This window comes from Pomacea canaliculata, linkage group LG1, assembly GCF_003073045.1.
Source record: "Pomacea canaliculata isolate SZHN2017 linkage group LG1, ASM307304v1, whole genome shotgun sequence".
In the NCBI taxonomy this organism is placed as follows: domain Eukaryota; kingdom Metazoa; phylum Mollusca; class Gastropoda; order Architaenioglossa; family Ampullariidae; genus Pomacea; species Pomacea canaliculata.
Window position 1 is genome coordinate 11,339,779 of NC_037590.1, and position 135,765 is coordinate 11,475,543.

The following is a 135,765-nucleotide window of genomic DNA, read 5'->3' on the forward strand; positions in this document are numbered from 1 at the left end:
CAGGTGGGGAGACGGGCAACCGCAGGTATGTGTCAGTTGACTTAGCGAGGAGTGCTTCGGTCCACGCATATGCGTCAAAGCTGCGTCAAGACGGAGAGAGAGGGCCGCAGCGAAGTGAATTCAACTTTTTTTTTCTATCTCTCTCGCACACAAACGCCCGTACACATCCCTGTCCGCCTTCCACTGAATGAAACGGGACAATAGACACCCCTAGTTTCCAAGTCTCTGTTACTCGATGGACAAACATGGAGTTAATGAAGGGTATACCTCACGGGAGGTTTACCAGTGGCCAGGAGCTAAATAGGGTTAATTGCGGTTCCGTTCCCGATGTACCACCAGAGATTATCTACCCTCTCTGGTACCACCCCGCAACCCTTGACCCGCGGGCACCATGGCCGTGTGTAGTGGCGCAATGACAGAATGCCAGGAATGTGACGACAGGAGCGCGAGGACAGGTGTGTGAATTACCTGGTCTCTCTAATACGCAGGCTTCAGCTACCTCATTAACGGTGCTTTAAGGAGAAATCCCAGTGTCCTGGCTTCGTCTCTTTCCCTCGGCAGAGAGAAGCCGTTTGCAGGTGGGCCGAGTCGTTACGTACGGTGCAGACCCTACCTTACAGGTAGACACATCATCCTTGATGGTGGTCTCTGCAGATTGCGAACACCAAAACAGGTGTATGGTGGGGGTCGCGGGTGGGTGATGTAAGAGCTCACGCCACTTGGCAGGTGTCCTACGTTGTTCTAGCAACGATGTCGTGACGGATTTCACGAGATTCGACCCGAGCGCCATCGGTTCGTTAGGTGCTGGTACTCTTGCAGCTTTAATATCCCCCTTCTTCCTCTGCCCCACAGAGAATATAACCTTCATCACTCCCCCGATTATTTTATGCAGTGACCCTAACATTACCTGCCACACCCGAGAAGAAGCCCGCCATGTACGCTGGCCAGTCTTTCAAAACACTTTGTGGTGCAGTCGACGACCTAGAACAAATGGTATCTTTCCTGGAGGCCATCGGACTGGCAGTATAATACAGCCTTCATACCTATCCTGTGTATAGTTATATCCCTATATTTATCCCGTGTAAAGCTCAGACGTCAATCAGCATAAACAGAAACTTGTTTACACTCTAAATATTTACCCAACCAAAGAAAAAGTGCATTTAGTATTTCAGTATTTCCCACCTCCTAAGTGTACTGACCTACATCCGATTAAAATGAGAAACTTGATTGTAGTAAAGATAGTAATATGAGTCCCACCCCGGAAAACACTCCATCAAGGACTGGCTCGTCCTTCTTCGGCCGCTGTCTGTTGGTCTCTGGGGCTCCGGGGTACGGATGGCTGGATGGTTTGCTGTAAGGAGTGTACATATTTTAAGTTCGTCGTCGTCGAGTTGAAAAAGTGCATGGGAGGAAGAAACAGCATTGAATGGCATTGTATTTCTTTTTAAATCCCACAAGCTATTGGGTACAAGCGGTAGGTGGCCAATGTTAGAAGATAATAAAGGCGACTATATATCTTCTTTTTTTTTCTTTTTTGTTTGCCTTTCCCACCCTCTTCCCGCAGAAAATCTTGGGGTGAAGTCCTGAAGCGACAAAGCCCTGAGTATGAGGGTACTACGTGCAAGACTGACGAGAGATAACCGGGTATTAGTCGGCAAGAAGCTTGGCCTTGTTAATGAAGCCAATCGCTAGCCGTAGACTTTTCGACTGAAACGGAATCCCACCCCGACCACCGGATTCCCAGCGAGGTAGCAAGCGGCTTAGTGGTTTCATCACTTGATCGTTTCCCCCCTACCCCACCCCGACTTCCATCTCCATCTCCTTCCCTCTTCCTCCCTCTCCCCCATCCTGACTGCTGCGTCAGCAAGTGATAAGCCGGCGCTAGAGCACGCCCCGACACGTTCACTGTCTTGTCTAAAAATAGCGCAGCTGGTCACGCAAGCGTACCCCTTGCCACCCACAACCTGAGGGTCGCGGCCGAGCGGCGCTGAAGTAGTGCGTGGGCAGATAGTGGGCTTTTGTTCCTCCGCCGGCGAGGACGGTGTTGTCACTCAGAAGCGGCTGGTGGTGCTTGGGGGACCTTCTCCAGTTACGCTGGGGGTGTCGTAACCACCATCCATCCGGAATTCGATACGGCTGCAGGGGGTCAGTCTGGGGTTGGAGGTCATCTACATGTCTGTTCACTGACCGTGTAACTTGCCAGCTACACTGTGAAGTCGGTCGAACGACTAAAAGTCTGCGGTTTTTTAATATTTTAAAATCCACTTGCGTACTCTCCCCGTGCGTCCCCGCCCTCACCCTCCACATATTCACGTGCATATCGACAGGTATTGTTGGCTGATGGCAGCTCGTGGCCAGGTTTTGCTTTCACTAGTCGCAGGCGATGCTGAGAGCAGGTTACACGCTCCACTGGCCCAGACTGATTACCTGAGCAAGGTGTCGCTGTCTGCTGCATCAGCCCCAGGGTGACAACTCCGCCGCATCATCAGTATATCGGCGACTTCACGCCTCAGTGCCAGACACTTGCCGCTTGGCTTGTCCTTGGAATCTGTGGCTACTGTGAACAAGGAAAGGGAGTGATCACATCACAGGAAGTGTATCTTAAACGTTTTGGATCATGCAAAAAAAATAAATAAATAAATAAATAAATAAATAAATAAATAAATAAAAATCAGATTTTGTAACAGCTTTCGAGGTTTCGAGGCTACCGGCATCTGGGCCAAAGTTATGAAACACACATGAGACAGAGGCAGCCTCTAGGTACCTTCCCATCACTGAATAGTTGGTTCCCGTCCTTAAAGACTACGCATTTGGCACAAAACGATAAAAGCAGGTGTATAAAAATTTGGCAGTGTCGAAAAAGTCTCAGGGTTACTAAACAGTAGGCCTTTTAACCATATAAGAAAAGCTGACATCCATTTTGATTATAATTTTTTTGAGTTTAGTGACAGCTGTCACTGGGGTTTCGCACTCTGTACCTCAGGGCAGCTGGTGGCTGGCACTCGACAGAATCCACCTGACTTCGCACCTGACTGCAGCAGTTCGTTCCCCGACAGACCACTGGAACACTCGCCTCACTCTCGTCCCTTCTCGAGCATCCGTTCCTGTTGGCATGGACACCTTTACTAAGGATAGGTCAACTACCCTTGTACTTTGACCTGTAGCTACATAGGTATAAAACAGATTTTATTTTCCTGTCTCGCCGCACCCTAGTGCCGGCTACATTTCTTGTCTAATAAACTGAGTTGTGCTTCCGAACTACTGGGCGACTGAATGAGCTGCCTTCACTAACGGCAATTAAACTATCGATGAAATATAACTCTTGCAGTCTCATTCCCTCCTCTCTCTGTCTCTCTGTGCCTGTGCGTGCAAGCAGCTTTCTTCACAATAACAGTTTTAGTTCCACGAGAGAAATTTATAACTCCACGTAAAGGCTTTCCAAGAATTGTCTACAGTTCGAGGACAAGACCTATGAGAGGAGTTATGTTCACTGTACATGTAATTATAAATGTGCGGTAAACTTTAATGGCAGTGGCGTGTTGAGCTGATCAAAGACTCGTTGAACGGGGAGCTGGTGCTGCAAACTGCCGTGTTGGCATGAGAAGTGGTGGAGAGCCTACACCGACGATGGTCTTTGCCAGCACCTTGCCAGGGTCGCAAAGTGCAGACAGCCCTCGTATCAGGGTCAGTCGGAGAAAGGATGGGGAAGGGAAAACCATCCGAAGCTGCTCCCCAGAAGACCTTCGGAGCCCCTTCACTTTAAACATTGAATGGGCAGCGCGTGTTTTCTTAATGTGAGAGGAGGGTTGCTAAAGGTCTTGCGAGTCGCGATGGGAGGGAGGCCCTCAGACGGAGAAAGATTTACCGTTAGAAGTCGTTTGGGGGAAAGGGGTAGGAGGAGAGCTATCCACTCAAAGCCAGCACGACCTGTATAGACAGATCTGTGTAGACAAACTCGTATAGACGGATCAGTGTAGACAAACCCTGGCACACTAAAGCAGGCCGATGTAAACCTGAAAGCTGTACTGCGGAGAAACGAGGAAGAGGGAGGTAGGGCAGACTGGTAGGAGACCTTCCACAATAACATATACACCTTGTGTTACTGGTGTGATTGGAGTGTGTGCGTGTGGAAAACAAATGGATGCTACAACTGATAAGAACTGGACTTGCTGAAAAAGGCTTTTGAGCAGTGTTGTCTCGGACCGTTTCCCGTGATCCCAACTGCACATGAAACTCGTTCGTTCTCGCCCATCCCCTCTCGCCGTCGACGGTAGCTTTAGTCGGAGGAAAAACGCCATCAATGTCAGAAAAGACAGATCGTGGGGGCAGCCTCTTGCACTTGATGACTCGCTTCTCTCCTCAGATACCGACAGCCAGACTTTCTTTATTTCGGTGTTCCCTGCGTTCGGCGAGGTCAGAGGTCAAGGGCTGTGTCCATCTTCTGCTGCCTTATCGGGTCCCACCCATGCTGCAAGTCTGGCACCCCTGCAGGGCCGGTCTGCGAGCGGTCTCACACATTATCTCCACCCGGCACCTAAGTTAACAACATCGCTCCTTAGTTTTCTACAACCATTGGTTATTTTGCAGACACATTCGTGAGTGCGTGTGTATGTTTGTTTTGGCTTTTAATTGCCCAGTTGATTGTTTGTTTTCCCCCGTTTGCTCCGATAAGCCGAGGTTTGTGTAACGTACGGAGGACCGGAGTACAGTTTAGATTCTAGAATATGTTCAAACCTAAAAGAAGGATTGACATCCTTTAGTGTTGATTGTTCTTCAAAACAGTCTAAAGAATACAAAAAGTTTATTTATTAATTTTTCCCACGCTCGGCTGCAGAAATGGAAGACAGCTGACAGTATCGAGAGTTACGTGGGGTTAATGAGGACTCCTGTCCCACTCGCAAGTACGACTAGCGCCAGAAATACGCCTGCAGACACAAGCAACTTATCTCTGGCATTGTTCTCCAGTAGTTCCACAGCCGGCAGCGGAAGTGAATACAGAGCTGTGGGGTCACTGGAGGCCAAGCCGTCGTCTTGGAATGCATTATCACGGTCCCCTCATCTCACCTAACAGTTCACTGCCCGTGCAAGATATACAGTATATATATATACAGTGACCTGCATGTAGGATTTTGACCAACACAAAGACTTTGCGAAAGAATAATTCAGAAACTTCATGCACACTTCTGCAAAGGTATCAGCCTTGAACATGCTCATCTAATTACCGCTAACCCTGCTGTTTACCAAACCATTCATGTTGTCAGCGGCGTAAACAATAAGACGGTTTGCCGTCATGGAAACCGAATCATAGAAGTGACTGCAGATAGTAGTGTGAGGGGTTAAGAAAAGATTTAAAATGAAAAAGACCTCACGTGAAGCGCACGTGCCACCTAGTGTTAGCGATGTCGGTGAGAAATAAAAGTTTTCAGATACTATCACATCAGGACAGTTTAGCTTGGCTGTGCGCCTTGCAACAGCACCAGCAGTAATTGCTTTGGACAATGGCATTATAGTCTGTATGCTTGTATGTCGGATTTCGATGATAACTATGATGAAGAAGATGTGTGTACCCTCCATATAGCACCGACAACAGCTGAAAAGAAAAAATCGGTCTTCCTTTCGTAGACATTTACAGACCTCATTGCCGTCTCTGTCCTTCACCACTCTCCGATGCTATTCATTTCTTTATATTTAAGAGTAGGGTTCATATCAGTGGACATTCCTGAGGTGTACCGTTGCCGGTGCTTGTATCTTCATTATAAATTACACGAGTTATCACAGGGCCTGGGTTCTTTGCATTGTCCTGTCGCAGACGGGCGCGGGAAAGTACATCATCTTGAAAGTCTAAAACCCCGGCGGTGAATCTTTCTCTTACACCGTCTCTCCCCAGGCTGGGAATACTCATCTTCCCCCGCCACCGCCGTCTGGGAATGTTTCCCCCATCCTCGCCCTCACACTGACCTCGTGATGTGCGCCTGTGGTCCAGTTGCGAGGGCTAATCCAGTCTGACATGGCGGACCTCACACCGTCCTCACGTTAGTCCAGTGTTAGTCCAGTGTTAGTCCATCCTGACAATGTGGCGACCCAACGGTTGGGGTGGACCGCTCAGACATGTCGCCAAGGATGGAGGAGGAGGAAGTTTGAGCACTGCTCATCCTGAGATGTCGAATGGTGCTCCTAAAGCACTCCAGTGGGGTCTGTGGGAGTCTTCTCTTGTGACATGGAGCTCATAAAGACGCTAGTAAATTTTATAAGTAAAGGGGACCTATGGACACTTTTATGTACCGACAAGAAGATGCGAAGTGTTTTTATCTATGCATAAATACACTTTGAAGGCTTAGTAGCTTGGTGTCCCTATCGAACAACTCATTGTTTCTATCAATATTTCATTTTTCCTGTCGAAAGCTTAGTTGGATGAATACGTCAGATGCTTGGTGTCCTCTGCCAAAGCTTGGTGTCTCTGTCTCTAGTCTACAACAGAAGATGCTGGAGCACGTGGCCCTGCTGTTGAATGAAACATGATGAAATAGATTGTTTGGAAGACGAAACCTTTAAAGCAAACAAAGAAAGAACCCAGCACCCACACGCCCCCAGAATCCGATTTTTAAATGTGGTGCGAGGAGGTTTCATGGCCGACATAAAGTTTGTGCCAAACGACAGGCGTGTGTCCAACCGCAGATACTTCTTTTTCTCTTGTCTTCAGGTGTGAACGCGCGCACATACACTACATTCTTCTTTTTTCTCAGTGGAGGAAGGGGAAGGTGGGAAGAGATGAGGTGTCTGCGGATACCACCTGCGGTACAAAGTAGGGACATCTCCGACTCCCATCTATCTTCACGGAGCGCCGCATTTCCTGGGAGGTGATAAGGCTGACTGCAGTAGTCAAGTGCACCAATCCTTAGCGACCTTTACTCCACAGGTCGGATATTTTGGTCGAGCAGGGGGTCATGAGTAGTTGTGATGTGTCTAACAGACATATATAAGAAGACAGGGGAGGGGAGAAGGTATGGCCGCCTGCACTGGACATAACGTGCAAAAAGAAAGTCGCATCATGGCGTCCTGGGTGGTGGTGTCCTCAATAGTTGTCTTCAGCCGTGTCTGGCGAGTGGTTTTCCAGGAAGGATTCCCCATTTTCTGGAGGTTGGCGGCGTGAGTGTGCAATAGTCATAAACTGCTGTGTGATTTGCTGATTTGCAGGCAGCAGGAAACAAGAAATCAGAGAGTAATGAAGCTTAATGCTTCCAGCGTCTTGCAACGGCGCTCTTGTCACTCCATTATTTTCTTCTCCTTTTTATGATGGCGGCTGTGTTATTTCAGAGAAATACTTTTTATTTCTCGGCTCCTTCGCCGCATACTTCTCTTTATACATCCTGTGAGACTCCAAGAGACGGACAAGAATTTGGGTTTGTTTCTGTCGCCTGGGGCACCCTGGTGGCACAGTGGTAGAGTGTCTGTCAGTTAAGAACTTTGGGAGGCGAAGGTTCAGATCTCGTCTCCGGCAGATTTGAAGTTGCTCCGACAGAACGGGATTCGCCGTGATAAACATTAATACTAATTGGACATTAAAGTAAATTAATAAATAGTTAGGTGACTGTAAATCAACGCAGTCAGGATGTTAACTGCTGTTCACAGGTTTTTGACACCATTGTTAACCAAGACAATGTCCTCAAATTCTCTTCCTTTGCAGGATTACTTTGCCGTTAAGTAACTGTCGTCGCAGATGGATCCTTGCTTTCTGAGTCATAGTAGCTTTCCTACAGAATTCTCAATCGACTGTCCAGTGTACTTTGTATGCAGGACGCGGGCGTATAACGGGTCTCGTTAGGTGTGACTTATGGTGACCTTTCATAAAGTTTCCTTTCTCACCTCACCCGACATTTCTGCCTTTGCAAACTGTGTAGAAGCCGCGATCAAAGGTGGTGTTGGTGGGCGAAGGCGGCTGTGCAAACGGGAAGATTGAGGGTGGGAGGCGGGTAGTGAGAGTGAAGGGGGGTAACTGTTGAGTGCTGGAAATGGTGGAGGTGTTGGGGCAGGATGGGGAGGGGGAGACGGTCGCAATACGCGCTCCTCTTCAGTGCAAATAAGCTAATCGCTTTTCATATTAAAGTTTGTTTTTGAAGAAAATAACCCGAGGCCATGTGGGAAGAGCTATCTTATGATGTAATGTAGATGCGCGACCTCTGGGAAAAGGGGCGCTACTGCGGCATTAAAAGACAGACTTGCCTCCCAGTGCCCGTCGTCTGCGCACTGTGTGACTTGTCTTGGAGCCTGCCTAGCCAGACGTGAAGCCTGAACCCGCTACCCGAGGCATCTAACATCAAATACGTGCACCCGATTAATAGTTTGTACTTGCCGTACACCCTTTCTCGCCCTCCTCCTCCTCCCTACGTCTCCCCCTTATCCCCCTCCCTCAGTGCGCGTGCGATTTTGTTGACACTAACGCGGGTGCAGTATTCGTGGGATTTTTTGTGGGGGTGAGGGGATCTTTTTTGCAATGCTGCGGTTCTGGAGCGTAAAGAGACTGACACTTGATAAATGGAGGTTGAGGGGTTCAAAGGCGAAGTGGTTTCTCTCGTCTGGAAGAGGGTAATGTGTTTGCAAGGCCAGGGAGGGCTGATGTCTGGAGGAGCAGGACTTACAGACGGGTGCTTGTACTACATTTCTGGACAGTTGCTAGAACTGTTGTATCCAATGGTGACCGCGGGACTTGCTGCGTGTTGCGCATTCTCGAATAAAACAAAGCAGCTTGGTGTAGTTGCCATGCTTGTAGACACCCTGCACGTGTCTTACACTTCCATTTCTGTCAGTGGGTTTGAACTGTGTCTGCGCGTTGTTTACTCAAGCGAAACAACGTAAGCACACCGTTGTGGGAGTGGGTAGAAAACGGGGTTAAGGGGCAAAGTCCAACTGCTTGTTCATTTAAAAAGCTGGGAGTAAACCCAACTCCTTTGGATAAGACAAACGCGCGTGCGCACACACTGACAATTCGCAAAGCGCGTGGGCACAACTCGGAGTGAGAGCGTGAGTGAATCCTTTCAACCGTTCATGTTTGCGATGAACAGATAGTAACAACACCCGACCAATAACACTGACCCCGCTGTAAGGAGACCCTCCTCCGAACTGCTGAACTCGGGTTTGTGACATTTTTACTGGTGTCGAATCGCGAGGCCTTCGTGTGCGTCTTATCCTCCCAACCCTCTCCCCCTCTCTCTATCTACGCAGGCAGATGAATGGCTGGCTGGCTGGCTGACTGGCTGACACCCCCCCCCCCCTTTTCTTCTTTCACTCTCTTCGGGTGGGAAGCATGCGTTGGTGTTGTTGACAGACCTGAACACCGCTCGCCCACAGGTCCATTGACAGTCGCAGCTTGTTGCCGGCGAGCGCTGTGAATGACGATCAGTCGGCGCGTGTTGGCCATCCTGACCCTGTAAGGTCAGCCAACGGTGCAGCACCAGTGTATGTAGGGCTACCCCAGTCTATATAGATAATGTGCTACACTAGACACTGGGCTATCCCAGTTTATATTGGGTGCTCCTTTAGTGTGTAATGTAACTGTTTCAGAAGGGGGCAGTGGGGTGTATGATCAGGGAAGGGAGCTTTCAACAATATGTGGATGTCGGGTACATTTATGACATTACAAGAGGTATTTTATAGTACAACTGTTGCTGCAGTGAACAAAGTAACAGGTATTTTGACCTTTCTGACTCTGTCGACCCCACGTCATCCACCTGTCATGAAGGCTCCTGGGTATGTATTCACTAAGCACGTTTAGCGAGTAATGTTACCTTACACAGGCCGGGTAGCTGGGTAGTGGCTAACACCCCTATTCACAGAACCAACCGATAACTTCCAAAACTTTCTCATGTGTAAGACAAATATGGCAGAAAAAAAGTGATCGAACTTCACTCTATGATTGAACAACGCATGCGCAGAAGCTCAGGTATGTGTTTCAGCTTTTGCCTGTTTACTGTTCACACGAGAGGCTTTGCTTTCAGTGTGTGGGGGGGAGAGGGCGGGGAGGCTTTGGCGGCCTACGTAGGCTTGTAATCTAGTCTGCATTCATAACAGCTGTCTGGGCACCTTGTGGGGACTGGGACAGAATGATGAATGACACGCTTTTCAAACCCGTCGTCTGCTCGCCGCGGCCCGGGGCCAAGACGTCCGCTGGTTGACTGCCGGGTGGTGCGGGTGGCACATGACATACCTGGAACACACAACCATATCGCTGTGCATGCTGCTGCTGTTGTTGTTGTTGCTGCATGTCACCTCGCTGTAATTGCACCTTGATGTTGTCATGAAATGACTGGATCGTGAGGGATTTTCCTCTTTAATGCGTTGCACACGGCGCAGTGGATATGAGAAGAAGTCTGCTCCACTTCAATGGCGCTGGGTGTCAGGTCCACCTCGTCCTGTTTCCTGAACTAGTGAGGATACTGTGTCAAGCATAGGACGACTTTCTGGTCTCCTGCACATCGCTGGGTCGAATCTCTCCAGTCTTTACACTTTGCGTTGTACACCCATTATAAAAAAAAAAAAAAGCACAATGTGTTGACACCGCATTGCCGACCTCGCATTTCGCCGAGAGAGACGTGTTTACCCGGGGTGGACGGACCCCGTTGAGAGCGTACCGAGGCTGTTGTTTTGTTCATGGAATTTAGTGGATTTGTTTGCCTGCAGATTTTTTCCCAGGTCCGCCCCTTTCCACCTTCATCACCTGTCCTCAGATTTTTGGGTTTTTTCCCCCGTGCGCCCTGACGTCTAAAAATAAGGTGTATCCTGAAGCAGGAATACAGCTAAGTGCGGAGGAGGAGGAGTAGGAGGAGGACATCTGTATCTGAGGCATGCAGAACCAAAGTCGTGTGCCCCAACATAGTGTGAGTCCATTAAGACTAGAGACGTGTGTCCAAGTTAGTCTGGAGGCATCTGTTGCCGAGTTCTCGGGTAGGTCCGTGGAAGTGTCACCAGTATATTCCAGTCACATTACTGGGATATTTCTCGATCCAAAAACTCCGTGAACTTTGCTAACGAACGATGACCGCTTCATTGTCTGCGTACTACAAGGAAGAGTGAAGAACCAATAAAGAACTAATAACCAAGAAAGGATTGCCATTTTCTTCTGACATCTCGGCATTCATCTGCCTCACGCGTTAATAACAATTCGATATGAGTGAAGCCAAGAAAAATCGTAGTAAAGATAAAGATAAAGATAAAGGTAAGGCAAGTTTGGATAATATGCTCGTGTGTGTGTGTGTGTAAATATATATGTCTAAAAATTAATTTCTGTAAATCAGTACTTAAATAAGGACAACCACTGCTGACTTTGTTGTAATGTGTGATCAGGTTTCAGGATCACTGTGACCTAGTTATTCAATGAATCTTCAGACTTTGTACACCTGTGTTTGTAGAAGACAATTCACTAATGTGGAATTTGTATTCGTTCTGTTTACTCATGCCGGTTAATGAATGGCGTTCCCCCGCCGTCTTGCGATAAACAGCAGTCTTTGAAGATGTTTATCCTGTGCATTAGTCACCTGCCATTTGTCATTGATGCTCGGGATGTGCCGGGTACAATTGGCGGTGTCTACAAAGCATTTTCTGTGATTAAGGCTTGCTGATCAGGCGATTGCGATGGTCTGCGCAAAAACCCACTTTTTTACCTCTCACTGAAGGAGATTGTAAAGTATCATGTCCTGTTTGCTAACCGTCACAGGTAAGACAGGTAAGCCAGGCATTCAGCTCCTGTCTTGGCCTACATCTCTGACTTTCAGTCTCAGGTGAAGGTCGTGGACCTTTTGCATAACCCTCAGGAATGACAGGCAGTTACCTGGCATTCGTCAAGTTGAGCCATGTCCACTTTGTTGTGTGAGGCTGCATGGCGAACTGCGCTGCGCGGATTTGTCATCTTATTGCGACTGTCCCCGGACAGTGGTGTCCTTGGACTCGGGCTGTTGAGGAGGCAACGTGTTTGTTTACATGTCAGCCACAGGGCGTGTGTGTGTGTCTGTGTTTTGCGTAGTTTCTCTGGTGTCCGAGCGATAATGGTGGTAGCGGAATAGCATCGAGGGCTCTCTTCTGACGTCATTTCCGCGTTATTCTCAGTACATGTGTGTGTCTGTGTGTGAGGGCATTTCAAATTGTCTTTTGACTGAACAGTCGCTCTGCCATTGCTTTATTTTCTTCCACCCTTCATTCTGTCCATTTGTTGTTCACTCATCGTGTGGTTCGCGTGTGCATGGCCACGTGTCAACACAGCGAGTACAAAGGACCAGAGTTACGTGCGGTTTGTGCATCCATCAACAGAGTTGTCTCCCGTTATCAATGTACATAATCGCTATTTGTCCACTGTTGACAACTGTCAGGATGTCCTGAGCACGTTTCAGCCTGATACTAGGGGAAGTTTCAGTCTTAACGAAGGCGGAATCATTTAATTTCTGGAGGATGTTTTGCAGACATATCTCTTATCATCATCTTCCTGGTTATGCCGTAATCCTGCTTCTTCAAGTGTTTGCGCCGTTTTCAGTTTTTCAATTCCAAGAACATACCATGTCAGTTTGCTCTTGCATCATTTATTTAACATTATTAACAATTTAATTTCTTTAAAACGAGATGCGAATTTTACGCCACGACAGCCTTCTAACTGCAGAGAACTTTCTTCCTAGCTGTCATGACTAATATAGATATATTGTTTGTTTGGTTGGTTCTTTTGCAACAGACCTGAGGTCTGATAGCTGTCAGGACAAAAGCTGGAACTTTCCCGCATGTCTGTCGACTGCAGTTACCTCGCTTAAAACCTAAAGATTTGGTCGGTGCTTCCTTTCATGACCGGGGTGAGCGCCCTTCACATGTATGCCACTAACCACAGGCTTACATTCTTACAGTCGCCTGCCCGGGTATCTCCTTACCGCGAAAAGCGACACCTGAATGTTACCATGAACTAGAACTTGTCCATAGCTCGCATCTAGTCATTCACTAGTCATTACAAGGTCCTGGTGTGGTTTTCTCACCTTACGCGGGTTTGCCCTACCTGTTGATCGTGACTACATCAAACCTTCTGTGATGGCGCTGCCATCGGCAAGCTGACTGTCACGGTGGGGCCGGAAGTAGGGTTATCACACACAATTGTACAGTGGACCAGACCCGTCACGTGATTAAGGAATGAATACTGTTCATTGCTAGAAGCGCTTTACGAATTGGATGATGTTGCTGTTTTGAGGTGGGATGGGAAAAGAACAGAAAGAAAATTTATCTTTACATGTTACATGGAATGTAAAGGTGCGCCACCTACAGGCCAAGGAGTACTACTACATGTACCTAGTACTACCGACAGGCATGCCTTGCATGCACAATCTCACATTAGTTCAGTAGACTGGCAGCATTTTGTAACTGTGCATCCCACCCCTTCACACACACAAATTCATTTCGCGCGCCTGCTTGCCAGCATGCATTTCCTGAACTTAGTTTGATCAACTTTTTTTTAAATTTTGTGGGTGTAGGGTTTTCACGCCACCTCCAAAAGAAATTCGACTCAAATACCTTAACCACGAACAGGGTGGGAAAGGTCCAGGTACGGTCGTTAGAGCAGAACTTATCGATTAGGCTTTGAAAAGTTCCTCCACTCTTGAAATTCCCGACGTGCCTGTGGCCGCCCCCACTGTAACGGAGGGAGGGAGCGGGGAGGGACGGTCGCAGTATGCAGTTGTTAAAGAACTTCACGAGGCTTAATACGATCGAGGTTCCCAAGCCTCCCACTTCTCTCTTATCCATTCAAATCTTTCCCCACCTACGCCACAGGTGACAGAGCTGTACTTACTGTCTCACCGTCACACACGAAGCCTCCCCACCCCTGCCCCCCATGTCACCTGCACTCTCCCCCCTGTTAACCGGGTTACGCTCGCTGTGGGAATGCGACCTTGCGGTGGAGCTGACAGGCCCTAACCGCAAGCACATCCGGCTGTGGGTGAATGACGAGACGGGTACCCAGAGGTTCTGGGTTCTGCTTGACAGCATTCTGTTGTCCGTGTTACGTCACTACTTTGACACTGACACTGCTGTAGTTTGTCAGTCGAGCGCTGGCAGTGACAGACGACACTACCGTGTCTTGCGCAACGACAGGTGCGTGCCTTGTCTTAACGCTGGGTAACTGTCGGATAGTTGTCCTCCCCTACTTGCGACACCCACACCGTTCGCCCTCTTGACTTCCCACGCCGTAACTCTCGTCCTTGACCTTTTTTGTCAGGGGTGCGTCACGCGGAAATCACGCGCTGGCTACAGGAGTAAACAACAACTGGACATTGTTGCTCATTTACATTTTTCCTTTTTATAAATTGTAGCATCACACGGCCATTGTTTTACTTCAAGAACCACTTTTTTAAGAAGCACCAAGTCATGTCGCCTGTAGATATCGCCTATACTCTGGAGGTAGCTACCCTGCGGATAGGCTGACCAAAACATCGCAGGACCTTTTGTTGACCTTTAGCATCCTTTGAGAGGAAGAATTTGAGCAGTCAACAATTGTAGAATCAGTCGGAGAATCATCCGCCGACCTGTATCAAATAACAGGGATCTCCACCCTGAAGGGATAAACATCTACCCCTATCCCCACCACCCTGGTGTCTCGGGTAAAAGAACCTGCGAGCATGTTACATCAGGGGTTAAAGTCTCAGCTCTAACTTAGTTTCACTTTGATAAGTCCTTGGAGATTGCAGCAGCCTTTCTGATGATGTGGTAGATGACTATACTGATTTTCAGTTTAGTGTGGGTATGATGTAACTGTCAGCAATAGCAGCACCTTAGTGACATTTTTTTTTTAAAAAAAGGGAGGAGGCAGAGAAAGGGAAGATAAAAAGAGACGGGGTGGTTGCCAGGGTAACAGTTTTGTCAGCAGGAAGCTAGTTCAGGTGGGTAAGACAAGGAAATTAAAAACATGGAAGCAACTAGCAGGAGATGCGCAGATCTTTGTGTGATGGTTCGAAGACATGAATCATGCAGCCTGTCATCTTGGCCACCAGCAGCCTGACTGCTTCACTCTCCTCCCCCGCCTCCTGCCATCGTAGGAAGAGAATCACGCGGCTGACTGCGCACTCACGCGCACACAAAGCCTCGCCATGGGTGGCACGGGGTCTGCTGTTTCTGTTTCTGTAAATAGTGCCTTCCAGCCATTCCCAGTGCTAAACTTTCATTTTGGTTTTGCCATTCTAATCTTCGTCTTCCGGGTAATCAAGAGAGAAACGTTTCTGGATGTCTTCCGCTTCACGAAAGTAGCTCAGTGGGCTATCATTTATGCTTCCTCCGCCTCGCCCTGCAACTGGGGCTTCGTGCATGTTGATGAAATACCTCAAGATAGGGAGGTCCACGAGACTGTGTGAGAGAGAGAGAGACAGACAGACAGGCAGACACACAGACAGACAGTCAGACAGACAGACAGACAAAATGACAGAAACTTGCGTGTTTAAATCATTTCCAGCATAACAGTTTCGTTGTGCAGTTGCGTGCAGCAGGTTGAAGGGTTGTTTCCAAAGGCACTGGCGTGACTGGGTGCCTGGACCCGGGGTGGATGTAAACATGTAAACGCAATGCCGGTCCTTCGTCTGTCGAAGATCTCTGTACCATCTGCGTCCTGGAACCTCCCGGTGTGAATCTGGGTCGAGGAATAAAGAGACTAGTGTGTGTATATAATCATAAAATGAAGTTTGTCTCTTGTGTAAACCACATTGGCACTGACAGATTTTCAAACTCTAACCTTTCTTGAGGAAAGTTCGGAGTTTGAAGATAACATCTGCTCCACTACCAAGTACGCAGTTCAGTGGTCAGCAGGATGTAAAATCTCCTTTTCCCCCTTGGACTCCAGAAATGAAAGTGGTCTTAGGGGAGAGGGAGGCGATTGGCTGTAGATCGTATCCCACATCACTTTAGAAACTTTGTCTGGGTTATGTGTGGACATTGGAATGGGTTGAGCGTTTTGATTCGTCCAGACACGGAGAGAAAGAGAGGCAGTGAGGTTAACATTTTCGTGTGTCGGTGCAAGACCCCGGGGACGACCAAACACGGACTGTAATACAACAGCATCCATCGTGGTGAACCCGGATGAACATGTCCGCCATTCACGCAGACTTGCTTACGTGTTCTCTCCCCCATCACCTCCACTTTATCACTTTGAGCGCGTGCGTGCACGTGCTTGGCTTTTCTTCCAGTCCTTTGTGATACAGACATTTTTCTTCTTTCTTTCATTTTTTTTTTTCCATAGTGACTGCGAAGTGAGTGGGAGACCAGCTCTGAGGAAACATTAAGATGCGACTATTTTTCGTCTCGAAAGTGTTTCTGCAGCCTCCATCCGCTTCGACGTACGCGTGCCGCGAGAGACTACACACAGAGGAGTTGGGGTGGTGGTCGTAATAACGGATCCTTCTGCAGGGTGGTCTATTCCAGGCTGCACCGGAAATTGATCGTTTCAGTCATCTCTCAGACTCTTCCTCTTCTCCTTCATCCTCGTGTGCACTGCGTCTTTACATCCACTTGGTACAGAAGTGCATCCCCGCCACAGAGAGAGAGAGAAAGGGGGAGTGTGTGTGGTTTGTCGGGTAAGGGGCGAGTGTTCACGACAACAAACTGCGGTATTAGCATGCCTTAAGTGCATCTTCCCCTCACACACACACACTCACACGTTTTGTAAATCATCGAGGGAAGACGCGTTCCTGTTGCCTCAACAGTAGGGGAGATAACACCTCGTTGCGACGGGCTTGAAAGGATGATCGGCGATAACGGCTTTTAAACTAGGACGAGGTTATCGTCAGGTCTCTAACTGTTATTGATTCATTTCTCGATTTCCGTCATTGACATAAAAAAAAGTTAATGGGTTTTTATAAACCGCTTTGCTTACCATCCGAGGGTTCAACTGACGAGATTTTTGTGTTTTTCTGTCAGCTCGTGATAAGCGCGATGCAGCACGTTGGCAAAGCGCGAGCACGTGACGCTCAATATGAACGTTACAGACGTTACACGCGAGTGTTACAAGTGTCACAGTGTACTTAGTACTCTAAATACATGTGTGATATTTAAAAAAAAACCGCGAACTCGCCTCTGGTGAAGACCTCAGGCATTCGAAGTGCAGTATAGCTTGCACTACGGGCAACTTCATACTTCGCGATGATGTAACGAGTATAAAATATATTCCTGATTCCTGTAAATTACGAAAAAGATGTAGGTGTTATGTCTCTGTGTTGTTGGTGTCACGACCCTCCGATCCTTTTTGTGATGCTTCGCTCAAATTCCTTCTGTTCTGCTGCTTTGTTCCGTGATTATCAGATTGTTGTCTATCTCTGTTGCGGTGGCTGCAATGACATTTTTCTCGAAGAACTGCTGCTGGTCCGTTGGACGTCACTGTGGGGTTTGCTGACGTCACTGTGGGGTTTGCTAGACGTCACTGTGGGGTTTGCTAGACGTCACTGTGGGGTTTGCTGGACGTCACTGGTGGTGGGCAGAATGTCGCTGCTAGCATCAAACAGTTGTTCATAAGAAATGTAAGGTGACGTGCAGTCACAGAACATGGCCGCCGCTTTCGGCTCGGAAGCGAGTGCACAAGCACCCGTCGTCCACGGAAACGGGTGTAGATGTACCGTGGCGTCCTTAGGGACAGTAACATTTGCGTCACCTCCCCGATCGTCATTGTCATTGTATAGCCACCCCGGGTATCAAGTTTAGAAAGGATGTCCTCACGTCAACCCCTCCACCACTACCCCGGGTGCGTGGGTGTGCGTGCAAGCGCATGTCAGTTGGTACGCACGCACGTTACAGCGTGGCTGCAAGACATGGGTACCAGACATGCGGTGGTTAATCGCGCGAGAAATCCAGATTTAACATGTTGAAGACTGAGACACACTCGCACGCACGCACGCACCCCCTCACACACACACACAGACCTACTCTGTGCGTCGCCTGACGCTAATCTGTCTTCCACATCCTTATCGGGTGCTGATACCCGCACCGGTCCGTCTCTGTCGGCGAGTATCTCTCACACAGGAAGGAGAGCGCGGAGAGGTAGGGAGGTCGAAGGTAATCTCACAGCCTGGAATGTCAGCTAAGTCTCCTGTTTATCTCACCTCCGAGATAGAAGTACCCGGTATGCAATCAAAGCCAACTACTTCAACCCAGACCCCGGGTCACCCACAGTCTGGCAGGAGCCAGCCGGCTTCAGAACGTTTTTAGACTTCACTGCACGTGCTGTGTGCAACGCTTCCCGCGCACCGTGCAATCACGCAAATGGTTTATTCACCAGCAGACCTTCAGGGTATCGTCTTAATGCTTAAGTTTTAAAAAAAAAATGAATCGAGAGAGAGGAGGAGGGTATGATTGCTTCTTTGATCATACTTCAATGAGCTCAGAGTTTTGTTTGTTTTTCAAGTTTCAGCACACAAACAAGATGGGGTTGTCAGGTCAGAGACAGACGAATAAGTTCTCGAAAGCCGTTCACGCAAAACCTAAAAGTCTGACGGGTGGCAGAAAACTTTTACACAAGGGGGCAAACTCGCACAAGTTCACGGCAAGTTCAGAAAGACGGTTGGCTGGTTCAGAAAAATTGTGCGTTAGTTCATAATAGCATTTTCTTGTGAAGGATCCTTCATCTGTTACATATTCAGATAATGATTATTATGATGGACGACATTATGATACAGATGTTCATTAACCCAAAGCGAGGCCTTGCAGAGAATTAGTAAACTGCGCTGTGAACTGAAGCGTCCGCGGGTGGAAGAGGGTTCAAGGCCGGCTTGTGCACCCGAGTTCTGTGCTCCAAACTTTTGGTTTTAGTCTGCTGCGCATGCGTTCTCAGCGTCTGGATGCACGTGCGGCGTCAATGACAACAAAGCTAGACTGCTGGCGCCGCCATACCAAAACCGGAAGTCAGAGGGGAGGACGTGAACAGGTATCCAGCAGAGAATTTCGGGCGGGCGATGTCGCGTCTGTTTTTGGTTTTAAAAAAAAAAGAAAGAAAAGAAAACGAACCGTTGCACGAGGGCCATAAAGAGTGGACTTCCCTGGTGGGGGGAGGGGCAGGGGGTCCGCCGTGCCGTTTGTCTACCGCTGGTTAACATGTTCGTCGTGTTAGCCCCAGGAGAGCGTCCACCTTTGTGCGATAGCTAGAGATTAACAGACCGTTAGAACTCGCGATGCTTTCTCAAACAACAACAGTAATTGGAGACGTGAATCGGGGAATCCTGCGTCGGCGCTGCCCTCGGAGACCTTCATGTAGGAGGAGAATACCTCCGCCGCGTCGTCTCGACCCTCCCCTCCGAGTGCGTTGTTGTCTTTGGCTCCCATGTGTGCGGAGGTTGTTGTCCCTCTGCGGAGTATGTTGTCTCTGTGTCCCTCCCCTTCCCACTGTGTTGTATTCTCATTCCCACGATATGTTATTGTGTGAGTGTTCGCTCAGCTGTATCGTGTTAAGAGAAATACAAGAAAATACTGACGGTTCTCTCCGCTTCGGGTGTGTTTGTGTGTTTGTGTGCGTGTGTGGTCGTTAGCGAAGACCTTGGATAACGTATTGAAGCACGCTCAAACAAACTGCTTAAGTGCTTTGTTGAACTTTAAAGAAATCACATTGCGGTGATGAGTAAAACTGTTTAATGTACCTCCACAGGTCAGAAGCCCAGCGTGCAGAGCATCCATGGATCCAAGAAGGTGACCGTTGGCTCCAGTCTCACCTTGCGGTGCAAGGCCAAGGCCAAGCCCAACCCCAACTACATCTGGTACCGCAACGGCAAGGAGCTGAAGAGCGGCAAGGGCGTGAGCATCAAAAACAACAAGTGAGTGACAAGTGACATGACTGACAGGTGAATGGCACTTGAATGACAAGGAGCGTGAGTGGCAGTCGGGTGTGGATTTCGTCGATTTAAAAAGAAATCATCGTTCTTTAAGTAGAAAATCTGAAATGCAGTCCAGTAAATCCATTGCTGCAACACCCCTTCTCCCTTCCCCCACTTTGAAAAACAAAAACAAAAAATAATCGTGTCAGAAGTAAGGTGTCCGGGCTACTGGTTAGTAACCACTCACCAGGTGGCAGTCTAGTTGTTTCCAGGGCAGTGACGGCGGACTGGGGTTCATGGGGACAAAGACTTCGACCTAAAGGAACAACTAATTAAATTGCTTATATAATCAACTCATTCCTTGACGGTACAAGCTGGCAGATTATGCCTGGAGTTGGGTATGTAAGACAGGGTGGGAGGTGGGAGGATCTGACGACCTACGAGGTGGACGTCAGGAGGAATCAGCAGCTGATGACGACGTCAGCAGAGCGACCGTTGGCGTCCGTTTGTCTTTGTGGTCTGATTGGTCAGTGGGCGGCCAATGGCGAGAGCATGCAAGTCGTTCTTTACTCGCCCCATTCGTCTTCCGAGCCTGTCAGAGGTCATGTGTTTGGAGGCAAAGTTTTGGACACCACGTGACTGCGAAACCCAATACCCACGTCTGCGGTAGGGAGAAAGGGAGACTACTACAGCCAACATGGTTAACGGAATGCGGGTAGTCCTGGTACACTTCTCTTGCTGGACTCTTTGTTGCGGCCTTATGCTCCTCGAGAAGTTTGTAGGACTTAACTAAAACTTGCTGGACTCTTGCTTCCAACTAGGGGTAATGTCATGTTCCACTATGCTTGGAGGCGCATCCTAGCGACACAGAGCTAGACTATACACGTGTTCGATCTCTGTTAATATTCTCTCCCCCTCCTCCTCCTCCACCACCACCTCCACCACGCAAAGTGGGAGAATACAGAGCACTCAGGGCCCCCAGACTAACCTCGTTCATACAGACAAGATCAGTATTGGCTGGCACTAGTAAAATCCTCTTTTGAAACATTGTGTGCTGTTCTCTGTGAAAGTGATCGCTCATTGTATACTCTGTCCTACCATAGCGCCCTTTGCAATCATCGCTTTTCTTTCTCTCTCTCCCTCACACACCTTCATCCCCGATTCTTCGCAGCAGGTAGTGTTTGATGGTTGCACTGCCTCTACCTGGCGATGGTGCTAGCGCTGGTGGCGGTGGTGTCGGCGGTGTCGGCAGCCACCGTGAGCGGTGCTCACTCTCTGTAGCAGAGCTGCTGCTGCATCACACAGGCCCTCGGCACGTCCGACCAGCACGCGCAGCAGGCAGCGTACCCCACGCCGTTGGCGCACACAGCAAAGTGCACAGCGCATCGAGAGGCAGGGTAGCGCGGCGGGCCCCCACAAACAGCGCCACCACCACGACTACCACCATCACCACCACCACCACCACCACCTCCACCCCATCTTCCAGGCAGATTTGCAGACACCAGACTACATTCATGCTGGCGCGACGCCAGAAGAGTCAGCAGCTGGAACGTTTTTCGACATCCAGTCATCGTTTCTCCTCTTGCACCCCCAACCTCACCTATCGTTTGGAGAACTGCAGTTGCCTCCCTTAGGAACCTCATCTTCATCTCTCTCTCTCCATGTCAGCGCGTGAGGTGTGCTTTGGTAGCATTGTTCTATTTTTAATCGGAGATACATTTCACAGGGAAAGCAGAGCCCTCTTGTGGAGAACTAAACCTCGAGCACAGATTACAGTCCTCCTCAACCTTTATCATGTTCTGCTTGATTGAATGTTTTTGCGAACATCTACATTACGTTAGATTACACCTGACTCTGTACAACCTTTCCAGGTAAACACTTGTGTCTGAACTACTCGATAAACCGAGCAGCGATATGTCATCAACTTACATTGCTTTTATTGTCCATTAACAGGAAATTGGGAGGAATATTTTGATTAACATGGAGACGACAAAAAAATAACACACTTCGCCGTCTCATGCAGTTTTATTTATATATTTACTTATTGTAATAAACTAACGAAAATCTTTTGTATCTGAATCAAAAGAAAAGAGTAAAAACGATCGTGGATAATATTATGTTTAACAAATGTGGATATGTTTACTGCTAGTGACATGGAAAAAACATTTCCCTGGAACTGTTTCCATGTTTGCTGTGCAAGCAACTTGTGGATGCTCCTGTACTTGCGAGTCGCTTTGGAAAGAGAAGTCTACATCATCATCTATTTTATTTTTATTTGTTGGTTTTTTTCTCTCACTTCGCATCTTTTTTTCATTGGCGACGACCTCTGTTCCATCTTTTCTTCACTTCCGTAGACTGGGAGGGAACTTGAGGTCGCTGTCCTGTCCCCCAAAATGGAGGAAAGTCTCGTAGCCGAACATTGGAACTAAAAAGTCTTTTGAACACGAGGGAGGGGTGAGAGGCAGAAGTCGGGGAGGGGCCAAGCTCGCGCCAAAGCGACACATTACTGAGTGCTGCGTGCATCCTGCTGAAGAGGGGTCAGGTATCGACTCCTGCCTCCGACACTCAGCCGGTCACCCGACCCTCCCCTTATCGTTGCCAGCTGAGAGTGCGGTGCAGGAGTTGCGCCGTTATCAGATGTCTGGGGGTTGCGGCTTGTTAGTGCTGTCACTCGTGAAGTTAATGGCGCCCCTTTGTTCCTCTCTCCCTCCTGCTCCCCGCCGCTGGATGGCCGCCACGGTCTTCGGTTTAATATCAGGACTACCGGCATTTCCTGTGTGCGTCTGCTACTATGAATAAAGTCTTTCAAAATTTTACTGTTTCGCTGGTTATGACCGGATAACCGGGGTTGATAGGGGTGTCGACCCATTTCCGTCATTACGACCGACCTCTCAGATTAGGTCGGCAGCTTCTGATGCTGGAGTTTGCTGGTGTTGTCAGTGAAAAGTGTGTCAGGGTGGTCGTTTAAGTTATGGGAGCGATAGTTCGTTACTCGTCGAAGCGGATACTATTTTTAAGTCATCCTACATGATTCTAGAAACTGTTCTGAAGATTCCGAACCATACAAAGAAACAAAGTGTAAATAAAAATCATTAGGCCGACACTGTTTTTAACTTCAATATAATAAAATACATTGTATTATCCTGTCATCATTTTTAGCAGAAGTAGTAGTAGTGTGTAGCTGATATACAGGGTAGTGGCGTGTTCACAAGCTGCAATGACTACATGTTCTTTTTGTCATTTCAGACGGGGCTCAAGACTGAAAATTTCAAAAACACAGACAGAAGGATGACGGGGTCTATGAGTGTGTTGCTGACAACGCGCTGGGGACTGCCCGCAAAAATGTCACCGTGGAAGGTATTGTTATTGTTGTTGTTTTTTTACTGTATATGCTGATTGTTTAATTCAGTCAGGAATGCTGTTCGTGATAATTGAACAGTAATTTTTGGCGGACGTGTGTGTGTGTGGGGAGGATGTTCATATTAGTGGCTTGTCCACCTTGGGTAGCCACCAGGTGTTGACGTGGTGCGTGTGATGGACGGTGTGCTTCCTTTTCTCAGTCGTTGTCGAAGATTCTAGATTTTCGCAGCTTCCCCATTCTCTCTTAACGCCAAGCTACAACTCTAATTTTAAAAAAGATTAATCGTGCGCCATATCAAACAGCCTGCGGAATGTCCAAGTGACTTTTCACAAAAAGTCCTCCAAGGAAGAAATTCAAATGTTTTTAGTGTCAGCGATAAATCTGCTGGAGGCCAAAGTACGGGAGACCGACACTGGCATAACTCGGGATTTTTGCTGCGCTTTCTGTTCCTTTGATTTTATTTTAAACTCCTGCTTTATGTCAGCGAAATATACTGGTGGTAAATCTGGCATAGCGAAGCCAGAGGCGCACAACTGGAAATGGACCATGTCGTGGCTGAAAATCTCGCGGCATCCTCCATAAAACCGTCCCACAGCGCGCGGCACTCGACAGGCCGCAGATTGCGCCATCAGCAAAGAATCTGAAACTTCAGCGAAGGTTTCTGTTACTGTGCTCTCGGTCATGCTAACACAACGGAACATCTTAAAAAAAAATAAAGCAACTGTGTACTTATTTCGAGCTGTTCATCGCAACCTGCACCGGGTGACTCACTTCATGCTTCTACTTCAAACGGAACCATTCCCAGCAACCTCTCAGTTATGAAGAAAACGTCTTTTGGCACATTTCGTCCTCCTTTTCTCTTGCCTGCAGAAGAAAAAGGGGGATTAAAAAATAATAATAAGGAAAGGGAAATCTCAAGACTTCATGCGTGACAAAGCATGCTTTTGGCGGTATCAGCAGTGTGTCGGGTCTGTTGCCCTGTATCTTGTCTGCAACTCCGGGAAGATAAGGAACAGAGAGCAAAGATCTCGCTCAAGTTGACCGCCACCGCCATGCCAGCGACCACAGCACGGACCGGGAGGAGCACGGGGCGGCGCAGTTGGACCCAATGCGAGCTGCAGACGATAAACTTTGCGTTGTAGGAGGTGCTGTACCACCGACTTCAAAGGAAGTCGGGAAAGCCATTTTGTTTGCCCCCTTCTCCCCCATCAGCGCTTCCCGGTTATCGTTTCTTCTCCGAATCCTTTGCTCATCACAGACCGGGGCTCCCGCTGCGTGATGAGGTCACGTGGTGGCACAGCCTACTAGACCGTGAAGTCGGCGCTTCCTGGAGAACTTGGTGCAACTTGACTTTTCGGAAATAGGTAGAACTGGAGAGTTGAAGAATACAGAGTGATTTTTACTATTTACTTACGAACTAGCAAGTGATTTTGCAATTTGTGAATTCTCCTTGGTCCGTAGAGTTTACATAATTGCCAACACAGACCGAAAATCTTTTTTTGGTGTAATAATTCCGACATATTTCACGTATGCCAATGGTGGACACAACATTCAGGACGCCCGGTAGTGTAGTGGTTAAAACACTTGTCACCTCTACAGTGAGCGGCTCGGGGTTCAGACCTCGTCTCAGGACATTGTATGTGACACCTGTCCGTAGGACTGGGTGTCGGGGGTTTCTCTGGGTACTTCGGTTTTTTCCCCTCCCTATTCCCCCCTAGTACGAAATCGCCGCAAGGTGGAAGCACTTTCCTAAGAAATAAACCAACCAACCGACACAACATTCGCTGACAGGAAGCGACTACAGTTACGTGTTGTTGACATTGGAGATTTCGTCAGTCGGTTTTTTTTTTCTGTTTACCTGGTCGACGATGCTTTAACAAAGAAAGAAAAAAAAGACATTAACAAGATTTTTTTAAACAAAAATCCGCTTGCTTAGGAGTGTGCCTCCTCAGCTTGGCCCTCTACAGTTTTAGCCGTTTCCCGCCCCGCACCGTAGCCCAAGTGCGAACTGCTCTCCAACTGGAGCTAACTGCCGATCCCTCAGTTTACAACCTGTGTACCCGACCCTCCTCCTCCTCCCTCCCGACCCAACCCGGCTGGGCGGTAGCTTGGCACCTACAGCACCCGCTCGTTTATTTTTCTCTCGCCGAGGGGGCTAGCTCATGTTACTTTTACCGAGATAAAGCTGATAAAGTTTCCAGAACCTTGACTGCATGATCTTTCAGCCAGGGGCTGGGTACCGGAGGTGTCTAGAACCTGGTCTTGCATGCTCTTTTATGAAGAGCGCGGCGATAGGTAGAACCTTCCCGAGAGTCCGGGGCTCACCACCTGACCTCAGAGGAAGCGGATATTTCGCGAAGGCGAGAAATACAGCTGAAAAATATTTAAAAACTAAATCTCGTCAGGAACTTGTGCCTACCTTTCACCAGATAATATAAAAGTATAATTACTGAAAATCGCGCGCGCGCACACACACACACGTATTGAAGGATAGGTAAAAAGACAGTTTGTAAATTCTACCCTGTGACATGACATACATTTTTCTCCCACTTTGCACAAGGTGTGGCCCTTTAGATTATATAAAAAAAAAAAGTTCGGTTAACATACTTCAGTCAGGCTGTCCATCAGGCTCGTATGCGTGGAGCTTGGTTTGCAAACCTGCTACCCGGAATAGAGTTTTGCTACCTGCATATAGCGACTATAACCCTTATTCATCGCTTCATGATAGGGCTAGCCAAGTCTACCAGCAGGTAATTTTCGGAGAAAACCCTTTCCGAAGGAAACACACCACTCCACATGTAAAATAACAATGAAGAGATCATCAGTGACAAATGAATTAGACAAAAATATGGAAACAAAGGTGTTTGGTAATTTTTAAAAATTAAATAAACTCAGTATTCTGAGAGTTCAGTGTAAACAAAAATAAAACTACATCTCAAACTAGGGATATATTTGACTGCACGCAGTCTCCTCCAGCTTTTTTGATTTAAATTTTTTTTTTCTCGTTTTGGTTGGTTGTTTCCGCCACACCTTGTGACCAAACATGCGCAGCCTGACTATACGACAGGTGAGCTAACCTCAGCTGCACAGTGGCTCATAAACCAGGTGTTGATACCTGTCGGGTTAAGACGCTAGTTCCCTCCCTAAATTAGCCCCGATTTTACCCATTTTAGTTATTGGCCAGTAATACGAGTTCAGAGATGTTATCAGATAGCATACGTTCATCACAGGTATGTCTACAGATGCATTCAGTTCTTCTGTCTCTCTCGCTCTCTCTCTCTCTCACACACAGACCACGCAGGTGCTGCTGACTGTGGTATGAACAGGTGTCATGTGGTGTGTCTCTTATTTGTACTTTGCAGTGAAGAAACGGATCGTGTTGTACGGTCTGTTCCCCGACTACGGGTACATGAATGAGGAGGCCAATGGAAGTCATGACTATGGTCAGAATTTTTCTCTCCGTTGCAGCAAGTGTCGTTGTTCTTGGCTTAGTCTACTGACTGTGTGTCAACTACTTACCTCGTCTCACGGCATTGCATTTCACCTGCATGGGACGACGTGTAACAGATATACCCCTACCCTCCTTATTAAACAGATACTTAGTAACCATGGACAGATTATTTTCTCAGCATCTGATTCTCGTTTTTCTCATAGTGACATTTAAACTCTGACATTCTTTTATTCGTTTAACGAACACAACCGCATTCAGCCTTTGATAAATCCACAAAACCTCGTTTACCCAATAAGCTACCCGGCTTTTGGTGTAAGTCAATGTAATTGTCGTTCTGACCAGTTGAGACCTCAGAGTACAGAGGACAAGTGTACAGAATCTTTGTACTCAAAGACCTGGCAAGTTCAGACGATGAACAACCCTTGTACAGTCCTTTCATAGGATGCAAGGAGCATCCACCAGTGAACAATACTTGATGCTGGTGTTGTGCATCCGTTGGCTTGTTTTTGGTTTTTTTCCCATGGGGATGTAACACCATCTAATCAAATTCGTGTGGAGAGGATTTTGTTTCGAGTTTATTAATCAATTACTGTAGACGTTTGTTTTTGTTCTATATATTTATTTATTCATTAATTGTGACACTGGCCTTGTGCGTTGGCATGCCAGGAATCTAGGAACAAAATAATAAATTAATGCATGAATAATAGTCTTGTTGAAGTGATGAATTAACTAGAAAACTGAGTGCTGATGTTTTTTTTTTAATTTATTGCAACTAGCTCATAAACCATCGCTTCTTTTTTATTGTGCGGACCCGGTTGTGAATCTTTGCTTGGAGAGGATCATAACCATTAATACTGATGCACATTTATCACTACTTATATGAATCAGCATCTGTTTACAATTCTGACAAAGTTAAAATATTTGGCACAAAACTGGATCTCATATAGAAACATAAATGGCATATGTATCTTGTTCTTTAAAAAAATCTGTTTTGAAGTGTATTCTGGAGAATGTTAATGGAAGAAAGGGAACTTGAAGGTAGGAATGGTTGCTTCTGTAGACAGCAAGTCCTAGTTAAGGTTCTCCTCAAATTCGATCCTCCCAAAAAAACTGGAGGCGTTTCCTGAGACTGGGAGGGAGGAACTTGTGATATGATTTTCAGCCGACATTTTTACTTGCATCTGACGGTCGTGCGTGTATCTTTACACCCGCTCGTGTTTGCAGTGAAGCAGCAAATGTTTGATAAACGATTCCAGGTACTCGTAATGCGTTTTCAAGACAAGCTGCAGGAACCTTAAATTAAACCTCGCATGCACTTCAGACATGCTTTTTTTTTTTACTTCCAAATTTAACCAGTTTACTGGCATTCGTGAGACGATGAATGCAAGCAAGGGAGGTGATGTGTGTAGTTTGTGAAAGGTTTGTTTGAACACGTGTCTAACCCATGGACGAGAACTAGCGATGTCCTGTATCAAGCACCCCTTTAAAGAAAAATACAAACCAGGTCATTGGCTGTAGGAAAATCGGAGAAGTCTTTCGACAAAAGAAGTCATCTCACTAAAATCTGGAGTGGCCACAAGAGGACGGCTTGATCAAAGTGTTCATTTCCCCCTCAGGGAGATTTTTTGATTGGTCAAGGTCACTGGTTCTTCCGGTCCTCGAGTGGATGAGCGGAAGTGGGCCACTAGGTGGCCTGCAAATTCCTGATGAAGTTTTCCTCTAATGAGATCGCGCAATCGCAGCTTGGTCTATGTCACGTGTCTCCAGACAAAAGCACTTTTTAGGAAAATATTTAGGCCACGCGAACTTGGAACACTCCTTCACTCTTGCTCTCTATTCTCCCTCTCTCTCTCTCACGCACACAATGTCTGTCTGTCTGTCCGTGTGACTAGAGTAAAAAAGGATTGGAGAACTAAAAATGTTGACAGAAGAAGGTCGGGCAGGTATCCTCCATGTATGCTCATGAAAACATGGTTGTGACACGACAAATCTCAATTTTGACAACAGTGGACAACTGCGGACCCAGTCTCTTTAACATGTTACCTCCCTTGTTCATAAATCGTAGTTTTCACCATATTTTTTTATTTCATCCCAACTAAATGTCAATGCCAGGCATGATAGGTTCGAGAGTCTGGTTGGAAAAGGTCCAGATATGAGCATGCTCCACAGGAGAAGCCGAACTCTTATCTCTCATGTCTTTTTGTAGCCGAGACTTTTAAACGGATCGCCTTCTGGAACAGTCTTGGGTAAACTGCACCGTGGAGCATGTGAAGAACAAGTTGTAGAAAAAGAATGTTCGAGCACTCGAACTGATAAAAGGGAAGAAAGATGGAAAAATAATTCGGCAGACATTCTTCATATTCTTTTCTAGGCACGGCGTCGTAGAGAGACACCGGGTAGGGCGGGTGGGAGACAGCAGGTAGATGCTCCAGCTGTGGGTGTCGGACCTTATCAGGACACGCTATTTTCTTCTTTTATTTTTCTGTCTTCTGCAACATTCCTTTTGCACGTTTTTCCGCTGGTGCGTAATGTACTAGAGATCTCTCCCTCACACTTAAAATAGCTTAGGATATTTTTGTAGATAAAATACATTATAAGGTAGTATAAAGCTTTCTGGCAGATGAATGAAGAATGTGTGATGAGTGTTTCTTAGGTTTCTGAAGGAGACCCAAAGCTGAGGTTTTTAAATCGCTCGTTTTTTCGCTGTAGTAATACAATATCTGTGTGTTGGGGAGGGGGACTGCAAGTTTGATACATTTCATTGTGTATGCGCAGTCATCTTCTTTTGTAGCCGCAGTCCATTCTGAATAAATCTTGCATTCTCCTTCGTGAGCGTGACCTTGCGCTATAACAACAAACTCATAAGTCTTCATATAGTTCATGTGTGTAAATAATTGTTCTCTGTGGATCCGCAATTATTTTGTTTGTATCCACATTTATTTCATCTATATATACAAGTCTGTTTCATGTCATTTTTGTTCATGTCTTTGCCTCTAGTCTCGGCGCCGCAAAAGATCTACAAAGCCTGCGAGAAGCAGACCTTCTGTTTTAACGGGGGCACCTGTCGGTACATACCCGAACTACACCAGACATTCTGCGAGTGAGTACAAAGTTTCATTAGCAGCTGGGCATTCATTGTTTGGGTTAAGAAATCCAAAAACTAGTACCCACTTCACTACTAGAAATTAAAGGAAAAAATATATTAAATGATCAAATATACTCTGAACATATTTTGTGAAATGTTAGATGTTTGAATTGATGGCGATCTTCACGAATAACAGTGTGAAAATATGGCGACTGGATCTTACGTTTGGAACACACAATACACTCCACCACAAGACGAACTTTATACCCGTTTGCTGTCCATTTAAACTTGTCTACCATGGCCTTGAGTGCTTCGACATTGTAACATTCTCCTTTAAAACTTGCACTGTAGTCCTACAAAAAAAAAAAAGCTACTACCCTAACCTTTTGTCAGAAATATGGTTTAAGCAATGTTTGTAGCCTATGGTGTGTGAATAGGGTGTCCAGTATACAAAGCATGTGATGTCTTCAAAATAATAGACAAATTAGTTACGAAATCGTCGAGAAGGTTGTTTAACACAGTACAGTATAGTGTGTGAAGGAAGAGGACTCGCGAAGTCCCAGTATGCTAAACACTCTGTCTCTACCCTTTGTGAATAAATGGTTTCATCAATGATTGCAAAAGGCTTTGTGTTATGACCTTTTAAGTGATGTTAACCTCTGCCTATCATAGTAAAGAGTAATTCTCGCTGATGAAACGCTTGTGAAATTTAAGACAAGGTGGTCTTTGTGAACAACAGATGCCCGGAGTCTTACGAAGGTAAACGGTGTGAGAAAGAAGTCGCACACCCCTCCATCCTCAAAGGTGAAGGAGCTATGCGGTTCTACCATATGTTATCAACAGGTGGACAAATGTTGTCGATTGCTTTGGCATGGCATGACTCGCATAATGAGCAGAAAGTATTCAAACGTTCAGAACTAGCCAGCGTGTGTAGTTCCCCTTTAATAACTTTTGGCTGCTGCTACTTGTGTTTGAGCATTGGCATGCCCGGTTGCTGAAACTAAATGAGACATGTTTTTAAAATTTTCTAAATAATTTTCCACATTTAGAATTTTGGCTTACCCAGTCTTGTAAAAAGCTCCAGACGTTGGCTTGCATCATTTCTTTGTCCTAACGACGGTAAACGAACATCAGTTGACCAGTCGACCAACAATATTCAGTGAAGATTAACTCTTCATGAGGTAGTCTTCAACCTGCCTGGATGGCGGTATTCCAGACGAGTCCGTTTATTCGTTTATTTATTTATTTTTTTTACCCCAAGATTGTATAAAGAAACATAAATAACGGGTGCATGTCCATTTTGTTTGCTTCTAAGGCTGAAGAAAAGCCGTGACGGGTGTTCACCCCATTGCTGTACAAAGTGAAGCGATTTTTGCATGCAGAGCTGTGTAAATACTTGTTTGTGCATGCCACTTAAATAACAAAAGTAACAAAAATTTGTGGACAATTAATTCAACTGACAAATATGACAAGAAAGTCCTGTCTGTGGGTGATGGCATGTCCAGTCCTGTCGTCTGTTCCACAAGACAGAGACTAGCGGGGCGGGGTGGACTGTAGGGCAGTAACAGGGAGGACAAGTGATGGTAAAATCTGAAGATCGAGGAATGCCATGAAAAGCATCAGCTGCATTTGAAACCGTTTTGAATTTGCGGAGATTTCCCTTCTGTTTTGTGTGGTTTTGTGTGCGTTTGCTCTAACCTCATTACCAAAGATCTTGTATCTGCTTTTGGCAGCTCTGACCATGGCACGCTGGTCCAGGGCAGAATGTCAAGGCCGAACCCTTAGTTTCGATATCTAAAAATTATCCTCGCTAGTATAGTGGATAAATAAAAATTAAAATAAAACAGCATATGCTGTTGGGAAGACTTGAATTTTATAAATACTGTTAGGAAATGAAATACAATTTAAAAAAAAAAACTATTAATGTAAAGCATGCTGAGGATCATTTGATGTCCAGTTGAGAATCTCAGTGAACTTGCATGTTTGTATTAGTGTGGACTGAAGCCTAACACGAGATAGCGAGTGGTTATGCCAATACTGACCAGTTTCAGTGTAAACTAATAAACAGTTTGATGTCTCAGTGCAAGTCTATGCTAACATTACAGTGTACATAATATGTAAATAGCTCAGTATCATCTGAGAGTCTTTGAAACGAAAACAATCTTTCGCTGAAGGAATTAGTCCGACAGTTGTTTTGTAAAAATTGTTTGACAAACGCTTTAGGCGTGAATAGTAGCTAAGTGTTAGTTGGTTTATTTGTCAGACAGCAGGAAGGCAGCGGTGCAGTGTAATGTTTTATTGGTTTATTTTAGTATTTGTAAATGAGCTGTCAGTCTGTCTGCCTGCCTGCTGCTGCCTGCCATGTTGTCAGCTCTTGCAGTTTACCTGTCTCCATATGCTGACGCAGCGTTTTTTCGACATTATTTAGGATTGTCAGCATCTCTCTCTCGCCAGAAAGTAGCATTCCTCTGTGACAGGGAGTCGGGTGCCTGGCATTGGATTTATTCTTTTTACATATATTTCTGCTAGCATTTTTTATTTGTTTTCTTTTGTTTTCCATACTCAGTATTCTTCACCTGTATTATCATCTGTCACAAACCGCCATTTACATTCGTCATTCAGTTTGTTCTAAGAACGATTTTTTTTTTTCGTTTCTTCATTATCATCCTTCCAACTATTTACTGATGAACATCCTCTCCATAGGTCAGATTTGTTTCTGCAGAAGATCGCATCGTCTTGACCCTTGCCACCTCCGTAAATTGACCTTAACCTCTGTTCATCCTGACCTTTCACCTGTGCTTATTCTGCTTTGCTACTGTCACTCCCCTAGGTGCCCGGCAGAGTGGGCGGGCCAGCGTTGCGAGCTCCTAGACAACCTCAGCGTTCAGGACAAGTATAGCCGTATGTATCTCGTCGGTCGCCAGCCTCCTCACTGCTCCGTTCACAGGACACGATTGGCTATGAACAAATACTAAGTTTTTTTATAGTTATTGAAAGAACATAGACCTGGAGATGTTGTTGTTGTTGGCAGTGTGTAATAATAATAAAAAAGAAGCTGCTGATTCTTCGTAACCTACATTCAGTTTCAGACTCTTGTAGTTGCTGAGGGATGGTGGATAATATAGGGCAGGGCTGGAATTTCTGTTTAAATGTGATCAAGAAGCAAGGAGGACTAGAGCGGAAGTAGACTATCACTATGAGAGTCCAAGCGTGTCTTGTGAACCTGAGCATCGGTCAGCTGGCTTAGATGTGCATGCTGGTTTTTGAAATATTAAAGATGTTTGCATGTACCTTGTGACAATTTTTTTGAGACCAGTACTTTCGGTTGCATAACTGGCATTCTCATTCTGCTTATTTCAGGCTCGTGTAAGTGTAATAAATGCCATTTTTTTTACTGGGCCCTCTTTTGTTTCAACACCGGCTGTTAATATCGGCAACAAATGTTTAAATTCGGTCGACAAAGTTGTAAAAATTGTTGTTTCCGGAATTGTCGCCTGGGAAAGTCAGCCTGAAATTTTAAATCGCGGCTGTTGAAAATGTGAATTATACTGTTTCACTTTAGGTTTTCCCCACAACTTCACTTATTTTACGAAGCAGGTGGCCATTTTTAAAGACCCATTGGGCTGAGTTCATTACCCAGGGCTGAGTTCATTACCCAGGGCTGAGTTCATTACCCAGGGCTATTTCCTTAAATCAGAGCCAAAAATATGAACAACTCTTCTGTGGACATGACAAGGCTTCAATCATCGACATCCTCACCTACCAGCTAGCAACCGTCGACATCCTCACCTGTTTGCCATCAACCGTGACCAGAACACGTATTCGTCACGTTATGTGACGTCACGGCATATTCGTGTCGATGTTTGAAGCCTTGGGAATAACTGTTATGAAATAAACTAACTTGTAAAAATTTTACCCCTCTGGGTCTTTAAAAATAAAATCTTAATGGTTGCTTTTGAGCATCCGAGATTTGCATCGCGCTTTGTACAGTTTTACTTCTGTCATTGTGTCCTGTTACCACCCCATCATGGTCATTGTCGTACTGATCATTATTACCCTAAATATTGCCATTATAGTCATTATCATTACCGTTATTATCATTACTGTTCACCTGTTGCCTTATAACTTGGATGGTCGTTTGCGGGAATGGTATTATTTCATACTTGTATGCCTTCAGTTCGCTCCCCTGCCTGTTTAACATTTTTTCTAGAGTTCCTTTTTCATTTTCTCATCTCTTCCATTATATTTTAATGTTTATACTCATTTTTCATTTTTTTGCTTCTAATTATTTATGATCTTAAATCTGCTTAGCTGCTTGCTTAGTGAAGTTCCAGGTGATGCATACAAATGTACAATGTTTTTACGATCACCAAACTTGTTTCCGCTTTGATGCTTCGGAAGCTGCCTTTTGTGTTTGTTCTTGTGTTTTTGTGTATTTTTTTTTTTAATCTTCCTTGTGTGTAGAGTGTAGAGGTGAACCATTTTAAATGCTCTTCCTCTGCCTGGTCTGAATTCTGGCGAATATGGTGGCGCGTACTGGTCTTTCTTATAAACTGAAACTGATTTTCACTTGGTGAACACGCCAGGACATGAAGCTGATACTAAAAGTCTGACAGATGATAATAAAGAGATCATCGAGCGCCTGCAAACCTCGCTTACTCAGGCCCAGACAGAAAGAGTGGCAAAGCTTTGAGAGGACTTCTGTGATGGTTCCTGTTGTAATGTTGCCATGGAGCCTCACGAGGTCTCTCTCTCTCTGCATGCTGATGGTTGTCATCTCTATCACTGTCCTGCTTTCAATTATTTACTTGGTTTATTTACTTATTTATTTTTCTGATTGCCGTGCTGCTGCCATCATTGCCTGTTCGCTTGCATGTTTCGTGATGCTTGTTTGATGGTTTATTGGCTTAACTGATATGCATTACTGTAACTACATTGAATAGTTCTTAAGTGAATCTTACAAAATTCGACTTAGTTTGAGAGAGGAGGGGCTATAAATAGCTTTGAAGGAGAGAGTGAGTGATTATAAATTTATTTCCTAGCTTATTTATTTTTTCAATTATTATTTAAAGTCCTAGAGTTGTACTTGAATAACGTCCCTTGGATTCCCCTCTCCTCCCAAATGACAAATGAAGCTCGTGCTGGTAATGGCGGGGGTAAGTGCAGTGGTGTCAGTTTAAAACGTGAATGTTGGAGGATATAACACGAATTTCCCATTATCGGCGACACACTGTAAGTTTCCAGATGTCGGTGCCTGGAATTTTAATTTCCCATGATGTAGTTGACCTACCATGAAGTACTTCAACAGTAAATGGCCTGGTCCAAAAAAAAAAAAAAAAAAAAAATCAGGGCAATCTGGAGAGATGGCGACCCTGCTCTAAAATGATTTCTCTGGGATTAAATAATATAACGGCTACCTTACCTTGAAATAGTTCCAGAGTTACAGCTTATCTAACCACCAAGACATTATCAGGTGCACATACCACCGCTCCTCTAATTCTGCGCAGCTTTTTTTATGTAATTATTTGTTGTTGTTGTTATTATTGTGTGGATGTGTGGTAGGTTTAGCTAATGGCATCTTTAAGTAAAGGGATTCTTCTTTTAGAGCTAACGCATGGGCAGGACTTTGTTCACCTGTAGCTGGAAATGTTTGCAGAAGTCTAGATTTCTAGAGTTTCTGTGAGTTAAGCAGGGTCACGGGCACGTCACGTGCACGCCGTCCAGACCAGCCAACGCGTGCGCACGTGCCTTGTGTGGTCGACCACGTGACCAGCCGCATGCCTTGTGTTTTTCAGGTCAATCCACTCTTTTGTATGAGCGCACGTTGATCATCTTTGGGATTGTTATCGCTGTCTTGGTGTTCCTCGTCATTTGCATTGCTTCCTACTTCCTGGCAAAGTAAGTGCATCGTGCAGCACCCCACTCCAGCCCCACCCCTCTCTGACCTGTCTCTCCCCTCCCCCGCCTCCCAGCTCCCATGACAACAGACAATACGACTTGACTAAAAAAAAAAATATCCCCCTTTGAGAGATTACAGTTCTGCTGAGGTACGATCGGCGTTGGGCTCAAATTCTAGAAGGTTCGTCGAGCCGAACGAGTCTTGTAGTGTAGAAATTAAGTTCTTTGTCCTGCGCACGTGGACAATTGTGCAAATCTTTGTGAAAAAAGTAGAAAACTAAATTTGAATTATTTTCCAACTGTATTGTCAACTTTTGTTCATTTCGTGTACAAAAATAAATAAAAACGTACTGTATACCAAACGTAGGATGTACAAAGGTTTGCAGACAGACGAGGAAATGAATAAAAGTTTCGCCGATCGTTGCGTCAGCTACTGTTAATCTACAAATGCCCCTCGGTCCATTTTCTACAAAGCTTTAGTTCTACTACCATAGGGTCTGTCTTTAACACTGCCTTGCTGAGTGACGTCTGTGATGAAACTGTGCGTGCGATGTCTCTCAGTTCTCATGCACGTCACGTACTGGGGCAGCCGAACAAGTCGCTTAGTCGTGGACAAATAAATAAATAAATTCGATATTGGATGTGTGGAGGGCTTGTCAGCACTGTCGCGTGCTGCCAGGCTGAGATTTTGAGAAGACGGCCATTTTGTTGGTCAGTAGATATCACACACAACAATGGTCAGTCAGGAGGTCCGATGCGAATGTTCGGCTGCCTGTTCGTGCCTGTATGCATGTCTGTCAGATAAGATAACTGAACTCGTGTACGTGCTGGTGTTGACGTCACTAACGCACGTGTCTCACTGTGACGCACATGCTTGTTACACTATTTCAAAATGGCGAACACGCCATGTTTCCACACACCGAACAGCATGGGAGTGGAGTACCAGACGACATTTTGTGAACAGTCAACTTTCCTACCCACTTTTATCTAGAAACATCTTAATTTTCATCAACATTTGCAGAGCAGTGACTCTGCCCCCAGTGTTAGCCTAAACGATGATATGATGTAGTTTAGCAGCATCCCCCCCCAGGAGACAACAATCAGTACTTAAAGCCACATTCTCTACAATAAAGAAATTGAAGGTTCATTGTCACGGAGCTAAGCTCTTGTAGGTTTAGTGAGCTCACTTCCTGCACAGAAAAGAAGGGTTAAAACAGCCAGAAATATCCCTCACCAGGTTCCCCTTAAAAAAATTCCGTTGGTTAAACAGAAATCGCCCCCAACTCAGAAGCGGGTTGTGTCCCGATTCTTTAGTAGTTTGAACCCTGCCCGTTAGTGGAATGTCGGTACGAACTCTGCTTGTGGCATGATATACATCTGTACTCTCACCATCAGACTCCTGCATCTGCATGACCATTAACAGAATGAAGTCGGCTAGTTCTGTACAACATTAACATGGCTGCTCACTCCTGGGCTGAAACGACAGTCTTGACCTGAGGTCAAAGTTTAAAGTGCACGTGCACCTCTTTTACGTGCGATGTGTGTCTTGTGACGGACGTCACTGTCAAAGTGCTGTGCATGTGCTGCACGTGTGTGTGTGTGTGTGACTGCACGCGACTCACGTCACCCACGTGCTGCGTTCAATCAACTCTACAGACAGGTTGGAGCTCACCGAAGGCGTGTGAAGAGTTTTCTCCGTTATCATGTTGGTGCTGTTGTTGCTGTGCTTTTCCTGCACGTGCACGTGTGTTGCAGTCGCCGTCGGAAGAGGTCAGAGGCGAACAAGAGGAAGATGAAACGAGACGGGGACCCAGAGAGTGACCGACTTTTACCAGACAAGGCCGAAGCAAGCTCAAAAGGACAGCATGCACCCAACTATTCCCCGTCAACTCACCAGGTATGACCTCAGTGCATGCCGGTCCTTTCCCCTTGCTTACAGACATGGGAGAGTAATAAGGACTCACTTGTTACATTTTATTATACTTATTGCGTGTGGCTGGATGAACTGACAGTGTGTGTTTGTGCGCGCGCCTGCATTCATGTCTCTCATTCGTTGCTAGGCAACCCAGACAGAAGCAGACGCTCATCTGCCTAACCCACTGACCAAGTTCACCAGCAACGCCAACAGCAACTTCTTGCATCTGGACAGGACCTTCCCTATGGTCAGCAGCGTTGTTACTGCCCCTGTCGCCGCGCCGCCTATCCTTGCAAACGGTCAGAGGTCAGGTCACCGTACCCCGGACCGTGACCCGCTAGAGCGACGAGAGCCGCGGCATCGCCTCAAGGCCGCCCCCGAGGACGACAATGTCACGGAGACCCGGACCCCTGTCGGTGTGACCGCCCCCATCACTACGGGGGGGAACTCCCCTGAGATAGTAGAACTAACTGCCACGGGGCCTGATCCCACTGACCAGCGAAGGTTTCTGGGCCCCGAACATGAAAAGCAGGGAGGCTGGACACCCGAGACTTTCTCCTCTCTAATTCCATTTACGGAGATGTCGGAACCGGTGAGGATGGAGGTGCGTCCGACCGCCAACGTGTACGCGCAGATGAAGCCGCTGCCGAAGGCTCCTAATGCCCCCAACACCATCCTGCACACTCCCCCGTCCAAAGATGCGCCCAACACGGTCAAGGTCGTGGACGTGTCCTTCCCGGAGACTCCTCCCATGAACGGTGTGCTGATCGGCGACTCGGACAACGAAGGAGAGAGCGTGACGAGCCCTCAGCTGCCCCTCCTCCACATCAGCGAAGAGGACCTGACCCGCAACGTCCACAAACCGCAGAAGCCGTTTCCAGGAGGCGGTCTATCGTCTCCCTCGGCTCCACCTACCGTGTCCTTGACCCCGGCGTCGCCCGCTCGCGCCTTGGAGCCCCGCCCTGAGTCCTTCCCTTCGCAGTTCCCGGTGGGGGTTCGCGCCCCGCCCAACTCCAGCAGCCTGTCCGACGAGGACTCTGGGGGATTCTCCGTGCGGAACCTCAGCGGCAGCGAAGCCACCAGCCCGACCTACTTCTCCTCCGCCGCCACTGCCCGCCCCTATCACTACGCCTTCGACCCGACGGCGGACTCCGATCCCAGCGAGCTGCTGGACGAGTTCATGCATGTCCCACCCAACACCTACCTGGCTGGGGGTCTTGACGACCGGCGAGAGCTGCGTCTGCGAGACGTCCGTGACAACCAGGAGGCCATACCCATCTGAACGCCCTCAGCGACTGTGTACACCTGTACTCCAAGAAGCAGCAAGAGTCTGCCTCACACCCTTTTGACCATGACGGACTCCGGGGCAACCCCGAGGTGTCATCGTGACTTTTGTGACCTTACGTTCAGAGAGACTGCAGAGCCTTGAACTGAATACATTGACTGTGACACAAACTTCACTCACTGTGCACGTCACCTCACTCGAGCTGTCTGTGCACGTGTTCATGTATTTACTTATCGTGCGTGATATAAAGGTGCGAGGTGTTGACACTGGGACTGAATGACCCGTGAACCTGTCGCCAAGGTTACACTGAGCACCTTTTGTGAAGAACAGTCACTCTGTGAACATCGTGTCTTTCCCCCACCCCCCACTGCAGCTGGCTTTGTACTTATTGCTTACATTACGCAATGTTGTCTGTATATATGGTACTTGTATTTAATTTAACTACCTGCAGATTATGTGTGCCATTTTCTAGGCCAGGCTGAGTGCTTGGCAACGAGTGTCAGACTATGACACTATTCAGTGGTTAATTATTCTGTTTATATATTCTGCTGCCGTGGACTGCTTGTTGAGGTTTCCTGCCAGGTGTACGTAGTGTATCGGGGCGATCAGCTGTGTAATTCTGTGCCGTCGGTGTGTTGCACAGTTTGTAATTATCAATTTTGTACTACTTGTAATAACTTGTATAGAGATCGCCACGCATGCCACTCGTGATGCTCAACCCAGACAAGGTCCCGTGTCCGACATGGCTTTTCCAACACGCACCCTGTCAGCATGTGACATCACTCATGAAGCGGCATCCTTTTGTTTGGTGTCCTCGTTTCAGTTCCGCTGTTTGCATCTGACAGGTCATGTTGCTTGCTATGACCTCGCTAGGTCAGTTTACTGTCTGTATGTCTGTCTGTCTGTCTTTCGTGAGCACACGTATTCCTCCTGCATCTCTAACTCGTGCTTAACACCGGACCCAGCGGAACGTGAGCTTCCGTACACTGTCATGGACCTCACCGACTCGTCCCTTAAAAACTGTGGACGCTTTTGTAAGCAGCCCTTGCAAGGGCTGCATGGTTGTGTTCGTTCATCTGTTTTCCCACTGACAAGTTCTTGAAACGATTGTTTCCCGTGTACTCGTGTTCTGCTCCAATAATTGTACACTATTGCTTTTCTGGTCACGTCTTCATCACCTACTGGATTTTTTTTTTTTTTTTAGAAGCACATTTATCATTTTTCATTTGTGTGCATGGTTGCTAGGGGAGCAAAGCAGAGGGCAAATGTCGGTTATTGTTATTGCTTATTTTGTTTTTGCTCGATTTGTGAAGGAGAGCTGATTTCTTGAAGTAACCGACCTTTCACCTTGCACGTTTCCGTCTCAGGTAGGGGAGTAAGTTCCAGAAATGTTTTGGTGTAGAAAAGCAAAGCTACGTAATTTACCATTGAGGTCAATGCAAACTGGTTCGAAACTGTGATGACAAACGAGGAAAGATGTACATTATTATACCTTGAGCTTGTACGGTTTTGTATTCTCAAATTACTGTTATTGCATGGTCGAGAAATGGAAAAAAAGTCAAGTAAATATTTCGTGAATAACACGCGTTTCATATGTTCATACATGTGGTCAATAATCTGAGAATCTTGACAATAACCACAAATGTTCAAAACGATGTTACCTGCTCCAGCCAGGACATATTACTCTTGTTATTCATGCTTAATGTGTTTTCTTCAATTATTGTGATACCGAGATGGAACGTTGTGTGTGCACCCTGTATGCTAGAACGGGTACTTTTCCTTTACCCTCTTCTCATTTTCAAAAAAATCTTTTCCCCATCGTCCCTGTACTTGGATGATGGATCTACTTAGAGATACCCAGCCGAACTTGCTTGCTCCGTGAATACCAGGGAAGCACTTGGCTTTGGCAAAGCAGCAACAGAAGAACTGGGCAGGCCTTATTTATAGCTCACAGATTCTTGTTTTGAGCCTCCAAAGTATCTGATCTTAAAATATAAATGCTAGGCGCCGGATTTTCATTATTTTGCCTTCTATCTTAAACGGCGCCATGCTTGATTATTTATTTTGAAGACGCAGGAGGACTGCTTCACGGAGACTGCTGTAAGCCGTTCACTCTAATCTCCACGGACTGTTGCATGAATCCGCCATACCCATCAGTGTTGCTTCGGATAGTTTATTTCTCACAGATATAAGGCATCACCCATAATCCATTTAGAAAACATAAAACGAACAACTGCCAAAGCGTTTTACTTATTAAAGCTGTATGATACGATAGCTGTTTACTCGACAAGATAATGTGATGAAAGCAGTTTTCAATTTTTCAGTCGTGATCTAAACATAAACAAATAAACGATTTTTTTTAAATGGAGAGGTATGGTCATAGATATCTGAATTCTACCCCCGGCTCCCACCCCTGACTTTTGAAGTGTTATGTTGTGCAAGGTGTACATGAAGCGTTTATCGGTTGTTAACGCTGGTGTTGCGTAATATCCAAGCAAAAGTCCGTTAGCCTACTGAATCACAGTGTCGCTATAGTAATGGATTGGGATGTGTCTTTGAAAGGGTGGAGTCACAAGCTACTGGAAATTAAAGCTGCAAGTTGTGTTGGCATCAACTGGCTGAATTCTATAGGTGAACAGAAGCGTCAGATCAACCCTTGATGTGAAAAGGGGAATGCAGAGCCATCCAACAAGCCTGCCCACCCAATTGTTGTGGCCGTGTTTGCTGTATGCACACGTATGATCATATTTGCCTCATTATTGTTATTATTGTTAATACACTGTTTTTCAGTTGGCGCTGTTATTGAATGTATGAACCTAGAGAGGAAAGTCAACAGACCACTATGGACAGTCTGTTAGGGAAAGGATAGAGAACGAACTGATTGCGTACTATTCAACGATTTGACACTGTACATCTGCCTGACCACTGAATTTTGTTCTGGCACTGCTAGCCTGGCTTTTTCCCTTTTTATAACACTCCCTCCCTCTCGCTGTCATATTCGGTTGTTGAAATCGCTGGAAAAGGATGGTATCAGGAAAGGACAGCGTATAACTCCATCAGTGGTAGCCTTGCCGCCATGTCCACCAAGGATCATAGGAAGGACGTGCCAGAAGAAGACTGTGATGACGTAGCGTTGCTCATCAACAGGAGTGTCATCTGTTGGCTTGTGACCTTTCACGATCCGAAGTGTCATCTATGTAACTTGCGGTACCTTCTTGTCGTTGTGAATGATGTCGAACTATTTTTGTAATTCTTTGCTGATGGCATTGTTCATTTTGACGAACATTTTAACATTCCACACAGAACTCCATTGTGCTTCAAAGCGATGAGACTGGTTGTGTGTTTGGAAGTATTAAGCACATGCTGGTTGAGTTTTCTTTTCCCTTTTTTTTTCTTCAACATTTTGCAGGAGCTGGATGATGGAAGTGTTTTTTTTTCCTCGTCTGTAGGAATAACTCCGAGAAGGTCAACGGAGGCCAAGGAGAAAAACACATCAAATATTTCATCACTTAATCTTTCTGGCATCAAAGTAACGTCATCGTTTGTGTTCATCACAGGCACTGGTGTATTTATTTTCAAGAAAAGATGTGTGGCGGGAAGCGGGTGTTCAGTAGATATGTGCTCAGTGTCCTTCGGCGCTGCTTGAGCCGTTGCTCCATGTGATTTTTTTATTTTTGTCTCACGCAAATGTGTCTGCTGCGTGTCTTCAGCAACACTGACTGGCTTATTTTAGATTCTCAAAATGTTAGAGAGAAGGGAGCTTTGGAAACGGGAAAAGTAAACATTTCAGAATATTGTTCAAATGTAGTATTATTACATTTGATTTTGTACGCTTTCTGGTTTTCTAACTGATTAGACTTATTGTACTTACATGGATGGTAAAACTTTATAATATTTTGATTCATATTCAGATGTTAGTGAGTTAATTTTGTGGACGTAGGCTTGTGTTGCTATGTTACTAGTTGACTAATCTTGATGTAAAAATTTTTTTTAAAGGAACTAGATACTGGGTATTAGATGCGGAAGCAGACACTATTTTAGGGTTCGGTCCTTTCTAAACTTTAACTGACATGGTGAAAACTGGATAATCAACTATGTAAATCATTTACTCACGTAACCTTGATTGCTAGTTTGTAATAACGTAAGCCATCGAATCAAGTAAGCCACGTAAAGACGTGAGCAATCACACTTATTTCTGACATGGCCCGCGGGCTTCAAAAGAAGAACCACCGGTATGAAAGTGTAATATATGTTCGTGACTGTGGAAGAAACATCGTCAATAAATCATGAAACGTTTGGAGTTTAAGTGTTTTCAGAAGTGATTCTTCGTGTAATTTGTGTGTGTCCGGCGAAACTGCTCTACATACATATGAGGGCGGGCGAACGTATGGATGCGATTGTACATGTGTTAGAGTGAGTCACTATGTGTAGTTGTATGTCAAAACAGATTCTGCAGTCTCGTTTCCACTCCTTTCCACACACGCACAGAGAAAAATAAAGAGGACTGAAGACAACCGGTGGAATGAGAGTCTTAGTAAAAGCAAGGCACCCACTATTTTTCAAGAAACCTTATCCAATTGTTCTTATTGTAGTCGCAACGCCGACTTGTTCAGCAGCTCGCATGGTCATACCAAATCAAAGAGCCTAATTACACCATACAGCGACAGAGATATAAATAAACAAACTCAATATTAGCAAATGCTGAAAAGAACGGTGCCAGATAGCTAAAATGAATCACTAGGTACATTAAAAGAAATTCGAAGGCAGTACTTTAAATTCTTTACAGAAAGGTGAGGTAAATGAAAATTCCACTTAAGTTGATCAGTGATGCTTATAAAATGACAGAACCTTCTTTTAAATGATTTAAACGTGTGTGTAATAAGAGATCACTACTGAAGAAAAAAAAAATGTTGAAAGCACGACACGGAAGGAAACGGTGTGAAGCACGGTCCAAGGTATCTAACCCCAAATAAACGACGGAATAGGTCACGAACAATTATGTCCCTTTTATGAAGCTTTAAGCATATTTTTATTATTCGTCAAAAACAAAACGGTCTAGGTATCTCTCTCTGAGAGAAGGTTTAAACAAAAAATTTACGTGTATTATGTGAGGATGTGCAGCTGGCTGTTGGAATCTACTAAGAAAGAATGTTTATTTATATTTATATAAAAAAAAAATTCTCTCACGCACTTCCTACATAAAATGGCGGGACTTATTTTTTACATGAAAAAACTAAAATAAAGGAGAAAGAAACAAACACTGTCGAGAAAGTGAACATTGTTGAAGGGGAAAAAAAAACCCAAAACAACTCCGGGCCCGAAATGCTTCACATCTCGGTCAAAGGGAACAAACCCATAACGAGATGCAGTCAATGTAAGAAAGAGCTATGTCCCTTCTATGTCAATACAACCAATGTCCCTTTTTATTTCCAAATCGACAAAATTTGACGACGTTTGCGTTTCCCGGACAAAAGAAGGTTGAAACGAAGGTCATGTTTAAGTATTTATTAAGATATACAAAAGATATGCAGTTGACTATTTGAATCTATTCAATAATTTATAGTTTTGAGAAATACTCTTGTCTTCTTCCCTTCACAGCACCCATCTCTCTCATACACACACAACTCTTCACTCAGGTCTAGAACTGAAGGAAACCACGGCGACATTAGCATGATTACTGTGCTGATTACAGGCGATTTACACACTTGTGCTCAAATGGGCCAGCCCTATTGCCTATGAATCTGAACTGTCAGATTTCTTGTTTTTATCTCTTTGGTTTGTTTAGCTGATTAAAACACACAACGTGTGCGTGTGTTCAGGCCAGGCGTTGGCCTTTGTATAAAGTTCTTTTTAGTTTTGATTTTACATTATAAACTCTCTAAAGATATAAAATACTCTTTACAGGCTTAAAGTCCAGTGTTGAAAGAAAAACTTATTGCTGCTAGCGTGGAGGTTGTCATTCACCAATGCGAACCTATACGCCAGAGGACTAGCAGCCACAACGTTCTGTCAATGGCCCATCATTCCGTATGGACAGCAAACACTGCCGACAAGAGTGGCGGTGGCAGACCAACACATGAACGTTTAATTCACACTAGAAGCGAGGCAGCAGCACAGTGTTGCCCAACAACACGCCAGAAGGCAGCACTCTTCTGCCGCCAGTTCGGAGTCTCTTCTGTCCTTCTCCACGTAGACACTGCACAAAAACAACGCCACCCCACCTTATCTAGAGAACATGAATTCGGGGACTTAGGAATCGTCTGTTTCAAACTTGTATCATTTAAGCAATGTCTTTATTATATCTTCACTTCATATAAAAGCCTCTAACCATATCACTAATGATTTTTTAAAAATAATATCGTCACTTCTAAAAGTATTTTCAGGTAACTGCCGTCTCCATTCAAACAACACTTGCCCTATCATATTTATTTACTCAAAGATTTCGTAAACCTTTTCCTATACTCTTGCAACAACAACAAAAAACCCTCTAGGTTTAAACTTTTCAACTAAAATTTGCAATCAGTTTTGCAATTAAAAACAAAAGTTCAAGACCCGTGTCTGATGTATGTTCTTCAGGGATGGTAGATCACACCGACTTACATTGTCTGCTGACTCTGAGGCTGCCCATAATACGCTTGAGAGTAGCTCCCCGCTGGAGGTGGTCCATACCCCGGGACGTAACCTGGTGGTGGTGGGCCGTATGCAGCCCCTTGCTGGTACCCGCCCCAGGTAAGGCGGAGGTCCTTGCTGGAAACTCATGTGTCTGCCAGCAAAAATAGATTGTTTAAAGGAAAAATTCCATGGCATCAACTAAAATAGAAATTCTCTCAATTTTAATGCGGTTTGGGTAATGAAATCCTATTCAATAAGTAAAAGGGAAAATCGATACATGAATAATTACTTTCAATTCGATCAGCCTCCATTGACAGCACGTTCTATCAGATCATAAAACTAAGTAAACACTAAGAGTTTTCAATATTTTCGATATTTTGGAGTTCATTTTAACAATATTAAAGGCATACAATATCACTTGAGTTCTTCTAAGTGATTTTTTAAAATATACTTTAACACATGGTTTTGAGCCGCTTTTTGACTCAACTCTTCATCCCTCTGTAACCTTGATTATAGAGAACCCCTCGCTCGTACCATGGGAAAGAACTCTTGAAAATACCCTGAGGAATACCTCAGTAGAAAGCGTTGCTTCCCTTTGACCATTAACCAGCATAGTTCTCCTCTCGCTGCTTTACGTAACAGTGGTCAGTGGTAATGTTTTCGCGAACACTGGCATTATTTTCACAATACAGCAAGGAGTGAAAAATAGTGTACCTTCTCCTATACATGAAGATGAATTATAGTCCCAGCAATCCAGAAGATGACTAGCACCGTAGTACAAACCACTTCTCTTCTATTTAATTCAGCAATGTCTTTATTTAAACAATAAATCCCTTTACAAAGATCGTTTTTAAAAGAAGTCGCATCATTCGACTACAGAGCTCTACATATTTGTTATCTACACTTCAGTCCGACACGCCGTTCACAGATAAAGCGCAAGAAGGAAAGGGCCAGATATCATATCTCTAGTTGTGGCACAGTGATCAGACTAGAGAACCAGAGACACCTTTGTGTCTAGTCCGTGTACGTGTCTGCTCACTCTGTGAACAAATGAGTTCCCATCATGGTTGTCGCCAATGTTTTAACACGCGCCCGACGCCGGCATGCCTTAGAGTAGGGGTGGGTTACGTTTTTTCTTCCAAGGGCCATAATATTTCTATTATTATTTGCAGGCCGTACAAAATTATCAACTTAAAAGTGAGCCTGTTTTGTTTAGTCAAGCTGTATTTTTGCCACAGTGTGTTATCACTTTTGCAACGTGTACAATATCAGCCTGCCAGGCACTGCTGCTCTCTGAGTCACTACAATCCACTTGCTACAACACTCACCTTTGTGTTCATGCAAAAATAAACTCATAAACCCAAACTATATTTTTTCCAGCTAAAGCTTTTTCATTTGTTCGTCCTTTAACAATCTATAAAAGGTGATTGTTGGATACTTGTAGGCTTAAACTGTACACTAAAGTAGACAGCAATGTCAACGATCATTTGTGTTTGTGTGTTTTTTGTATTGTATGGTCGAAGAAGGCCACGCGTATCAGCACATGAAGCCGGTCGTGGTCTACTACAGGCTTGAGGTGAAGGTAAAATGCATGGATAATTCTCCAAAATCGTCCATATAAGCCTCGGGCAGCAGACAAGAAACAAACATGTCTGTCCCGTCGTGTACTCATGTGTCTTGTCTGTCCCGTAATGGACCTAATTCCTTGGTTGTCCCTCAAAAATTACGTTGCTGTTTTATTATTATTTACTTAATATATTTATGTTGCTATGAAAAGGCTTATAGATCTACTGAAATCTGTGGTTGTCTTGGCGGGCCGGAGTAAATGATTTGGCGGGCCGGACGTTCCCCACTCCTGCCCTAGAGACTAACGGGCAACATGGTGTCTTGAAAGCGAAGGCCCTACAAATAATACATGGTCTCTCTTCTTCTTTCTATTGTTTCTGATCCTTTGCTGTTTTAGCGATTGCTTTCGAAACGGTTATGCATGTGACATTATCAACATCGGGCTGTAATTGTCAGCTGCCACTAGAAATATATCCAGTAATGTCGTCTTCTTCCAAAACAAATTTCCGTGTTTTCAATACAGCTATCCATTAAAAAGTTATAAAAGTTTGCTATAGAAAACATTCAATGGAAAAAGCTATCGCATAAAAACTAATGTAGTTTCACTTAGAGGCTACGTAACTCCCTCTCTCTTGAAAAAAAAAACCTGTAAACAAAACTGTTTTGACCAGATATAGCGCTGTAAACTACGCTGGATATGCTTATGTATAAGCGTTTTAGGGAATGTGCCTGTGAATCCTCCTCCACAAAAGATCGATATGTCTAATGAGCCATGGGTTTCAACAGCTTGCGGAAAGAAAAACAACCCCCGTTTTTTTTAACCCTACTCTATGCGGAAGTTGTATACAGTTGCATACATACACATTGCCCTGACAAGTTCTGTTGTCATTATGAAGTACATTTTGCAAACGGTAATGACCTCTTGCGTCTCATCTCATCCACACATAACATGGCAGACAGTGGAATTGGGACGCGGTCTGCTGAGTTCAGTGGACAAATGCTTTCGCACGTTTCAGGTATCCGTTCCCTTACATTATTTTTACCAGGACTTCTTGGGTGTTTTATCAGTCAGCGTGACAGGGGGAGAAATTGGGATCATTATACCAGATAATTCTGTCGTTATCTGGTCCTGTGTAGCCAACACTAATTACAAGTTACATGGTTTCCAGAACAATCGACCCATATATTTGTTCCGTTATACTATGATTCCTATGCAGTCGTTCCACTACAGCATGTTTCCACATTTCATATTCTTGGCAAGAACGCATTAACTGATGAGAACTAAAGATCGTTATGGTAATTATGTTTCCGCCCTCAAAAACAGCCATGTCCTAATTAAGTTGTTCATTTTGAGTTATCGTGTTTATCGGAAAGTGTCATAGCACACCGTTTCGTGCGTTCAATGCGGTTACTGTGTATCCTGGTTATCAGATTCCGAAACTGAAATGCTTATAATTAATAACCATATATAGTAGGTTCACTGCCAGCAATCACTCACAAAGCCACTGCAACATACGTAGTTTGATATCACTTGAATAGCTTATCACGATTTGGATTAACATTTCTAATATTTATAAGTTTCAGTACTTACCAGCGTGTGTGAAAAGACAAACAACTACCAGTCAAATCGCAGCACTTCTCTGTGTTCTGTCAAACGTGTAGCGACCTTCGGTGGGGACCACAAGCTGTCGATACTAAAAATAGCTCGTCACATGACTCTGACAGCTTGCCATGTGACGTCAGGCTGTTGAGATCATGGATCTCTATCCCCGGTCCGTGGTTCAGATGATTGTTTTCTGCGCGTCAAATGAAAGTCATGCGACTCAGCGCATGTGTTGCAATATCTCAGACAGATAACACGTTAGGTCAGTTGTCAGTAACAAAGAGAGAGAAAAAAAAATGAATCACAGTTTTTACCACAATGACAAGTTGACAACGAAGGATCACTGAAAGAGAACTTTGCTTTTGAGTAGGTTTCGACCATAGACGTGTGAACACAATGTAGAAAATCGATCTGCGTTTCATCAGACACACTACAGTTTGTTTTGCTCGCGAGTTCTTTAGGATGGATCACGAAGCACATGACTTGTGATCACCATTCAATGGCTATATATACAGCCATCAAACTATATATTAATTCGCATTTTTATTTGGAATGGTTCGGAAGGTAATAATTAATATTTGCAATGTACATAACCCTAACCCTAACTATAACTTAAACTCAGGCTCATTCTTAGCCCCGCGGGGCCTGAGGCATAATGTGCGGGGCCCTCGATCGACGCCACGATTTTAATCAAAATTAAGCGCAGGGCCCCTGACGACTATCAAAAGCGCGGGCCCTATAGGCATGCAGATACCTCGTCTGCCTGCACCTAAACGTAAAATATGTTTAGAGTTTTGTTGGTGATAGCTGTACCAGATAAAGTCACTCTTTCACACGATGTCTGCGTTAGAGCCAATATATAATAATTAGTTACATATATTGTTCTAGTACATTCAAGCACGCATCTATAGCTCGCTCTCCGTCTCTCTCGGTTGGCTGCTTAATTGTTTGCTTTGGTGTGAAAGTGCTTCTACCTAGAGCTAGCTAGGTGATTTCACACTATACGGGAGAAGAAGCGGAGAGGAAAACGGAGAACCCAGAGAAAACTCCCGGCGGCCGGCCCTGCAAACAGGTGTCACAGTGTATCGGGACTTTGAACTTTAAATCTTTCTTTGCAGTGGCGACATTACCAGGCAACCCTCAATCGATCTCGCTTGCTCACCTGTGTCTCATCTCCCCTTTTCCAAACTCCCTCGTTAGGATTAAATCTTGTCAAACCAACCATCTGACAGCCATGAATCTTCCTATCTACTACCAATTCGTCGCCAGGTGTCAAAACGAAATCAGATTTATTGCCTGGCAAACCAGGGGAGATTCGGAACAGATAGCCCACAGCTACACTCCAATTGCTGACTGGTTCAACTAGAAGTGTCGAAGTGCTGCCCCATCCGTCAGCCTAATCTCGCTGAGAGAGAGGGCAATGAAGAATAAAAAGAATTTGTTGTGAGCGCTGTACGTTGTTTGTTGTGCTACAAAACTTTGCATGCAGTTCCTTGAAAAGAAAAGCTTATATTTGCTTGAAGTTTGCACTTTTCCTTAAGGTTTCTTGCAGTAGTCTCAGATTAGAACCATATATGTCGTGCGTACTTACGCATGGTGACGTATAGGAACCTGCTGGGGGTAAGAGACACCCCCACAAAAAAAGATGCTGATCGAGAAGCACGAATGTGAACGCTGATCACTGTCAGCATGAAGTTGCCCCCCTCCCCAAAGCCGAGCATCTTTGTACGCCACTGGGTATACAGGCACACATACACACAGAAAAAAAATGTCTTTCAATCGCCATCTCTAAAGATACGCAAAAATCATAAGACATAAAGACGTATATTTTTTCTTTTTAATTTGTTATTTTCTATGTTTTCTCCTTCTGACATTTATTCAGGTGAACGCATCTCCTGCTTATGGTGCTGATGTGATGGGAATACGACAAACACGATCATTATTGTTGATCTCAACATTCTGTGCTGCGCATGTGGATTGATTGAGGGCTTAGAAAACAACAGAAGATCGATGGACCAACACTAGCTTATCAATATTATCCAACAAAGTGACAATACGCCTTTAGATGTAGTTATAAACCATGGGCAGGTCACATTTCCGGACTGGCCACATGGATGCTTATATAATGCTCTATATTCTATAATGACCGGAGTGTTGCCGGGTCTTTTTTTCTTCCTTTTGGCTACAACCATTTTAGAATGAATAATAATTTGTATAGCGCATTTCCCAACGAGTAGGGTGTGCGTTTACAAAAGCAAAACATACAAAATAACAAATAAATATTCAAAATAAATACATAACATGCATGCAAAGACCAAAACATAACAAATACACAGAGGCACAGAAACACATCGTCAATTAGGATGGAGCTATATATAGATGTCGCTGAGGAGGCGAGATGAAGTGTTGCGGTTTGAATGAATCTTTTAAGACACGTGATTGTCAATTACAGGCAATATGTCACTGTGGGTTATAACTGTTCCTAACTGCTAGTCAATCAATTCATCAGTATGCCATAATTAAATGATGCTACCAGGACGTAAACTGACACAGTTGACATAATGTAGCGACGACGAAGTTACAATCATGAATGCATATCCCACGTTCATGATACAATGGCTCAGAAAGGAAAGGGGCGATACCGTATTGATATTAACTTCTTAAAACAGGATTTACTCCCTTTGGGCTGCCACGTATCGCTGCTTTACGCATGCGTTAGAGCTGCTGTCACTTCCGGAAGCAAATCGTGGACTTCGACGCAGTGTCACAGCCAAAGTTTCGATGTTTGCGTGTACAAGACTTGTGTATAATATAAATGTTCGCCCTGTATATTTTTATTAGTGTTGGCATATCTCGTGAATAATGTCAGTAGCAAGATAGATATTTGTATGTTGTCATTTACATAGCATTCGCGGTGTGTGAATCAAAGTAAATGGCGGATCCTAGCCAGCCCCCTTTAGGCCAGAATTTCCAATATAGGGCACCATTGCCGAATCCAGGTGGATCTAATGTACCTTCGCAGTTTGGTCAAGGTAGGCTATTGTTTTCTTTTCTAAACTTTTGTGTAGTATGGCTATACTTGCATGAAAGGACGAGACCTTTGTGATTGCAAATACAGACATCTCACATCTGTTAGTGTTATCTGAGTTGTCAAGTGCAGAACATTTTACTACGTGTCGATAAACTTTTAACTTTAGTGGGTTTTTCTAAGCAGTAAATTGTCAGAACAGATGGTTTGTATGTGTTTCTTAATATCATCTACTGCTTAATACAAGAAAAAAGCGGCTTTATTGTGTGTGGCCTCACAGCACGTAATACAAGGCATCGCTTCCAAAAAGCAGAACTTGCAGATCGGTTGTCGTTTTCTTTTTTATATAGGTCCTCCTAAAATGAGTGGAATGCCAGAAGTTTCACTGGTTGGACAGAGTGTACCACAGAGCAATATGTTTTCTGGCCCATCTCATTCAGGGACACAGTATGTAAGACCTACTCATCCATCACATTTCGGCAGTGTTTTACCACATCAAGGAACAAACAGTGTCAATGGATTCACCTTTCCAGCATCTCGGCCTCCTTATGGCCCAGGTACTGATATAGGTAGGGAGACATCTGGAGTTATGCTTCCTATTAGGCCAGAGCAACCATCTGTGGGAAGTGTTCATCAGCCTTCAGGACATTTTGTGCCTCCAAGTAGCTATGGCAGCACCAATTTATTGGGAGCATCAGGATCTGCTGTGAATGGGACATTAACTCGACCATCTGTGCAGCTTCCTGTTGCTGGGTGGCCAGGTGCACAGCCACCAAACCAGCCTCAGCAGCTTCCTCCATTGTCACAAGGACAGACACCCTTTCTGGCTGGTGCCCAAGGGCCACGCCCACCTTTTTCAAATGAATCACAACCATTTCTGCCAGTTTCAGCAAGTTCAGGGCAACCAAAGCTAATGCAGTCAGCTCCTCCTCCTATGACTGTATCAAAAGGCTCAGATATATCTAGTAGCGGACAGAGTTCAGCTTTCACGCCTGTGCAGAACAGTAATCCAGGTGTAGCAACAGCTTCAACAAAGAGTAAGTGCTATAATGTCCAAAAATGTGTTAAGCAATGATTTAGTTAAGGTAATAGCATATGACTTTTTCCTTTATTGTTAATTTTGGTTGACCTTGGTTTTTTTTATCTGCTAATTTTTTAATAAGCTTTGTGCTTATTTTACTAATACATTGCAGATATTGGCCAGATTTTGCATGAACTAAATTTTGACATAATGTAAACATTATAAAAATTAGTAAGATCAATATATATTTTATAGAGTAAATATTACCTAACTTCTATCTCATTGAGCAAGACAGGTTAGTACTAAAACTTCACCCGAAATGCCCTAATAGTATGGATAATATGAGCTATCATACTATGGGGCTGTTTATTATGTGTGCCCATGGTTGTGGTTGTATACAATTGCAGAGTAAGAGATGTTTAAAAGGTGCAACTGCAAGCGTCCATATAGGTGTTAGTTTTTCATTACAGATGCCATTTGATACCACTATGATAAGTTTGAGCAATACATTAAATATGATTTGTGGACAGACTTTAATAAAAGACTAGATGAATATAAGTTTGTTTTTTTACTTATGCATGCACATTTACTTACAGTTATTTGGTGGATGCATGTGCATGCATACATGCTTATCTGTAAATGCATGTAGGCAGGTTTTGTCTTCTTTCCATGGGATGGTTTTCATTTACCCTTTTCCCATCACTTTGCAGGCATTTGTTGTCCCTTTTTTTTCCCAAATCAGCTAGATCCAGGCCACATGCTAGAAAACTAGCCTCTCAGTGTATATGTGCCATATCCAGCCAGTAGTCAGTAGTAGTGAATGTGATAAGGATACTGCTGATATGGTTGCTGTGTTTCCCAGGTCCTCCCAACGAGTTGCCTATCCCTTATCAGGGGCAGGCTCAGTATTCACATCAGATTGGTGCCTCCATGAAGCTTACGCCTGTCCCCACCCCCAGTAATTCAGGTATCATATTTTCCTGCTCTTTTCTTCTTCCCATATATAGACAGCTTATATAATTTTTTCAGCTAGCAAGTGATTTTGTTTTCTAAAAAACACATTACCTATGGCACAGACTTGTTAGACTTCTTAACTCATTAATTACTAACATCTGCCCCTACTTATTCTCCAGTTTCCAGACTTTGGAGTTCATTTATGAAATATTGTATTTAGTGCTTTTTAAAATTACTTTGTAGATCTGAAGAAAGAGTGTTCCTCCATTGAATTCTGATTGTCAGATCTGCAAAAATTCTGAGCTTGTTTAAGAATAGTCACTGGTTGTTTGGGAATTGTGTTTCATCTTGCTTTTAGCTGGTCTTAATTGTCAAATTTAAGACTAGTTTAAATCATTCAATTGATTGCAGGTCTACACTAACCTCAGCATCTAATTTAAACTGTCACTTTATAAGATAGTTCTTGTTGATCAGTGATTTCTAACTTGGCAGAAATAATTGTTCTGTGGTATTTGGAATAATTTTTTATTCTGATTTAAAAGGAATTTATAACCTCATTGATTGGGCTGCTAAAAAGATTTACATTTTTCTGTTAATGAATTTCTGAAGATTGTAATCCTTACCTTCCTAGTACCATAGTCCCAACAAACATGCCATTAAATGTCACAGCTTAAATATAGGAGCCTTATATATATCAAGCTAAATACTTGTTATGCTTATTTATCTTAAATAATTTTCAAACTGAGATAATCCATTTCCTTTCTTTTGGTTTTACACAATTAGATGGAATATATCATCTCACAGTAACAAATAAAAGAGACTATATTATGGTTTTGATGCATTGCATGTCTCCTGAAGACATCAAATAATTATATGCTGACAGTTCATTGACTTCTGTTTCGTACAGAGTATTTTCTGTGTTTTTGGCATGGGTATGTGGGAATCTTTTTCAGTGTGTATGCGTGTCTATTTTAAAGAGAAAGAAGTCTAAGAATCTCATTCCACTGGTCACTTGTCCAGTATGTTCATATGCTTAGTCTTTAGAGGCCAAAGAATTATGGTTAAATCAGTTCCTTGGACACATTGCCAAGCCCCTTGTTCACTCAAGTGCTTTTGAGAATTTAGCCTGTAAAACACTGGTTGACATTACCTGTAATTTAGTATTTTTTAACAGTTGTCCAATTCAGATTATTATTTCAGGAATGTTATATTTTCTTTCTACTGTAAAAGCAGTCAAATGTTTTTTTAAGGGCAGACCAACTTCTTGTTTTCTCATACACTTTATCCTGTTTTTTCCACCTTTCCAAAAGAACTGAAGACATTCCACGAAGCACAAAGTATATTTTACAATTAATAATTTTGTGTGACTATACATGTGTGAGAGTGCATGTGATAAATTACTTATTCGTTGTCAAACAACATATAGCATTAGGCCTTTTTTAAAGAATGCTCTTTTCTTGTATGCTTGTAATGTTTTTCTTAACTATATAAACTATGAAGTGTTTGGTCCTGTGCTTGGATTCTGTTTGGTCCTACTGCCATTATTAGTTCCAAATATATAGTATTTTAATTTACATCCCCTTGTAAAATTATCATGTCTTCTGAAATGTGCTTTGTAAAGGGTACAAAGGCATGAAATAAAAAATATTGTACAATTTCAGAATAATATGCTGATTTTCTTTTTTTTTTTTTTTCACCTTTGGCATAAGATGTCACTTCGGAATAATTTTGGTTGATTTTTTAAATTAATTTATTGATTTATTTTCTGATAAAATTATTTATCTACCTATACTTATCTTTGTCAGTACAGTTTGAGCTGAAAAACTTGTGCATACACAATGGCTGTGCTGGCAAGAAAGGCAGAAAAGATGGGTTTCTCTTGTCATGCAGATATTTACCATCATATTGGAAGATCTGTAATGACTGTTAATGAAAATTTTCTGCTTTGCAGAACCTCCATCACAGCGATCTTCACGGGGTCCATCACCCGTTAATTTGACTTCAAGCATTGATGCTTTGGAAGGACAATGGACACCAGGCCATGGTACAGAATTGTAGAGAACTCATAGATCTTTTGAGATTTCTTTTTTTACAAAAATTCCATGTTTTAACATACATTCAATTAAATGTGATAGACTGCCTGGCCTGACACTGTGGCATTAAAAATTGATGCTGGTTTCTTGAATCCATACCAATCCAGACTTGATTACTGCAATTCCTTGCTTGCTGACTGCCCTGAATATCTTCTTCACAAACACCAGAAAGTACCGAACTCTGCTGCAGGTCTGGTGCTTAGAGCTAGGAAACAGGACCACGCCACCCTTCTCCTTCGTTTTCTACACTGAGTTCCCATCCATTCTCGCATCCAGTACAAACTGTCCCTGCTGTGTTTTAATTTCTTTGCTGGCACCTGCCCTGATTATTTCTCTGATCTGTTTTTCTTTTACATCCCAGCTAGACAACTCCGCTCCCGTCTAATGATCATCTCCTTACTCTTCCTGTCACCAAAATAACAACATATGGCCAAATGATTTTTAATTATTGTGCAGCGAAACAATGGAACTCTCTCCCTTTCCATATCAGCCACCTACCCACTATTGAATCATTTAAAACATGGACTGAAAACGCACCTCTTCAGTAAACATTACTCTAACACCCTTTCCCATAATGATAGTCCTTTTTCACACCCTTCCTTTTGCAGTATCATGTTACTCTCATCTCTTGTTCTTGTTATTTGGTTCCTCTTTGTGTTTTCTATATTTGATTTTATTTTGTTTAGTATGGTTGTTTATTCTTTTATAGTTCATATGTTATTTGTTTTCCTGTTCCTCGTATGCTGTCCATGTTTCGTTCTTGTTCTTAAGCTCTAAAAGTCTGCTCTTTAGGAGTGTCAGTATACGCTTTACAAATTTTACATTTATTATTATTATTACCCTGTTCTTTTATTCTTGGACTTTCATTTTCAAAATTTGAAAGTATTGTGGAAGGTGGAACCATTTCTCTTTTTTTTTTCCATCATTTGTAGGAGTATCACCGGTACCACCACCCATGAAAGGTACAGGCATTCCTCATCCAGGATCATCAGCCCCTTTTGTTACCAGCACGTCCCCATCTGGACCACCACATAGCCACAGGATTCCTCCACCTGCTCTCTCAAGTTTGACTCAGCCAGGTATGGTAATGCCCCCTATCTCAAGGCCTGGCATGCCAGGACCTCCACCTGTAGCTGGGCCTCCTCCGTCTTCTGTACCTGGTATGCTTCCACCTTCACAATTAAGGATGGGAAGTGGTCCACCTTTATCGAGTATGGGAAGTGGTCTTCCTCCACCACCAAATATAGGAAATGGTCCACCACCACCACCAAGTATGGGAAGTGGTCCACCACCACCACCACCAAGTATGGGAAGTGGTCCACCACCACCAACTATGGGAAGTGGTCCACCTCCACCACCAAGTATGGGAAGTGGTCCACCTCCACCACCAAGTATGGGAAGTGGTCCACCACCACCAACTATGGGAAGTGGTCCACCTCCACCACCAAGTATGGGAAGTGGTCCACCTCCACTGCCAACAATGAGCCAGCAGCAGCAACAACAGACAGGGTATCCATCAATGGTGCGTTGTAATTTATGGTTACATGATTCCAAATCCTAGAAAGTCATTTGTGTCTCAGTATTTAACATATTCAAATATAAATATATGTGGTCCTTTCAGCAACTAAACAACATGGTTCTATGTGTATACAGGTAGTCCTCGACTTACGACATTGATCCGTTCTTACGCGGCATCGTAAACCGAATTTCGACATAAGTCGGATCATACGTTCATACAGTATTGTATCATAATAACAGTACAGTACTGCAAACACTTAGCCTATCCAAACACCTATCCTAACACAGTACCCTACATAATTATCAATAAACATAAGTACAGTAAAATATGACTATGACTTCCGCGCATGTGGAATGAGGCGCACGTACAGTTCGACTTACAACGCTAAACCTCGTAAGTCGGAATGAGCGTCGTGTAAAGTGTCGTAACTCGAGACCGTCGTAACCCGAGGACTACCTGTATATCATATTTAATAAATTTTACTCCAAATCTGTGTTAACAAAAGGGATAAATAACCAGTCATGTAACTCAGATTTTTTTGGATGGGTTACAATGAAGCAAAAAAATGTTGATTTTAAAATGTAAATTTTTTTTATTGATACGTTTCTTTTCAAATATGTTGGCTCATTTCAAGATGGCTGGTGACATTTTTACCTTTTTTATTGCAATGTGTTAAATACCATTGTGTAAAATCAGATTGCTTTTCTGCAATAATATTTTCTTTCAGCTAAAACATGTTTTATTTGTACTTCGTATATTTATATGCACATTCTAGCTTGAGAATTGCCAGTTGGTAATTAAACCCCCCCCCCCCCCCAGATTGTTAAATTTTCTGATCCCCAAAAAAATTAGGCTCCATAAAAAAAGGAAAAAAGGAAACTTCTTTGTTTCTTAATGTGTGCATTCATCTGCTGTTTAAAAGTTTTTAAACTGCAATTTTTTTAAAAAAAAAGCTTATTGCACTTTATTTTTAACCTGATACTACCAGTAATTTGGTTGGTGTGATAATGCTGTAATAAATTTTAAGTTTCTGCCATTTCAACCAATTTTAAAAAAATTTCAAGTTTTTAATAGCCAGTTCTTATGCCTAATATTTGCCTTTTCTCCATGGCGTTGTTGTGTAAAGTATGCAGATTATTAGGAACAATGGGGGTGTTCTGTGTGTGTTGGAATTTTCATTATTTTGCGGTTGTTTTCTTACTTAAGAGTGGTTTGCAATACAGATCTTAATGAGGTTTTACTATATATTTTTTTTTAATCTGTATTAATTCAAATTGTATATTTTCTGCAACTATTCCATGTAATGTCTGATTAATAGTTACATGACAGATAAATAATTTCTCGAGAAAGATTATTAAAGATGTTTTGTATTTGTCTGTGGATTTCAAATGTTAAAAGTTTTAAGGTGCCTTAAATATTGTGTTCTTTTGTTACCTGGAAAATATTGGTTTTTAGTGTTGTCTTATAGTTTATAGATAAGCAGATTCATAGATTCTTATTCCTACTGATTGCATTTCAGCTGCCTATGCAAGGAGCAGTGCCACCGACAAGTCGATATAGCCAACCTGGCCCTGCCTCTGGCCCATTCAATGTTGGACCACCACCAGTGGGAGGGGGAATAAACCAGCCTAGTGTATATACACAGTCTCCAGCTCCCTTGTCTGGGCCTCCTTCAGGGTTAGTTGGGCCACTTTCGGGGCCACCGGGCCTTCCATCTGGAACACCAAGCTCATATCCACAAATGCAGACAAGTCCTGCAACTGGTCCAGCATATCCACATGTACCTGGGCAAAATACAGTCAACAGCATGGCAAGAAATTTCAGCAATATGGCCATTAGTGTAAGCTGATCTTAGTTCTTTTCAGCTTTGGAAAGGAGGGGGATGTTTGATCTAACCTGCTTGTTGCCTGTACAATGAGAATATGGGGAGAATTTGCTCTTTATCATTTGCTTTTTTTTTTTTTGAATATTACTATATGAAAGGTAACAAATGATGCCATCTTTCATTTTATTAAAGGATTTAATTAACTATTGATGGAATTTTTGCATTATCTGAGTCCATTTTTACATAAACTAAATTTTTTTCCTTGCTTATTTGCAGAACACTCAAGTCATAAATCTGTTGAACGAGAAGCATCTGATACCAGGGGAAGGTGTAGAAACACCACGACCAACCCTTTATCATGACCACAAAAGAGTCAACTGTAGTCCAGAGTGAGTAACTAAATGCCATCTAAGAAGTGTTGATAAATGCATAAGGGATCAAATAGTTCAGCAAAGCCTTCAGCAGTAATGTAGACAGCATGTGTCCTGCCACAAAACTGTATTCTAATAGTTTGTATAATAGTGAGACAGCAGGTAAAGGAACTAGGATGGTTGATCAATTCTTGTACTAGAGTACTCTCTTAACCACTATTTAGCTTAATAATAGTATAATGCCTTTGAAAACAATTGTGAATGTCATGTGATATTGCCTTGTGTCTGATTTCTGTGTGAGTTACCAATTTTGGAATGGGTTTTACACAACAAACCCAGAAAAATACACCATGCAATAAATGTGTGCTATATAGGTTTACTGGGTAGAGTGTAGGAGTGTGGCAACTGCATGGAATGTACGTGTGGATAACTTGCCTACAGATTTTTAAGCCTGTTGTTTAATGACTGCCACTTTTCACAAAAAAAAACTCAATGTACATGACTTGCTCTCTGATGTATGCAGTTTTAAAACTATTTTTGCAGTGTATTCCGTTGTACTCTAAATGCCATACCTCAGACATCTGCATTGCTGAACAAGGCAAGGCTTCCGCTGGGCATATTAATACATCCTTTCAAGGATTTATCGGTATGCGTATGTTCTACCATTATTGGTGTAAACACAGATTGCTTTTCTTGTCTGTGATACTTTTTTTAGCTAGAACTTTTATTCTTGCATAGTATTCTGCCAGTTGGTGGTTTTGCACCAAAATTTTTTACTTTCTTGCCAAAAAAGAAAAGAAGTCATTATCCATGAAAATTAAGTGAATGATGGGAGTTTTTATGTTTCTAAATGCATGCATTCACCTGGTATTTCAAAATTTTTAACTTCTTTTCATATAAAAGTAATATTTTAGCACTTGTTAGCAGTAAATTGGTTGCTGTGATAATGCTGTAATAGATTGTTAATCTTAAGTTTCTGCCATTTCAACAAATTTTTAAACATCTTTTAGCCTGTTTTGCACCCCTATGCTCCTGGAGGAGTAACAAGAAATAAACTAAAAATTACACTTTAGCTTTTGCTTGATTAATTCTCATTTCTAATATTGTAATTCCTTTTCTCCATGGTTCTGTTGTAGAAAGTCTGCAGATTATTAGGAACAAAATGGGTGTTCTGTCTGTCATTTTCAGTTTCTGGTCATTTTGTTTACTTCAGTGTTTAAAACACTTATGGTTTGTCTTTAGAATGCTTAATAGTGCACTGATACTAGAATGTTGGATCAATGCTTGCTGAATATCTTAATTATATTACAGAGTGAAGAGGATGTGGTGAGTAATAGTGAGACCCTCCCTTCTTTAAAAAAAAAAATTAAGGTGGTTGGATTAAATCTTTATTCTGAGTTTGTAGTTCTAGTGGTCTGTGGGTCCAGAAAGACACTGCAGTGGTGGAGGTCATGAATGATGCTAACTTAAAAAACTGAATGTACCTTGTGTCCCCATTAATGGTTACTTCCATGTCACGTGCCATCTTCTCCTTAGCTTTACATAAAGGTAATGAAGCAAGCACAGAAACAGGAAAAGTTTCACCATTTCTTCTGTTGTCTAAATCCAAGTTTTCAGTACATCTGCCTTGCACCTTGTGACTTATCTTCAGTTCTATTTAAATCTGAGAATTTTTCCTACTGTTATTTATTAGAGGCAAAGGACCTTTTTGGTAACAGTTTGTTGATAGTTATAAGATTTGTAACCTGCGAAGAAGATGGTCTTCTTGAGTTAGAGTGGAATAAATCTGTCAATTCAAATCATGTCCATTTTCACAGTTTTGATGTTCAGTGCCGATAGGTGCAAAGAAAAATGTTTAAACTACCCTTGCCTTGATACAGAAATTAAAAAAAAAATTCATAACAAAAGCACAGATCACAGGAAACACTTTACCTCATGGCAAAAGATTGTTGTTGAAGTAGTGTCACAAGAGGTCTAAGTATTTTAGAGATAATAGGGAAATGATCCAAATGTTTTATGCTCCTCTCTTGGATTTCCTCATACCCCTTCTTTCCATTTGTGTTATTTTATTTTGTGTCCTCCCACAACACCTTACCACAGTCTTACCACAAAACCCTACAACAAAGATTTATATGCTTAGCAGATTTATACTGGAAAAGTTCAAGAAAAATGAGAGGTTCCTGATCAGAGTTAAAATAAAGCTGATCGCAACAAAGACTTGGTGCATATCATACATTTCATGATTGATAATGGGGGTTATCATTTTATTTCAGCAATTGCCTGTAATCCAGTCAAGTGTCATTGTGCGCTGTCGGTCCTGTCGCACCTACATTAACCCGTTTGTGACCTTTGTTGATCAAAGACGCTGGAAATGCAACCTTTGTTTTAGGGTCAATGAATGTGAGTGAATCAAACAGAATTGCTTATGGCATTTATTCCTCCATGATAATAGCAGTAAATTTTAAAGTTAGTATTGATTTTTTAATTCTTTGATTAATTAAGTAGAGATGCTTGCAAATATTGTTGAAATGATCATCAAACAAGGATATTGATAGAAGGATGCTGTTAGAGTTTTGTTCTTCAGTCATTATGTTTGCATTACTCTTAATTTTTTTCATTAATTTTCAGTGCCAGATGAATTTTCTTTTGATCCCGTTTCTAAAACATATGGTGACCCCCAGAGACGACCTGAGATACGCTCAGCCACTATTGAGTTTATTGCTCCATCAGAATACATGGTGAGGCACCTTTTTTTTAAAAAAATTTGCAGTTCTTTAGAGGAAGTATTTTGTAAAAGTAATGCATAATTGTAGCCAACATTTTTTGAATATAGAATGAAATACTATGTGAAAAGGACAGTTACAGATGAGATAAAAGTACCTTTAAGTTTCTTGTTTTGAAATTTGCAGCTGCGTCCACCTCAACCTGCAGTATATCTATATGTTCTTGATGTCTCATTTAACGCCATTAAAACAGGTAAGTGGTATCTATTAAATTTCAGAGGGTTTTTTTTTTTTTTTTTTTTTGCAGCTTTGTGGTATTCTCACAAAAATTTTATTGTGGGTGCATAGCTTAGGGGTGAGCACAACCATGTATCTTTAAAAATACCATAACTAGGGCATTAGGGGAAACACTTTAAAATAATTATTGGCGTTTTTCCACTGCTTTCAAATCTGAGGTAGCATCCATGATGATTAGCTTTCAAATGGACCAACTATTGTCTGTCTACCATCTTGAAACTTTGCAGCAGAAAGTTGGTGAAATGTTAGCACTTGCAACTGTGACCTGAGAGCAGTCTCAGGGGTGAAGGCATGAAGGTGAGGTTTAGTCTGTAAATGCTTTGAGGTTCGACCAACTGAGCAGAGCTGTTTCCAGATATTCGGGCCTTCAAGAGTATAGCAAGATCAAAGGCTTGATAGGTAAACAAAAGGACCCAGTCAGTTGATGGGTGCGAGGTGGTTTTGATGGGAAAAGATGACAAAAACAAAACAGAACAAATGAGGTCTACATTAGAGACAGCCAACATGTCTCACAGCAAATCATGCCATGTGAGTTAAAGAACTAAACTGAATGAACTTAGAAGTGAATAGCATAAACAAAACATGAAATGGTATGTGTTAATTCACAGCTTCTTTTGAATGTGAAAGAGAACCACAGACAATCACTATAACCTTACAATCTACAATGTTGGAAATAATTTTTTGAATGTTAATCCCCTAAGCAAAAATCATGTAATAGTTTATTCATGCAACATATCATGGAACACAAATACATATCATTATATAAAGCTGAATTTAGATTGGGGAAGGCCAGTGCTTATATTTAATCCATTGGCTACAGGATCTTACTAGTTGATACTTAAGATTTTCCAACAAAAAATGGAAATAAGAAATAATTTTTGCAGTATGCTGTTAATTATATATGAGTGAATTTTTGATACTAAAATTTTATCACACTTATTAAACTTTGCATGTCACAATGGTGCTAGTTAGAGAAAAATGAAATGAGACTGAACCCAACATGATAGGTTTGCAGATGAACCTATTGTTATCCAGTTCAAAGTCTTAGTGGAGACTAGTAATGAAAGAAGATGGTACAACAATACATAAGAAGAAAGAAATATGTGCATCTCATTAACATCATAATTTCTTTGAGATTATTAAAGTATTTCTTCTTCAACTACTACCAAATAATATGACCGTATGGAGTTATCACCCTCTAGTTACCTCAGTTCCAGTTGTCCACTCCTGATTAGTCAGGAATGACCAGTGAATGGAGAGAAAACAAAATTGATCAACTCATCTCTCATTCATGCCTGGCTAGTGATAACACCTCCAGTTTTTAGCCCAGCTTCAACTCGTTGGTCTTTTTTTTATGCTATTTTGTTTGCTGTACGCTTGTTTTGTGGTGACATTAAATATCCTTACACTGATCGCAGTGTGGCCAGTCTCCTGCCAGCTAACTCTCATACTCTTTGCACTCACCACTTCTTGTGATGTTTGTTACTCCTGGTCCAAGGACAGTTGATTGCAAGGTGATAAGAGCCAAACTGCGTCAGTAGAGGATGCCTTGTTAAAAACCGTACCTTATCTTTTGAAAAGACTGCCACAACTGCTTTGTCTCTATCTGGCAAACTAAAGCAACATGCTTTCCATACTGAAACAGCCACATAGTCAGATCTTTTCATCTGACCCCAGAGCAACTGCACTCCAGATGACATCTTGGCGTGAAGCTGCAGCAGAAGCTCCAGCAACCAACCAACCAATTGAAGGACCTCTAGTGGTGCATGAGGAAAGTGAAGAGTATTTGAGCCATGGTGAGCTCATCAAGTACTGTCCAAAAGTGATGGACTTCCTACTGTGGTTCCTCAAGGTGAAAACCCTGGCACCCATCATGATTAAGGGCTACAGAGCGAAGCTGATACCTTCCACCATTTGGCGCTCTGGGATGTGGGTGCCAATAAAGACCTCTCTGGCCTCCTTGCCATTTGTTCTCTCCCAGCCTGGTGGCTGCTCACATTTCCCACTTTGAGATTCCAAATCTGTCCAGAGACTAATCTGTCTTTATCTTTCTAAAGCTTGCTGTGTTTAATCTTTATCTTAAGCCTCTTTTAAGCTTCTTTTCTGGGAAACCTGTATCGTAATTGCAGCTGCCTTGGTATCTGTGGTTTCTGTAGTTTACCCCCCTGTCCTCCAATCCAGACTGTCTGCAGTTTCAGGCTGATGGTTTGGTCTCCCCTCTTACCCATCCAGGCCTTTTGGCCAAGAAAGGGTTATCATCACTTAGTCCACAGGAATTTAAGAAGCTAGAGGGTGATGTCTCCATTTAGTCATGTCATCTGGTAAGTACTCGAAAAAGTTTTAATACCAAAAATGGCATTTTACTCTGTATTCTGCTGTAATTAGATATAAAGAGAAAGAAAAGGGATTTGTCAAAAAGTACTTTTGTTTTAATGAGCCCCTTTTTCTCTATATTTGGTTACGGGTGGTGGGGCTTGCTGAATTCATTCTTGAAATCTTACAGAATATCTGAATATATTAGGTGCTATATTAAGAGATTATCCATAGCTAGTCAGTTAATTTATTTTTCCTGCTTTTATATGCTTCTGACTGTATCGACATTCACAAAGTATTTATGTGTTTGTGGTGGTAGCAATTTATGTGTTTTGCTAAGACTGTTTTAATGTTTGTTTACAGGTTATCTTCGCCTGTTTACTCAGGTTTTGATAGAAGAACTGGAAAGAGTGCCTGGTGATGGTCGGACTCAGATTGGCTTTTTATGCTTTGACCGTTCTCTTTATTTTTTCAATCTTGCTGATGGATTATCTCAGCCTCAGATGTTGATTGTCCCAGATTTGGAAGGTATGTGAAAGCACATGTTTGTATATCATGCTTTTGTGTTGTGTGCACAGGCATGGGTATGTGCAGCGTATGTAAGACAGAGAGGGGATGAAGAACAATTTAAAAACTGCTCATGAATGGCCAATGCATGAATTAATGGTTGATGACTTAGATAATAATTGCACTCTGGAGTTTGTTGAGTGGGGTGTTGGAAGATCAATAAACAGAGAGATACTATGCATTAAATTATTATAGTTGGTTTATGTTCTTTTCAGCCTACAGTCATATAATCTTACCACAAATACACATCAATTTTTATTTTTACTCTAACTTGCAGATGTTTTCCTGCCCTGCCCAGACAATCTTCTAGTTAATTTACACGAGTGTAAAGAGATGGTAGTGGAGCTGCTCAACCAGTTGCCAGGGTTGTTTGAAAATAATCAAGAAACAGGCAGCGCAATGGGTACAGCTCTGCAAGCTGCTTTCAAGCTCATGGTTAGTTGGCAGAACGCCTTCTTCATGGGGACATAGCGAGTCAATATATACCTTGAAAGTGGATATCTTGTCCAGTTTGATTTGCATTAGTTCACATAATGAATTCAAACTGATATTTGTTATACATCAGGTTCATTAGATAATTTGAACTAGCCAGGTTTAGAGCAACTTATTGTTTATCTGCTGTCAGTACCATCTGTCTGAATCTGGAAAGCAATGAAGGTATTTCGTCAGTTATTCACAGTATGCGCTGGTCAGTGGTTAAAGTGAAAGTTGGGGTAAGCCATTCAGCTGCTTTTACCGAGACTATAAAGGGAAAGGGTGAAAAGATCACTGCTGTGTTATAAATTGCCGCAACAGTAAATTTTAAAAAGGCAGGAAAAGAGTTAATATGATCTGTTTTCCAGATGATAAATCCCTAAATTTCGAGAGACGAAAATTGTGGTTATTTTTTATGCGATATGAAGAGAGAACTTCATGCTGACAGCAAACTCAGCAGTATATGTGGCTGACATTGCGTACTAGGATTTTCACACAAATGACGTGTTTAATCAGCCAGATCCCAACATTACATCGTGACTATAAAAGTGAGAGCACACAATTGTCACCGCAACAAGCTAGACAACTGCCTACGGTGCCTGCTCAAACTTCTTTGCCATGCTTGGAGAATAGTGTAAAAGATGCATGCTGCAGCGTCAGGCACTGATTCTAAAATAACATTGGGCAGAAGGCACAAAAAATATATTAATAAATGGATTAATAATAAATATCCATTAAGCTATTAATATTGTTTTGGTACAGAAACGAATCATTGGAGAAACAGAAATGTGCAGAGTGATGGTTTGCCTATTGCCTTTAAATTTCACTGTGATATGCTTGCCAGATCCCATATATATATAGAGAGAGAGAGAGAAAGCAATAAATAAGAAATACTTGATTACAGTTTTGACAAACGACCACATACACAAAAAGGGGGAGAATTTTCCTGGCATTAGACGAGCCTGTCCCCATATTAAGTACAGTACAAAAAATATATTGTGCAGATCTAACTATTAGGCTAATAGTTGTGCTGATCAATAAATATGCGGCTCATGGATAAGCTCTATGCATGTTTGGATGAAGTGGGTGAAAACAATTCTCCACCCCTTCTGTCTAGTGCTCCTCACACAGGAAGAAAGGTGTTGATAGTAGCAGCTGACAAGTGTTCTCTCCGCTAGCCCGCAGCTAACAGTAGAAGAGTCAGACACATGCAGACCATGCAGGACTCTTTCATGCATCAAGCAGACTAAGGCTTCGCTTTCATCGTTTTGTTTCCTCTACTCTTTAGCTAAAATTAATTACCTCAACAAGAGCAGGAAACCGTGAAAGTGGCTAAGAACTTCTCTTTAATTTAAATTGCTCTTTCTCCATGTTAATGAAACTGAAATTGGAAAGCTCGTAGAGGATGCCCACAGTGAGAGAATCTACAAACCAAGCCATGCATATAGGCTTATCCCTGACTGTCGACTAGCACTCCACAGTAAGAAACCTGCTAAATGCTGATTGGATGTTGCCGTTGGTCACCAACATTGATGAAATACCCTTATTGCATTGTATAGTCCATATGATAGTTACATGTTTTTAGTAATGTTTCTTTCCTTTAACAGCCCTTTTTTTTTCTTTCAAGTATAGCTGGATTAAGAGAAAATGTTTATTTCAAGCCCATTCTTTTTTAAATGTACCCTTTTAGAAAATTTCTGAGTTCCTATAAGTTTATTGGTTCTTTGAAAGGCAACAACAGGTGGCCGTATGACAGTAATGCAAACAACACTGCCATCTGTTGGACCTGGAGCACTGGAAGTGAGAGAATCTGGATCCCAGGCCTCTAGTGTGGTAACTGTCTCTTTTTCTGTCACGCACATACTTAACCTTTCATTCCTTCCATTCCTGTTATACAATATTTCCTGTCCCCACTATTACTCTTTGTCCATTATTAAGTCTTGGTAATCCATACATCCACAATAGTAGTTGAGAGTATTTTGGTACACTTGGGTACAGTGATCTGTATGCAGTTCTGGTATTTACAGAGTTCCTCAAACCTAGGACCAGCCACTGACTACTACAAGAAGCTGGCTCTTGACTGCTCTGCACAGCAAGTGGCAGTTGACCTTTTCATGCTTAATGGGCAGTATGGTGACATTGCCACAGTCTGTGAGTCTGGTTATCTCTGTTTACAATTTTCCTTTTTTTATTTTTGCAGCTGCAAAAACTGTTGACAACATGTCACTGTCTTTAACAATTAAAAAAGATATCTCAATAGTGAAGACAACCTGCAAAGGATTGGTAGTTTTCTTCATAAAATAAATACAAACAGAGAAATTTCTCTTTCATGAGTTATAGTTTACTAACATATCTGTTGTTAGCTTGCATCTCCAAGTACTCTGCAGGCTGCGTGTATTACTATCCATCTTTCCACACCACCAAGAATCCCTCACTGTCTGACAAATTTGAGTCAGATCTTCGTCGCTACCTGACCCGCAAGATTGGTTTTGAGGCAGTAATGAGAATACGATGTACAAGAGGTTAGTAAAACTTGCTGTTATTTTGCAGGTTTGAAGCAGTCATGGTTGCCTGATCTGCATTAATAATATCCTTTAACAATTGTTTGATAAGTCTTGATATGAGAGTAATAGAACAGATTTTCCACATTTCACCTTTTTCTACTACAGCCAAAAAAACAGGAAAAAGATAAAACCAACATGTGGTAGGATAAAAAAAAAGAGGAAGCAATCAGCAATGCTTAGGAAAACTATGCTTATTTCTTTCAGTAATTGAGAACCTCAACGTACTGTGTATTAACATAAGCTAATGCAGTACATTGTGAGAAGGGGTGGTCAATAATATTGATCGGGAGGAGGTGGTCCTTGCTAGACTAAAGTTAGGACACACCTATGCCATGCAGGGACACCTCTTATGAGGTGAATCACCACCTGTATATCCTTGGTGTAGGGAAATTTTAATGTGCTACATATTTTGATTGTTTGTCCTGAGCTCCAGGCTATCCGTCAGCAGTCTTTTGCACAGAATTCTTTTTGTTTTCCTTGTTCAGGTCCATCCCATTGGCAGCAATCTGTAAATTTTTAAGGAGGATAGGACTGTTGGTGGCCTTTTTGGGCTTCACCACCCCTTTTTACACTTTATCTACTCTTTTACATTTTGTTTACTTATTGTGTTGACTTTTTAAAGAGTGTTATGGTTATATGACTTGGGAAGTTTTGTCCTTAAACTTTTAAAGTTAAAATTACTTTTAAAGTTAAAATTACTTTTGTTGCCGTGATATAGCCCTAGTTGCGGGCACGGCATTAAACACAAAGAACAAATAATATAATAATAGGGATGCAAGCTTAGAAGCTTTCAAAAATAATTGTATTAGTTTAGAAAGAAAAGATGATAGTTTTATGTAGGGGTGCAAACAAGACCTGCCTAGATAAACCCTTTACTGTCTTCTTTTCCAGGACTTAGCATTCACACCTTCCATGGCAACTTTTTCGTAAGATCAACAGACCTTCTGTCTTTACCTAACGTGAATCCTGATGCTGGCTTTGGCATGCAGATGTCTGTAGAGGAAAATCTCACAGAATCGAGCAATGCCTGTTTTCAGGCTGCTCTGCTGTATACTTCTAGTAAAGGTGAGAAACCAAAAAAATCCATAATCTAAAATGTTATCGGGATACTGAAATGGAATGGGATATTATTGTAGAATAATGCCTAGAAAATTAGTCCTTGTTAAGAATGAAACTTTTTTTCTGTGGGTATAGCAATAATCCATTCTAATTTTCATTTGTTGAGGACAGAAAAGAAACAAATTTCCCCTTTGTGCTGTCCCAGATGACATGACTTTATGGTGTTATCCCAACTACCTATCTCAATAGCTAGTCGGGATAACCCCATATAGTCATGTCATTTGGTAAGTACTCGAAGAAAGAAATTTTACCATCAAAAATGGTGTTTTGGTAAATTACATGCACAGAGATGTATGTTTGTGATTCTTAGGAGAAAGGCGAATACGAGTGCACACTTTGTGTATTCCTATCACTAATCAGCTTAGTGATATTTTTGGGTGCTGACCAGCAGGCTATTGCAGCTCTCTTGGCCAAAATGGGTGAGTTTTATATATTTGAGTAATGTTTCCTTTAATTTCATTTAGGTAAGAGCGCTTATAGTACTGACATAGTTTATGGTACTTTTGGTTTTCTAGTAGGAGCTTAGTACCTTAAAGATTTCAGTAAATTTTGAATGTTTATGTAGACATCGCTAATTATTAGGACAAGACCTTAAAGACTTCAGAACACTTTGACTTTTTGTCTAAGAAGTATCATCATTTTTAGTGCGAAATTGTTACCTCTGTTGCCCTTCACTCATGCCTATATTTTTATTTGAAAGTTGTAGTAGCCTTTACGGTGTGCTAAAGTAATTTTGTCCATGTTCTGAAGATAAAAACAGAGGAAAGAACAATTACATTAAGTGCTAGAATTGTTTGCTTCAAAACGGAATGTCTCTTACATAGCAGACTAGTGCATCTGTGACACCATTATGAATGACATTTATGGTCTGCAGCGGTTGATCGCACCATCAACTCCTCTCTGGAGGATGCTCGTGATGCTATGATGAATGCTTGTCTGGACATGATGACTGCCTATTCATCACAGATTCCTGCATCACAGCGAGTAGGCGCACTTGTTACTGCCTCCTCTTTGCGCCTGGTGCCTCTGTACACACTGGCCATGCTCAAGAGTGTAAGTTCTTGAGAAAATGTCTGCTCAGATTGAACAACTATTGCTGTCTTAATCTGCTGGGACCATATTTTTGCAGCAAGGATAAATCATTACCATGGGGCAAGATGGAGAACTCAAGGATAAACATCTTGTCCAGACGGTGAAGAGTAAAGTGACATAAAGCAATGTTTGTGGGGTGCACACACCACTTTGCCAATTCAGAAACAAGACACTTGCCCTTGTTTTCATCTCACTTTATAATTATATTTCAGATGAGAGGGTAGTTAGAGGGTACAATTTGTAAAAATTTATTTATGGAAATGTTTATGTGTGCAGACAGCTTTTAGGTTGTCATCAACTATTCGTATTGATGAGCGGGTGTTTGCTTTCCACATGGCCAAGACCCTACCTACAAACTTGTTGCTGCAGAACTACTACCCCCATCTATATCCTGTACATGCTCTTGATGATGAGGTAGGTCTAAAGTAGGATTTTGCCTTTCTTTTCCTTTTTTTTTTTTTTTAAACCATTTGTCTGTGCAAGGGAACAGTGGCTTTGTCCTTTCTTGGGTGTGGAAAAAAATGGTAATTAGATGAGAAATATGATGGTGATAGTACTTATCTGATTGATACATGAAGAGGCCCTTTTTTGAGATATCTTCCGCTTTTCTGGTCATAAAAAAAAAATCAGAGTTGTTACTTTTACTTCATTCCTGGCTCACTTCCAGTACCCTTGGAACAATCCCTTTTGAATTACTTCCACTATGTGCTCTGTGCCAATTTACTTTCTGCCATGAAATTTGGAGCTGATTAGGTGGATAAATAACAATTGGTCAGCTTGAAAACTGTCCAGTCTTTGGCATTTATACTAGATTATTGGTTGCCAACGGTTTTGAAGTGTCATACTGTGTACTGAGATGCGCTCCAGCCGTGGTATTTTTGTGCATGGTTGCACCGACTCAGACTGTGCACCCCTCAAAGTTTGTGGGAATCCTGCAAGGCTGCAATAATATAATCCAGTCATAGAAATGTACTATCTGTCATGAATAATGAATATTTTACAATTAGTAATGATCAGTTTCCAACTGGTAACTAACTTCCTCTTGACCTGCTTCTTACATTTTTTCTTTTTTTTAATGCACAGAGACACTCTGAATGTACCTGTTGAATTTTGATGTAAAAGACAAGGCAGCTGTTTGCAACAGAAAAGTGGAAGCATGTAATTCAAAACTGCACCAATAGCTATCTAGTCAGTATGTCTCCACTCTAGTAAATACTGAAAGCTGGGATGGGAGTGGGGAGGAATCAACATGAGTTATGTGCCATAGTCACTTTGTTTTTCCCCAGAATGTTATCCAGCAAGGGGAAGAAACTATTCCAAAGAGTCGCTTACTGCAGCTGTCTTCTGCTAATATTGACCGACATGGGGTGTACCTCATGGATCAGGGTGACAACATGTACCTTTTTGTTGGTGGAGCTGTGTCAGATTCCTTCTGCCAAGAGGTGTTCAATGTGCCAAACTTCCTGTCTATCCCTGAAGGACTGGTTAGTATGTCTCTTGACAGATTGTATTATTGTAGAGTTACTATGAAAATAACGAGATTGGAAGGACATTAAAAATAAAATGAAAACAAGTACTTTAAGAAAGTATAGATTAGGGTAGTTGAACCATAATGAGATGATAAAAGAGAAACACAATAGTTTTGTGATGAAGATTTATCATCCAAAAGACCATGTCAGTGTGTTACATAGTCCCAAGAAAAAAAAATACACACTAATAATAATGTCCCATTCTTTTGACAAAAAACAGCACAGATGCTTGATTGTTTTGATAATGCAGAATGTTGTTATGCAATGTGTATTGTTAGTATCTTAGTACATCACTTTTTGCCAAGCACTGTGAGTCATTAGGGAGCAGCACTCTTCATTATTATTACTAAAATAATGGAAGGGCAAGATGGAAGCTATCAGATGATTACTGTATTCTGTTTCCTTCAGTCGGACTTGCCAGAGTTGGAGAATCCTACCTCTGAGAGACTGCGTTGCTTTATAAGTCATCTGATGGATTCAAGACCTGGAGGTGTTAGCTTTCTAGTGTTGAGGTAAAGACTATTAGACTCGGACTTCTAAATTTTGCAAATAGCTTTAAGACAGTACAGTCAGACCTGAACACTCACAGAGTTAGGTATAAGCTTTTTTCATGGACAGCTTTAAATAAGATTATGAAGACATGTATGTTATAATGAGCACTAGGTTTCGATTTTTAGTAGTTTTAGTAAATGACCATTAAAGTCACTGTAATAATTTTGCAGGGATGACAGCAGGATGCGCCACCTCTTTTTCCATTTAATGGTGGAAGATCGCACAGAAAACAGCACATCTTACTATGAGTTCCTGCAGTTCCTAGTACAGAAGATTAAGTAATAGCTAATCCTTTTAAGTTCTTTAAATGTCTCCGCGCCTTTTTCAGCACAGTTTTTATTTCCTTGAAAAGACAGTTTGTAAAAATGTAAAGATCTCTGTTGAAAGAGCAGAATATTGCATGAAGATGTTTAACAGGATAGGAGGATAACCAACAAGGTAAAGTATCAGAATGATACATTTTACTTATCATGCTGTGTGGATTGAATTTTTTTTTTTCATGTTCAAAAGAGATCATTTATGCGAAAGGCAGTTATGTTTATGTGAAGTGAGTAACAAAGCTGCATTAATCATTTCAGCAGCAAGACTGGCTGTATATATATATAAATGTCATCTGGATCATGACACATGCTATTTTTTTTTTTTAATTCATTTTGGTGATGCAAAAACTTAAGTCTTGATGTTTCATCCTTGCTTATTTCACACCTTGTCATATCAGCAAGGGTACTATTCACAGATTACAGTTTTAAATAAGCTGTAGCTCTGAGAAGTGCTATGAACAGGCTTTTGCAAGTGTCTTCCACAAGTCTGTAGTCAAAATGATTAAAATTTGATTTTGTCTATTCTCCCCCCACCATTTGCCTCCAGTTATATGCGATTGCTGTTCATAAGTTAGCACAACATCACCATTAAGAGCATGCTTACATCCTTTTTTAAATTTATTTGGATTTTCATTAAACAATAATTCTAGTGCCATTATTTTGCAGTTGCTGTGCTCAATTTAAAGCCAATTTGTATGTCTGTAAAACATGTAACTTTTATTTAGGTTTTGGATTTCTGCCTCACAATTCTCATATCTGTTTTGTCATTGTTCTCATCAGTTAGAAGATCCCAGGGCTTTCACACTTTTGCATCAAGCTATAAACTATCTTTTGCACACAGAAATTCAACTGTCATGGGCCAGTTTGTTATCCAAGGATAAAGCAGAAAATCTGCTATTTTTTTTTCTCCCCACCCACCTGTTCACACTCCGTGACAGCCATTGCTGTCCTCATAATTTTAAACAGGATGTATGTGGTTGTGTAGGAATGAAAGTTTCTCTTGTACAATGAGTAATAATGTTGGTCATATGAAGTAGGTATATTAAAAATGCAAGCCTCGTAGAAATATTGATAATTATGGAAAGTACATCAATAAGGCAAACAGTTTATATGAAGGCATTTTTGTTGATGTTTTCCTTTTGGTGTTTCTCCCCACTTATTCCTGCTTTATGGGGTTTTCTTTTTAAAAATTTTTTTTGTATTTGGATAGGTTGTATTCTGCGCATGCTGTTTGTAAATTGGTTGATCATAAATTTTGAACAATCCTCTGTATTGATATAGTATTAAAAGGCCGTCATAAAGTCAGTGTTATCACTGTGCAATAATTGGCACTTCATAAGACTGTTTGCACTGGGTCAGGGCTATAGTTGTTTGTTGTGGGGTAGATAAATGGCTGTTCAGTAACAAGATATTCTGTGTTTGCAAACTTCAAAAAGCTGCTCTGATATCACTATGCCTTGTGTACAGCTATCTGACATTTCAGATCATTCGCAATTGACATCGTCTGTATCATGGAAAAGTCCTCCAAGGACATTAGTGACACATTTTTTGTTCTAATTTTGGTGTATGTTTACACCTTTATATGATTTTTTTTTTTATTTTAAGTTTGGGGGTAGGGTACCATGAAATTGTGGTGGCAAATAGTACTTTACTTTTTTCTGTTGGTTCTAAATGTTGCCACCATTTCCCCAAGGCTTTGTTGGTCCAAAAGTAGATGTTTCATGTTGCTGTTGGTGTCAGTGTTTGTACTTGAGAATGACAGATTTTGAAGAACTGGATGCTTGTCAGTTTTTAAATGTTCTTTGAAGGATGTAAGTATTTGTCATGAAATAAAAATAGAGGTAGCAAGTTGCCAAAGATGATTTTGTGCTGAAAGTGTCTTAGAGTGCAGTGTTTGCATACAATGAGGCACATGATTGTTTTAAGCATTTATGGCAGTATTCATGCTCCTCTACACCCCATCCCCCAGTGCAGGCCAGCAGTACAGTCCATATTTAAGTTATTACCCTGTGAACATTATTAGATGTTTGTTATATTTTGCATTTTCCTGAAAAATTTATCATCATCCCCAGTGTGCTGGTAGAAAATCATTGAAAAGAACTCAATAAACATTTTCCATTACATTTGATGTATTTTAAAATGAAGGGCTTGATTTCTTCATTTACTGATAAGGTAATAAGGGTAGAAAATGCCCCCTTGCCCCATGCAAACTTTTATTTTTTAAAACACTTTTTCTACAGTGTGGGCATTGCCTTTACACACAGTTGTTGATAACAAATACACCTGAGATGATGTTTGATGTTTCCAGTGTCACAGATTGTCCATAAATGTTGATAATCCTATGTTGCGTACTGCAACTGTCATATAGAATAAAAATTGTGTACATTTGGCATCTGCGTCTGTACACAGTGATGTTTGCATACTTTTACCTTTATGCCAGAACAGACAAAACTGAACATTATTTCAAAACTCGAGTCAGGAAATGACATGTTCTGCAATAATGAAATACCAAGAATTTTAAGGAAAACAGTATTTAGATAGAAAATTAAAAGCAAAATATTTCCATAATTTTTAGAAAAAGATGCATCAGATTACCGCATGGTTAGCATTGTTTCTGAGAGCAACGTCTATGGCACCCAGGAAAGTGCACATACAAGGGGCAGTCAAATGAAATGTAACAGATGCAAATTTAGGACATGAAAACTCACTGGTGGGTGGTCCAGTATTTCCCCTGGAACTGTGCCAGCTTGTCCATTATATTTGCTTTATGGGCATTGTGTAACCTTGTGACAAGAGTCCGGGGTGTTTTTTATTTTTCGCAGTCACCCAAGAGTGCCCACATACTGCTCTGCATTAATGGTGTGTCTGACCATGTTTCAAGAATTCCTTAAGGAGAAGCCCCTGATGATCAAAGGAGGACATGACTTTCACTGTACTGGCCTGTGTCTTGAACTTTTTCAGAGGGAATGACCATGCTACCACTGCATGCTTTAAGAGATGTTTCTGGCTCGTAACGGTGATACCAGCTCTCATTACGTTACAATATGCTTTGGGAATGTGTCACCCATCTGTTCTCTTTCGAGAGCTCCCAGTCAGGCCAACAATGGCAGGGGTGCCAGCTCTTCAGCATGCAGGGAGTCCATGAGCAGGAATTATTTTCCCGGTGTTCGCTACATTTAATTTGACTGCCCCTCATACATTGTAAGAAATCTCCTTGATATTTTCAATAACTGCAAACACTTTAGTCATATCTTGCCTGTATTTAGACCCTTTTTTTAAAAGCTAAATTTGCAAGAATTAGCATGGCACCATTTAAAACTGCATTGGTAGTTCTTGCATTTACTGTAATGGGGAGGGTAAGGTAGATTTCCCAGTTTAATTAAGTACAGTTACTGTTTTGCATCTAAAATTCAGGATCGAAATTGCAAAAAATAAATAAAAAATAAACTCTAGAAAATACCAGCAACTTCTTACAGCTGCATTATTTGCAGATATATGTGGGAATTCTTATTCAGGTCTTGACAATTCAGTTTAGTTCAGTTGAACATATACTGTAACAAAACACACACACCCACACACCCCTTTATGTTGCAACTAACCAAAAAACCATGAACTGGAAAGATCTGATGTCTGTTCTCAAAAACATTTTGTAAACTTTGATGGAATCTTGAAATTAGTGACAAGATTCCACCAATCTGTAAAATTAGTTTTCAGCAACCGAGTGCTATACTGGTTTTATAAGTTCCAGAACTATGCTTTGGGTTAAAATTTTCAGGCAGTTTTTAAATGTGTCAAGCACTTCATATATTTGTAAACCTATATTACATAGAACTCATGCACAGCATGTCAAAACAAATGTAAAATCTTGAGAATGAAGACAAGAAACTCAAGGACTTTGGATTTCTCCACTTTCTTTCTGACTATCATGCAACCTTTTATTTAAAGATGGCTACACAGAGTGTCGGATCTCTTCACTCATTCTGAATCATATCATTTTGAAAATAACATCTTTCTTGTCTTGTACAGTTTGAATCTCTAACTTCACTGGACATTTTAACAAAAAGGAAAGCATTTCCTCACTATACCCTAGTAGGAAGTAGATCTTGCGTGGAGTCAGATGCTGAAAAACCAGGCATGCCACAACTATCATATTGTGACGTCGCTTAATGATCACTTCAGATGCCAGAAGACCTGGCCAAGTCCCTGTCATAAATCTTCGAATAAGGAAATCATCAAATGTCATAAGTGCAGGTCTTGCATCAAATCGTTCCTTGGTCAAGATTAGCTGCAACAAAACCAGAATATTTCACAGATGTCTGTGTATAATAAATACATGTATCTGCATCAATCTTGTTTCTGCTAAATGAACTAGTACAAAATCTGTTGAACAAACTAAAGAGAATGTCCCAGTTTTTTCATGATTAGCTTTTTAGCATTAATACAATGAAGATGAGACTCAAGTGTTATGCCCATTTCTAAAGAATATTATGAAAACACATAAAAGCATACAATACAATGTTTGCCCTTCCTAAACACATACTACTGGTCTTTACAAGCAAACCTATTGCTTCGTCAATGACTCTGTCATGTATATGTGTGTGCAAACCAAACAAATTATAGTTCTCTACAATTCTGTCCGTATTTTTTTTTAAGCCTTATATTTCTTTTTAATTGAGAATTCTTTTTGTCTGTTACTTCTATGTAAATAGATATTGGGTGCATGGTATGCTCTGCTTCTAATGAGTATACCCCATTTTTCTCTTTGATCTTCTTTTCCTCTCTCTCACCATCCCCTTGATCAGACCATAAATGTCTGTAGCGGAAGAAAGGATTGTTGCACAAGACATTTATTTCAGGTTTGTAAAAGTGCATGCAAGTTTTATCAAGTACTGTGAGCCCAAATTTTGCATGGAAAATAGTGCTATTTAAGTTCTTTTATTATTGTAAGGTGTTCCCCGTTTTCTAAACTGGTAGTCAAATCCTCTCTGGCTGTCTATTAACAGCAGCAGTCAATTTGGTTATTTTGGTAAATAGCTAAATTGATTGGCCCTATGTGATAGAGTATGGAAGTCTGGTTTGCAAATCTTAAGCTCATAAAATTTTTTGAGATTATTTTTGTTTGTGAAGTAAATCATTAATGAGACTTGGCTGAAGGAGGCTGACAGTGATAATGACATACATATCAGCGGGTTTGGCGCCCTATAACACCAACAAATCCACCGGCAGAGGCGTGTGTTTGTACATAAACAAGCGGTACTGCAACACCATTGTGGTCAGAAAATGATTGTGCACCACCAATCTTGAACTGCTGTCCATTTCCCTCCATCCTGACTACCTCCCTAGGGAATTCCCTCAGTTGTTTTATACATTTGTGTACATATATATATACACACGAGCAAACGCAGTCCACTGTGATACACAAATTAGATGCCATTTGCCCGGACACTCCCAAGTTTATCCTTGCGGATTTTATCGCTGCTGGCTTACTGGGATACTTGAAAGCTATCTATCTAATCCTCTTCGTGCATCAGATTGCACATAAAGCCTCAACCAGAGTCTGCCACTGATGTCAATCAGGTGAAACCCGCTTAGGTGACCCATGTCCAGCCCTTTCCTTTCATCTCCCTTTCCACTTGTTCTTCTCCAAGTTTCCTTTCGCCCGTCAGGCTTGAATCTCCATCTCCACATTCTCCAGTGATTGACATTTTGGACCCAAGATAGGTGAAACTGTCAACTTCCTCAATCTCTTCTTCATTTAGTTGGATGCTGTTGGAGTCTGGTGTTCACTCATACTTTTCGTTTTCTTTGCGCTGACCTTCAAGCCAAGGCTTCCAGCTGTTTCTGAGAAAGCATTGGTTTTTTCCTGCATGTCTTGGTGGCGGTGTGACAAAAGGGCAATGTTATCAGCAAAGTCCAAGTCTTCCAGCGTTGTTGTTGCTGTCATAGTCATGGTCCATCTGATCCCTCTCTTCTCACTGTCGGTGGAAGTCTTCATGATCTAGTCCATGGTCAGTCAGGATGAAGAGGAACGGCGACAGAATGCAGCCCTGCTTCACCCCGGTACTGACGCTGAAGGGGTCTGTGAGCTCCGTGTCACAGACAACCTGGATTTGAAATCGCTGTACAGCATTGCAATGACCTGAACAAGTTTTGCAGGGACTTCGTAATGCCTCAGGATCTTCCATAAGGACTCTCAGTGAATGCTGTCAAAAGCCTTCTCCAGGTCGATGAAATTGATGTACAGCGGTGTGTTCCACTCGTTGCTCTGCACCAGAATCTGTTGCAGAATGAAGATGTGTTCAGAGCAGGATTGCCCAGGGCGAAATCCTGCTTGCTGTGGTCGGAGGTCTTTCTCAAGGGTTGCCGTCAGTCTTGCTGAAGACCTTGCTGGTGAGGAAAAAAAGTGTTATGCCCCTCCAATTATTGCAGTCTCCAAGATCTCCTTTTTGGGTAACTTGATGATGAGCCCTGTTTTCCATGGATCAGGGAGCTGTCCTGATTCCCAAACTTGCGTGAAGATTTCAGTCAGCATGGGAGCTGTCACATTCACATCTACTTAAAAGCTGAGCAATATGTATTCTGCTCCATCACACAGGAATTCTATTATTGACCCTTGTTGCAGCACTATCCCCGGCGCTTACCATCCCTTGGAGCATTGTATCACATATTCTCCTGGCACAGGTGTATAAGATGGCGTGTCAGCGATCGGGTGTGGGATGCAATGACCTCATTTTGTACACTTGTGTGATGAACACTTCCTTGTCTTGAATGTCTCAAAGACATGATCTTCGACTTTATGGTATAAACCTTAGAGCTAAAAACATATCAACTGATAAAACTGCTCTTTCTAATGCCAAAGAATTTGAGACATCACTGTTTTTTCATGCCTATACTTCATGGTGGGAGGATCCATCACCCTGTGATAAGTATGCTAAGCTGTGAAATGCTGGTTTGAGACTTACATAAGGCAGCGACTGGAAAACTCACTCATTACTTAAATGATATTGATTTACTGGAGAACTGGAAGGTAAAAAAAGACTGCTGCTGCACTCTGCCTTGACTATGCCATGTCACAGACAAAGTGACTTAAGGTATGGAACACTTCAACATGTTTTTTGCCCACCAGGCTCCCAGACCTTTACTATCCATTTTTTTCTTCTCTATTTCTTTAACTTCATATGAAAAGCCTCTTGTGAACATCAACTGTATATTTTTAATGCAAGCTGGCATGCCTTAAGTGATCTAGAGTAAAAAAATTCAGCAGCCAATGCAGTGTGCACATGGTATTATAATTTGATTCCAGTCCCCTGAAAATTGAGTACCATTGTGATCTAAAAGAGCATAGTAATGTTTATGTGAGTTTTAAGATTTTATGTATAACAATAAACTGACTGTTGTTTCATAAATAGAGTTTCACAATTTCTTTCCCTTTCTCCTTCTCTAGCTGCAATGTAGTACTGCCATAACACCAAATCAAGGAGATGCTTTGCGCAATTTTCATAAGAATGAATGGGCATACCCGTGTGCCAAGAGTTCCAGCTTTTGGTAACACCTATTTTGAAGGGGGCTTGTGCCTGCTCATACGTTAAGGGTTTATTTCTGTTGATTGTTGCTTTTGGAACACCTGCGCGTATGTTCTTCAAAGAAACCCATGTCGTCCGCAGTCCCCGAAATGCAAGCAGAAAAACCGGCGGTACCGAATGTACTTTATTTGACGCCTGTCAAACAAAAAAAAAAAATAATAATCGTAAACTGACATCAATTTATTACAAGTAATTTTTAAACTAAATTGCAGACCAAAAATAAATATACTATATAGCCTTCTACACCTCTCAATGCTTAAAATTATTCATGCAGCTACGAACACGCCGTCAGATCTTACAAATGGCTATAAATTCTCTTCAGCGTGAAAATATTTATGTGATATTTAGGTCTATAAATAGTAAAGCTGTATAGTTCATGCAAAACCAGGTTTGTAAAGTTTGACAAGCTGCTGACCTTATAAAACTGAAACGCTGTTGTCGCCATGCTGGAGCAGAAGACGAGAAAGAATGCAACGGAAGTGGAAATGACTTGTAAAAGAAAAATTCATTGGTTCTGGGATGCAATCTAACCAATCGGTATTTAGATGACAAACGCTTCTGTGTATATACGTCAGCGGTTGACTTCTCAGCCATTTTGGTTGGGTACACGTCTCACACACGCATTTTCGGGAAAGAAGTGGTGCATACATCTACGACTTTACTTATTGGTTTAGGTAATCAGAGTAGAGGTGAGTACTTTAAAATACTTCTGTTCACAGAGTTTTTAAAATAATAAATTTATTATAGAGGGCTAGATCAGATGTCACATTTTAAAATATGAAAAGTGCTCCGTCAGAGGCATAACGCAACTGAATCCAATTCCAAGGTTCATTAATTGTAGACTCGAATATTTTGACGCCGTGAGCTATGTTTTAATGTTAAAATCTTCTCTGATCCATTAAGTAAGCGTAAGTTTTAAAGGGTATTTTTATTTAAAATATAATGTTTATATATCTATTTATGGTTTGTTCTGTTCTCTCACACAGATCGTAGACGTAATTGTAAGTCGAACGTAAGGTGATATGATGAACCAGTAAAATAGTAGACACAGTCTCTTAACAGCTGTTCGCTTCTTTTGATACATAGTTAGATAGTGTTGACAGAAAGGACACAAGATGCAATATCATATAATTTAGATATATAACTCGCACACATTACAAAAGCATTAACTTGTTGCAAGCGGGCACACAGTTTATCTCTCCCTCCCATTCGCTTGCTCTCTCACACAAGATACTTAATAGACAATTGAATTAGTCCAGATCATTTCATTTGTGCAACCTAGTGTTATTTTATGTTACTTAAATCATTTTCTAGTAGTTTTCCATATTTTATGTGACAGCTTTTGTGAGGGCATATTTTTTCACATGATGCATTTATAAACATTGGCCAGCCATATTCACATATTACACGTTGACAATGTAAGCCCTCTTACACATAGATATATATGTTAATTTTAGAAAGTGATCATAATACAGTACTGTCATACATGTCACACACATAATAACACATGCAAAGGTACAAAGTATCTCAAATTAAATAATTAATGCATAAATTAGAAATCATGAAAACCCTGTTCTGTTTTCTGCTGCAGTTTTTGCAGCAAACAGGCATAGAAGTTGTAGGGTCTGTTGGTTGTTATAATTTCAGCATAGTACACAAATGTGATTGCACAGTAAAAGTCTTTTGTGCTAATTTGTTACAGGAAGTCAAGATGTTTCTTTGGAGCTGGTTTCAGAATATGCTGTCATTCTTGGGTTAGTTAATTATAGCAGTATAATTGGGAGCATGATTTTAATACTTTTGTGGAATATTTGTTCCTTACCATTTTTAATTACTGTTAGAACATAAATTCAGTGGCAAAAAAAAAATCCAAAAGAGGTATTCAGATTGTGTGGTGGTGTGCAAACAGAAAATACCAATGTAGATAATATAAAAGCTTCATTATACCTCCGGTCAGATATATTAAGCAAACGGTATAGTACCTGGAACAATTCATGGTGTACAGAAGTGAATGGAACTTTTTCTGTGAATATACTTATCATTGAACAGGCCTTGGTCACAAATCAGGAAAGTTGTTATTCCTGGGTTTAGACAATGCAGGCAAGACTACTCTGCTTAGTGTCCTTAAAGAAGGGCATATAATTCAGCCAGTGCCAACGCTGCATCCAAGTAAGTTACTGCCAGCAGAAATCCTGGATGGCATGCTGCATGGACCAATTTGCAGTGCTGCCAACGCAGTTTATAAACCATGTATGGAGCATGCTGGAACGCCTTCACATTAAGATGTTTCTGATGTGGACAGAAGATTTAGTGTAGCACTACTTGAAAGTGTCAGTCATGGGATATCACAGGAATTAAGTAAAATATGCAAAACTCTGCTACACCTAAAATTTAAAGTACTTAATTTTAGTTGCTTTTATTTACAAAAATGGAAACTTATAATTTAATTATCAAATTATTTAACTACTTCATCAGATTGGTTCTATTAAACAATTTTTCAAACTTTTGATCACCTAGCGGTAGACATGATCAGCAGAAAGAAAACAAGTTAGAAAGACAATTAACTTTCGATTGTTTTGATTGTTTGTAGTTTAGTAGGATTTTATTTGTGTTTATAGAACTTCGCCACATCATGAAATATAATGTGTGTGGGTGAGTATTTTGTTGGTGTAAACTCTTACATCCATTATCTTGATACAGGGATTAATAATTGCCGTTACTAAATCTGAAATGCAGTAACAAGTCAGTGATATATATATAACGCATTAGGCAAGACTTCTTGAGGCAAAACATAAAATATCCATCTGCGTGACTACATTCTGTCTTTCTCTCTCTCTCTCTGTGTTCCATAGGCTTATACAAAAAGTCTGGTAAGCTAGTATTCCTGGGTCTAGACAACGCAGGCAAGACCACGCTTCTTCACATGCTTAAAGATGACAGAATGGCTCAGCATGTGCCAACCCTGTATCCAAGTAAGACTGACATCCTATGCATTTGTTTCATTTATACTTGTAGAAACTGCTATTTGCATTTAGATTTATATAAAGCATTTTTCCTGCTCAGTAATGCATTGCTGTTGGCATTTGCAAATTTGCACTAACACTAGTTATTTTACTGCTAAATAAAGTGCAGGATGGCTATATAATAACTACTAATGGGGGAATGTGAAGTGTTAGATGTGATTATGCTGCATACTTCCCCGTGTAGTAAAGTAATTTTATTTGTCTGTTAGTCTTTGTGTAACGGTAGCATTGAAGTGGCAAACTGTTTACAGTTCAGAATTTATCCCTTGTATCTTATCACATACTCACCCTTTAAATTAAAGTACTTTGGTTGTACACATTTAAGTGAACTGTAAAGTGAGATGGATTGCTTTTTCCTATTCTGTTGCTGTTGAAGTGGCATATGATTGCATGGTTTTCTGCTTTATGCTGTAATTAGCAGAAATGCATTTTTTTTTCTCCTGATGTGGCCCAACCTAGCAAGACTTCTCCATCATGTGTTACAAAAGTTAAATTTTTTTTTAATATGCAGTAAAATATAATTTAATGGAACTTGGGATTAAATCATATTTTATTGTGACATTTAAGCATATCTAAAGAATATCCACAGAGGAACTATTTTAAAAAGTTAAATGAAATTTATCTCTAGTTTCGCTTTTTTAAATCTTATCTAACAACATATATAAACTTTAACATGCTGGAAAAATGTATCTAATATTTATGGCGTTACAAATTTGTATAAATTCTGGATATAACTTGTTTAATTATTTACACAAAATTTCTTTATCTTTTTTTTAGCCTCTGAAGAATTGAGCATGGGAGGGATGAGGTTTACAACTTTTGATCTTGGTGGTCATAGGCAAGGTAAGATTTTTGTGTAAGATGGAATGGTAGATTTTCTGTTTTGGGAAAACCTATTAAAGGTGCTATGATTTCACAAGCCCATTTGTGGAAGGGGCTTATAATATCATGGATAATATTTTTTGAGAAAGACAGAGCCTATCCTCACTTTACTGCCAATGTCTTCATTAAGCATGATTTGAGGGTCAGAGGACCAAAAACCATACAGATGGTCCCCATCGAACAAATGATCATATGTTATTTCTGCACACTTGAAGTGTTGCATTTTGCTGAGAACTAAATGCTACCTTAGCCAGTGATAGAGGGGTGGGGGGATTGGTGTTTTATGCCGTTCCAGCAACTGAGGCTATATTACGGCAAGGCAGCCAACCCTGTAAACAGATGCCACGTGCAGAGAAAGAACAGCGTGCCCGAGACGAGAAATGAACTCTGGGCAGCCAACCTTCACTGTATTGGTGACAGGCGCTAACCGTTGCACCACCGGACCGCTCGCCAGTGATAGGACACACAGCATGAACTACTAAGAAATGAGACAAGCCAACACACTGCCAAGAAACGAGTAGAATCAATATAAAACTGGCAAAAAGCAAAGCAAATGAGAATCGGCAGACTTCCAAAAAATAAGTAGAATCTATGCATGCTGCCAAGAAATAAGTAGAATCAACACAGAAACAAGATGAGAAGCCTTCCAAGAAACGAGGAATTGAGGCATGTGGCCCAGCAGCAAACAGAACACACTCTACCAAGAGGCAAATAGAATCAACACACTCTGCCAAGCAACAATAGATTCTGGACAGACTGACATCATTTGACTAATTCCCCACAAAAGATAGACAGGGAGACCAGCACAAACATTTATCAGTGGATTTTAAAATAGTGCTAGAAGTGGTGTTAACTAAACATAAAATTCTTTATTACAATATTTTGAAACTTAAAATGAATAAAGGCATTTTATTACTGGAAATAGATGGTTGTGTACATAAAAACTGTGCGTGTTTTTGGACACATGATTTTCGGTCTTCTGTCCCAGGAAAATATCTGGCTCCCATTCATGCATGTTGAAAGATTGGATGAAACTTGGTATGAGGAATGTACAGAGAACTGAGTTTTAATAGGGAAGTTTTGAAATATTAGGACAGTAATGATAGTCTGATAACTTTAAAAAAATTGTAATATATTTTAAATGCTAGAGTTTTGGAACCACAAAAATCAAACTGATTTTAAGTTTGGTTTTTTTTTTTTTTGTTTTTTTTGAAATGTGATGTATTTTATGTGATAAATATCCTCTAAATTGTAACTTATTTATCAAGGGAAATCCATTCTTTCAGGCAGATAAAATTTGGCATGTATTTGGTTAGAAGATTTTTAATACATGCAAGGTTATTTACATGTGCAGTATTACGTTTTTAGGCAAATTAAAGTATGTATAAATAATTCCTGAAAATTCCAAAATGTTACTGTAGTCTCTTGGTGTGCATGAATGAAGTTTATTTTGGAAAAGTCAGTATTTTATTTTTTGGCATAGTAGTACAAACCTTGTTTAATAAACCCAAGAAAATGGCAGATAATATCCTTTTCTGGATTTCAGCTAACTCGTGCTTTATTGATTTATTGTTGATTTTTAACATAGATGCAAAGAAAAGTAATAATGTAAATTAATGGTAGGGAAAGGGGTTATTGCTTTTAGGAATTTTACAACATTTCCTGCATGTTATTCTTGCTTTTAGAGGATATCTGATATTTGTGTTTACAGCTCGGAGGGTTTGGAAAGACTATTTCCCTGCTGTGGATGGCATTGTCTTCCTCGTTGATGCTCATGACAGAGAGCGATTTGTAGAGGCAAAAGCAGAGTTAGATGTAAGTGATGTGATATAGTTTTCTTTTTTTTTAAAAAACCAACATACTTTTCAGTGCCAAGTATGTTATAAACTGTATTGAATTTAAAGAATTTTTTTCATTCCATATTTTGGGAAGCATATTTATACAGATATTGCCTTCAAAAAATAAAGTTAAGATTTTACAGTAGCAAAACCATACCCAGTTTCCTTAAAGTCATTTTCCTGAGCTGAATTGTGTTTTCTGCATATCAGTACGTTTGGCTTAACCATTTTGCAATCAGTAAGTGTCCATAAGTTCAAATAGTACTTTTTAATCCTTTATAATTCTCATTGTATATGAAGACATGGATTTTTCACATTTTGTATGCAACATATAGAGCATAGAATGATTTACAAGTGACATCTAATAAATTTATATTAAAAAAAAAAATGGTGCATGGTGATGTTTCTGGGTTGTTCTTTGTGCAGATTCTCACTGTTTGCCTGATCCTAATTCAATTTTGCAGAAGTACTTTATCTGTTGAAAAGTTCATATACTATGTTTGGTTTATGTATTTTAGTCTATGGCATCTTCATTATATTCATATTAAATTTTATATTATTACAAGATTCGTTAATAGTGAATTAGTCCATAAAGTCTTTTCATATCATATAAGCGAGAGGGGGAGGTGGGTAAAGTAGTCCAGTAACAGAGTTTAATCCAGCTTAATTTTTTTGTAATTATCAGAGTCTGCTGACAGATGAGCAGGTGGCAAATGCTCCTATATTGATCTTGGGAAACAAGATTGATATCCCTGGTGCTGCTAGTGAAGAGGAGATCAGACATTTGTTTGGCCTTCATAACCTTACTACTGGCAAGGTTATTCTCCAAGTGTTTTCTTTGTCTCTTGTTTTTTAATGATCAATTTTGCCTTGAAATGTGATGTTTTGCATAGGTGCCAAAGATGCTTGTAGGAGTGTTAAAGGCAGCAACCTTAAGTCTTACTAAAAACAAAGTGTAGTGTTTTTTACCATTGTACTGAATGATGAATGATTGCGAGATTTTGTATCAGTAGCCATTTGCTTTTTAAATTGGGCTTGTTCCCAGAGTTTATTGTTAAAACAATTTGTCACTTCCATTATTATTATTATTTCTTACCAGAAAAATATTTGTGTGTCTCTTGGCTCTTTTTTGCAGGGCCAAGTTTCTCGTAGTGAATTGCCTGGCCGCCCTATAGAATTGTTTATGTGCAGCATCTTAAAACGTCAGGGCTATGGTGAGGGATTCCGCTGGATTGCCCAGTATATCAACTGAGTTTAGCAGCTTGTGCCTGCAGTGGATGTGACACAGTAGACAATGTGCAACTGGACCTGACTGAAACCCTGAACTCTTGAACTGAATGGCACTTGCATTTTGTGGCACTTTCATGCCATTGTGGGTGCTTGATTGTTTGCATGTGTGTGTGTGTGTGTGAACATGTGCATGTTGTATGAGATGTGTTGATCATGACAGAAACTTAACCTTTTCTCCATTTCTTCCATTCTGTTGTAAAAGTGATACACTAAATGTATGCCACAAATCACTGTGAGCAAGTGTAAGTGTAAGAGAAAATGTAAAGAGTTCCATAGAGAAATAAATCAGTCTTCATGTAGAGAAGGTCAAGGAGAGAAAAAGTAAAGTATTAAGGCTGGCAATGCTTTCAACAACATGAGAAGATGACAGTATGCTTTATAACAAAATATCTGTTTCATACTAGATTTATACAGGATTGATCTTTCCTCCCTTTGAATAGGTAGTTGCTGTTGCCTAAGTTTTCTCATCTCTTCTTGGGGTTACTGCTTCACATTCTGATTTTTTCCTTCAGCTTCATGTCACCATGGTGTTTGCTGTCATCAGCCACATACCATTTTATAGCACATTTGAAATGTGAATGCCTAATCTGGTGTAACAGTTGTTTAACCTTTGCAGGACAGTTTGCAACTCTGCAGTCTTACTGTTTTCTGTTGTGTGTTGAGAACTTAAATGCCTCTTTTCCCTTGGATGGGGTGGGGAGGATTCCTTTCTAGTGTTTGTTTTTGTTTTTTTGTTTTTTTCTTTCCTTTCCTTTCTTGGCTAATATTAAAGGATAAGTTTCAAAGTTAAAGAACCAGTTCTTTTGGAGAAAAGCATGTGAAATCTAAAGGCCAGGTGTATATCTGTGTGAATGAAGTGTATTTTTCCATGCATTTTGTTACAACAGAATAAATGCTAATCCCTTAATTGTTAGTGTTTGCTGTTAATAAGTTCTACTTATTTCTGTCTTTTTTTTTGGTGCATTGAATTTAGTTGCTTTTTGTGTTATTTGAACACCCCAACAGGGTGTGCAAGGAAAAAATTACACGTGAATGTGTGCAAAAAAGCAGCTGTCTTTTCAAGGGAAACGTGTATCAGGGGTAACCCAATCTTGTATGTTTATGACCTTCATGGAGAAGTGATTGTTAAGACTCCTTTCCAAGATTTCTAAAACCTTTAGGATAGGTGAAGCTGGGTTTAATGTTTTTTTTTAAACCTAAACTACAAATAAATTTTCTCACGGGTTAAGGTCACGTTTCGCATAACATCCTCATTAGTGGCAGTCATTTTTCCAACTGCACTACAGGCTTGCACGAGTCTCTAGTCTTGTATATATATTAACTCGGTTTTGTTAAGGAAAAATCAAATTTTCAGCTGGGAGGGGTGTCCTTTATATTGTCTGTGTGATAGAGTAAAAGAACAGTCTGTAGATCTTTGTACAGTGCTTTCACTGTGTGACAAGCTTGCTACACAGTAATGGTTGTAACTGCACTGAAAAACTGCATTTTAACTCCAAGTACATGTATTACAATGTAATTTGGTGCTGTATTTCAGGATATCTGATGGACTGGAGAACTAGTGCATTAATCAAAGTATATGGAGAACTTGCCATCAGTTTTTCCTAAAATTTGTAATTTATCCAGATCTTAGACTTAATATCATCATGCTGTAGCAGGTATTGTTTCCATTCACACAAGCATGCATGTTAGAAATAATGCCATATGAGCTCGTAAACAAGTGTTTTATAAGTGCACAGAAACAGCATTTAAAGTTGTCATGAAAAGTATATACCTTCTCATAGATGTTTTATAACAAGTGAAAGCTAAAATACCTGCTTCTCCAGTTCAGAGTTTTTCAGTGTGTATGATGCACACGCACAACTTACAGTTGTCATCGAGGCAATATGGTGTCCTCTAAGAATAACATATTGTGTGGCACTGTAGCATGAGGGGCAATAAGTCACTTTTTCCCCTGAATGTACCATAGTTTCCTTTCCACCTCCACTGCTCCCTTCTCCAAAGATACTTTTATGGTTATTAATGTCAACCAGCATACTTGAATTTCCTTTTCAAAAAATGTCAGAAAACACCATTCACAACTGGCCACATTTCAAAATATTCACATAGTATAGACAAAATGTCTCAAGGTGTATCCATAGAGCAACAAAAAGAAAAGTGCAGATCATAATCTGGCACTTAAGTCTTCGTTAGGTCCTTGTAGGATGCTAGAGGCACCCAGCAGAATTTGGAGAGGGTGATCTGAAATATAATCCGATGCATTGAGGGTGACGAAGGAAACAAGGTTACTAAGACTCCTAGCATGCTGTGGGAAGGCTTACCATGTGCAATCAGTGTGAATCAACAGAATTCTGGTTTCTCCAGGACTGCTCACAGCATGTGGCTTTGTTTTTTGTAAATTGATTTCAAAAGGCACACCATTATTTATATATTTAAGAAGTTTAAGTGAAGGAAGTTACAGAAATTGCTGATATTTTGATTTTGTGTATCTAATGACAGGCTAGTTTTATTCTGAATGCCGTTTTTTTTTCCCCTTCTGTAGAGTATTTTTGGGGTAAATAAATAACAGAATTTCCTCCTCTTCGTGTTTTATTTTGCATGACAGCAATGTAAATGCTGCTGTTCTTGAGCTTGTGTAGACATTACCTAATGCTACTGTAGGAAGATGTGAATATTATCATTTATTGGCCTAAATTAACATTTTGCTATGAATACAACATTCTTGATATGCAATTGTTTTTAGAATCTGATTTCCGCTCCCTTTCGAGCTATCGGGAGCAATTATAGTGTGGACACAGATTTTTAAAAGAATGCATGATTGTGCTTCCACTAACATTTATCGGTATGATGCGTAGAATTTAAGCAGTACAAGACATTTGCATTGTACAACAATCTCATCCATTCAGTCCAAGGCACACAACTTTCTTGACTGATCAGCAGCAGGAAACAAGTTTTTACTGTCCATACGTTTTGTCTTTACCTCGCACTTATCATTTTTTACAACCTGAATAGTCTGATTGGGGACTTGTTTAATCTTTTGTTCACCGAAGACATGTCCATTGGCCAATATTCTTTTTTATAACGATCGCAACAGTGATCGCCATGGCCACAAGGCCCAGCACTATTCCTACAAACACGAACGCTTTTGTTGTGTTTATTTTCATGGCGACTTTTGGGCTCGGTGTGGCAAGAGTTGAATTTGCCTGAATTGGTACATAGTCCCGCGTAAGTGATGAAGTAAAGGTGTCAGCGCTCTTTGGAACTGACGGTGACGAATGGCTTCTATTCGGCTGTCCAAGTGTGACTGTTAGTAAAGACGCGTGCGCACTACTTCCTACACCATGCGACGTCAAACTGTTACCGACTTCTTGTCCAGGTGTGACCGTGGATGTTGACACTAATTTTTTAGGTGCAGATTTTGGGGATTTTTCGTTTTGAATAGTACATTGTTGCTTGTACTCGTAGAAAACAAAGTTTTGAGAAACCGGGTAGATGTGTAGATGTATGTGTCTGAAGCTGCTGAAAAAGACGTGGTGGAGTCCTTGGTGATGGCAGCACGTGAACCTGAACTGGTAAGAATCGGTTTGGCTGATTCCGATTTCACAGTTACCTTCGGTCCTAAAAGAGACGGTTGAAGACTAAGCCAATTCCAAAGAAGATCTGGAGGCATCTCTGAGACTCCTCCAGCTGCAAAATGTTTGTTTTTCACCTCAGCATCGACAGTTTGGTCCACTATGCGCTGTGACCATTTACTTATGTCATCTGAAAATGTCAAAATATACATACAAAAATCTAGTTTATGAGAACTATTCTCCATGAATCTTTTCCCTTTTTCTCGCCTTCAACGGTGTTAACGTTTAATTTTGCCCTTAGCGTTGGTTCTTGAACTTTCCTTTACCTTGTGCTTAGCACTTCATTTACGCCTTCCTGAGAAAGCCCCTCTAATCGCAGTATCACTATTTTTTTTTTTAATTGTTAACAAAGTATTGTGAGATGCATTTGTATTAACATAAACCACCAGCTATATTTACGTAAATTTAAGCTGTATGCAAAAGAAAACAATTCAACACTAACTTGGAAAGAAATATGATAGTCATGGATTTTTTTTCCCCCAAAAGTATGCTTCTCTCTTCGATCCGTCCAAAGCCCATTCGTTTGAAAAAGCCAGTCCCTCTTTTAAGTTAACCACTATAGGAATAAAATATAAAAACTAATATATCGGAATACCTTCGTGTTGTTTTCCAATACGTCTATTCAGGCAGTATTTTTAAACAATTCAAAGAAAACTAAATCCCCAATATGATGTTAGCGACGACTTACCGTTTGACTCTGGTGAGTGGTTAAGACTTGGGACCACAGACTGTTGAGCTAATGTATACAGCACCATACCAGGATGAGAAAGGATAAGGTCTGAAACATATATATATATATAAGATATAACAGATATATATATATAAGCTCAAGCGTACACTCGAAGATGACAGACACGAGTAAACGGACAGGGTGAAGGTTTGCTATTTTTTTATTTCCGATGCCACAAAAATTTCAAGGCTCTGCGGTCTTCTGAATTTCTTCTCTCAAGATTTCCCATATAGACGGGACTGCGGAGGTTGGTTTATTCAATGGCATTGCGACATGGTCTGTTTATGCCATCAACACTGTCGCACTGTTTTGTCGAACTGGGCTCCTATTTTGTAAGGCTCCCTCCCTCAACCCTTCTCCTTTGACAAGCTCGATGTGAACTGTCTTGCTAACTGAGCGAACATCTGAAAAAGCATTTGCATTCTCCCAATATATATATACCCACTAGACATCATGGAGGATGTCTGGTACTTTCTGTTTGCTTTATGTATAAGCAGAACTCAGCATGAACCCCTATGTCATACATACCTCAGGGAATCTTTCCCAACCAAAACATGTAAGAAAAGAAAACTAAAGAAGAAACTCGCTGAGGCATTAATGAATCTACTAGGCTACTTGGTACTGCAGAAGGCACAGCTGTACACTTATTAAACAATAAAAATGTCGACACATTTTTACACATAATTGTACTTTAAAAGTTAACAACGCATCAAAGATACCTCTCTCTTTCCTACCTGGTGTCTTATTCATCTTATCGCTCTCCCATTCAATGACTTTGGACAATAAATAAATACTTACGTATTAAGCTAGCAATCAAGAAAAAGACCATTATGGTAAATAATTGAACTGCTGGCATGAAACATTAAAATGAATCCACGTAAGGTCTGAAGCCACAAGAACTGCCTTGGCTTAAATGAGAGAAACTCTGCAACACAAGGTGTTTTGACAATGAATGAAAGAAAAACCACTCAACCATTGGAACAGCTGCAGATGCCAGATCACACTTTTTAATCAGCAGCTCACTGGTGAGAGGGCGCCCGAATTTCCATCTGCGTAATAGACGGACTTCCGATGCACGGTATCACACGGGAACTCAAGAGTCTTGCCATCCAATTGTATGTCAGCCTGAGTTGCTCGTGACACTTCCCAGTTTACACTCAGGAAGTGAAATTGGGAACGAGTGAATCAAATGTTATACACAACGCAAGCAAGTACACAGGTCATAGAGCTGGATGAAGTTGGATGGTAACCCACGTAACTTGAAACATCGTCTGGTTTCCTGTGTCACCAATTCAGTGAAGGCTGGCTGCCCAGAGTTCATTTCTTATCTCGGGCACGCTGTTCTTTCTCTGCACGTGGCATCTGTTTACAGGGCTGGCTGCTTGCCGTAATATAGCCTCAGTTGCTGGCACGGCGTAAAACACCAATTCCACCCCCCCCCCCCTCCTGTGTCACACTTTTCGTCAGTGTAATATCTGTCTTCTGTTTACTAGAGAAGAGGAAAAAAAAATTCCATCAGTGTCCCTGGGATGGTGAATAAGTAAACAGACGTGATATGTTTCTTTCGTCGCGTCGGTATTATGATCTTAAATGACTATTGGGATGCAACACTTATTTCTAATGACTGGGTAAATCTCAATGCACGATTCTACTCAAAGCTGGGGGAATTACTCCCTTTCATTCTCAACCATGCACAGAAAAAGGTCAAAATCGTTTGTATACAGATAGGCCTAATATTATGGATTCCAGCTCTCCCGTTGGCTGAGAGCTTAACGTATTAATATACAATCGTGACGTCTACTGTTGACCTCTTTGTGATTAAGGTTCAATTTGCAGGCGTGTATCTCGAGAATGGACGGGGAATGGGAGTGGAGTGGTGGAGTGGGGTATCCATCCAGATCTGGGAAAATAAAGGTGTATCTCGGGAAGTAAAGGGATCTATTTATCCAAATTTGTACCTGGCTAAGTATACAGTTTTCGGCGTCGTGCGTTGGCAGTCTTCCGGGAGAACTACACCTAAACAAGGAATTCAGGGGACAACAGGCAATCGCAGGTTGATTTCCGCATCACTGTCAACACGAGAGCTTTCGTGTTGTCTGCTTTTCCACTTCTGCTTAGTGCCCGCTCTTAAATTACTTTACAACAATGTGATAAGACTGAATTATTCATAGTATTGTCATGCACACGTGTGTGTGTTTATGTGATTCGAATGGATTGTTTATGGGCAATCTACACAAAAGCTAAAAGTTGTTGCCCCGCAGACAGAGAATAACTTCGATGCAGTGCTGGTGTTAGCAGTCATCAGAAGTGTTAAAAAGTCACGCAACAGCTATGCACTTTCATTTCATGGTGTCGCAAAGAGAAATATATTTTAAATAACATGTCAAATGTTTTCTTATGATGACTGCTCTCCTGCACCTCAACAACTATTTGCACACCGGCTGAGCTATCGAGGTCCCTCTGACTTGATGATGGTGCAGAAGCCAAACTGCTGGTCTACGCTCTACCGTATGTGGCAATCTTTGGATATATATGATATGCTATCAAAGGTAATTCAAACGACAATAAATACACATGTATCAGACGTTCACAGCCACATAGCCTAGCTCGACCTAATCACTCCACCTTGCCCTTACGAATTACCTTCTGTGTCCTGGGATAGATCTCATCTTGATTGTTGTTGCTGTTAAGTGCTGCCAGATTTAATTGCCATAGTTTTCTAAAATCTTCAGTCTCAAGATATTATTCAGTCTTTTTACTTTGAATGATGAAACTACACATCATTGCATAAAGGATACGATTTTATTACATGATAAAACATCTGACATTTAAAAACTTCATACTCTTAACATTCTTTAAACCAATCCAAATAAAATACACTGCAATGAAGTGTAAATATTTACATAAACCTGCAATATACAAGTGATACCCTTCCCTTCATCCACTCAAAATGTTTTCTAATATAAAATGTTTTGCATACATTCAACTCAAGAAAATAACAGAATTTTAACAGAAAACCGTCTGATGTACAGATTTGTTACGGTTATAGAACCTTAGCATAAGTAAAAAGGGATAAACTCTGGTTAGCTTACAGATCAATGCTGGAAATTATTTTCACATATCAATGGAGAAATATATTTTTCAAATTCTAGGACAAGCATGCTTTGCACGCTCCTTAAGACAAAACACCAGTGTATTTTGACAGAAAGCAAATTAGTGTTGTAGACTTGAAAGGAGAAAGATGCCAGTAAGGTGTACCAACTTGGTGTTAACCCTGAGTATTATATCAGGTCAGGTTACCCTTAGTGATGCTTAAGGGTAGATATTTCTATAGAAACTTCCAAACCCAAAGAAGGCATGGAGTGAGTTTTTTTTTTGACATTAATGCTCAGGGTTATTGCCAAGAATGTTAATGCACAATGACAAAAACAAAAGAAATCTGTCATATACCTTTTACCTGTTCTTGCATATCTTGTTATCTCCTTTATGTTTTCCATACACAAAAAATAATTAATGCTATTTATGAAACATCATGCATCATTCCTTGGATGAAAGCACAGATAAAAAATTTTCCAACTATCATTGGTAATTTCTGCTATAATCATGTACATAGTTTACAATAAAGTAATATTAATATGAAAAAAAAATAGTTATTTCATCTTCTCACTAGATCCTTTGACTGTTGACTTATTACAGTTTACATAACTTTTACATTTATGTCTATATTTACCTGTTTATAAGTGACATGGTCTTACTACTTTCCTGCTCAGAATAAAATCACATTTGCCCTTTCCTTCAGCATGACATACAATGGAACATCTCAGCTTTAGTAAGTTTTGAAAGATGTGCTGGTTTAGCACAAATATTTTTCTGTTCACTAATGATTCCAAGCTAAATGTTTCAGCTGACAATTTTAGCTCAGAATTACCAATTTATTTCTATCAAAGTTTTTTTATGTTTAAGATTTTGTTACAAATAATACCCTTCTAAAAAGCTAGAACTGTGTTCAGTCAGTCAGGAAAATCACTTTTACTTCCCATAATGAAAAGCTTCAGTTCTCATTTGTAAAAAATGTCATTTACATTTCCATGAATCTAAATTTGAAAACCAAAGACCATGATGATTATGAAAAAAAAAACCCCAGAAAACAGAAAAATGTATCCCTAGTTTCATGCTATATTTCTAGTGACGAATCCAAGTCTAGTGCTGATGGCAAATCCCCTGATATTGGTGAATCCATTGTATGCATATCCTCTAAAGACACTGAATCTTCTACAACATCTGATACTCCAAGGACCTCTGCATTACTCGAGAGATGAATGTTTTCAGATTCTTCAAATTCTCCTGACACAGGCAAGCTTAAAAACTGCAGATCACCTGAAATCTGAGGATCATCTGTCAAAGGTAAGCTTGCAAGGTCTTGTATTTCTTGCAGAAAATGTCTATCATTTGAAGACACCGTGCCTTCAGAGCTATTGGATATTTTACCTACTATAAAATCTGCTGCAATAATTGGCTTTCCAAGAATGTGAAGATCACATGTTTCTTGTCCTTCTGTAGAAGATACCAAAGGATCAGCACCAGTGATCCACCTGCTGCTCATTTCTCCAAAAGGATCAGAGGATTTTGAAAAGCTTGGCATTCCCTTTGACTGCATGTCTGATGAAATAATCTGAGTTACCAATTCCGATATCTCATGAATATCTCTCGTAATGTGTTGCCCCCTGGAAGTGCTTGGTGTTCCCAATGTCTCAGTTTTTTGGTCTATGTGAAGACTAGTGGGGGACTGCTGGTATTTTGAAGTAGAACAATCTGATGGATCTCCAGGAAGTGTTTTACCCTGATCTTCCAACAGTCTGCATGTTGGTGGTGGTGACATATCTTCTGCACATGTGTCCACTATGCAACCTTGATTATGACCTTCGATTGAGTTATTGGCTGCTGTATTATCTTTGCTAAAACCTTCAGTAGTCTCACTAGGCTCCACTTTGACAATATTGGTATGAGATTCTAAGTGCTTGTTTAACTCGGGAACACGGTGAAAACATTCCCCACAAAGCTCACATTTGTAACAATGGGCAAGACATAACCTCTCATGCTTTGAGATAAACTTGGCTTTAAACAACAGCTTACATACTTTGCACCTCACCTGACTAGTGCAAGAGGAGGCGTCAGAAACATCTTTTGTGATTTTTGAAACAGTTGGAAGCTCTTCAGACATCTCTTGTCTCTCACTGTTTGTGCTGCCCCTTTCCATTTCATTCTTGTGCCTTTCCATGTGAGCCATCCACTCTCTAGCAACAAAAAAACCTTTACTGCACTTGTCACACTTGTACCGAAAAGACTGGTTGTGAAATCTTTTGATGTGAACAGCAACATAACTGGCCTTGAATAACTTCAAGCAAAAGCTGCACTCCACTGCATCGTCTTGGGGCTTTGATGTTGCTGATGCACTGCTTTGAATACCTGGGCCTTCTTCCATGCTAGTGGAATGGTGCAGACTTTTATCATCACTGTTATCATCACCACTATCATCATAGTGTGTCTGCATGTGCTTTGTCCACTCCCTTGCCATAGTAAAGCTCTTATCACACCTGTGACATTTGTAAGGGGCTGCCTTCCTCTCTCTGTACCAGACAACTTTGATTATGAGTAAACCAATCTTTTGCATACTGAAATCCTGCTCCACATGTTTCGCAACTGAATATAGAGTTGTTTGGGTGACACACACGAGTGTGTTTGTAAAGGGTGTATCTTTGACCATACTGCTTTTTGCACAGCTTACATCTGAATAATTTTTGCTTTGTTTTTGGAGATCTGAAATGAAACTGCTTCATGTGTTTTGCTAAGTTAGACTGGTGCAAAAAGTCTCTATTACACTTACTGCAATGCAAATCCTGTGATGCACCCTCTCCATCCTGCAGCTGTTTCTGGTTTTGCTTTAATCGCTTGTGAAATGTGTGTATGTGTTTTTTAAGGGATGAATAGTGGAAGTACTCCTTAAGACACAGTGGGCACTTGAATATCTTTGAACTGTCTGTTGAGTGTCCTGGAATAAGTTTTGTCTTGCTTGGAAGTTTTTTCATGTGACACATGATGACATGTCTTTGTAGAAAGTGGTGATATGGGTAACTTTTGTCACAATGATCACACTTGAAATGCTTTCCCTCAACAGCCTTTGATTTATTTATTTCTTCAGTTTGGTCGTCCTGTTCTTCTTGAGGAAGGTGGTTTCCAGATTTGGGACTGTCATTTTCAACCACAGCTGATTTATCTTTTTGCCTGGCAATATTCTTCCCAGAGCAGATGTGCTGCCACATGCCATTCCAGTGCATGAAGACTATATTGCACACCCTGCACTTAAAAGTATTTCCTTTTTCTGATTGAATACATTCTGTGTGGCAAAACCTGATGTGTGTCAGTTTACTCTTCAGCTCAGAAAATCTCGAGAAACACATTCCACATTTGTACGCTCCTGCTCTCTGATATCCAGAATGATTTTTGCTTTTGTGTCCAATGAGGTCTGTCTTTGATGAAAATTTACTGCTGCACAAATCACTTTGAAAAGGTTTACTTTTCCCTTTCAGCATACTGGGTTCAAACTTATGGCCGTGACTAATGTACATGTGCCTCTTTAAACTATTGCTGTGGAGAAATTTCCTGTCACATAAAGTGCAAAAAATCGGTGCTTGTTTTTTCTGCAATTATGTGTCAACCTGTGTCTACCCAATCCACCTGCTTGCTTGAAAATTTTGCCACATTCTTTGCATGTCATTTTGGATAAAGAGGACTCTTTGTTTTCTTCAGCAAGTCTGATGACTCTGACCTGTGGCGAAAATTGCATTGACATGGGAGAATCCATGATTTTACTGTCGATGTTAATGTTAGAAGAGTCTGGGGCACATTCTTGTCTGAATGTCTCTGAAACTGGAAGAACATCTGTAAAACATGCTGGTTTGGTGTCAGAGCAGGCTTGGTCATCTTGGTGCTTTTTCAAGTGGTCCTCAAACACAAACCTTGCTGGACAGTGAAGACACTTGAATGGTTTGTCTCTGGAAAGCCGTCTGAAGGCTTTTGGGCAGGTAAGAGCCTTGTGAAACGCTTGCATGCAAGTAGAGCAATCAAAAGGACGAGCTGCAGTCTCCAGAGACACAAGGGACACCCACAACTGCAAAATTTACACAAAAAAGATTCACCTCATTCCTGTTTTAGCCCCTTCAAGTAAAATATGGCTGTTAACTGGTGGGTTTTCCAATAATAATAATAATGAGAAAAAAGAGAGATGTAGAAAAAGAGACATAAAAGCAAAAATAAACTGGATGTGATGCTGCTGAGCAAGAATGGTAGCTGTTTTCAGGATGCCTACAGTAATGTTTAGGTTCAAAAGGCATGGAGGCCAAAAAGCTGTGAATATCTCCCTCTCCTTCTCCATTCCCAATACACAAATACAGTTCAACTTAAGAAAACATCCATAGTTTTGCATACAGTTTTTCATTTATGCAAACTTAACGTTACATAAAGAATTCTGAAAAAAATCTGCATTCCAAATTATGAAATTCATTAAAAAGATGCATTCAGTTCATAATTCTGTCTATTATGATGGTATAGTATTTGACATGTCTAAAATTAGTTCATTTTACGACTTGCATAAAGGTAATAGAGTGTGTATGCTTGTTTGCATTATAGGGGAAAAAAAACGCTTTATATTTGCAGAAGAGTCCACTTAAGTAAAGAAAGAAACTTCTGTAAAGTGATGAAATTAATTAGTAAATTTACCAACCTGAAACATTAGTTACTTTTTTTTACCATGGAAGCATCACAAAAAGCATGCCTGAGAAAAGTTGTCCATACCTACTTTTACCCCTCCATTCCCCACTTCCCAACAGAAAATGTAACCTACGTGAAATGTTTTGAGTTTATTATTTGCACACTGTGCCACTTATTATCAGTAGAACAAACAGAAAAGAGAAAAACTATATTCGTTAATCTTAATTTTACCTCCATTTCACTAAAAGTTGAAGAATAAGCAGACGATGAGCTGACTGGATGTTTGATGTAACGTTCTTGGGAGTCTTGATCCTCTGTACCAATGTTGTTAGATAATTTGCTAGCACCATGCTGATAATGGGTTTTCTTCACAAGCATCTTATCTTGTTGCCATGCACCTTGTTTTTTAGTGTCTTTTTGTTGTGCTACATTGTGGCTAGTAGAGAAGACTTTGGGTTGATCAGAAAGCAGCTTTTCTGAGCCATCTGAAGACTTTCTTTTGACAGTTGAAGAGGCATTACTTTTACTTGATGGAGGACTTTTTTCAAGGTATTTGGGGTGCTCAGGTGATGGTAGATTCTTTTGTTTCTCTGCTTGTAAAGGAAGGGCTAGAGAATTTGTTGGCATTGCAGGATTAACTAATGAGCTTGTTTCCTTAGAAACTAAGGGTTTTCTTAATGCAATTTTGGTAGTAATCGTGGTTCTTTTTTTGCTTTTTGAATTCTGACAGGAAAGAGTAGATGACTTGTCAGTCTGCTTTTTGCTCTGGGCTGGAAAAAGTTTGTTCAACTTTTCTTTTCTATCCATCCTTGAATATGCTACAGAGTCTTGAACTTGGTCACTTATCTTTTGAGAGTTAAATGACACAGCATCGCACTTTTCATCACTTGGCGAACCTATGTCTAAAACTGAATCGCTTTCTTCATTTGAAAAGCTGTTAGAAATCGTTTCATTGTCTTCTCTTTCACCAGGATCATTGTTTTTGCTTAGCTTAGTTGGCTTTGCTGATGCAGCTGAAAACATGTTGTCTAATGAACTCTTGAAAGATGAACCATTACCTGGACTTCTGCTAAACGTTCTCCTACGAATCATCTTTATTTTCAATACATTTTGCTGCTTGGATTTAATTTTACCTTTTTCCAGCTTTGTCTCACAGACACGAGATTCAGAAACTACTTCTGATCTTTCACTTACTAGTCTTTGTGTTGTTGACTTTTTGGCAATTTGGTGAGTTATTGGTTTTCTTTTTTTCTGCTTAGATGTGGCAGCGTGCTGGAAATATTTGAATTGCTTAGCAAGTGTCACAATGGTAGGATTACGGGTTTCACTACTGACAGTCTGTCCTATCAGTGTTCCATGGTATGGTGTATCTACATCAATTTCTTCATCACTGCTGCTTTTATCATTATGCTGATTATGTGGATTAGACATATTTTTGTTGGAATTTTTTTTCCTGTTTGTCTGTGTTAATAAATTCCCTGGCAATGCACTTCCAGATTCCAACCCTACTACAGGCACAGAGCAACCTGCTGAACTAGAGCCAACTTCCTTTTCTGATGAACCTAGACGTAAAATTCCAAATAGAGGGGACTTGTTATTTTGCTGAGTATTCTGCAGCAATGCATGCGGCTCGGATGAAGTGCCTTTATGTAGATCTAAAGCTGCAGAGGAAGACCCTGAATTAGACCAAGAACCTGAACTGCCTTTTCTCTCCCCATCAAGTGCCTCATTCTGCATTTTAGACTCCTCCTCGCCATCAATGTCTAGGTAGACCTCTGCCTCTGTTACAAATGCTCCATCTTTGTTCATTTCTGCAATTCTGATATCCTAACTCTCAGGTGTTAGTAATCTCAACTGGTCCATGCAGAAGGTGTGTTAATGGCGTAGTTTCTCACCCACACCATCTCAGGGCACATCATGCCAAATTATTCCTCCATTTAATGTGTTGGTGTTTAAAAATGTCTTTAAATAAATTTGCAATGATTACATTAGGCAGGAAATAAACCACTGAAAAGTGTCTGTTTTACAGTGGTCATGAAGCTAGTTGCAGCAAAGTCAGTAGCATGAAGTTTCAATGATGCTTTCATATAGATGAAGACTCCTTGAACCTGAAAATAATAATTTTGTTACTTTTTAGCAGTCTTAAAAAGTAGTTTTAGCTAAAACATTTATGAAAATGAATCCTAGGGCATGCAGGAAACCATATTACAATGTTGTTGTACCCAATGGGTTTTCAAATCTGTTATAACTGTCTAAACACAGAAAAAATGGTAAGAACAGTCTAATTAAAAGTAAACTTCAGTTTATTTACCATCCATCACATATAAACAATCAGGCTTCTTGGGTTATGCAAAACCATATGGAACTGAAGTGGCCAGACCAGACTAACATCAGGAGAAACCATTATTTGGCACAAAGACCTGGACCACGATCATACCCAGGGAGTAGCACTGCTGATGTCAACAGAGGCAACAAAGGCGCTGATGGCCTGGGAACCAGTCTCACCATGGCCCAAATCAGCAAGATTCAATGCTAAAGGAAGGAAGATCACCGTCATCCAATCCTATGCACCAACAAATGCAGCAGATGAAAAGAGAAAAAAGACTTCTACAGTTCCCTGCAGTCTCTGCTTGACTGCACACCAAGAAGAGATCTGAAGATCATTATGGGAGACCTAAGCCAAAATGGGAGATGATAACACTACCATGGGAAGACATGGCGTTAGCCCCTGCAATGAAAACGGGGAGCTCTTCACAGACTTCTGTGCTTTCACTGACCACATCATAGGTGACACTGTGTTCCCACACAAAAATATACACAAGACAACTTGGACTTCCTGATGGCCAGATGGAAAACCAGACTGATCATATAACAGTTGCTCGAAAGTGGAGGAGCTTCCAAGATGTCCAAGAGGTGCAGATGTTGCTTTGGACCACTAGCTCCTAGAAGCTGACGTTCTTCATTGATCCAGCAGGAAGACCACACCACAAGTTTAATACTCAATACCTCAAGAACAAGGAGACATGGAAAATTTATAATTGTGAAATCACCAAGTGAAAAGGACTGTCAGGGAGAATAAGAGATGCTTCGCCCATGAACTGACAGAGGAAGCAGAGACAGCAGCTATACAGGGAAACAAAAAGCGATGACACAAAATAACATAAACTCTGTCGGGCAAAAGCATTAACCCAAACTAATAAGGGAAAGACAAAGATGGCAAAACCATAATAAACGATGCAGGACAAGGAAACCACTGGATGGAACACTTCGAAGAGATCCTCAATCAAGGTTGTCCGCCATCCTTACCACCAGCAACTGAACAACTTCACATCAACACCAGCACTCCCACTTAAAACAGAAATCATCAAAGCTATTAAAAGCGTCAAGAGTGAAAGCTGTCCTACTATATGGTTCTAAAATCTTGAGGGTGACAAACACCACCAACAAGCTCCAGACCTTTGCCAACTGAAGCCTACGCCATATTATGGGAATAAGATGGCCTGAAAACAACAACCTGTGGAAAAGAACCAACCAGAATGCTACTATCCAAGACATCGAAAAGCGCAAATGGGGCTGGATACGACACACCCTGTGCAAACCAGCTGACACCATTGCCAGGCAGGTACTTGACTGGAACCCTCATGGAAAGATGAGAGTTGGGAGACCAATGAAGATTTGGAAAAGAATAGTAGAGAGTGGGGCAAAGGATGTCGGAATCACATGGGCTCAACTGAGGGAGCTGCCCAAAACCAGGTCCATTGGCGAGGTGCTGTTGCGGCCCTTTGCTCGCCAAGGAGTAACAAGGAATTAACTAACTAAACATTAACATTTTTTTTTCACTTTCCCTATCCGGAACACTGGCATACTTACTAAACAGTTCTTCTTGGTTGATTCTGAACAACTGGCAATTTTAAACATTAACTTTCAAATATCACCAAATTTCAACTGAAACAGACAGCAGTGTTCCGAACAGCAGAAGCCAGCACAAAATAAAGAACAAAATTCATTAAAAAAAAAAATGTGGTGCTCCAAGATAATAGATCTATATTTAATTTTGAAAGAAACGTTCTTATTCACACATTAGTCGTATTAATGCGACTCCACTCACTATCCTCATTATGCAAAAAAAAAAAACAAAAAACAAAACCCAAATCCTTTTATGTACAGTTTTTGTTAGTGTTTGACATTAATTTTATAAAGCCAAAGAGGTAAAGGTTCCCGATGTACACCTGGTTACAATTTGCAGTACACCGGCATGGTGCTAGGCTTGGGGACACTTATTGGCTTATTCTGTATTGAACGAAACACTGTTAATTAAAAGATGGTAAATTTTTAAAAAGATGTACTATGAAATCAATATGCTTACTCTTCGTGTGATTATTTATTGGCTGGAAAATGTACTGTGATCAAATGCAAAACGCACGGAAGTTCTGTATGCACTTCTATCTTGCTGTCGACGTACCACCACGTTCCTAAATGGTTCAACTGTTTGAAGATAATGGAGACAGGATAAAGCAAAACTGCATTCTTGAGCATGAGACAAATACGATGTCACATCACTCAGTTTTGCAATCGTATTTACATCATGCCCTCTTCAAAAAAAAAAAAAAAAATGGGAACTGAACAGGATCTTCTTTTGTTCCGGAGTACTTTGAAAATAACAACAAAAACTTAAAGTGTTGTTTGATTTGATACTAACTGCTCGATTTTTTTCCTTGTTCCACAACTGAATGCAATACCAGCTCACTAGAACCCCCCAACACTGGCTACATTTAACAAAGGGAGAACAAAAACACCCTTTCGTCGTCTTCAAATACGAGTATCACAGACATAAGCTCCTCAGACGACGTACTATCCAATATCCCAAGTGGACTGACCTACAACCCCAACCTCCCTCATACAGTCAAGGTTGGCTGCAGAGTTCATTTCTCGTCTCGGCCTCTCGGGCACTCTGTACATTCTCTGCACGTGGCATCTGTTTACAGGGCTGGCTGCCTTGCCGTAATATAGCCTGTTGCTGGCACAGCATAAAACACCAATCCCCCCCCCCCCCTCGTGTACTCGGGAGCAGGTCGTTTCGCCCCCAATGTCGCTCCAGTATGTGGGGTAAAGTAAATTATTAGTCTGTGACAGAATCTGAGTACCACGTGCTCAAAGTACATGACAAAAATGAAAATTAGTACTATTTACATACACGATACTCTATTTTTTAAACGCTTTCAAACTAAGAAAAGCATGATTAGTAGAGGGCCGTGTTCCCAGCTGCGTCAAGACTGGCGAGGTATACACGTCCGTCGGACGCGGACTCAGAACCACGAAGCACTGGCAGGAGAGTGTGTTTTATTTTTTGCTTTCTCTAACTTTAAGCGACCTGATGTCAGATTGTGTATTCAGACCTATATTGCCTCTCATATTATTCAACCTTATTTTTCTTGTGATTATAATTTGTTGACTGTGTATATAACCGTGTTGTCGGTTGTGCTTGCGCACGCGGGTGAGTGTGACTGTCAGTGTGTACGCGGGTGAGTGGGTGTGAGAGGGCGAAAGTCGGGTGGGCGAGCCAGTTGAAGTGTCCCCTTTCCCCTCGGGCGAGTTAGGCGCATCTAGCTTCTCCCCGACTCATTCGTCACACGCATAAAGCGCGATTTTCTTTTATCACCGATCAAATATAGCTATTCTCGTCGAATAATTCAAGCAGAGCCACAATTAAGTAAGCAAAGCGAAACTGTACGTATTTTATTCTGGTTCAGGGAAGAAGTTTTTTGCTGGTATTTTTACATGCCTGGTTGCTAATACCATCACAGACTCACAGTATAATGTCTTTGACATATCTCAACTTGCTCTTTACATATAATTTATACTTATCTTACTAATATTCTTAAATGTAGTATAAGTGAAAGTTTAATTGTTTGCTGTAAGTGGAATATACCACAGTCTTTGCATCACGAAAGCTCTTCAAAGTCATATACCCGATTAATTAATTTTCTTGAGTTAGCAGATGCTAGTTATTGTTCTCTGTATGTACGGAGAAAATTTCTAATTATAAAAAGGTTTTATTAAAAAAAAAATCCAAATTAATCTTTCAAAATGCAAACAATAATTATTTCTACTAATCAACAAGAAAAACACAGGAAATATATATATGTGTGTACATCTATATATATACACATAAATGTGAATTCAAAATTATTGATTACAATCTAAAGAACATGCATTTATAATGTTTTCTTTTTTATGCCATCACAATTTTTTCAATAAACTATTTTCCACTGGCTTGGCTGTTCACATTCCTTTTCTTTGTCATTACATAAACGGTTGAATGTCGTGGTTGGGTCAAATCCCAAGATCTCTCTCTCATCTTGTATTCTGAATGAAAATGTAGACTCTTTTGTTCCTATAAAAAACCTGGTAAAACAAAACATAAAGTGTAAGAGGTAAGACTGATACATTATTAGTATAAAATTTACATAAGAGACAAAATAAAAATATGTTTTCAATGCTGAGCCAGCAATCAACACAAAGCAGCCACTCTCTAAACCTGTTAAGTGCCACATGCAGAGAAAGAACTGAGACGAGATCTGACAAGAGAATCATATATATTTAAATCAAAGTTACTAGGAAAATAAAGTTGATTCTCAGTAAACTGGTTTACATAGGGATTGGGATAAACTGGATATATGTATCTTCTGGTTGCTTGAGAGGACTTTTGTGATAAAGAAGATCCTCCAAACAGTAGTATTAGGAAGAAAGAGAAGTTATTGTGTCCCCTATTAAGGGATGAGAAGAAGACACCTAAGGAAAAAATGGATTGAGGAGAAATGCCGCAAGACAAAGGAATGGTATAGGGTGATAAAAAGGCCTATCAGCTGCAGAAAACCTTCCCCAAGACAGGTCCCCAGTCATTGACAACAGCAATAGTCTCACAGAAGAAAAGGCTGTACTAAACCGATGGAATGCATACTGCAAAGAACTATACAATTTACCACATCCTCCAAGGTAACGTGATTGTGATCCGTGACCCTGCAGACCTTCCAGTCCTACAGGAAAAGGTTGAATTGGCCTAAGGCAGTTTGAATGGAAAGAAATCACCTGTCGTTGACAACACACCAGCAGAGTTTCTCAAACATGAAAGGGAAAAAACATGCTTACCTTACCATGCTGTGTTGAAAAGTTTGGGAGAGCAAAGAGTAGCCCAAAGAATGACTGCAGTTGCTTGTCATACCCTTTCCAAAGAAAGCGAACACAGCCAGTATCTAATCAGCCAATCAAGCAAGGCAAAGGTGATCCAAAATTGCCTCAATACTGTTGCTGATGAGGTGTTAGTGGGAGAGCAAGCCTGCTTCAGAGCAGGCAGAAGCACAGTTCAACAGATCATCAACAGTCACATCACCATAAAAAAAAAAACATCGACGACATCATAAAGTTCAAAACAGTATTTGACACAGTATGGCACAAAAGTCTTTGGTGTGTGACCTCGTTCAAACCCTTAAAGTGCTATAAAGAGGCTAAAGGAAACCTGTACTCATGAACAACCACACAAAAGCAGACATTTGCAAGGCCTGCCTCTTATCACCTGTGTTCAACATCTTTCTGAAGACATCATCTGATCCCTTTGGTAGGAGGCATCACCATCAAGATTGTACAAATCCCTCATCATTCCCATCTTGATGCACAGGTGTGAGATGTGAACTCCTTACTAAGATGGAAAGATGGAGATAAGCATTCAAAAATGCTCTGAATCTCTTACAAAGAACACAAAACCTACGATCGACTTTGTAAAAAGTGCAGTAGCCACCCTTGTGGGTCCCCAGGAAACCCTGCTCACAGCAGTGAAGAAGCACAAATTGGTCTGGTTCGGCCATGTTGCCCAGCATGACACTTTATCCAAAACTGTACTCCAGGGCTCTGTGGTAGCTGAGGTAGACATATGAAAAACAGGATAGCAAATGTGAAGGAATGGACAAGGCACTCCAAGCAGGACCTGTTCAACACATCCAGGATGTTCCAGGTGGCACACCTCAGCCCCTGCTGTGCCTGGTACCACCAGTCCTCCACAATTAGCACCAACAGGGCAGTTCCACTGGCAGCCCAGATTATCTGGTGATCAGCTAGGGATGGGTGATGATAATGACTAAAAACAGGTCCAAGTAATCCAAGTCATACAGACAACCAAACTATGAATCTTCATCACCATTTGCCACAAATAAAAAACTTTGAGAGCTGTGACAACAAGCATGTTTGTCTCTGAAAAACAGGTGAAAAAGCAATTACCAGATCAAATAATTAGGAAATATGTGATAAATAAAGTTAAGAAAAAATTGAAGACATTATAATTTGTAATGATTCTCTGTCAAAGTGCAGCTGAATTAAAAAATAAAACCAGGCAAAGTAAGAAGCTAATGCAAACCACTGTACATAGGACAAAATTAACAGCTTTGAAGAGTTCTTGATGACCTGAAATTCAGCAAGTTCCAAAGGGTTTCGTTGGTTTTATCATTGGTTTATAAATTTCTTCAAGCTTAATTCATTGCAGTCTACTTTTCCCTTTTCTGTTGTGCTTGGAGTTTTTCCTGATTTAATTCGTTCTGTCCTTCTATTGTGTGTGTATACAAGCATGTTTGGTAGAAGTGGGAAGAAGCTGGAGGAAGGGGGTGGTGTATGGGTTGGCGCATAGGACATTTTTTATTTTGTAAAAGTGAAGTTGGTTTTTATACAGTACAGTCAATAGAATTAGGCTGTTATATAAGCTCTCTGATGATTATTATTAAAGTCCCTCACCTTGCATGAGCACAAATCCATTGGTCTATAATTGCCACACCACCATCTTTGAATCTTTCAAGAACTTCAGCTGGTGGTGTGTAATGAAAGACTTCAAAATCCTCCAGGTACACTTTCAGTTCCATGTACTCTGAAGAAAATATTTTAAACACTTTAAAAGTCATTACTGTCTTTGTAACGTTAATCAAATTAGACCTAAAACTTGGGTTTGTATTCATGACCATCATCTAATCACCAATCTGCAGTGTCTTAGAGAGGGAACTAGTGAGTAGACCCAACAGACAAACCAGCCTAACTACATAGCGGAAATTCAGAAAAAAAAAAAAGAAAAAAAAAAGGATGAGACTGCGCCTGAGTTGCCCAGTCAAGGTCACAAGAATGAAGCCTAAAAGTTATATGAGAAACATGCAAACCTTGGAAAAAGCAAGCTAGAAGCTGTGGAAAGACATTTTTATTCACTCTGACTAAATGATGCTCTTTGAGCAAATAATAGACAACAAAAACATTGCATTGTTTTCGTTAGTAACAAAATGACCAGGGTAAAGGTGCTACATGAATAGAAGCTAGAAGCATAACTTTGATGGTTTTTTTTTCAAACTTAATAATAGCTGTGCAAGTAAACAGAGGGGGTGTTCAGTGGCATGCAGCAAGAGCAAAAAGACATTTGAAAATGCTCCCTGTGAGAGGTGGTTATCTCCCATGTCTTGCTCGAAATTCGGTCTGGCAGGTAGTTGAGGACACTAGTGGATTGCACATGAAAATACAATAAACTCGTTACAGCAAAATAAAATTCACTTTAAAAAAAGTTGATAACAGAAATTTCACAATTCATATTTGTCCAGCTAAAGGCTCACCCTGTTCAGGTGCATCAGTTGCTACAAACACCTTTGTGAGTTTGTGTTTTTTCAGAAGACTTTTGAGTTGCTTTGCTGCATGCTTAAGTGAGGGCACATCCTGTCCTCGAACTTGTACAAAGTCTGCTCTTCTTAAATGTACAGCTAAATATGGTCCACCTTTTGCTTCTCCATGTTTCCTCTAAAACAGCAAGAATAAGACATGGGAGCAGTAGATGTGGAAGGTTCACAGTAAAAACATTCAACTTCACAAATTAGGAGGCAGTTCACCGCATTAAAAAAAAAAGAAAACCCCCCTCCACTTTTTTTCTGAGTGAATTATCACCTTGTGTAAACAAAACATCCAGTTTTCTTAAAACTGCTTATCTTTCTCATATAATAATATAATCATAATCTTTATCATATAAAGGTCCAGAAAGTGGTAAATAATGTTTTATCTTCATGAGGTATAAATTTATCACAACTGATAAATCCATCTGTAAAAAATCTTGTGATGATAAAAAACAATCAGTTACCTTTTGTATAATACATTATTACTTTACTATTTTTTTCTATTTACCTTCATTTTAGTCCAGTCATCATCTAGTACTGTGTTATCAGCTTCATCAAAAGAGTCTAAGTAGGTTTTTCGAAACTCATCTGCTAAGTCCCTCAGCTCTTTTGAGAACCGCATACTGCGTCTACACTATAGTACAAATGCAAATATAATTAGATAGCTATATCTAAGGCTTTAAAATAAAAAAAAACCAAAACCATTTGTACTGAACTGCTTGCATGGATTCTCTATACCAGTAACTACACTCATACGTTATGAGACAAAGTTCTATCTTCATGCCTGAAACAGGCAAACTACCTATAAAAATGACAGTTCTTTTAGCTGCTACTGTACAATTTAAATTTAAATAAGAATTCTTAAAAATTTTCACAACAAAAGGGTTCATTCATCAAAAGATTTGTACAACATAAAGTCATATATCTCTTGACTGGTACCACCTGACAAGTGGTTATGATGCTGCATTGGTACTGGTTGTTGGATGGAACAGACTGGATAGACGAAGCTGCTGACAAAGCCTGTTTTGAGTGGAAGTGAGCAGGTCCTGCATAAAATGACCTGTCCACTCCTTTGTATTTGCAAACAGTTTTTTTGTTTCTCCACCTCAGCATTGACCATCTCCTCTAGGATATCCTGAAGGATGTCTTAGAGTATTTTATCAGACTAGCTTGAAACACTTCAAAGTTTCAGAGTTGGTGGCTCTATGTAAACTCTAGGAGTCTTAGGCTTCTGTTGTTGGTTTTCAAACATTCAGCTCATTATGAAATTAAGGATATAAAGATCAAGACTGAACTCACCTCCCAGTACCATCTGTCCCCAAACTGGTCATGAAGGACTATCTCAGCCCTGTCTATCATTACTGATCTAAAAAACAAAAAACAAACAAAAAACCCCAAAATTGAGAGAATACACTTGCACTCAAAATCTCTTTTTCCCTTCCTCTTTCTGTCTCATACTCGCATGCGCATACATACACACACAGGGGAGCAGGGGATAAATGTATGCTGACACTCTTGTACTCCTACCTTGCGGTTGAGTTTTTTAGCAAAAATGGCTTCAAAATTTTTGCATGCCCCTGAACTGAAATGCAGGTAAGCCTTGCTCCTGATATCTCGTCTCTGTAGCCAAAGAACCAACCCTTCCAGTGACCTGTTTCTTTATCCTAAAAAAGAGACTTCAGAAGCTGTTATTTCACAGATCAAAAAACAAAAACACAAGGAAGCTTATCCTTCTCTCTACTAATCAGTAGATTTTTTTTTTTCCCCCAAAACATTTCAGCTGTAAATCCTATCTACATTTAAGAAAGAAAATGTTAGAAAAGCATTGTTGATATTATTTATGATAATTCTACATGGTGTTTTAATCTTTTTCACTTACTTTATCCTTTTTTAAAAACTCTTTGTTCCATTCTTCTAATCTTCTGGTTTAAAATATATAAAATTCCTTTATGGAATATATTTTCATCTGATATTTTTTATACTTTAATTGACATGCCTTTAGTACCCACTTAAACATACTGAAATAAATGTAAGGAAAGCTTTATTATAGAATCTCAAAACAATCTCTCCCTATCTCTTCTGACATGCCTTTTTCAGAACAAAGGTTAAAATGTCCACCTCCTAATGGTAAATAACTTATTTATGGATTGCATTACCCCTAAGGTGCTTGATCTATATCCTTTTCACACTGTGCACTTTTTCATGTCATTCTAATGTTTCTATAACATTCTATAACAATGCAGTTTTCTGCAATGCTCTTCATAAATTGAGTTACTAACACAATCATCTATCAAACTTGTTCAAAGTAAAAGAAAGCTAGCTTCTCTCACCAGTATGTATGGATTTTGAATGCATTCCTTGATATCCATTTTTTCTTCCCATTCCGTCCATCCTTCTGCATAATTCTGGAGGTAGTACACATCCTCAATTATAGGCTTTGGCTGTACTAAAATAATGCAAAGTTAAAAAAAAAAACCTTGATAATATGACACAATTTGCAGAAATCATTAAACTATACAACTTTTTCACTCAATTAAAAATAACTTCATTCAAATAAAATTAGATTTTCTTATCTGGTTTAAAATGTGGATTTCCCCACTAAGAACCAAATATACATATCTCAGACTATACAAATATACATATCCCTGAAGCTCTAAACTTGCAGTAGCCATATGATGGACATGCACGTATCCATGATTATGATAAAATCATAGAAATCTATTTTCCATGTCAAACAAAACATTGCCAATAACAGACAAGATCATTGCCATTGAACAAAATGTAACCTAAAGAACTACACTGACCCTGAATTAATATAATTTATCATTTTTAGATATAGTTTAAATGATTTTGTTATTGTACAATACTGAAACAGAACACAAAAGGTAAACATCTAGAGACTGATACAATACAATTAGAGCAAGGTCGAAGTTTGTATCTGCCAAATTTCTGCTATATCATCTCTATTTAACTTGTCAGCTTTATACTGTTTTAGAGATAAAATGTTAAATGCAGTGCATTAAAATTGTAAACTATTTTGATTTTTTAAAGAATACTAGAAGTATCAATGTTTACTTTAAAATGTGCCACCCAGTAAAAGACTCATGCACCCACATTTCAAAAACTCCTCAAATTCAAGGACTGGAACAAATTTACGTAGACTGGACAAGTCAAAGAAGAGACTCCATGGAAGGCGGACCTGCTCCAGGTGTCTGGACTTCCAATGATACAGACGGCCCCATGGTGGCAGAACAAGGATCCAAGGTGCATGGTCATTCAGATTTCGTACCAGGTTAGCAATTCGCATGTAAACATCCCTCCGTAAGTTGAACCCTTCTCCAGGATTGACATCATAAAGAAGATACCTGTAACATAGTTTTATTTTGTTGTTCTTGTGTTAGAAACATAAGGGACGTTTTGGCATGAAGTTAAATGAATATAAAACAAAATAACCCAATCTGAATTTTCTTACATCTTATAGTTATCAATCTTTAAAATGTGTCCACACAATCCTACTATGCAGTTCGCACATTTACGAACAGTTTTTCATCGCAATCGCGCGCTCTCTATGTAGTGGTTTTTATTTCTGCTGCTTAGTCCGAGGGCTAGATGTGAAAAAGCATAAATTTTGCTTATTCTTTTACCCTCGTAAATAAAGATTTGTCATTTGTCTCTCTCTCTCTCACAGTCGCAACTTAACATTCAGCACATGGTATACGTAGCAGACGACAATAACAAACAAAATCTTTGCATTGTCTACCTTGGAGCTTGCGCTTCGCTGACTTGCAAAACCTTCTTATTGATATTTAAATTAAGATCTTCTTCATTTGTACTGCATAAAGACAAAATACATAAATATACGAGTAACAATAAGGCAAGACGATAACCATTAATCATTTCTCAGGCTTTGAAACTGTACACGGATTGAAAGAGCTATGTATAACTTCACTATAAGAGAGTTCTGTGAAGAGGACGTAACTGTTGTCTGACTAGGCTGAGCGCAGAGAGTATCTGAGGGGCGGCGGGTAACTCTCTCTCTAAAGCTTAGTTTCAGATCAGTGATGGTTGTCGTAAATAATAATAATTAATTATCATTTTCATATTTGTATTTGTCTGAATAGACTGTCCACGGACGATTCATGCCATGTGGACTGTTCGAATGAATTTGTGTGCTTGAAATTTAGAATGCAAGTCTGGCAAGTAATGCCCTAGGCCAGGGGTGTCAAACTCAATTACCCAGGGGGCCAAATCTCACATCGTACACAAGGTGGCGGGCCGAAGGTTATTATTTAAGTCCGATAACTTTTTATTGCACAGTAAAAAAACTAAACTTTTTGTTATTAATTTGTGTCATACGTGGGTTACCCCTAGTCACCCTTTGATCTCGGACAGATTCAGGGAAGCTAACAGGTATAAAAATCTTCGACCAGGCACCCTGTTCGATTGCTATTATCGGTTCTAAAGCGCGCTCGGTAGACGGAAAGAGTCCATGTGTAGCTCGCTCCAAGCTCCACTGCTCGCTACACACGGGTATATCCGAGAGTAATTGCCACTTCTCAGCGCAACGCGGTCACCGAGACAAGCGCAAAATATTTGATTAAAAAAAGAAAACTGATTTACATAAATAGCCAAAAGCCAAAATAGCCAAGTTACTGATAAATAGCCAAAGATAGCAAGGATTGAAAAAAAATGAACATTTACTGCAATGGTCAGACAAAATAAACCATTCTTAAAATAGAGCTACAATGAGCAAATACGCGTTTTAGTTTGTTAATAAGTGTTCGCAGAAGAATGATCACAAGAGTAAATATGACAAAAATGTAAATATGTTATGAGTTTGTGTTACTCTATGTTTTATAAGCATTTGTTTGCCTCCGTTTACGCTTGTCTCGTGACCGCGTTGCGCTGAGAAGTGGCACTCTCGGATATAACCGTGTAGCGAGCAGTGGAGCTTGGAGCGAGCTACACATGGGCTCTTTCCGTCTACCGAGCGCGCTACAAAACCGGATAAAAGCAATGCGAACCCGTGTTCAGGACAGGGTGTCGCGTGTCACAGGTCAGATTTATGGGCCCGCCTTCACCATCCCTTCTGGTCATCAACAGGAGCGGTGGTAACTTGACCACTGCACTGTAATTGGTGGTCTGTACAAACTTCACTAAACTCATCCCAATCTCTTGCTGTCTCGACGGGAATTTTCTGTTGTTTGCCTTTTACTGTCGCCGGGCCATTAACAGTGATTTCTAAAATTCTTTCGGGGCAGGTAAAATTTCCTGGCGGGCCGGATGTGTCCCGCGGGCCGGGTGTTTGACACCCCTGCCCTAGGCCTAGACAAATTTGAATGCACTTGTTCTTATTTAAAAAGACATGAAACGTACACAGCTATATACTTAAATATTAGGGGCATAAATGTAATTATTTTCAGCATGTTACAATTGTTTTTGCATGAGTATTTTTATGCATAGTGTTAGAAACGAGGTGAGGGAGAGGTGGTTTGCCTACTTCTATCGATAGACATATATTCTGTGTATCTTACTCATTAGGGGTGGATTTTATATGATACTTTATCAAATATGGGTGTTCAGTATGCATTAAGAGTGACGGTTTACATTCTAGTATTTACGCTGCTGTATTCTTATTGACTGTAAATAGTCAAGCACGAATATTCGCCTTCTGTCACCTATAACCTTCCTTGATATATCGGGTACCGTTATTTGGTGGAGAGAGGGTTTTTTCCCAGTTATATGCCTGGATCCGACGACCTTTTTCTCTCCGTAGAGCACGTTACAGAACATAGTACACTGTCCTAAAAAGTTGATGACAGTGCTCCACAAACAGTATCTGTCAGCACCTTCACACTGTTTTTGCTGTTATTGCTACTTTCCTTTTCGTTCGCCTTCAGTGAATAGCTGTGTCCTCAAATCATCTATCGTATGCGGGCTGCGAACTCTGCTGGGTGACTACTTCTAGTTGTTGAGTTTGAGAGGGAAGAGTGCTTCCACCTAAATCAATTACATCCTGTGGTAAATGGGAATGTGGGGGAGGGTGGCTACTCCCTAGATCTGTATGTCTAGATGGAGGTGTTCACAGGTCGTATCTGTTGTCGCTCTTGTTACTACGGTATCCCTAAGTTCGTGTAATAGATATGGCTTTAAATTCACGGTCGATGCTGCAGCAAGTTAGATAAAGGGTTAGTATATATTTCAAATAAAAATTAGTCTTAGATTGTTCTTGTTTTCGCAGTCGTGTCACTCGAGCCAAAAAAGTCGAAGACTATAAGCATAATAAATGACATTGGACTACACATCAGACAGCATTCTAAGATTAAAAACCATGATTTTAATTTTGCGTGCGTAGGCGTGGAGTAAAGATAATAAATATTCTAATCTGTAAGTAGTCTTCTACAGACACCACCCCTTTCTGTTATAAAATTCTTTTGACTGACTCTTAAGTTTGAACGAGGAAGCAGTCACATTCCAATAACTTGAATGAGTTGTTTTTGTTGTTGTTTTTTTTTTTTTAAATTTCTAGCGACGAAATTTAACTGTTCTGCTCAAGTTACTTCTGCTGTTAATAAAACAGGCATTTTTGGGTTTTCTCTATTGTACATTTAGACCTGTGACAGGTTACTTCATTTGCACTTTGAAAAGACCGGATCCATGTTTTTGTGTTCCTCGGTGCGATAAGAACAGGGAAATCGACTGCCTATGTAATCAATGTACCTGTTCTTATATTTCACTCACCATATGAGGCCAAGACAAAGAAGACAGGAGAGAAGAAAAAGAAGACAGAGGAAGAAGAAAAGAAATAAAAAAAAGAAAAAATTCCCATAAGTTTAGAAACGTCTCACATGTTTGCTGTTACTCAGTTACTTGCAGTCGTTCAAGAAAGCTGTACAGTGTACATACATACTAACGATTCTGCTACCGGCATATCAACATCGTTCCGTCGTTCTCATGGTGATCGAAATGTTAAATTATTAAACGTAAAATACAAATGTTAAACACAGGGACGATTAAATTACACGAGCGTGCACAAAGAGAACAGCATCCTTCAGCCAGTTCGGTGAAGGGACATCGTTCTCCTATTTATGTCCGTTTTATGTTTGCTTCAGACGATTCTCAAGGCCTGCTGTTCGCAGATGCTGGTTCCTTTGTCATTCTTTTCGCTTACTTTTGTTTCTACTAAACATGTGAAATATATTGTTGTTGATGCTGCCACTGCTGAGGTCATAAATGTTTTCTCCTGTAGCCTGACTAACACGCTTTACATGGCATCGTAAATCTCTGCTGCCGTTGGAAAATATCTTTTACCCTTTTACATAATCAATCGACTAGTCCTCCTGCTCATCTTCCTCAGCAGATTTATGACACTCCATCCTTTGTGTCTTCTTTCTGTTTTTCTTTTTAATTAGTGGTTTCTCCTTCCGTCCTTCGTATTCTGCATCCGCAGTTCTCAAATCAACACAAAAAGCCAATTATATAATATACTCACGAATACGTTTGTTTGAAAGTTAAGGTGGAAGCTCTGTGCGTTTGTACATACATGCCTATTGAACCCCCTTTCCATACATATAGATAAAAAGGTAGTCAAAGGGCACTTTTTACCACAAAGACATCTGACTTTTCAATGCAGTCTAAAGAAAATAAATGGAAGATACCAGGGTCTCTAGCAGACTTTTGTGGAGGAAAAGGTAGAAATATAAAGAAAAAAAGAATAAGTCTTTTCTGACAAAAAAGCGCTGTAAAAGAAGTAGCGCATTCTAAACATAGCAGCTTAGAAAATTATAACAGGATTTTTTTAAACTAATTTTTTTTTGCAAATAAAAATACTTAATTTAACAGAATCTTAAAATCGCTGTGATATGCAAATAATTATTCATATTTTGGGTGGATGAAAATCTAGAAATGTGTCTGTCAGCACAGTTAGTGGACAACAGTTTATTGTCCATCTTCTAGGTCATTTTCTGTTTCTTCGTTTCCCCACCTACCTTTCTTCACTTTTCCTTTTATTGATTATGTCATGGCGATGAGCCACCTGTCCCATTGTTATTGTAACATCACAGGTAATACCCTTAGCCCTGCACATTAAAGTTATGGCTTGAGACCTGTTTGTGTAGCTGTTCAGACAGCGCCACGACCAATCAAACACACACTTTTATAGGATCTTACTGAACCTCTCCACTTGTCTGGTGGCTGTTCAGACAGCTTGAGCTGGACGAGACTTGACCAGATCAATTGATTGAGCCTTTAAAGATAAAATAATGTCTCGTCAACAATAGCCTAATGTGCCATATATAACGGTGGGAGCAGTTCTCAGTTTTTTTCTTTAAAAAAGCAGAGAAAGGTCTCCGACCTTTACCGTCGTGCATGTGAACTTTTATTGAATGATTATAAAACGTTCAAGGCTTCTTTCCAGATCGGGCACGTGCTACACAAAACGTGGACTTCCTTTGCAGCCACTTTATTTCCGGCCTTTTGGCCCTTGGGACTCCTTAGAGCCGTTGCTATGGATAAAACACAAAATGGAATGGAGACCTCTAAGTTGTTTGCACATCTCCGAGGTCTGTGACTCTTGCGCATCGATTAGTCTGTATGCGGTCCATTACTATCTCCAAAGTAACTTTTCCTCCTATCCATAGCTATTTAAAAAATTACTTACCAATATTTACCACAAGATGTAATTTTTCACCCCAAACGCTCATGTCTTCTATATTCTAGTTACCTTGTTTCTTTATTGCATATGATTATCTACGGTTTTAGAAAGAAGCAGTGGATGGTGGAAGTGGCAGACCTAACAAACGTGTCGTTCGTTGACTGGAAGCTCTCATCGAGTCGTGTCTAAAAAAAAAATAATAATAAAAAAAAAATAATAATGAAATTGCGGTCATTCCTTTACTTTTCCATTATTCTCATACTCCGAATTATGTAAGGAGTGCTTTCCCTAGAAATTATAAAGATTATAATCTTGAAGTTAAATCGATGACAGAAAAAGGGTGCACTAGGGGATGGGAGGCTTGTGCAAATATGGCTCTAGATTGTATCCCCCCGAGTCTCAAATCTTCCCAACAGGGGGAAACAAGGGACATACATCAAGGGTCGATGGATCATGAAGGTCTGCACTGACTTCAGGAGGGGTCAGAGTCAGCGAGGGCATCAAGACAAACAAGCTGCTGACGCTCACATCTTTCTTAGTTGTTGATGAAAAAAAAAGAAACAAATTAAATGAATGTACGAGTTAAAATATCTATTTTGAATATCACGACAGCAAAGACGTTCCACCTCCTCCCCCAACCCCGAGAAAAAAACCACATTGGTAACTGAATAAAAGATACCCACGACATCACAAAGCTACAATGTGAATATGGTGACTACAGCTCACTATAGTATACTACACCAAAAACATCTGCAGTGTCTTTGTTCATCTACAGAAAATAAGTCGTGTTGACACTGAGCACACACATCGTGTTGGAACTGTACAATTATCAAGCAGGCAAAAAAACTTAATGAAACCTATTATCCAGGCGAATCACGCCTTCAACGTCCACAGTTGAGACGATCTTAATGACATCATTGATCAAATGCGTTTTTTGTGTCCTGAACGAACTTCCTGCTTGTTGCAATAGCAGGAGGTAGTGTGTGCCGGAGGTTTGCAGGAATTACAGACATGTTTGGGGACAAATGAATGCTAGAAGTTGGCAACAGACTTTCCGTTGTTGTGGTTGGATTCGCGTCATCGGTGCAATTGTCAATTTTAATTGCACTGTGTTTATGTCAATTGCGAAAAGGCTTGTGCAATAATCTTCAGACACAAAGGAAAGCATCGGTGTGGCAGTAAAGTTATAGCTTTTATTGCAAAAATCACAGTCTAGTAGAGCCTCAGTTATTCGGTTTAATGACCGGTGCGCGTCATCCCGATAATTAAAAAAAAAAAAACCAACAAAAATAACGAAAATAATTCTAAAAATTGTTACAATAGGTGCCGTACAGTGAAATTTTTCCTTGTATGTTGTTTATGAAGATATCTTTTCAAAAATCAGACAGGAGACGCTGCTTTGTATTCTTGCAAAGCAATCTTATTGACATGCGGAGTTTGCGAAGAGTTAAACTAAAATTTGAATCCGCTTCCTGGCCAAGAAAGTCTAGCAATGTTTCGGCACAATTTAGAACTTCTGAAAGGAAAAGTTTCTTTTGAAAGTTTGTCTTCAATCGCGTGATCGTCGCTATCTCCCGGCAATTCCCCACTTAACTTCTCTTGGTGGTCTTGTGATGTCTAGCAGGTTGTTTTTTTTTGTGTTTTTTTTTTGAAGGCGATCCCTGATAACCTAATGCACGGTTAATTGAAGGCCGGATAATCGAGGTTCCTCTGTAGATCATAGTCTCATTTAATCGATGTCCTCTTTAGTCTAACTGATGCAGGGAAACCATTAAAAAAATCAGCAAACAGAACATCTGAAGCAGTAGTATTTTTCACAACACATTATTCAAGACACACGTGAGTGAAGCAAAAACAAAGCCATTACCGTTAAGGTCCTGCTTAGCGGACAAACATGATGACGCCGACAGACGATTGGCTGCGTTTGCTGAAGTTCTTATGTAACCATTATATCAAATCTTTCCCAGACTTGGTCAAACGTTTGTCCATATTTGTTCGCTTAAGAAGAAGAGGACCGAATCCATAATTCTCTCAGTCGCGAAAGGAATAAAGACAATACGGGAAAAGAAAAAAAAGACGAAAAACATGAGAAAATTCGCTTTTTTAACTCTCGCACACAGTGCAAATATTTATTTACCCGTGTTTCTCCCTCAATGTACAGATAATGGATTGAAAAACACATAAAGATATATTTACGAGAAAAAAATAATAGGGATATTTAAAGAGCCTTAATAACGGAAAGGTTATGTCCTCTTACAAAAGAAAGATTCATTGAAGCTTGACGATAGGAATTAAACCCATTTATTGAGAAAAAGAACTTCCAGTATTTTTGAAAGCAGACGACCATTCTCGTAACATCTTTACTACACGTAGCATATTCTCTGGGTCTGTAAAATAACAGGAAAATCATCAGAAGATTATGTTTGACTATTACAAATTATATTGAGCCATCTTAATAAGGCTTGCAAGACAAGAAAGAAAAGTAACTGCCAGAAAATGTCTTGCATCTAACGATGGATCAGTTTGAAGTGTGGCTTAGATGACAGTTGCTAAAGGAACGTAAACAGGTATCATACACAGCACTTATGAAAGATCAATTGTAAACTTGTAGGGCAGTCTTTAGTGGCCATGCAATTATCTTGGGAGTGTTGGGAGTCAAATTATTGCGACCAGATCGAAGATGTCCATGGTAGAAACGTAAAAGTGTGTGTGTGTGTAATGTGTGTGTAGTGTGTAGTGTGTGTGGTGTGAGAGAGAGGCACAGACAGACCTTTCAGACGACGTAGAACTGGCCATGGTGATTCTGTGCAAGGAAAGAGATCACGAGGATGCGAACAGCAATATTATGATGTATTAAAGTACACAATGAAAACAATATTGATTAAATGATGACAAAGTGGAGATAGCGAAGAACGTCAAGATATCGAATGGAAAAACATCAATAATTAATGTGATAATGAATGGCCTTAACGACCGTGAAACATAATGCCATTACCGACAGCACGTTAAGCATCCATGGTGTGTTTGGGGCGAAACAAGGGCGTTGTCAAAGTCTAACACGTGCTGAGAAAACAAGTGAAACCTTGTGCATACCGATATTATGTACAATCATGACAACATCTCACACGTCACTAGAGGGCTCTGCGCGTGTGGCTGTTCGTGTCGTCTGCATTCTGAGCGTCTTGCTTCTAAAGCACTGCGTTATCTGCTGCTTGTAGGCTCGTTTGAAGTTCTTGTTTAGTATTCCGTACAGAATCCAGTTGATGCTGTGGTTTACGAAAGCAGTAAGACCCCAAACGCGAACACATCGCCAGAAACGTTTACAACACTTTTGTCTATAATGTCGTTAGCACAAGAGGACAATACAGCAATATGAGAATAACAAAGACCAGGACAAGAGACCGAATCAACGCGATGTCTGCCGAAGATATCTTCGGACGCCTTGAGGGTTTGTGACTGTCATTCCCTGTAAAGCCCCAGTGCTCCACCTTGGACTTGGAGGCCTTCCAAAATTTTAGAATGGAGAAGCTGAAGACGCCGACCAGAACGGTTGGTAAGATGACGTTGACAAAGCTCACGACTGAATATAAACTCGTTAGGTTTGCAGCGTCGTACAAACAGAGACGAGCCTTGTGCTGTACGTGTAAGCAGAATGAGAGATGTGGAAGAACGGAAGAACGAACACGGCAATGGTCAGAATCCACAGAACCACACAGGAGGAGACAACAGTCTTTTGTGTGAAAAGTTTGACGAAAACTTCGTGCCGGCAGACGCCGAGATAGCGGTTGAAGGAGATGAGGACGAGGGTGTAGATTGAGACGACGAAGCAGATCATCACCAGGAAGCCGTTGACTTGGCAATGAGTGTCGTTGATGACCGGGTGGTGTCCGAGACAGAGATCCGTGACCCAGAAGGGCACCACGTAGCCGGTGACCATGAGGTCGGCCACGGCCAGATTGGCGATGTAGATATTGTGAAGGGAGTGCAGAGATTTCTGGAACACTACTGTGATGATAATGAAAGTGTTGCCGAAGACGCCATTAAGAGCAACCAGACAGCCTAGCAAAACCACGTCACTTGAACTCCTTCACTCACCGGTATCCCAGTAAACTGGTGTGTGTTGTTTCCTTCCATCTGGAGAAAGATCATCAGGGATATTAAAATGGTTCCATTCTCTTCACATAGACACTAAAAAAGGGTTTGACTGGCGCTTACAAAGCGAGGGTTTATGTAGACAAAGACACTAAGTGCTTGTTGATTAAGGTAAAATGTTTCTAGATATACAGCTTGTTTCGTGAATGATGATCTAATTGTGTAAAACTTTAGGATATATATATTAAAGAAGGGATTGCATCCTAACATTTTTCAGCATAATTCGCTTTATTTAAATAAAATATTTTGTTTACAGAATTGTCGAATGAATAAGAATATTTTTGGTTACCGAAAGTAGAAAGATGCCTATTTTCTTAAGAAAGTTGTTTCATGGATTTTTTTAAGCCTTTTGAAATGGACATTCTAAACAATCTAAACGATTTTCGAATGAGAAAACAATAGAAGAAACAAAAGTGAGATAAAAATAATGAACAAAAGATATTAAAAAAATATTTACTCACATTGTAAAGTCTATATTCAGGCGTCAAAAGACAGCAGCCATGGTCTATACACGATCACTATGTGAGGCTGAGGGTTGCCGCACCATAACCACCAAGTTTACAAGCAGGACTGCTTGCCTGCTGGGCTGCTGCGCGGCAACTGCCGCACACCTCCCCGCCGCGACAGGGTGGGGGAAAGACCCTGAGATATCATCATCCACATATCGCCTAGTTAGATAGGTTAACAAAATATTTACACTTCCTGTATGTATTATGCTTGATACCTATTATTTGTCTTCGTATGACTTCGTGATATTAACCTTAGAAGTAATGATGAGGCAAGAACAGAGGTCGTTTTGTATCTCTCAAAGAAAAGAAAGAAAGAGAGAAGGAAGAAATAATAAAAAATATTTACAAGGTGTAAATATGATATTAGCAAACCAAAAAGCAGCAGCAAAAATCGAATCCACAAAACTGTTAATCATGTATGTACCGTTAAAACAAATCAAGCAGCTCTCAGTAATCTACCTGTCTAATTATTCAGTTTGCCGCGCATTCTGTTGTGGCGTGTGCAAATTCAAAGTCCCACGGGTCGCCGCCTTATTACTCTCCCTTCCCTCTTTGCCGTGGTCACACTCAGGTAACGCCAGCAGGCCTTTTCCTTGCACACAGTCCCTTCACAGGACATGTCCTGGTTATAAACATCCTGCAGGCTGAGGAAATGGCTCATTTCCCTACACGAAGCCGTTTTCAGAGGCATCGGCGTATTGCTTTATATTGAGAACTAGGGCTGCATGAAGACGCCATGTTGTTGTCCACAAAATTGATGGGAGGACGAAGGACAATGTAGACGAAAGGTGGAACAAGAAATCTTGCGAAAGCAAAACATGTCTCTCTCTCACACACACATACACTGATGATCAACGGAAAAGTGTGTGCATGGCTGGTGAGGCTGGTGGGGCTGGTGGGGCTAGGAGTGGAGGCTCTACTGGTGAGACACGACTCCGACTGAAATGTAAGTTGAATGGTATGGCGCAAATAGTATATCGTACACATAAAGCGTTATAGATTACCAGCAACTTGCCCGCACCTAGAGTTAACATTCCTACCATGTTCTACCCAAGTTATAAAATAATTTATTGACGTTCGCACTGTTCGCTCATCTTTAATGGTTCCTCAGTCATTGCGCTTTTTTTTCCTGCCTATAACGGCGGTATCGTGATTGTCACCAGGACTTCCAAAGTGTGCGGCAATAAAAAAGTTCGAGTAGGCGCCATGCCACATAACTATTTGTGAGCCAAACGTCGCTCCTTAAGCAGGCATTTTATTGTGGTCATCATCATCATCATCATCATCATCATCTAAACATGTGCAGTGACGTAGGAAGATCTCACTCACTCACTCACTCACTCACTCACTCAGAGTCAGTTCTTTGCTCACTTTTTTTATTTGTCATTGTCAGATTTGAACACACCACCTTTCAGTCTTCAGACCTCGTCTTTAGCCACCAGGCTATACAGCCGTTACCAACTAAACGTGTCTAAAGTTCGTGAAAAAGTCAAGTTCGCCGTTTACAACATGAGACATATCCGCTGAGCCCGAAGACGCAGCCACGCCCCAGAACCGGGTGACGTCATCGACAACGAGGCTGCTGTTAACGAAGATGACTAGTGCACGACGGACACGAACATCTGCTACTGTCCCCCTAGGTACCTCAACTGCCAGGAACACACACGTCATACTCAATGGAGTCAACAAGATCGGAGTGACAGAACGGCAACAACCTACGACCGATCTCTCCCCTCCAGACATCATTGTACGCGTGGTCAGAGTTGTCTGCCAATCAATGGAGGAATCGAAAACGGACAACAGTACATACAAAGAACACCAAACAGAAATAAGTGACAAGATGGCCCGGCCCTCCACAGTTCATGACAATTGCTATCCCATAATGCGAGGACTTTGTGTGGACGGCAAGACACAAGCAAGACAAGGGAGAGAATAAGTTTCACTGACCAGTGACTACGCGACACTAGGCCGCGACACGAGGTGTCCGTGCTAACGTCACCAGGACACAGCACGGGACTCACCCGTGAAAATATTTCACATCTTCAACTGCCGACATCGACGGTTTGCTCGTGAAAACACAACAGTGGCGTAGGAAGATGTTCGGCGTTGGGGGGGGGGGGGGGGGGCAACTCCCTGGCAGGCCGCCGAGAGCCAGCCGGGCCCGGGACAGACCTCTTCCGGGCCCCCAGCAGCAAAGGAATATTGGCTACAGGTGGGGACATGTCTTGAGTATCCGGGGGCCATGTGGCAAAATGGCGTCCGACCATAGCGAAAGTTGAAACCGGCCGTAACAACGGGTCATGTCGGTTTTACCTGTCAAACAAGCGTGGGACGCTTCTCTCCCCTTGTGACGCTAGTCAACCTGATGGCTCATGGGTACGTCCCATCTTTTTTTTTTATATATCCCACTATTATATCTTCAGATTATTGGTATTTTTAGGGATTCGAGCATATCCTGATTTACATATTTTCTAAATCAAGACATGCCAAAATTCCTAAAAAAATACCAATATCAAATGGATTAATAATTTGTGTATTTTGCAATAATTATATATATAACAAGCAGCAAAAGAGTGCACAAAAAGTGCAAAATGTTATAAAAAAACAAAACAAACATGATTTGTCATTTATTGGCGTTTATTGAGGTAAAATAAGGATAAAAAGCAAACTAAAAAAATTTTTTTTAATATAAAATTTTTTTTAAAGCATTGTCTCATTGTATACATAAACAATTATCATTTATCAAGGTAAAAATATTATCACAAATAAGGATAAAAGCAAACTAATAAAAAATAATGTTAAAAATATACAATTTTTTTAAAGCATTGTCTCATTTGTATACATAAACAATTTATCATTTATCAAGGTAAAAATGTTATCATAAATAAGGATAAAAAAGCAAACTGATAAAAAAAAATAATTTTAAAAATATATAAAAATTTTTTTTAAAGCATTGTCTGTTTGCATACATAAAAGATGTTTCCTCTTGATATATTAATGCAACATTCGTTATTTAATTATAAGTTGTTGAACGATGCAAAACATGTATCCATTGACAAAACAATTAAAATTAAATTGCAGTTCCTTAACACTAATTACATTTTCCCAAAGAAAAGGTTCAAAGATCTATGACAATATATCAAATGATAAGTATGAACTGAATTGCTGTCAAAAAGAGTGATGCTTTAATAGACATTTCTAAAAATAAATCAAAGTCATGAAATTAAACTATAAAAGGTTCTAGGTTGGATTGCAGCTTATGGTATTAACTACAATCTTTTAAAACAGATTAAAAATTTTAAATTGCACCTTTATCACTAAGAAAAGGAAACCATCAAACACATGTTTGAAACACAATTATGTTCAAGAATTTTAGAAGGTATTAGAAAAGAACTGTAAACATATAAATGATTCTGAATTTACCACAACACATCTCTTATTGGATCGGGTGAAAATATCCTCATTGATAAATTAAATGGGTTAGAGTAAATAATAATCACAGCACAGTTTTATATAATTATATAAATCCAGATTTAGTATATGCAGGTTTATGTACAAGAATTTTACAACTGTAGGTAGAAAGTTGCACAGCTTTACTTGTCCTCTACCCCAGAACAATTAACTGACGTATAGGCTGTGCTCAACCCTTTCCCTCTCTGCATTCTCTTGATCCTAGCACCAGCTAACCAAAGTTGATGCCATGCAAGTCAGCATCCGTAGCTTCAGGATAACTTTTTTCTTGCAGCATCTAAAAATAGAACAAATATAAGAATATGAGGTCTGCATAAAAAAAGTAATCACTTAATTGTAGTTACTGACCCTAAAATCCAGAATATAATGTGAAACAAAAAGAGGTACAAGCAAATTATAACTGATATGTAAAGTGGCATAAAAATTTAAAGCGTTATAAGACAGAAAGAACTACAAGTGGAACTGCATTTGAATTTCAGTTAGAATTTCTATAGCAAGAAAAACTCTGGAAATTCTAATTGCAAAAACAATCCCAATTACATGGGAACTGTAAGATGTCTATAAACTGTCATTTTAATTCCTTTCTACACAGTGTTAACCAGCTGATTAAAGGACTACAGCACTAGAAATTGCGTAAACATGTGTCCATATTTTATTTTGGAATGTAATTCAATCACAATAAAATGAAGGTAGGACAGTTCTCCAGGCCTGATTTATCTTCCTGTCATGTTTTTTTTATGAATCATGAAATTCTGTCTGCACCTAGCAGAGTCAAAGGTAAGTTCATAACTAAAAGATAAAGAAACAATCCAAACAGTCCTATTTATGACAGGCATGTATTAATGTACCGTATACACACACACACAGAGTCAAATATTTAAATCCTTACCCTGACTGTTTGTAAAATGAAGGGGTGGTTCTTGAGTCCATTGAAGTTGTAAGATCAGGCCAACTCAGTTGAAAATAGCACAGATAGAATGCCCCTCACTACATGCTTTAATGTGCAACCCGACGCATCACCGAATGGCATTCCCTGAAAACAGACAAAAATAAAATACACATCATTTAAAAAAAAATTGCAGTGGGCAAACATTATAATACCTGTTATGAAAACTAGTATTTAAAGACACCCCCCCCAAAAAAAAAAGACAGCAACAATTCAGGAAGTTTCATACAACCAAAGCAAAAGTGGGTACAGGAAAATTACTATCTGCTCAATCAATGCCACCATAACAAATGCCTTTTATTACTTTTTAGTACTGCAAACATGTCATTAGTTTAATATGGCAATGAATGGTATGGTATGGAACCTTTAAAGGGAATCAGATAAAAAACCGATTTGACTCCTCCTACTAACAAATCAGAATAAAGCACATACCAAGCATGTCCTTTTTTATGGGATCTGTCTTCATATCTCCCTCAAGATCTCTACATCTTCTGCTGATTGTTAAGCGAGACTGGAACCCCTCTGGCAGATTTCCCGTGTCATTTATGCCTTTCCTGTTCTTGTTCCTCCATCCATGGTAAACATCCTTTTAAGGTTGTTGTATATTCTTCATCTCTTCAGAAGAGACAGTTTGTTCATCCCAACTTTCTCTAGTTTATTCTAACCTAAGAACACCAATAGCAGAAAACATGTAAAATAATGATCTTTTCTAGCTTTGCTATAGTTCACAATGCCTGGAAAATACCATTAATTTTGGTTAATCTTTTACCATTTGTCATATCTATCTGATATGTGATCCATATTTGTTTCAAATTTTTTCACTATGGCAAAAGGCTGGGATTTTCCGCTTCCAGTTTAACTCATAAAAGCACTGTTCATAACTCTTGGCCAAGGGTAAGAAGAAAAAAAAAGCTAAATGATTATAAACCAAAATGGCTTTAAATTACTTCCAAGGGGTTATGGGTCTTTATGCTGGCAGGCTGAAAAACCAGACAAATGGAATCGGAAAGCGCTGGGGTGTGAAGGCAAAGGTGAAACAGTCCTTTTTTGAAAGCTGCTACTTTGGGGAACCCTTGAGATGGTGCCAACCACTAGTGGCAAAGAGTATGGCAATGGTGGTGGACATTGCTGCATTAACTGAAAGGGTGGTCAGTCATATAGTGATTCCTCGGCATCCTTCTCTCCTTCGCTGTTAGCTGTGCATCCCTGTGTCAAATGAATACATTTGCATAAACTTTTTAAGCTTAGTACATTTAAAACTGTCAGCTGCGATAGGTTGTTAAAATTTTTTTAAAGAACATTTTATTGTTATTGTACAAAACTTGTTTATCACTGTATGCTATTTTACCAGAAAGAGAAACACAGCCTTGTGTCCCTACATGATGTCACCAAAAAAAAATTCCCTAAAATTAAGCAGAGGAAATGAAAACAGACCGAAATCTAATCGCAGTTATCCGTATCCTTTTTGGTTGAGTGGGAGCATTTTTGTCATCACTCTCCACCTCCGACATTTTTGTCCCTTGCAGATTCAGCTAGATTCTTGGTAGTTACCTGCAGGAAATAATATAGAGGCAAATAAGATTTCACAAATCAGATCAAAGTAAAAAATAAACACACTCTTATAGTGCACATCACAACAAAAAGCTACACTATCTGTGGTGTAATGACTGTGTTCAAACAGTTCAGGTATTATCTTTTTCTCCTTCCTTAAATTGCAGCACACAATAACATAGAAGTCATTTGACCATTAATGGTCACATGCTTCATAAATTTTCTTTCTGCACAAGGATTATGAATATTATGAATCAAAAAGTAAATTGCACTTACTAATGACTTGTGCAGGAGAACTGGAAGCATAGGACATGAGGAATCAGCTTATAGCTCTAATTAATGAAGCTTGCATCTGGTTCAATAGATTGTAGTGGGAAGTTGCACACCCTGTGACCACTTTCATCTTAAAATGCCAAGCAGCCAGCTATCTAGAATAACAGTAAAATAAATTATTGACATTATGCAGTTATTATGATTTGTTGTTTGAAAAAGACCATTAAAGTTGTCTGAAATGATACTTCCATCACAATCAGTTGTCAATGGCTATCTATATAAGTTTTTTTTTTTGGTTCACCACTGGGAACACAATCCTTATGCTGCTCTTTGACAAATATTTCTTAATTAGCTGCTGCAGTGGAAAGTTTGGTGTTTGAAAAAGTCGTTTAAGCTAGCCTAAAAAAATATAAATTGAGAGGCAGAGTTAAGAGTCCAAAGGACCAAATCTGTCAACATTATCAGCAATATTGTGACAAAGCAAGTACATTTTTACACCAAAAATCCTTTTACCATACAACACTGCTTCTTGAACAAATAAACATGAAAGGTTATGAGCCTAATAATCAGCATAGTTCACACACAGCCCAGGACTTGCAAGACAAAAAAAAAAACAAACCCACAATAAATAAGAGAAAAAAATATATACTGCCCCGAAGAAACCTGGCATTTTAACGCTATCGTACCAGTAAAACAGACGGAACTGTCGAAGCTCTGTTACGTTCCACTTTCGTAATCGCAATTTGAGGAAATTCTGACAGCTCCAAATTCTCTCCATTGCTAACGGGGCTAAAGAATTATCAAATGCAAGCGTTCAGAAACTGCTGAGCACGATTTCTACCTCTGTCGGAAAACTTGTGCATTTATTGCGTTTAATGTGTACTTCTTAATCTTTTTCTCTTAGAATGATATTCTGCATTAAATTGGACATTCTGTAGTTAAAATCTCACTAACTCAAGTGTATATAGAGTATAAAAATTATACGTACTGTTATCGAAGGCTAGTGGGCGAACACATGTATCAGTATAGAAATCGACCGCTTGAGAAGCTTTTCTGTTGGGAAAAGTGTAGACTCACAACATTTGAAAATGGCGGCTTTGCCTCGCACGCATGTGGTCGTAGTGTTAGCACGCCAATGGCGAAGAGTCATTGCTATTCTTTAGGGGTCACGACCCCTGATATTTATGTGGGGCATGATCTCCCGCACTCCTGTTTTCGCCTCGGCGAGCGTGGAGCTTGGCTTATGTTATGACGCATAACACAGCGCTGACAGCGGCATCAAGACGAGCCATCAAGCATTGCGATAGATTGACCCCCTGTATCACAGTCGGATCAATGACAAACTTGGTGGACCCCTTGAGCTTATGGTTCCCGATGCTGCTAGGGCCCTTTGTACTTGTAATCTAAATTATTTCCCAGTATATCTTTATATTATTTGTTATATGTTTACAATTCGAAATCTCAATACTCTACACTCAAACTCAACTTCTGCATGTCGTAATGCTGTTGGTGTTCTGTCTTTAGACCTTTCTTTTAAAAGAAAAAGAAAAGAAGAAGAAAAAAAAATCCACTGACCAAGGCCGGCCCCTTGAACAGCCGCGGTCCCGGGGTACACAGACCCCCCTGCGGCGTCCCCCCTCTCGTCAGGCCTGCTCCCTGCTGACAGTGAATGGCGTTCGCTTCGACTCGCCCACATTACGTAAAAAAGGATGGGGGGGGGGGGGTACGGGGTACTGCACGCGCACGCACGTACACCAGTGCGTAGCATCACAACACGCTGCCTTATTGTTAAAAAGGCAAAGCGCAGCATTAAATATAGAAAAACAAATTAAAAATAAGACTGACTCCCCGGGCTAACGCATTCACAAGAAATGTGATAAACGTTATAACACATTTAATTCATATTAATCAAGTTGATTTCAAGTCAGTGTGCCAAAAAACTGCGGGTGGATGTTACTTCGGGGCCGGGTGATTTCTATTATATGAACTCCCATGGTCAATCTCGTCCAGGATTAAGGGCAGATCAACCCTCTCTTTAAATACATGCATAATGAGACAGTTATTCGAAGCGCGTTTGTGTCATGGAACTTCTCGGGTAATGTTTTTGTTTGTTTTAAAGGCAGAAAAACTGAGTTGGGTACGTGAAAAACAGCAAAGGTAAAGATAATTTAAGCCTACTCACCCAACGGCTCGTGAACATGCTTTCTCGTTCTATCTCACAACAAACGCGGGAGAAAATACGCTGGTTGCTGGAACCGCTCTTCTATGACACCACGTACGCCAGTTCAGCGACAGTACACACAGCACGTGGCAACCCCCGACTACTCCCAGAGACGGTGGCACAGGTCTCTCCACCACCGCAAAAACTCCTCTTCCGCCCGCCGTCCTCCCAAGTCCTGTGTGCAGGTTTCTATAGGCTTCGAGAAACCTCCAGAACCTTTCCCTACCCAGCAGGGACCAGCGTCCGCGAGATAATCCACGTTACAATACAAGAGACACAGCCCTATACCTGGAACTTGGGTGTCCGCACACCCTGGGAAAAGCATAGCCCCATCCACCCCAAAGAGAATCAAAGAGACCAGAGAGGAAGGGACGCAAGGCTACCCTATAATTAAGGCCATAAACTGGCCAGACCACCGTGGCTTGTAGGGGACGAAGCTAGGTGGGTTGTTGGTGAATTTACTGGCCCGCACTTACCCCCCCCCGGTTGTTTGGTGTCCACCGCTCTTCCTTGCTCCGCTACTCGACGGTGCTGAGCCAGCGATGCGACACGTTCTATGGCCATCTACCAAAACCACGGACACATATATACAAACCAAAACAGTATAAACACAGATAACTTATGTTGAGTACCAGCCACAGTCGTTGATGATAAAAGATGTGGCCCTTGTGTAGTTTTAGAAATGTTACTTATGCACTTCCTCCTGAGTCGTAAGAGAGCAATAATACCAGTCTCTCTGTCTCTAAAGAAAACTTACCAATATAGGGGAGCCGGAGTCTTTGCCTTACTTAGGTGAAGTCAAAGGCCGTCAGTTCGCACTAAACCGTTCCGAGTGGTGTCTAGTAAGATGGAAGTCTCGTGCTTCGCTAGGCTTTGTCACCAAGTGTAAGGGTTCCTGTCTGATTGGCAAGACTGGGATATTGGTAGGCAACTAATTGTTACTGGCTTTCTGTGTTTCCCCATGGCCAGTGCGGCCCCTTTGGTTGTAAGCGATAGCAGATAATTTGGTTCAGAGTCGTCGGTGACAGCGAGTGTGGGGGATGTTTTTATGTTGGTCAAACGAAAAACCGCCAAAGAAAAGGCGTCGCATTCCTATGGGGCAGGGGGAGGTGAGACCACACTCGATGTACCGATGTACTGTCCGGCTGCTTTCTTTCGCTCACGGCTTCAACACAGCCTGCAATTAGCATGGCAAACAATAACGGGACTGTCCCGATCTGATCGTCAGAGGTGTTAGAGCCGTTCCCACTTGCCTCAAGGGCCCGCTTTTTGTGACGGTGATGACCGTCTCCTCTCTACGGTTCCCCCACCTTTCTTCAGTTTCTTTGCTCTTTTAAGTGAGAATTACGTCTCAATATTGGGGGATAAAAAGGGGGGTAAAAGGATATTGCCTGCCCCCCCTGTATTTTCCTTTGGGGGGGGGGCGGCTGCCCCCGCTGCTCCCCCTTGGTCCTACGGGTGAAACCCACTGATGTGATCGTCTCCATAACACCACAGCTCCTATTGTGTCATATTTCTCGCACAGGCCTCTCAGCTTGTGATCTTCAACCTTTTCGTAAATCTTTTCCATTTCCATATTCTTTCTATAGTCTTTTTACGCACTGAAAAATAAAGAATCCTCACGATGAAGACGATTTAAAGACGAAAGAAAAAAAGGATTCAAAAATGAAAGGAAGAAGAAAAGGATTTAAAAAAGTCCCACAAGTGTGTGACTAACCCTTACCAGCAGATTCAAAGAAAAAGGAAAAGATTAGAAGAGGAAAAAGGAGAAACAGAAGACTGGAGTCAGAGGTAATATTTTTTCTCTGTATATGTGATCGGTAAAGCTTTGTTAATATACTGTAGACAAACCACATGTTCTTGACATACGGGAGCTGCCAACAGATCGACCTCTGACATTCGATTTGGTTTGGACAGTGCTCCCCAAGCATTGATCACGTGGCGATTTTTGATGTTCTTTGTGTGAAAATATATGTTACTTGATTTGATTATCCACTGCTTCCTCCAGAGCTACCGACAGTATTTCTATCGCAGACAATGTGTTCTTAAATACAAACCTTACAACTGAAAAGAAAAAGTGACCAGTGGTGTTTTTTTTTTCGCGGAAGGACTTCTTTGTATACAAAAGACTGCACAGAAATACTTGACACTCTTTTCAAACAACATGTGCTTTTCATTGTGTATGGCCATTGATTATACAGGGATAAAACAAGGGCGCATTCTCGTCCACGCACACACACACACACGGTACAACACTCTGCATGCACTACATACTCACATACCACTCGATGTGGCAGGATAAGTGTTCAGAACACATACATCGTGGTCAGAAAACACAAAAATGCTTGAAGTCAACATAGTCTTTTTGTCGGCGCAGCACGGACATGCTCTGACAGACTAACATATTAACACTTCATCGCTAACCCACTTCAGCAACCTTTTCATCCGACACATGCGTGCCACAAGATTTCAAGCAGCCAAGACAGAAAGGGAAGATGACATTTCAAACACAAGACCAGTCCACAGAAAACATTCTTTTAATATAAAGCTGTGCTACTATGCAAAAAGGTTGTTCTCTGTGCCAGGCTTTACAAGAATTAAAAAAATTATGAAAAAAAACGGCCCTGGGGAACGAGGTAGAAAAATCGACCAAGATTCATAGGACGACAGAAATGTTATCTGTAGGCTGGAAACATTCATGACAAGAAATACTTGTAGGCGAGAATGCTGAATATGATGTTTGACACACGCCCAAAGCAGAATACAATAACCGGAGAAAATATTTTATTTTCTCTTTACCTTGCAACGCACACATGGACGAAAACTAATTCGCATGTAAACAAAAACATACCTGTGCACGCAGATGTCCGTTCGCTTAAGCAAACAGTGAACACAGTCTCATGAAAGTTCATCCCCTTACACCAACTAAACCTGTGTAATTGTTTCTTGATACCATCTAAGGATAGGCGATGGTTTCATCCTATTATACTAACTAAACAGGTGATTGTTTCATCTCGTTCTACTAATTATGTATTCGTGATTAGCTTCATACACCATTGGACTGTAATGATAACCAACGTTTTCACTTTAAATGTCTTCGTAGGGTGGCCGGGGGGAACGAACAAATAAAAAAATCTCAGCTTCAACAAAATTTGACAATTTCTCTCGACAGGAAACTAGAACTTTTCTTTCGCATCATTGCTGATTCATTAGGGAAGCATTTTAACCCTCAAGAAAAAAATCATGTCCAGAAACAGGACTATGGCAACCCTGCCTTCTGATAAGTAACTGTCCACTTCTGTAAAATCCAGCAGGAGGTCAGGGGAACACAGTGACGCCCGTAGGGTCAGCAGCAGGACTTGCAGGCGCCACCTCGTTATGACAGCAGCGCATGAGCAGACGCTGATAACCTTCCCTGAAATGCTTGTTCATGAGACCGTATATGATCCAGTTGATGCTGTGGTTAAGAAACAAAAGCAGGATGAGGAACTGAAACAAATCCGTCGGCACGTAGACGACACGGTTGGCGATGCCAGCGACAGCCATTGGCACGTAGAAGACGACGAGAACGACGAACACAGAGACGAGTGAGCGGATGATAGCAACATCAGAGGTAGAAATGGCCAGACGAGAGCCTCCCCGGACTGGGTTTCTGTGCCTTTGCCATTGCCTGACCGCGTTCTTGTTCTTTTTCCAGAAGCGGATGATGGCCAGGCTGATGCCTCCGATCAACAGTGAGGGCAGTATGAGATCCATTGTCGTCTTGATGGAGGACACACTAGAAAAATCCGCGAAGTTCTGCAGACAAAGGCGAATTCGTCCGCTGTAGGTAAATGTGGTTCCACCAAGATGGAAGAAAGGGAAGACGGAGAAGATGATGCCAAGGAACCAGAGTATGGCGCATGAGCCAGAGTTCTGGGTTTGTTAAAGACTTTAACGAAGACTTTGTTGTGACACACGCACAGGTACCTGTTGAGATGGCGATGAGGACCAGCGTGTACACTGACACCGTGAAGCAGATGCTCATGATGAAGGCCGTGACTTCGCAGTGAAGCCTGTTGACCACAGGGGTATAGCGCGTACCCGATACCCAGGTCCAGCAGCCACACCAGCTCCGCGAAGGCGATAAACAGGATGTCGGCGACGGCAAGGTTGGCGATGTAGATGTTGTGGATGGACCTCAGAGCCGTTTGGTGTAGAATCGTCACGATGATGAGAACGTTCCCGAAAAACCCGGTCACGCACGACAGCCACCCCAAAGTCATCACAGTCACCCGGACACCCTCGCTGACTGGGTGTCCGACAAACATGTTGCTGTCGTTAGCCTCATCTTCAGTACCCGAGGGCGAGCTGTCGGAAAAGTTAACCTTCATGTTCAAGCACAACTTACCAACTTATTACTGGTTTCCCGATGGCTTTCCACGTCACCTGGATAAAAAATATGTGTGCTTTACTCGCAGAAAGATGAGGCGTTCGAAGGAGAAGCTAAAACATTTTTTGCAGGTAGTTTGTCGCCATACCACAGCGACATATCTCTCTCCCCCCCAGACACGTTTTGCGTGCAAGTTTCCACAATCATCGATCTGAAGTCTGTATTCAACGGTTTCGCTCTCACGCTCTACTGCTTATGCAGC

General features: G+C 41.0%; 7 protein-coding genes and 1 long non-coding RNA gene across 12 annotated transcripts; 3 read left to right on the forward strand and 5 right to left on the reverse strand.

Annotated features, from left to right (window-relative positions):
* Positions 1–23,039: 23,039 nt before the first annotated feature.
* On the forward strand, positions 23,040–43,696 carry LOC112566073. 2 transcript variants are annotated; one of them, XM_025242026.1, is made up of 7 exons: positions 23,040–23,150; positions 26,517–26,597; positions 29,603–29,705; positions 30,430–30,494; positions 35,486–35,588; positions 37,344–37,485; positions 37,649–43,696. In XM_025242026.1, exons 2-7 carry the CDS (start codon positions 26,564–26,566, stop codon positions 38,783–38,785), a joined length of 1,584 nt encoding a protein of 527 aa, XP_025097811.1. In that variant the 5' UTR covers positions 23,040–23,150; positions 26,517–26,563; the 3' UTR covers positions 38,786–43,696. The 2 variants fall into 2 exon arrangements, with proteins under 2 accessions (XP_025097811.1, XP_025097803.1); XM_025242018.1 differs by lacking the exon at positions 30,430–30,494 and adding an exon at positions 32,521–32,591.
* Positions 43,697–44,278: 582 nt separating this feature from the next.
* Positions 44,279–48,713, reverse strand: LOC112566114. The gene is made up of 3 exons (XR_003099535.1): positions 48,558–48,713; positions 45,389–45,551; positions 44,279–44,984 (listed from the first exon to the last, which is right to left on the reverse strand). It is a non-coding gene; the product is annotated as an uncharacterized LOC112566114 (long non-coding RNA).
* Positions 48,714–51,265: 2,552 nt separating this feature from the next.
* On the forward strand, positions 51,266–74,787 carry LOC112566068 (protein transport protein Sec24A-like). Its single transcript, XM_025242006.1, is given in 25 exon segments — positions 51,266–51,601; positions 51,948–52,634; positions 53,481–53,585; positions 55,524–55,616; positions 56,598–57,187; positions 58,704–59,024; positions 59,286–59,398; positions 59,924–60,026; positions 60,692–60,706; positions 61,654–61,780; positions 62,009–62,118; positions 62,290–62,356; positions 65,077–65,241; positions 65,558–65,715; positions 67,486–67,587; positions 67,782–67,905; positions 68,118–68,276; positions 69,210–69,383; positions 69,748–69,811; positions 69,813–69,856; positions 70,312–70,490; positions 70,806–70,943; positions 71,816–72,013; positions 72,467–72,570; positions 72,781–74,787. Coding segments are annotated over 25 exon segments (4,152 nt in total). The 5' UTR covers positions 51,266–51,501; the 3' UTR covers positions 72,893–74,787.
* A 2,037-nt stretch (positions 74,788–76,824) lies between these two features.
* Positions 76,825–81,009, reverse strand: LOC112558672 (28S ribosomal protein S24, mitochondrial-like). Its single transcript, XM_025229294.1, has 4 exons — positions 80,929–81,009; positions 80,450–80,648; positions 77,680–77,819; positions 76,825–77,215 (listed from the first exon to the last, which is right to left on the reverse strand). Exons 1-4 carry the CDS (start codon positions 80,956–80,958, stop codon positions 76,916–76,918), a joined length of 669 nt encoding a protein of 222 aa, XP_025085079.1. The 5' UTR covers positions 80,959–81,009; the 3' UTR covers positions 76,825–76,915.
* A 59-nt stretch (positions 81,010–81,068) lies between these two features.
* Positions 81,069–90,118, forward strand: LOC112566086 (GTP-binding protein SAR1b-like). 3 transcript variants are annotated; one of them, XM_025242038.1, is made up of 8 exons: positions 81,069–81,202; positions 82,216–82,267; positions 82,563–82,682; positions 83,366–83,485; positions 84,314–84,379; positions 86,130–86,233; positions 86,942–87,073; positions 87,392–90,118. In XM_025242038.1, the coding sequence occupies exons 2-8, from the start codon at positions 82,225–82,227 to the stop codon at positions 87,506–87,508; spliced, it is 702 nt and encodes a 233-aa protein (XP_025097823.1). In that variant the 5' UTR covers positions 81,069–81,202; positions 82,216–82,224; the 3' UTR covers positions 87,509–90,118. The 3 variants fall into 3 exon arrangements, with proteins under 3 accessions (XP_025097823.1, XP_025097842.1, XP_025097832.1); XM_025242057.1 differs by lacking the exon at positions 83,366–83,485; XM_025242047.1 differs by lacking the exon at positions 82,563–82,682.
* Positions 90,119–90,468: 350 nt separating this feature from the next.
* Positions 90,469–93,045, reverse strand: LOC112566100. Of its 2 annotated transcripts, none has more exons than XR_003099534.1 (3): positions 92,879–93,045; positions 91,864–91,953; positions 90,469–91,305 (listed from the first exon to the last, which is right to left on the reverse strand). XR_003099534.1 is itself a non-coding variant. In XM_025242070.1 (3 exons), exons 1-3 carry the CDS (start codon positions 92,759–92,761, stop codon positions 90,941–90,943), a joined length of 513 nt encoding a protein of 170 aa, XP_025097855.1. In that variant the 5' UTR covers positions 92,762–92,975; the 3' UTR covers positions 90,469–90,940. The 2 variants fall into 2 exon arrangements, 1 of the variants encoding a protein (XP_025097855.1); XM_025242070.1 differs by having other exon boundaries at positions 92,704–92,975.
* A 1,643-nt stretch (positions 93,046–94,688) lies between these two features.
* Positions 94,689–104,549, reverse strand: LOC112568044. The gene is made up of 4 exons (XM_025245056.1): positions 104,372–104,549; positions 104,039–104,157; positions 99,904–101,780; positions 94,689–99,073 (listed from the first exon to the last, which is right to left on the reverse strand). Exons 3-4 carry the CDS (start codon positions 101,479–101,481, stop codon positions 98,540–98,542), a joined length of 2,112 nt encoding a protein of 703 aa, XP_025100841.1. The 5' UTR covers positions 101,482–101,780; positions 104,039–104,157; positions 104,372–104,549; the 3' UTR covers positions 94,689–98,539.
* Positions 104,550–105,391: 842 nt separating this feature from the next.
* LOC112574591 (GDP-fucose protein O-fucosyltransferase 2-like) lies at positions 105,392–113,308 on the reverse strand. The gene is made up of 9 exons (XM_025255776.1): positions 113,116–113,308; positions 112,470–112,720; positions 111,686–111,801; positions 110,883–111,019; positions 110,655–110,721; positions 109,864–109,989; positions 109,305–109,485; positions 108,451–108,580; positions 105,392–106,077 (listed from the first exon to the last, which is right to left on the reverse strand). The coding sequence occupies exons 1-9, from the start codon at positions 113,250–113,252 to the stop codon at positions 105,924–105,926; spliced, it is 1,299 nt and encodes a 432-aa protein (XP_025111561.1). The 5' UTR covers positions 113,253–113,308; the 3' UTR covers positions 105,392–105,923.
* Positions 113,309–135,765: the final 22,457 nt, after the last annotated feature.

What these genes read in the sequence shown, in the direction of transcription:
- LOC112566073 (XM_025242018.1), top strand. Translation starts at nt 26,564, where the DNA reads ATGAATGAGGAGGCCAATGGAAGTCATGACTATG. An exon ending in CGTTCAGGACAAGTATAGCC is followed by an intron (nt 32,592 to 35,485) that starts GTATGTATCTCG and finishes TGTGTTTTTCAG; the next exon opens with GTCAATCCACTCTTTTGTAT. An exon ending in GCTTCCTACTTCCTGGCAAA is followed by an intron (nt 35,589 to 37,343) that starts GTAAGTGCATCG and finishes CGTGTGTTGCAG; the next exon opens with TCGCCGTCGGAAGAGGTCAG.
- LOC112558672 (XM_025229294.1), bottom strand. Translation starts at nt 80,958, where the DNA reads ATGGCGACAACAGCGTTTCAGTTTTATAAG. An exon ending in CAGCGTTTCAGTTTTATAAG is followed by an intron (nt 80,649 to 80,928) that starts GTCAGCAGCTTG and finishes TTTGTTTGACAG; the next exon opens with GCGTCAAATAAAGTACATTC. An exon ending in AGATCAAAGAGAAAAATGGG is followed by an intron (nt 77,216 to 77,679) that starts GTATACTCATTA and finishes GTTTTGTTGCAG; the next exon opens with CTAATCTTGACCAAGGAACG.
- LOC112566086 (XM_025242038.1), top strand. Translation starts at nt 82,225, where the DNA reads ATGTTTCTTTGGAGCTGGTTTCAGAATATGCTGTCATTCTTGG. An exon ending in AGTGCCAACGCTGCATCCAA is followed by an intron (nt 82,683 to 83,365) that starts GTAAGTTACTGC and finishes TGTGTTCCATAG; the next exon opens with GCTTATACAAAAAGTCTGGT. An exon ending in TCTTGGTGGTCATAGGCAAG is followed by an intron (nt 84,380 to 86,129) that starts GTAAGATTTTTG and finishes TTGTGTTTACAG; the next exon opens with CTCGGAGGGTTTGGAAAGAC.
- LOC112566100 (XM_025242070.1), bottom strand. Translation starts at nt 92,761, where the DNA reads ATGCCAGCAGTTCAATTATTTACCATAATGGTCTTTTTCTTGATTGCT. An exon ending in CTTGATTGCTAGCTTAATAC is followed by an intron (nt 91,954 to 92,703) that starts GTAAGTATTTAT and finishes TATATGTTTCAG; the next exon opens with ACCTTATCCTTTCTCATCCT. An exon ending in CCACTCACCAGAGTCAAACG is followed by an intron (nt 91,306 to 91,863) that starts GTAAGTCGTCGC and finishes TGACATTTTCAG; the next exon opens with ATGACATAAGTAAATGGTCA.
- LOC112568044 (XM_025245056.1), bottom strand. Translation starts at nt 101,481, where the DNA reads ATGAACAAAGATGGAGCATTTGTAACAGAGGCAGAGGTCTACCTAGAC. An exon ending in CAACTTTTAGTGAAATGGAG is followed by an intron (nt 99,074 to 99,903) that starts GTAAAATTAAGA and finishes TAAATTTTGCAG; the next exon opens with TTGTGGGTGTCCCTTGTGTC.
- LOC112574591 (XM_025255776.1), bottom strand. Translation starts at nt 113,252, where the DNA reads ATGATTAATGGTTATCGTCTTGCCTTATTGTTACTCGTATATTTATGT. An exon ending in GGGACAGATGGTACTGGGAG is followed by an intron (nt 109,990 to 110,654) that starts GTGAGTTCAGTC and finishes TTTGTACTATAG; the next exon opens with TGTAGACGCAGTATGCGGTT. An exon ending in AACTGATGCACCTGAACAGG is followed by an intron (nt 108,581 to 109,304) that starts GTGAGCCTTTAG and finishes TATTTTCTTCAG; the next exon opens with AGTACATGGAACTGAAAGTG.